Source organism: Marmota flaviventris, chromosome 10 (assembly GCF_047511675.1).
Source record: "Marmota flaviventris isolate mMarFla1 chromosome 10, mMarFla1.hap1, whole genome shotgun sequence".
NCBI lineage: Eukaryota > Metazoa > Chordata > Mammalia > Rodentia > Sciuridae > Marmota > Marmota flaviventris.
The window spans coordinates 16,537,089-16,664,179 of record NC_092507.1 but is presented as its reverse complement, the minus strand read 5'-3'; the positions used below and the strand labels follow the sequence as shown (position 1 = coordinate 16,664,179).

Genomic DNA, 127,091 nt, shown 5'->3' with positions numbered 1-127,091 from the left:
GAGGACAGCCTCGAGATCCCAGCTCCCTCCCAACCCTTCCCAGTAGCCCCAGCCCCGCTCCACCTCCAGCGGCCAGAGCGGTACCCGTGCTGGGTAGTTCTCACGGTGGGCTTCCAGGGACGCTGGCCCCCCAGGACGCTCCCCCCCAAGACGGGAAGCCTGTGACAAGAACACTTTGGAGGAGGTTCCCGTTGTGCCCCTGGCACACTGGAGCTCTGCGGCATCCCGAGATACAGAAATCGAACGAGCTTGCCCGGAATTTGCCGGAAGTATTGGAACACGGAATCCTCTCCAAATGTCCTTGTCCTTTGGGTGCAACGTCCACTGATGTCTGACGCATAGAGTGCCTGGCATGAGGCCAACATTGTCATTGTTGTAGACCCAGCAGGGTGGGTGACAGGACAGGCCCTGCCATCGCGGGCTCCCAGCCCAGCTGAGCCCCTCCCGGGTCTCCTCACGATTGCTGTCCCCCACACTCCAGGAGTTAGCTCTTGTGGCCTCCGTTTAACAGACAGGAAAACGAGGCTTCGAACCATGAAGTGACACACAGGTCACACATGGCAGAATTGGGGTGCAGACCCTAGATTCCAGGGGAAGAAGACAAACATAGAACGGCAGTTAGAAGAGCAGTTATCACTCAAGGTCAAGGCCCCACCCCAGCGCCAGTCTCCGTCCCAGACCTGACCCTGGCTCCACCCCTAGTCCCGGCAAAGTCCCGGCAAACTCCCAGTCACCCTTCAGAACCCCACATGGGACTCCTGGGAGCTCCCATTTGTTCCCTGGGGAACAAACCTCAGAGAAAAGAAAACGCTGAGTCCAAGTGATAATTTTTACAATTCACATTTATTTTGGAAAAAAAAAAAAAAAGTTCTGCTAAAAATACTCCTACAAAGGCATTGGAGTAACAGGGTCAGGGTCATCTGGGACACAGCTGGTGAGATTTCCTTGGTCACAGCAGTGGGGGTCTGGAGGAGCCAGGGGTGACTGACAGCCATGGGACCCCCGCTGCGTCATGCCCTGATTCCCCAGGCTGTCAGGACAGCCCCCGTCTGTGACCAGAGGAGTCGGGGTTCTGTGAAATCCGCCTGGCACCCCTGGCACCTGGTTGAGTGCTGGCCTGCAGAGCTGAGGCTGGGACACAGCCCGGGAGGAGTCCAGGTGCTCTCTCCTACTGCCTGGTGACAGGGGTCTGGGCTGGGACGGGCAGAGGTTCCACGGTGGTGAAGTGCTGTGGGTGGGGACCGTGGTCGGTGCAGCGTGCTGATTGCAGGGCAGGCTGTGGGTCAGAGGGCACTTGCTGGCTGTGGGCCTGGGAGAGCCGGGGTGTCACGTCTCTGGTCTCTGGAATGGGAGGGTCCTTGTACCTGTCTGGCTGAGTAGTGCGAGCATCGGCCAGACACTGCATGTAAAAATGTTCGGCACAGGCCAGGCACATGGTTGGCACTCAAGAAATAGCAGCTGTGGTGAAGACCCGTCAGGCAGCCATCTTCTCTGACTCCTGGGAGGCTGGCTGTGAGTGAGAGTCCCTTGCCAGGCCCAGCCAGGGTAGCCTCAGGGGCTCTAGTAGATGGCCCTGCTTATCAGACAGTCCCTGTCCAACAGATGGGAGCCACAAGACGAAACACCGAGCTTTAAGCCATCCACGGGCCCCTCCTGGGCTGGACTCCGGCTCTGGAAGGCAGTGGTCACAATCGAAAGGGGTGAGGGGCCCTTAAGAGGGGGCAGGGCTGAGTGGCCGTGGAAGCTGCATCCTAGGCGTCAGAGGGGAGGAACCGGCCTGGGCTGTTTGCAGCGGCCCTTCCCATGCCCAGCGTTAAGGCTCTGGCTCCAAACAGGAAAGCGGAGGTTTGGGGAATGTGCACCTCCCTCCCCATGACTTCCACCCCAAGCTGAGCCATGGGGTCCCTACATGGCTCCTGAGCTGAGCCACAGAGCCCAACAGCCAGTGGGCACCGCGGCCTGGCAGGGGGGTGCTTCCCTTAGCTGCAGACAGGGGTGGACCCCCTCACCCAGGAGAGGATTCTGCATGACGCTCCAAAGGAGGGTCTTTGGCCCTTGCCGAGGTCCGCCTCTAACTCAGATCCAAGGAGGGAGCCGTTCTTACCACGGGCAGCCGTCCACCTCCCTCCCTCCTCCTCTGCTCCTCTCTCACTCTCTCCTTGTGCTTTATTTATTATTATTATTATTTTTAATTGCTAGGGCCCTTGGACTGGGGACCAGCAATGAAAAATGGGACTTGAAATTTCGAGAATTAGCAGCATAGAGCCATCTGGTGCTGGAATCACAAGAACATGGAATCCTTCCCTGGAATCTTAGAACCAGGGGGTTTTGCAATCCTAGAATCTCGGAATCTTTCACCCACGGATTGTGAGAATTCCTGACCCAAGCAGGCACAGCAGGCCCCCAGGGTGCATGTGGCCCTGGCTCTGACCTCCTCCCTCTCTTGTTCCCTGGCCAATGCCCAGAGCCCTCTCCACCAACAAGGGCCTTTGCTTCCTGTCCCTTCTTGAGGGAAAACTGTCGGCTTGGGAGGCCATGCCAGATCTGAAGCTCCAGGTCCGGCTGGTGGCCCCACCCTGCCTCTGCCGGCCCACCTGGCCAGGTGTTGAGTGAGCGGGTCTGGACTGCAGCGTTGGGGTCAGTGGGGTGGCCCTGGGTGGGCTGCGGGGGGCCCCTCTGAAGTGTTAAATTCCTTTCTTCTTCTACATCAGCTTCCCAGACGCAGCCTTCCTGCTGTGAGGCTAGCGTCTGATGGACTTGGGCCTGGGGGTCTTCTGATTTTCCTGAAATCTCAGCTCTGTCTGAACACATTCCTGAGGGTCAGCCCCACCCGCCGACTTCCAGAGTCCTAATCTATGTCTGAGTTGGGGCATTTTATCTGACAATATCCGACTTTTTCCTAATCCCTGTCTACACCAGACCCTCTCTCTGCAGACACTGGGGCAAAGTTTGTCCTGGGGGAAGAATCTCAGATTCGGGAGAATCTCCTAGTGTCAGAAGCGGAGGCTCCTGGGCCTGACCTTGGGAATTCTGGGGGTGGGGGGAGGCAGGGTGAAGCCTGGGACGCTGCAGGTTAAGCACTAAGCAGCCCAGGAGAGTCTGATCCAGGGGTTGACGGCAAACATTTCGAGGGGACGGACAGCAGGTTGATGGCCTGGTTGGAATCTTCTGGAATCACCTCTGGGATCCTATTTTCCTCATCTGTGAGGTGGGGAGGATAATACCTGGCACGTGGCAAGGTATTGCACGTGGCTATTACAGCAAACCCTGTGGCTGCAGCCTCCTGAGACCAGCCGCCCATGGGGATGCCCTGAGCCTACTTTCTTCCTGCACCGTAAACCAGTTCTGCAACCAGTGCTCCGACCTTGTTTTCCTGAAGGGGGAACTGGCCAGCACCGAGGCCGTTCCACATCCTAAACTTTTATGGCAGGTGCCATTTTATGGGAGCTGGGTCAAGGCCTATGGGTAGGGTGTGCACAGGTGTGAAGCACCACTCAGCACACTGGGGCTCCCCTGCGGCTTCCCCTAGTGACATCCACTATTGAAAAGGACAGGGCCCCAGGCCTGGGTGATCTGTCCGGGGCCAGGGAGAGGGAGCGGTTTTCCTGCCCACCTATTCACCTCCACGCTCCACTCCTCGCTGCCTGGCAGCTCTCAGAGAGGCCGGAGGAAACAGGGTGGACACAGCTCCATGGGAATCAGGTAGTGCAAAGTCCAGCCCTGCTGTTCCAAGCAGCTTAAGTGACTCTTTGGATTATCTGCGTCAGTGAGGATGGAAGTTAATCAATGAGGGCTGCGCCAGGGGCTCTTCCTCCCTGGCAGAGGGGTATCTGGAGAGCCTGCTGCATCTGACGGACGAACTGATTCCTCTTCCTAGAAGCTGACGCTCTCCTGACACCTTTCTGCTTGAGATTCTACAGCTAGGCCGCACAGCACACTCGAGAGCTTCCCTTCCCTGACCTCAACCCACACCTTGCACCTCTCCTCTCCCCATCCACACCCAAGTCCACTGTGCTGGACCATTCTGGTTGCTGCCTCTTGGAGGCAACTTTCTCTCGACCGCTATCATTTTCAAGAGAGCTCCTGGGAAGCCCTCCCTCGTAGCCCCAGACCCCTTTAGCTTCCCCTTCTTTATCAGCCAACATCAGACGCCACGCGCTGCCTGCCATCTAGGTAAGCAAGCTGGATGGGTCCCTGGGAATGGATGAACCAGGGCTCCCGGCCCCACTCTGCCCCCTGCTGGAGGTGTAACCCTGAGCAAGATACTTCACCCTGAGCCTCGGCTTCTCTTTCTCATATGGGGGAAAGGGGGGCCTCCCCACAGGACCAAGGTGGACACCATGTTTGCAGGCCTGGCTCACCCGGTCCCTGCTCTTGTTTCATAGATGGAAAACTAAACTCAGTGAGGGGCCAGTGTCTCCCCAGATCCACATCTCTACCTAGTGACAGGAGCAGGCTGCAGCCTGGGGTCGGGGTGCATCACGGGGCCACTTGTCCCTTGAAAGCATTCATAGGATTTTCCCTGACAAGAGTCTTTCCAGCTTTGGGTACCATCTTGGAACTATAGGGGCCCTGGAGAGAGCCAGGAGTGGTTGAGGGCCTGGCACTGGGCGTGGGGGGTGGCCTTGAGTCCTTCCTGTGCTTCAGCCAGGTATGAGGATGGCCTGGCAGGGGCAGGAGCGCCCAGCTTTGAACCTCATCTGTGAGGGTGCAATACCAGTGAATGCCCACAAGGGGGTGGCAGAGAGCCCCCAGAGGGGATAAGGTGGGGACCAACTAGACCAGCTGATGCTCTGACCCTGCCTGAGTCTCTTAAACGTCCTCCATGGCCCTCGTCACTCTAGTTCCCGCTATGAGGCCTTGGGTCCGACATTATGGCTATCATCTAATCGGATCAGTCTGCACGTGTCTTCCCAGGTGACAGATATTCAGAATGTCATCTCCAGGAAGATGCCTGTTTGATGATCACCCCCAGCAACCCGTTTGGGGACCCCAGAGTAGGAGGGTGGCGGCAGCGTGGCTCTCTCTTACCCATCTCGCACTGCCAGATCTGCCAGGGTCCTGCTCCTAGAGCAGCTGGTCCCATTTCCACGGTGCCCTGGCCCCGGTTTGCAAGACAGCTTTCTTCCCTTAAGAACCAACTGTGTGCCGAGCCGCCGGAAGCTTCTCTCACACTGCTGGGCAGGTGGGGGCTGGCACTTGGGGAGGTTGAGCCAGGAAAGGATTAGTAACCAGGCAGCGGGCAGCTCGGAGCCGAGTGCCCAGGCGAGCGGGTAGCATACGTGGAAGGCGCTTGGCAGCATGACGTGCCACTCCCTGCTGAGCAGCCAGGGAGAGGTGGCAGAGGGAACTGCCTCAGCACTGGGAAGTGAGCTGAGACTCACCCCCGGACAGTCACAGTGATATCTGTCTGAGACCCTGAAGAGGAGACAGAGGGTCTAGATAGCACCTGTAGTCTGGGAAGCAGGTATGTGGGAGCCCAGGGCCACTGGAGACCTCTGGCCCTGGAAGGTAGACAGGCAGGCGTGCTGGCTAGCAGACACCAGCCTAGCAACTCAGGATAGGAAGCCATCTGACGGAAGCACCAATTGCCAGCCCCTGTGGGGCCCTGGGGCAGTGGGAGGTGGGGGTGGGGGTGGGGGTGGGCGGGGGAGGGCTGGGGAGACAGAGTTAATCTAAAGAGCACCAGGGCAGCTCTTGCCAGAAGGTGACCTTGTGTGCTGGGACAGCTGCCACCCGTGCTGGGCATCTTTGGGGCACAAAAGGATGGCCAGTGGGCCATTGCCGGCTAGTTGTGGGCAACCTGCCAATGCTTTCCCTGTGGCTGTCCCTGCTGTCCCCCCAGGGGCTCGGTCTCCTGTCTAATCCCTTCCTTCCCTCTGCATCACAGGCTCTGAGAACAGGTGAGCGACAGATGACAGGCCCGTCTGTGCTGGATGTGCAGACGCGGGGCCTTTAGCTGGTGGCCTGCGGCCTCTATCTTTCCCACTGGGCAGGCCCCTCACAGAAACTCTGTGGACAAAGGGAAAGGTCCTGAGATGGGGCCTCCCTGGCTCTTCCTCTTCAGCCAGACCCGATATTCAGAGCATCTCTTGCCTCCTCCTTCTCCCCATCTCAGTATGAGCAGGAGCCTAGTCACACAGGGAACCAGTGTGGGCCTGGGAAAGGTGGGCACACCTGTGGCTCTAACTGGGGGCCCATGAGCACTCTGGGCTCCCTCACCCCCACTATCACAGTGCACCCTGATCACAGCTCACCGGACACCCAGAACCCCTTGCTCTGGCCCCGGCATACTGACTGCACCCCCTGTCCACTCCCTGCCCACGATGCACCTGCATGGCCCACCCCGATCCCCAGGACATGGAATGCTGAGTTCCCGGCCACTTCCAATGCACTGCTTTTGCTGCCTGTGCCTTTGAGAAGCCAGAGCCAGAAAGGCCACATGGGGAGATATGTATATTGTCCTCCATGTGTCTTCTCAGCCCTGGACCTTGCAGAATCCTAAGGATGGGGGGGATCCCTTGGAAGAGCATTATGAACCACTTGGCACGTCCTTAGGGTGCCAGGGTCTCCTCTTGGAACTTACAGAGGACAGGGGTCGTTTTATAACTAAAGCGTTTATTTCATTCAGTTCACTAACCGATCGTTCTGCCCAGTGCCTGCAGTTGCTCACGGGAGGGTCTGTGGCCGAGGGTCTCCCGGTGGCCAAGACCTTCAGACCTGGGTGAGGCCTGGTGGGAATCAAGTCGCACACTTTCTTTCCGGAAGGAGAGAGGCAGGCCTGCCCGTCTGGAGGGCGCCCTGGAGGTGGGGTATCACAGTGAATGACCCAGGTCCTGGCTTCTGCGGCAGCCCCGTTCAGGCTCCCAGAGGTGAAACTGGGTTTTGGCCACGGAGGGCGCTCGGGAACCTCGACGGAACCTATGTGCCTGGGAAGGACTGGACAGAGCAGGACAGAGGGAGTGAAGTGGGCCGGGCCTTCTGGCCTCCAAGGCCACTTCCGCTCAATCTGTTGCTTTCCAAAGCCATCCTGGGTGGGATGCTCCTCCGCCTCAGTGCCGCCCACCCCCGGCCACTCTCCCTCAAGTCTCTGAACGGCCCAGATGGCCCCGTGGCAGTTGGCTTTGGTGCGGCCTGGCAGCAGGAGGGAGGAGAGAAGCGTGTCAATGAAAACCATATAAAAAATCCAGAAATGTGCATATAAAATCTCGCCCTTGGTGTATTGCCTAAGTCAGTAAGCAGAAAGCACCTTCTTCCTGGAGAAGGATCAAGTCCTCAAAAGGTAGGAAATGTCAAAGTGTCACTTCATTGTCATTAAAAAAAAAAAAAACAACCAAAAAAAAAAAAAAACCAAAAAACCCCAACAACCCACCCCCAAAACCAAAACCACCCCTGATCAAAATACCCCGGAGTCCACGAATCGCTGTAAACAAACCCAGATGCAAGATCAAGATCAACCCTTCTCAGTGGCAGTGTGGCTGACACAGTCACTGCAGCATCCATCCTCGGGGCGGGGGCTGGCAGGAACAGGCACCCCGGCGGGCGGCTGCCCTGGCTGTGCACACGGTCCTGGGTGTGGAGCTGCAGGCCTGGGTGGCTGTATCCAGGCAGCCTGGCCTGTGGGACGTGTCCTTGATCTCCCTGACTGGAAGGACAAATCCCCTTCTCAGCCCCATGAACCGACAGCAGAAAGAGTCTCTCTCATTGGAGTTTCCAAACCATCCTCCAAGGACAGAAAGCTTGTTCTGTTCGCCCAGCGGGGCCTGGAATGGATTTTCCCAGAGTGGTTCAGGGCGGCTGCCTGTCTGTCCGCCGGCCCGACGTCGCCTGGCTGTGGAGTGAGGCTCCCCGAGAGCAGCCGAGGACAGGAGAGGAGCCGCCCCTGATGCTCCCCTTCACATTTGTTTCCTGAAAGTGTCTCTGGGCTCTGGCCCGGTCACCTTCCCAGAGGGAGTTGGAGAGAAACTGCGTTTGGTCTCCGATGGGACAAAATCGCATGGATCTCCCAAGCCCTTTTTTTTCCCCCAAGAACCATCGTCGATTTCCTCGTGAGAATCCTCTTTCAAAAATATTCCTGTACGTCCCGCCCCCCCAGATCTAGATGCCTTCCCCCATTTCCCTTTTTTCCATCGTTTGAGTTGTACGTGTTCTTGGTGACGTCCTGTGGCTGGAGCGCTGCTTGTTCTTCCTTGTCGCCCGCGGCCTCCTGGCAGGCGGCTGACCCTGCAGTAGACGGGGCACCTGGGCGGCCGGCGTGTGGGGCGGAGGGGGCGGCCGGAGGGGGCGGCCGGAGGCAGAGGCGAGCCGAGGCAGGCGAACGTCACACCTCCACAGACTGAATCTGGTTCATCTGTGCCCGCATCACCTGGATACTGTTCAGGATTTTTTTCTGGTGGCCAGCCAGGGTGACCCCAACCCGGAGAATGTCCCTTTGGGAGAGAAGCGCATGTGTTAGAAGCACATACGTCAGGGCTGGAGAGGGTCTGGGACCAGCAGAGCTGGGTGGGCTTCCCCAGGCACTCTGCACTGAGGTGAGCAAGGGAGGGGACTGTCAAAGCTGGGGGGAGTGACCACGTGAGCCGGAAGAACACTCCGGGAGCCAGGGTGCCTGGGTGCCCTTTTCCCTCTGCCACGTGGAAGGGGAGAGGAACTCTCCCTAAGCACCTCCTTCCTTTGTTTCTTCTTCACCCTGTCTACCACCCGACCCCAGTTTACAGGTGGGAAACCTGAGGCCGAGGGAACCACTTTGATTTGCCCACAGCCACACAGCCAGTGGGTGGCAGGCAGGCTGGGACATTGCTCCTTACCCTCCAGGGTCCCCTGGAGGTGGGTGGGCATGGGGGCCACTGGTGGCGAGCAGAGGCGGCTGGGTACTTACTCCATCATCATCTGAGACACAACATCGAAGGAGGTGAAGCCGGCGTTGGCGAAGCTCTCCTTGTACTGCCCCATCTTGATGGCCTCCAGCCACTCGTCCACCGTGTTAAAGCTGGTGTAGTCGGGGATCGTGCGGTCCAGCAGCGGCAGGTTGATGCTGAGGGTGACAGAGATGGTCAGGGCACAGGCTTGCAGGGACGGTGAGGGTAAGAACGTATGTGGACACACCTACTGTGTACACGTGTGCATGCACATGTCTACTGAGCGAACCAAGGTTGGTGTGTGTGCGTATTCTGTGTGTTCATGGGCATGGGTTCAAATCTGTGCAAATATACCCGCATCTCTGTGCGTGTGTGTGAGAGCCAGTGTGTGTGTGCAGGACTCCAAGATGGGGTGCCTGGGAGCTTTGCTGAGGCTGGACCACAGGAGGGAGGCAGGGGAGGCACCTCTCCGGGCTTCCTATTTCCAGGACCAGGGGCTTGGGCTGGGCTGACTGTGACAGTCCCTCACTGCCACTGCCCGCCCGCCTCTGCGGTGGTTTGTGTGCTAGGAAGGAGGCTGTGCTTCGGAACCATCCCCCCTGCAGATAAAGCTGGCGGCACTCATGGGAACAACTTCCTGGCTGGTGATGGGTGTAAGGACTCTCATGAGATTAAATGCTCAGGAAGATCTTGTCCCAAGTCAGGAGTGGCTGACACAAGGTCACGGCAAGGAGATGCAGGGCAGGCCGAGGAGCGACAGAGAGATGCAAGCCTGATCTCTTGGCCACTTGAACTTGGTGGATGAAGGACTTTGGCTCAAGGAGTCTCTGGGCACAGCCAGACCTGGATCAGAGGACAACTAGCTGGATGGCCCTCAGAAACCCTGGGGGATTGTGGGTCCTGAAGACTGAGTGTGCAGGGTCAGCAGCCGTGGGAGCTGGAGGTGGCCCAAGGCAGGCCGCGGTGGGCTGCAGCCTGATGGAGCGGGCTCCGGGGCCTGGGGGAGGAGGGGAGCCCCTGTGTGCTGGGCTCACGCTCCCAGGGCTGAGCCAGTCTTGCTGACATGGGCAAAGAGTGTGGGGTACACGTGTGTGGGGTATGTGCTTCTGAGGGGGTGGGCGTGTAGGCGCCTTGAGTGTGTAGAGGTGGGGGAGCCTGAGACAGTGTCTGTGTGAGCAGCACAAGTGCCTGTGCCTAATTGCATATTTATGTGTGCAGGACTTTCTTTGTGAGTATGTGAGTGTGTGTGTGTGTGTGTGTGTGTGTGTGTGAGACATTATGTTGATGAGGATACACAACGGACATCAGAGGGTCTGGGTCTGAGTGTGAGGCAGCTGGCTTAGTGATGGGAACACCTATTCACAACCAAGATGCTGGATCCGTAGGTGAGTTCTCTTAAATGTCCTCTCTGATGGTCCTTTATAAGGGGCTCCCTCCACTACCCACACAGTTCTGCGTCTTCTCTTCTGGACAGCCTTAATCCTGTGCTCCCTGCACCCCCAAAGTAGGCCAGATGCCCACCAAACACCAGTCTTATCCTTCTTCATCCTAAGGCGCAGCTGAGAGCACCTGCCTGAAGCAGGGGACCCCTGTGATCAGACTCCAGGAGGGGAGCTGGGCCCGGCCTAAGTAGCTCCCATAGGAGAGGGGCGGGGCCGGGGTAAGGGGGCGGGGCCACCAGGGCTGCATCCAGAGAAGAGGGGTGGGGTTAGGGCGGGGCTGGGACCAGGGGGTGGGGCTTGAAGGAGATGGGTGGGGCTATGAGAAGGGGGCGTGTCAGGGCAGGCTGTACCCAGAGGAGAGGGGCGCCATGGCTTTGAGGCTGTTGGGGTTGCGGATCATCTTGTCCAGCGTGTTGACGATCTGGCCGAATTTGGGCCTGTGGTTCCGGTCCTTCTGCCAGCAGTCCAGCATGAGCTGGTGCAGGGCACTCGGGCAGTCCATGGGCGGTGGTAGCCGGTAGTCCTGCTCGATGGCGTTGATGACCTGGAGACAGCACAGGCAGAGTGGGGTTGGCGTCTGACCTCTGCCAGCCCATCTTGCCTCCTGTGCACTGCAGGCCTGACCTCTTTGGTTGCCACGGCCACCACCTGGGGTGGGGCTGACCTGTGTTCCCATCATCTATAGCCTCAGTCAGACCTGGCAGCTGGGTCCCTGCCGTACCTTCTGTCAGTCTCAGCAAGTCCAGTGCCCTGAGGTGGCCTCTCCAGGTCTACCAGGCTGACCCTTCTGGGCCTGGCTTCACCAGCTCCTCCTACCCCCCAGGTTTGATAGTCCCAAGAACTCCTCTCTTTGGTCTCCTGCTTTACCCCAGGGTGGCCACATTCTCCACCTCAGTGTCACCTACAGATCCAGCTAAGAGATAACCTCCCAGTCAGGTCCCACAGCACAGCCTCGAGCCCACCTGGTGTCCCCTCCCCATGGCCCCCACCTGCTCTTCTATCAGGAAAAGGAAGTCGAACACCCCTCTGCAATCTCTCCTGCCACTGGGACAAGATTCATCTCCCACAGCTGGACGGGGTCACCCTCCCTGCTCGGGAGGCTTCTGCAAGTTCTTCTCGTATGCCGAGATCCCTGGGTGGCTTAAACCCCTCATCGTGGGACCTGCCAACCTTTCCGGCCAGCTTTCCTCTCCACCGCCCCCAACCACTCCTCATTATCACGTCTCTGGGCCTTTGCTGGGCTGTGCTTCCCCCCGGAAGCCCACGCCTCTGGTCCTGTGGCTGAGTCCCACTTGTCCTGGGAAGACTCTCTGGCTGATCTTGTCCCTTCTGCCCTTGCCTCGGTGCCTGCAGGGCTTGACACCCAACTCTTCCAGTTCAGCACTGACCATGAAGTTCCTGATAGCTACACCGGGTGCCCTAAATTCTCATCTCGTCTCCCCCGTTAGGTGGGGAACATGGAAGGACCGAGGGTCTCACTCAGGGCTGCCACAAGGTGTGTGCATGCTGACCACGGGCTGCTTTGGGAGCAGGCGGGCTTCCCTGCCACTCTGCACCCCTGAATCAGTCAACGCTAGGCTGGGAGCTGGGCTGGCAGCCCTCCATGTCAGAGGCCTGTCCCCCATCCCCTGGGAGATTGGCACAAGGCCAGGGGTCCCTTTCTTCCCCTCCTCCATCTGGATGGCCAGAAAGGCTCTGTCCGCCCCCTTGGAGACTTACGTCCTGGTTGGTCATGTCCCAGTAGGGCCGCTCCCCGTAGGACATCACCTCCCACATGACGATTCCGTAGCTCCACACATCGCTGGCTGAGGTAAACTTCCGGTACTGGATGGCTTCCGGAGCTGTCCAACGGATGGGGATCTTTCCACCCTGGGGAATGGATAGGAGGTTGGCCTGTCTGGCCCCTTCTCTCTACTGCTCACCCTGAGCCCCATGCTGCTTGAATCCCAAGGAGCTCCTCATCGTTCCCAGACTCGCCATGCTGCGTAGACCACCGGCTATTTGCACAGGCTTCCTTCTGCATGAACTCCCTTTTCCCACTCTGCCATCTGGACCCCCCATTCTCTCCTTAAATCCCACCGAAGGCCCTTCCCTGGCTCCCAAAGAGTTGCTGCCCCCCTTCATCTCTCGAGTGTGCCTCGTCTCTGCATCAAGGAAGCAATTACGCAAGTGCAGCACACACAGGGCCCGCCTGCCCGGCTCGGCTTGCATGGGTCTCCTCTGGGGTCTCTGAGGACAGGGCCTGGGGCTTCTTCCCCTCAGTCCAAAACCCTTCAGCCTTAACAGCTGTCAGGGCAAAGTTCTGACCTTGGGCCTTCACGGGCCTCCAGATTCTGGCCTGCCTCCCTCCCCAGCACGATAGCCCCCACCTCACCTGCCCACGCCCAGCCTGCATTCTGGTCACATGACCTTGCAGGAGAACAGGCCGGCCAGCCAGCTCTACCACCCCCTGGCCTCCCAAAGCTGGGTGACCTGCCCCCCAGCCCCATCACTCCATGGGCTCTGTCCCCCACTGGCCTGGGAGCTCCCAGTGCACGGGAGCCACGGTTTACATCGCCCCCATCTTATGGCCCAGCCAGGGGCCTGGCCTGAGTGCGCGTCCGTGCACTGTGGGGACAGCAGGATTTTTCTGCCTGCTTCCCTGCGCTGTGACTCCAGCGTTCCCTTCCTCCCCTTACCAAGGCGCTGGTGTAGGTGGGGTCTGAGGTGTCATCCTCTAGGAAGCGTGAGAGCCCGAAGTCGGACACCTTGCAGACCAGGTTGCTGTTGACCAGGATGTTGCGGGCGGCCAGGTCTCGGTGGACGTAGTTCATGTCGGCCAGGTACTTCATGCCCGCGGCGATGCCCCGCAGCATGCCCACCAGCTGGATGACAGTGAACTGCCCATCGTTTTGCTTTGGGAGAAGTGAAGAAAATGGAGTCAACGTAGGAGAAGGCCTTGGAGCCCTGGAGCCTCCTCACACAGGGAACTGGAGCAGGGCCCCCACCTTGGCCATGGGCTCCCTGTGGGAAGGACTCAGATGCCCAGGGACCTCAAAGAGGCCCAGGAGAGGCCAAATTCAGGGTGGTGGAGAGAACACAGGGCTTCGGAGCTTCTGGTTTGACTCTGGCTCTGCCCCTTCCTGGCTGTGCAACCGTGGACACAGGACCTAACCTCTCTGAGTCTCGGTTCTGTTCTGAGTTAAACAGGAGGTGCATGGGCAGTGCTTGGCACATGCTCCATAAGTATTTGCCAGACGTCAGCTAGTCCAGTGGCATGTTTTTTCCACCCAGGCCAATGCCCTCTGTATAGCTGGTTGACTGTGATCTCTCGGGAAGTGGGGCATCAAAACTGCCCTCTGTTGGCCTCATGCCTCTCCCTTGCCCACGCAGTTTTGGGGAATTCTCAGATCTGATGAAAACCCTGGATAAAGCAACAAGACCCCCGGTGCCAGTCTGAACTCCCACCCTGACCCTCCGGCTGATGTGGGCAAATACTGCCCTTCTTTTCTCCTGTGCTAATGAGGAGGCTGGCGCAGGCTGATGGGCCTGCTTTCTGGTGAACAGCACTGAGAACCCCTGCAGGGTTGGGGGGAGGGAGTGCTGGGATCCATTAGCAATGCCTGCCACGGGGAAGGGAATGGAGGGGGAGCCCCCACAGGCCATTCCTGATCTAGAGCTCTTCCAGGGCCTGGTGGTAGGAAGCTCTGCCCAGCCTTCCCTCCCCTGGACCCTCTGGGCTCCCCCTACCCTGAGGAAGGAGTCCAGGGAGCCGTTCTCCATGAACTCGGTGATGATCATCACAGGGGTGCTCTTGGTGACGACGCCCTCCAGGTGGATGACGTTGGGGTGGTCGAACTGGCCCATGATGGAGGCCTCACTCAGGAAGTCCCGCCGCTGCTTCTCCGTGTAGCCCGACTTGAGCGTCTTGATGGCCACGAAGATCTCCCTCTTGCCTGGCAGCTTCAGGTGGCCACTGCAGACCTCACCAAACTCCCCTGGGACAGACACATCAAGAGAGGCGGGCTGTCATCTGCCGGGTGGAAGTGCCATCGCCCTCTTCCCTGTGCCCCCTGCTCCCGGGGCCTGCGGGGGCTCTTTCTCTCTGATGGTCAATTCTCCCTCTCAGACACAGAACCCCTCTGAAGTCCCAGCCACCTCTGGGAGAAGAGAGTAGGGTAAGGAAGTCCTTCAGGGTTGTCCCGTGGCACCTGGTGGGGACCCAGGGAACTGGGAAATGGGGAGAGGGATCTGGAATGAATGACAGGAGGAAGGACAAGGCCCTGGGGGAAGAGCCTGGGAATGGGGTTCTGGACCCATTCAATCTCTGACTTGCTGTGCAAGGTCTTGGTCACCCTGTGCCTCAGTTTCCCCTTCTGTCTGCGAGGTGGTTTTACCAGAGGACCTTTGAGGACCCCTCTTCCTTGGGCTTCTGGGTCCCAGGACCTCATGGTCCTTGCCCCCATCCTGCCCTCTGCCCCAGGAGTGCACCCTGGATGGTCCCCCCCCATGGCTGAGGCCACGGTACCTGTAGGGACGCAGCCACCTACCTGCTCCGATCACCTGCTCGATTTTGACGCAGGAGATGTCGATTTCCTTGGCGAACTCCCGCACTGCCTCATTTGGGTCCTCGTAGGTGAAAGGGTCAATGTAGATCTTCATGCCTGGGGTCACTGGGGGACAAGACGAGGCCCGGTCACATGACTGATGGGCACAAATGGAAACATGGGAGCCAGTGCCCCCCAGAACTGAGCCAGCCCCTGCAGGGCACTGGACTGTCATGGAGCAGGTGGGCACTCAGGAGGAAGGTGAGGGGAACAGAGAGACCACAGAGGTGACAGAGAGGTTCTAGCTCTTGTTCCCACTTCATTGATTACTAATGGCTTTTGGGAGCGGGTAAGACGGTCTGGGTTGACTAGTGATGTCTGCTCTGGGTGTGGCCCAGGTGAATAAGGAAGATGACTACGACAGAGAATCGGGGGTGCCGAGTAAGGAAAGAAAAAGCCAAGAGACAGAGAGAGAATTGGAACTGGAATTAAAAGGGGCAGGCCTCAGAGCATGGTGTTCTTGGGGTCCTGCTAAGATCTCCCCCTGTCTCTCCAGGCCTGGTGAAACCTCCTGTCCCTGAGCCATGTCACCTGCACAGCCCTCCCAGGCAGGCCCCACAGCCTGTAGGGACACTCCATTCACCAGGGTCTGAGTACCCGTAGCTCCTTCCCTCAATTCCTGGGTCCCCCACTAGTCAAGGCCAGAACCCTTCAGATCCCTGATGCTCTGTTGATCAGCATGAGGCCAGGCATGGGACCTACTAATCTGATTCCTGAAGTAGATTTATTTCTATTTATTTATGTTTGGTACTGGAGACTGAACCCAGGCACACTCTACCATGGAACTCAATCCCCAGCCTGTTTTTTAAACTTTTTGATTTTGAGTCAGGGTCTCGCTAAGTTGCGAAGACTAGGTTTGAACTCGCGGTCCTCCTGCCTCAGCCTAAGATACTGGAATTACAGGTAGGCACCACAGTGCCCGGCAGATTTTTATTTTTTGATGCAAAAAGACAAGGCAAACTTCAAAGACCCAATTCTGACCCAGCCATGAGTCTGCAAAACACTTTGAAGGAAAGGAAAGAGGGTCCATCCGCATTCCCCTCCCAGACAACTGGTCTACCTACCACCCGGAACTTCCGGCCTCCCCCACCCTGGCCTTCCTGGGTCCTCCCGAGCTTCCTGCCCCCATTCTCCCACTGCTCTGTGAGCTGCTACTTTGGAGGCAGCAGCTCTGGGAGTCAGGACGAGGAGATGGCATCTAATTGTTAGCAGTGAAGGTGCCCAAGTGGGCTTTGAGGTCTTGCTGTTCTCTCCCTTAGCTCCCCTGGGTCCCCCCTTTCTGTCCCTTGTCCCTGGCTGGCCCAACAGGAAGGGTCTCCCCAGTTCTGCTGGGAGGAAGGCTGAAAGCCAGCCACCTTGACCCACGGTGGTGAATGGAGCCATCGATCCTGCTCAGCCGTGACCTTGGACATGCTAGCTGACCTCTCTCAGCCTCTACTGCAGACATTCCAGGAATCCAGGAGTTGGAGCTTGTATCACAGCCTGGAACTGGCCCCCTGCCTGTTTTGTAGATAAAGTTTTATTGGAACACAGCCACGCTCATTCCTTTGCCTGTGGCTACTCTTATCTGGCAGCAGAGTTGGGAAGAGACAAGAGATCCACCATCTGCCCCGTACAGAGAAGTTTGCCAAAGCTGCTCGGACACTTAGCGGTATCCGGGATGCTCTGTGTGGGTGCTGTCAGTCCCTGTAGGTCAAGGGTTGTTCATTGGGGCCTGTGAGCTGCTTGGCAGCCCCAGAATGGACTTTGGGAGGTCTGGTAACCTCCTGGGACGGAATGCATTTTTTACCTCCTTTTTAAATTCAAAAAGAAACTCATGCTCTTTATAAAGTCCGAAATTTATGGAAATAAAGGTAGTTGAAAAAAACTCCCTGAAAACCCAGCCCGAGTACAGATCTCCAGTTCCTTTTATCTTAGACTTTTCTACACCTACACACACAGACACATTGTGTTTTTCTGGCCATGGGATCCAACACGTTCATCAGAGTCTTACAGGAATCTGAGACCTCAAAGGAGGTGGAGAACCACCGTCCAAGACGGAGAGCCTGGGAGGAGGCGTGGGCGCAGATCTGTCCCCATTCCTCCCTCTCCTGGCACACTGTGCAGAGCTCAGCACACAACAGGCCCTACCCGTCTGCAGAGCCTAGAGAATCCAGATGACAGAGACAGAACAATAATACCAGCAGCTGTCACTTGCTGAATCCTTTGTCTGGGCCCAACACCGTGCCAGGCTCTTTATAGGCATTATCTCATCTCTTCCTTCCAACAACTCTTGGAGGAAAGGATAACTACCCCCATTTCACACATAAGGAAACTGCAGCTCAGAGAGGCCAAGTAATTGGGCCAAGCCCACACAGCTGGCACAGGGAGGATTTGAACCCAGGTCTGTCAGCCTTGAGCCAGGGCTAGTACTCTCAATCAATCGCCATGTTCACTGCTTCCTGGATCTGGCCCAGCCTCCTCCACTTGGAGCCTTCAGCCATGACCTCCCCTCTGCCAGCTCCTCAGGGCCAGGGATCAGCTCCCTGGAGATGGTCTTTGACGGTCAGATGCAATGTGTGGCCCATGGGTCAAGGTGGCTGGCTTCCTCCCAAAGAACTGGGGAGACTCTTCCTGTTGGGCTAGCCAGGGACAAGGGACAGAAATGGGGGATCCAGGGAAGCTAAGGGGGAGAACAGCAAGACCTCAAAGCCCACTTAGGCACCTCTACTGCCCACCATTAGATGCACCCTCAAGCCTTGGCTGGGGGTGCTGGTCAGGAGGACTTTGTTCCTCAAAATCCACGTGTTGGAGGCCTGGCCCCTCACTGTGGTGGGGTTGGGCCCTTTCAGGGGTGGGGCTGGGTGCCAGGTCATCTGGTCACTGGGGGTATTGTCCTGGGCAAGAGTTGACAGGTTGACAGGTCTTACGGAACGTTGGCCCGCCCCTGCTGAGAGCTGCCAGGGCCTCACGCAGGCCGTCCCCGGGGAGCGGCCCTTGCTTGACTGAGCCTGGATGAGGACCTCTGTGGGCTCAGGCTGCCCCAGATACCGTGCTGTTGTTTGTGTGATTCACAGCGGTCAGGGCCTCTGACGGTCATCCTGAAGCCAGCCGGGAACCTCAGGCCGTGGGGAGGACGCTGCACACCTGCAGGGTCCTGGGTTTGAATTCCAACTCTGCCGCTAAGGACAGTCACCAGGTTGAATCCAGTCTCAACCACCGTGTTGATCCTGCTGTGTGCCCCTGGGCAAGTTACCTGACCTTGGCTCACTTGTTTTAATCTGCAAAACCAATAATAAGCATCTACCTCGTTAGGGGATTGTGAGGATTAAGTGAGAATATCTTATTAAAGGGCTTAGTACCTCAGTTGCAAATAGAAAGCAGTAACTAACTACCTGTTAGAAAAGAAGCGTTGGCTGTTGCTAAGGACTATTATTATAAAGCACCTTAGCTTCCACGAATTCACTTACAACCCTGTGAAACAAGGGTTCCATTCCTGTTATCTCCCATGTAAGGATGCCAAGACTCAGAGAGGTTTGGTAACTTCCCCAAGGTTGCCCAGCTGGCCAGCGGCAGAGGAGGGATGAGAAACAGGGTCGGTTCCTCAGACTCCTCATCCAGGCATCACAGGCCTTGGTCCCCCCTCAGCACCTATTTAAGGATGGAAAACATGAGTCCCCACAGGGACTTTGCAGTGACATGCATCTCTGGGCCTCACTTCCTCCTGTGTCCGGGCCACACGGGGCTGCTGGGTGGGTCTGGGATCACAGGGCAGGCGGTGCTTTGAAAAGAACAAAGTCCTGCTCAGATGCGACATCACAGCGCAGGACTCAGGAGTGTGAACTTCGGTTTTAAAGTGTATTGATCTAGGAACAGATCCTGGGTCTATTTTTAAAACACCCCTCACCTGTTTCCTTGTTATTGACTCAAATAACTCCAAATAGCTCCAAATAACCGCGCTCCCAGATGGCTCCAGGTGGCAGGGCGTGGTTCCCCTGGCTTGGCAGAGGGTAGGTGGCAGAGGGCAGGTGGCACAGGGTGGCTGAGTGCGCGTGCTCTGGCGCCCTGGGCTGGGGTTCACGCCAGGCTCCTTCTCTGAGCAGCTGAGCGACCCGTGGGCCTCAGTTTACTCATATTCCAAGTGGGACATTAAAAGGATTAAACGGATAATCACACGTTAAACATTAAAACAATTCTGGGCACATAGAAGGCACTCACTATGTCCAGCCACATGGACCCTCTTGATTTCATTACTTGGGGACAAGCGGAAGGGATGTCATTGATGACTATTTTTTTTTGGTGCCAGGGACTGAACCCAGGGGCACTCGACCACTGAGCCCCATCCCCAGCCCTATTTTGTATTTTATTTAGAGACAGGGTCTCACTGAGTTGCTTAGGGTTTCACTAAGTGGCTGAGGCTGGCTTTGAACTTGCGATCCTCCTGCCTCAGCCTCCAGAGCTGCTGGGATTGCAGGCGTGGGCCACCGTGCTTGGCTTGGATGACCTATTTTTAAAGGACAGGTGATTTTTATTTCTGGGCAGTTAAATGTGTCCCTTTTCCCTTGAGTTCCTTTTTCTGCCTTATGCTTAGGAAGTCCTTCTCCGTCTCCCTGTTGGTGGGTACTTCCAGGATCTGCCGGGCGTTTTAATGGTTCACTTATTTTTACATCCAGGCCCAGAACTATTTCTAACCTAGGACCCCGTCCTTCCAGTGGTCTAGCTGAAGGTTTAGTACCTGGAACTCTCTGGCTCACACCCACATCCAGGCCTGCAGGAAATCTACCGGCAAAAGATGCAAGAATCCAACCACTTCCTCCCACCTCCCCCGGCGCCACCAGGTGTTGTCACAACCATGTCCCCCCAGATGATTCCAGCAGCCACCTCACTGATCTCCCTGCTTCAGCCCTTTTAGGGTCCATTCTCCATACAGCAGCCAAGAAGTCCTGCCAGGGCACGACTCAGAGCCCATCAGTCCTCTATTCAGAACCTTCTGTGGCTCCCCATTTCACGGAGAGTAGAAGCCAAGGCCCTGCCATGGCTGACAAGAATCTGCATATCGTGGGTCCCTCTTGGCCACCCTTCATTTTGCTCTGGTCACACCGGCCTCTTTGCTGCTCCTGAAAACTGCCAGGCTCAGCCTCAGGGCCTTTGCACTGGCTGTTCCCACTGCCTGGAATGCCCTTCCCTCGGGAACCTCCAGCTTCTTTGTGTCTTTGTTCAAAAGAGATCCAGCTCCAACTCCCTGCAGCCCCGACCCCCGTGACTCCGTCCTTGGTCCTGCTTTATTTGCCTCTTCCCCAGGGCTGCATCTGCTCACGCACCGCGTTATTCAGTGGTTACATTTTGAATTCCCTGCCCTCCCCTGGAACGCGCTCTACAGAGGCGGGAGGTTTAGCTCATGTTCCTTGGTCCCCGGTGTCTAGGCCAGTGCCTGGACTTCACAGTGAACCCACCACAGATGCGTTACGGTGAAGATGCGATGAGGCCCCTCTTTCCCGGAGGTGACCATCCGAGGCACCCTAGGGTACCCCACCGAGTACGGTTTGAGAACCGTGTGGGACCTGCTGGAATTCCGTCGTGACGGATGAGCCTCTCCCAGCCCCTGTGCTTCCCGCTGCCTGGTTACCATGCTGCCGAGAGCCCGTGGAGGAGGCTCCGGAATCCACTTCTCCCCTCTGGCCTTCTGCTCTGGGAGCGCGGGTGGCACGTGCATCCCCAGCCCGGGGACAGTGGGGGAGTTAGGGGCACTGACGGGTGGGGGAGGTGGCCACCAGGAGTCCCAGTGGAGAAAGGACGGGGGCTGCAGTCCCAGGGTGGACACGGGGAGGAAGGGGCCTGCTGCCTCTCTCTGTCCTCCGTCACCCCATCGTTCATCAGTTTGTTTATTTATCTGCAGATGGGTGTCCAGGGCCTACTATGTGCTGAGCACCCTGCAGGTACCAGGGAGCCCTGGAGAATGTCAGGCACAGCCTAGAGTCTTCAGGGGACCCTGTTGGAAGGAGGAGAGCCCAGGAAGCAGCTGTCACCACTCGGCCTGGCTAGAGGGGGCTGTGCAAGGCCAGACGAGGGCTGGGGAGGTCCCTGGGGCCCAGGGCGAAGGGCCCAGGGCGTCAGCCGCGGGGTGCGTACGTACTGTGGCCGCTGGTGTAGTGCTGCAGCTTGTCCGTGTACTCGGAGTCGGCGCGCTCAAACCCCCGTCTTCTGGAACAAGAGCAAAGGGCTGGAGCCACCTGCAGGTGCCCAGGGAGCTGGGAGCCACAGCAGGTGACAGGGAGAGGGTGGGCACGCCCGGAAGCCACTCCCCTGCCAGGTGGCTCCCTGCCGCCCCCTGCCTAGTGGCTCGCCCTTCTGGTCCCACTTGTCCCTTCCCGCCTAGGTCCAGGCTCAGTCTTGCCCTGTTCCCTGTCCAGCCACCCCCTTTAAAGAGAAATACCATCTGCAGTCACCCGGGGGCCGCTGTGCACCTGAACTTATGGTCTGGTCCGATCGAAGGCGGGGACTCTTGGGCAGTAGGGGGAGAGGCTCTTTGCGCTGTGCCCAGCAGAGCCCGGGGAGCGGTCCCTCCTGCCCTTCCTCTTGCTGGGCTGGCCACTTGGGAGGCCCTGTCCCCCAGTGGGCTCCTAAGTCCTCCCTGACTTTCCAGCACTTTAGCCAGTGCACACTGGGGTGGTCTGCACTGCCCCCCGCGTCCCTGTAGCTCCTGCCATTCTGAAGTCCTGTGTGTCCACTGTGCTGAGACGCCCTCGGTGCTGCAGCATCCGTGTCCCGCTGGGCCACCCCCTGCATCGTGGCCTCCCAAGGGCAGCGCCCAGCTCAAGGGATGGACTGTGGACGGTCACGTGGGCTCTGGGCCTACAGAGTCACCCCCACCCCCCGCCTGGACAGCTGTGGCCTCCTGTTTGCACACTCGGCTCAGGAATGGCTGATTGGAGGGAGGGACCCTTGGGGACAGCGGGGCCTGGAGGGGTAGGGGCCACCCACCTGTTACACACGATGGCGATGACAACCACGGCGATGAGGAAGACCAGGCCGGCGGCCGAGGAGCCGATGACGAGGGGCAGCTTCTCCTGGATGCTCGTCTGGTACTCGGCTGGGAGGAAGCACAGGGCGTCTCAGCCAGGCTCGGGGGTCCTAACGCTGTACCCCTGCCCCTCCCCGCCGAGGTTCCCAGGCCCTGTCCTCCTCCTGACAGCACCTGTCACGTGTCTGAATGGAGAAAGCCACCGCTTACCAGTGACTTTGGGCAAGTCTGTGGATCGGTCCACTCCCCAATCCCTCATCTATAAAATGACCACAACACCTACATCTCCATGTTGCTATGACAACCAACGATTATATCAGCTGACCTGAACCCAGAGGCCGTTCAGAGCACTCACTCTGGAGTCAGAGTCCCCGAGCGTGAGTCACTATGGTGCCACGTCCTCTCTGTGGGACCGTGATGCACTTCCTGCAGTGACCCCATTTTACAGACGAGGAGACTGAGCTCGGGAGGTCGTGATTTGCCCAAGGTCATATCCTCAGGAAGTGGCGGAAGCCAGAGATGTTCAGCAGGAAGTGCCGCCATAGATTAGTCATAAGAGTAAATGCATTACGCTAAGACATGAATTTAGGGCCCGGGAGCCTCTGAAACGTTTGGCCACAGAAAGGCCAAAGCCTGTGCTGAGCAGCTGAGCAGATGCTGACAAGAGACACTGGAGTCTGGGCACAGTAAAGGTGCCCCGTGGAACCTTTGGGACCTGTAGATGGTGTGGCTGTCTGGAAAAAGGCCCCGGAGAACCACAGCCGCGGCGCTGGCTACTAGTCAACGAGGGCCAAGCCACGGGGAGCCTAAAACCAGCCGAGTGCTGCGTCCCTTGTCCTTATACTAGTTTGATGGTGAGGATGATAATGACATAGTTGTTATCACCCCAACTTGTGGCTAAAAAAAAACAACTGAGGGTCAGAGAGGTAACCCCGTCTGTCTGGCATCTGAGGTCACTGAGGTCACGCTCCTTTTAAACTCCTTAGGCCACAGCCCCTGTTCCCTTGCCCTGGCAGACATGACTAATCTATCGCGGCACTTCCTGCTGAACTTAGTTGCGGCTTCTGAATTCTCAATCCCATTGCAAGTCATAGCGGTCATTTATGGATCGAATATGTTTACTCTCTCAGATTAACTATGAAATTATCATTTTATAGATGAGAAAAATCTGGAGGAGGAAATGAAGTGATTTGCTTCGAGTGGCCCTGCAGGTTAGGCCTGAGCTTCCCAGCGTCCTGGGAAGGGAAGTGGCCTGGCCGATGGGATAGTGACCGAGAAGCCTGTATCTCTTCTGGGCCACAGAAGCAGAGGTGCCATGAAGGGTTGTGCGGTCTGTACACTGACCAAAGGTTTGCAACTGGGAGGGAGGGAGGCTGGCGCCTGGAGGGGGGAGCCTTTCCAATCTGCCCAAAGCTTTCACGGTACGGGGGCCCTGGATTTGTTCTCTCTGTGGAACCGGTGCCCCCCTTGCTCCCTGGACTCCTCACCTTCTGTCATGGTCTGGAAGTACATCTTGCCGCTGTAGCGCCCGTAGCCAGCCACGGTGCGTGCCCGCACCTGGAAGACATAGATGGCGCCGGCTTTGAGGCCCTGCACGGTGACTGTGTTGGTGGGGCTTTTTATGGCTGTGGCGTTGTACTCACTGAGCTCCTGCCGGGGAAGAGAAGAGGGTTAGTGGGGCTATTGCCCATGGCCTGCTGCCCGCTGCCCACAGCTGCCACATGGGGTGGGTCTGGCCCCATTTGTCACGTGGCCACGCCCTTTGGCCACGGGACTTTGCAGTGAGCAGAGTGTATTTCTCTGCCTCATGGTTGCTGGATTCAGCCAGGTGACCTGCTTTGGCCATGGGAGTATTCTAGTGGACGCGATGTTGGTGGACGTGGCGAGCAGAGCAAGCAGGGGGCGGGCAAGCTCTGCACGTTTGCTGACGTGGCCTGACTTCTGTGTTGACACCACGTGCCTTGGAGGGGCTTGCCCCAGGCCACAGCTGCTTCCAGAATGAGAACCGGTGGATACTTTGACCCAACCCCTAGGCTGAAATGGGGCCAGGCTAGTTAGTTCCCAGACACAAATCCAGGAGTAAGAACAACGATGGCTTGTTGCTGTGTGCCACTGGGTTTTGGGGACAGTTTGTTTTGCAGCAGCATCTCAGCAACAGCTGACCAATACACGTGACAAGTGGCCCGGTGGGTGCAGATCCTAAGGACTAGCCCACAAGTGCCTGGAGACAGCAGGGGGGGGGGTCTCTTCCTGTGCCAGGTCATCTGCCTCCTCCTCTATCTTACTACTTCTGCCCCTGCCTCCTTGTCCAGTGCCCTGATGGGTCAAGTGAAAGGGCCTCTTCTCAGCTAAGATCATGTGTAACAGGTGGCAGCTGCTTTGGGACTCAAAACCAGCCTGCACCAGGAGCCACATCTAAGTCCATGCTTTGGGAATCTAATGTTCCCTCCTTTGAGAGGTACAGAACACCGATTCTGGCCTCCCAGCCACGGCATGGGAGGTGGTTGGGCTTGGTGCACGGGATAGGGGTCCAGGCATCTGTCAGCCACCAGCAGGTACTTTTTCAAGTGCCCTCTCTGCACTGGGCCTGGCTGGCCACTGGGGTTCCACGGGGAGCTAAGGCACAAGCCCTGGCCTTGGAGATCGGCCCAGCAGAGTAAGAGGCGCGAGGATCTCAACCGTTTGAGGATTATGAAGCTCTTGGAGGAACTGATAAAAACCCGTGGACCGGGCTGGGGATGTGCCTCAAGTGGTAGCGCGCTCGCCTGGCATGCGCTGGGTGCTGGGTTCGATCCTCAGCACCACATAATAATAAAATAAAGATGTTGTGTCCACCAAAAACTAAAAAATATTAAAAAAAAAAACCCATGGACCCTCATCCAGAAAAACACGCGCCTGATGGCACCCGCCAATCACGTATACACCTCGGAGCCCTCGTAAGCCCTCCTGAAGCAACGAAGATGAGCATGAGCAACGTCACCAAGGCATTGTCACGCGGAAGATAAGGTCGCAAACTGGAGCCAGACCTGCTGGATTCAAGTCCTGACTTAGTGCCTCTGTAGCCTGGGGCGACCTCCTGAACTTCTCTGTGTCTCCTTTTTTCTGTGGAGTGGGAGTAATAAGACCCCCCACCTCAAAGCACTGCTCACAGGCTGAAGTGAGCCAATGGGTGCTCCCGGTGCCAGGGGGCGGGTCCCGGTGAGCTGAGGGGGTGAGACCTGGCCTGGGGAAAGCAAGGGGGAGAAGAGCCTGGGGTGGAGGCTAGAGAAGGGGCTGACCTGCAGGTGTCCTGCCAGGGGCTGCAGCAAATAGGAGGTCTCTTCCTGTGCAGGTCATCTGCCTCCTCCTCCAGGAAGCCTCCCTGACTTCCAAGCCAGATGTGCCTCTCTCTCATCAGGGCCCTGAGCACTTGCTGTGGGTGCCACAGGAAGGGGATTTCTGCCACCTCCCCTTGCCCGGGGCTCAGGCCCCTTGGCCACCTTGACTGTAGGTTCATGAGGGAGGGGCTGTCCCTTGTTCTCCTGCACCAAGCCCAGGGTCCTGCACACAGAGTCCTTCCCCAGTGCCCACAGAGTGAGGCTGACTCCTGCCACATCCCATCCCTAAGGTCCTCCACACTTCATCTGTCCCCAACCACTTCCTCCTTCCCTGAGAGGGCTGCCAGGTCTAGCACACACTCAGGTGGCTCAGCTGAGCGTCAACTTCAGATTATATATATATATATATATATATATATATATATATATATATATATTATATAGTGTGTGTGTGTGTGTGTGTGTGTTGGCACCACGATTGAACCCAGGGTGCTTAGCCACGGAACCACATCCCCAGCCCTTTTTATTTTTTATTTTGAGACTTAAGGCCTTGCTAAGTTGCTTAGGCTGGCTTTGAGCTTGTGATCCTCCTGCTTTAGCCTCCTGAGCTGCTGGGATTACAGGTGTGTGCTACCGCGCCTGACAGGTGTGTGTGGATATATGTATGATGTTAGTATGTCCCATGCAGCATTTGGGACATAAACTAAAAATTATTATTTTTTTTAATTCAAATCTAACTGGGTGTGGTGGTACCTGCCCCTAATCCCAGCAACTCAGTAGGCTGAGGCAGAAGGATCACAAGTTCAAGGAATTTGAGCCACTTAGTCTGGCAACTTAGTGAGACCCTCTCAAAATACAAAAAAATAGAAGGACGCAGCTCAATAGTAGAGTGGCCCTGGGTTTAATCCCCAGTACAAAAAAAATCTAATCTAATCTTGTGTCTTTCCTTCCCTCCCTCCCTCCTTCCTTCCTTCCCTCCCTCCCTCCCTCCTCCCTTCCTTCCTTCCTTCCTCCCTTCCATGCTGGGGATCACACCCAGGGCCTTTGCTGGGCATATGCTCTACCACTGAGTTTTGCCCCTAGCCCTGCGCCCTGTGCCCTGTATTTTCTCGGGCAACCCCACCTTACCTGGGCAGTCTGAGCTTTTGCAGGCAGGCTGCCACCGTCCAAAATGCCCTTCCCTCTTCTCTCTGACATTTTACCTCTGCTGGAGAAACTTCCCTGGTGTGCCAGCCCGGGGCTGCCATCTCCTGCCTTCTGTTCTGTCTGTTGTTCTGTTATATGGGTCCATATTATCTAAGATGTGGGTTCCCTGAGGGAGGGGCCACCTCATTCATCTGTACACACTAGGTGCTCAGCACACAGTAGGTGCTCACTAGCTAGTGACCTTAACATTCAGAATTGCCAAGATCTGGGGTGAAGTACCAGGATTTAACACTAGGTGCCGCTATCCCACATCGGATCTGCTCAGGTGTGAAAAGTGGGTTGGGTTCTGCAGGCCCCGTGGGTGTCCACGTAAGGATCGCAGGTTTTCAGGTCCTGCTGATATGAGGGACACGAGAGGTAACTACTGGTGCCACAGGAGAGTGAGGAGCCAACTTGAGCAGATCCCTTCTCTAACGCTGGGTGCAGAATGGAGCCTGGGATTAAAGACTTCAAATATCAGCTCTTCCACTTAAAGGCACCTTGGGGAGGACCTTCTCTGCCCTGAGCCTCTGTTTTCCACTTCAGAAAATGGAGCAAAGCATGCCAGTCCCTCCAGGCCGTTGTGAAGATAAAATCTGATCAGCTGCTGCGGGGCCACCAACTCCTCATCTGAAAAGCGATTCAGTAGCGCCCATGGGTGCTGGGCAGAACATCAGCACGAAATCCACTAGTCCCTCGTTTGAGTCCTTACCCAGAGACCGAGGGCCACAGTCACCAGGTGCATGTCCTGAGCTACCCGAGCCTTGTTTTTCTCTCCTCAAAAGTGGGATAACGCCAGCGGGCACCATGGTGGGTGGTTGTGGGGATTCAGCCTGAGAACACGGACGAACTTTCAGCACGTAAGTCCTTGGCGCACACATAAGGACTGAAATGCGGCTGTCACCAACATCGCTATCATCTACGCCATCACAGGCTAAGTTCTCACGGTGATCAGTAAATGGCTGTGAACGGGTGAAAGGCCTCTCCCGGTAGGTGCTGCTCAGTGCACTGAACACAGGTCACCCACCCAACCTCTGTGCCCTGGAGCGTCCTTCCCCTTCACGGCTGCCCTTCACATTTCTGTTGGATGAAGGCTGACATCCGTGTGGCCCCTGAGGGCCCGTCCCCATCAGTCAGCCTCGCCGATGCCTCTCCTAGGGGTCTCGGGAGCTGAGGGAGCTGAACCAGGGGTTCAGGGGCAGCTGCCAAAGGAGGCCACCTCCCCCTGGGAAGGTGAAAAGGGCCTGGCCGGGTCTGCAGCGAGCCTAGCGCCCTCCAGCAGCCACATCCAGGAACCTTCCGGCGGAGTGGAGGCCGCCCGGGGTCCTGGCGGCTGGGCCATCCCAGTGGAGCTGGGAAAGGCCGAGCAGAGCCCACTCCAAAAGAGCGCCTTTCTGAGGCAGGAAAGGAGGCGAGGGAAAGGGGACAGGGTCCCCGGGGCCCTTTCGAGGAAGACCTGGAGCATTCCCTGAGGGAATCGGCCGCAGGCATCCGGGTGTAGCTGAGAACCGGCTTTGGACAAGGGCCTCCCGACACCTCACCGACCGAGTCCCTCCCCCTGCACCTCGGCATCCCTGCTCCCCTCTGCTTCTGTCCCTCTTTTGTACACTCGTCTGGCTGCCACCCTCCTGTACCCACAGCCCTGCTCCAGCAGGTGTCACACGACACCTGCCAATCACCTACCCCAGGTCCCCGAGCTCCAGGATGTTGTTGGATCTTTCAGCTTCTCACAGCCACTGCTGCCCACCCCCCAGGACATGTAGCCACCATTTCCCATGAGAGCCCTGTGCGGGGTTCCCTTGGGTCCCCAAGTCTCCCCTGCAGTCTGCTCTCCACACAGCAAGCTACAAGGCCCCTGAATGCACCCCAAGTCAGATTCCATCATTCCAGAACCTTCCCATCATACCTTAACTCCCTCCAGACTCCCAGGGCCTGGCAGGCCAAACACACCAGACCCAACTCCTCTCCAGCCTCTTCCCCTGCCGCCCTCCCTCTGGCTCCCATTGCTCCCGCCTGACGCCCCTGAGCCTCGCCTTCTCTATTTCCTGAATGCAGCTACACATTCCTGCCCCAGGGCCTTTGAGCATGTTCTGCCTGCTGCCCCAGTGACCGCTCTCTCCACATGCCTATCTGTCAGCTCTTCGCATCCTTCAAGGCACAGCTTAAATGTCACTAAATGCAGGCCTCTCCCACCCATGCCATGACTGGCGGCCTCTTCTGGGTGCCCCGGGACATTTGCTGACCCTTCTGTAGCTGGCATCACACCTGTCTCATGCTGTTAGTGTCTGAGTTTGTGTTTAGGTCCCTGAGGCCTCTGGGCCATCTGGTTGCTTTCCGTATTTCTGACTCCCATGTGGACCTGGTCCAAAGTTGGTGAAGATGACGGTGAGCGGCCATTGTCCCCCTTCCTGGTAGCAGAGGCCGAGTGGCCCCTCTCTGCACCCCAGGCCCCGGGGATGGGCTGATGAGAGCAGGGCTGTGTCATCACGGGGGCGCGGGGCTGCCATACACGCTCTCAGTCTTGCCCTTCTACACCACTTGTCCCCAAGGTTCTCCGTGGCAGGGCCTGGTCCCGCCTACCGCTCACTGGTCATCCCACAAGCACCCTGGGAAGCAGCGGGAGGCGGGAGTGCCAAGCAGGGAGCGGGGAGCACAGTGCAGATCCTGGCTCTGCCCCGGCCCCTGGGGCTCCTGGACTAGTTACATACTCCCCGTGCCTCGGTTTCCCTTCCTGTCCCCCGCTGGAGAGTGGGTGATGTGCTTGGCACAGAGAGGGCTGTGAGCCGGGAGCAGGCGGTCACCTCGGCTGCTGCCCAGCCTGCTGGCCCTGCCCCTGGCAAGGGCTGGGATCCTGGGCAGCGTTGGAAACTGGGGCAGACTCCTCCCAGCTCACACCTCACAGCCCCCAGGCCTGCCTGCCGAGGAAATGGGTCGCAGGCAGGACCCACACGGGGCTCCCTCATTTCCGCTCCTGTCTTTGGGGACACACACTTTCGGTTTCATTTAATCACAAAGCTTCTTAATTAGGTTTTTTTTTTCTTTTTTCCTTTTTGAATTCGGAGTTGCTAAACCACCCTGCTGGAGCGGGCAGTAGGGCTGTGCCCGGCCTGGGTTGCCTGGGTCTGGAGTCTGGCCCACTGCCAGGATGCCAGCTCCCTGGCGGTACCACGGGGCCCAGCGAGGGTGGAGTCACCCTCCCATGTCACCTCCAGTGCAGGCCCTCGGGACGGCTTCTCTGAGACATCCAACAGACCTCTATGGAGCACCTCCTGTGGGCCAGGCTCTGGGGAACCGCACAGAGAGCGGCAGGGTCTCCAGCCTCTATTGGCTGATCCTTGGGCCCAAAGCAGAGGCAGCAGAGACTTCGGCGACACCGGCACCAAGAGGGGTGAGGAAGGAGAAGAAGGGAGGACGGGGCCTGGCCCAGGAGGTTGTGCTCCAGCTGAGAACAGAAAGGAGGAGCCAGCGGCGGGAGGGGTGGGGCGTGGCCGCGCGAGGGGCGTGGCTGTGGGGCGTGGCCGCGCGGGGGCGTGGCTGTGGGCGTGGCCCTGGGGCGGGGCGGGACGTGGTCCCTGGGGATCCATCGTCAGCCCCAGACCAGGTGCCTCCTGTGTGCCAGGCCCAGGGGGCTGGGAGAAGCTGGTGACCAGGAGAGCCGTGGTCCAGACCTCTTGGAGCGCACCGCCTGGAGGAGGGGACCCAGGGGACTGCAAGGAAGCGCGCAGTAGCTGGGTAAGGCTGGATCAGGGTGGGCCCGGTCCCTGAGGTCACCAGGGTCTGGCTGTCACAGCAGTTCACAGGCTGCAGGGGCAGGGCGGCAGAAAGCAGGGCTCCAGCAGCTCTGCGGACACTGGCTCCCTCCCTTCCTTTGAGCCTTTAGGGGCGCCTTTCTGTGCAGTTCTGGTTCCCAATGGGCCTTCCTCCACTACGGATTTCCGATCAGTCATTTACACCCTAGTCTGAATGCAAGTCCCGCGACACTTTTCCTCTCTGTGGCTCCTGTAGGGAGCAGGGACGGGAAGTCTTCGGTCAGCGGGGAGGGCTTCAGGGCCTCTGGTGTCCGTCCTATGGGTGGCCAGCTGCTGTGTCTACCCTCCCACCCTGAGTCACGCAGGCCCCGAGATTCTCCTGGCCTTCCATGATGCTGCCCTTGACCACCCTGCGGCGGGCAGAGTGGGAGAGCAGGGAAGGGGGTGCACCTGGGCAGCCATGGCCAGGCACCACGGCGGGCGCCAACTGGCCTCCCCTGCCCACAGCACAGACCTCTCCTACCACAGAGCCTGCCTCACCCGCACCTGCCCAAGGTCACACAGCTGGTTACGGACGGAGCTGGGGGTTTGAACCCGGGTTCTCCCTCCTAGTCTCCCTCCTGTGCTGCTCTAAAGGTTCAAGAGAAATCACGCTCTCCACAGCCAGGGCTCTGGGCGAGCAGGACGGAGGGGGGGGCTCCATCCCGGCCCTGCACGGGATGTAGATAGGTGTGGGGGTGCTCATTACCAAGAAGCAAAACTTTTTGGAAGCTACTTTTTTTTTTTCAATCTCAGGCCCACTGAGATCAAGACAGAGGGGTGCAGGGGTGTGTGTGTGAGGGCTGCGTTCATCCAGATGGCTGGTGGACCCCCATTGCCAGGAAAACAAGGCACAGAGAGGCGAGGATGCGTGCCAGAGGCTGCACAGCAGGGGAGGGTGGGGGAGGGGGAGCCAGTGGCCTGACTCAGACGGAGGCCACTGCTCTTCTCCTCTGGGGGACAGGTGGGGACACAGCGCGAGCACGGCTACCTTCTCATAGTACTGCAGCTCGTAGTCCAGGATCACGCCGTTGGGCTGGTCTGGCTGGGACCACGACAGGGTGATGCTGTCCACGGTGCGGCTCACCTGATGCATGATGGACACGGCCGACGGCGCTGAAAGAGAGGCCAGTTCAGGGGTCAGTGGCCCACGCGAGGAGGAGAGGCTTCTGACCCAACCTGAGAGGTGCCAGTATGGGGGGAGGCTGTGGGACCAGAGAGGAGGGGCCAGCTGGACGGCAGGCAGGGCAGAGGGTCAGCAGGGCCGGGGGCTGCTGAGGAGCTCTCCAGGCACCTTCGGGGTGCAGCTGACCTTGGCCATCCCTGGGGCCTCAAGTCACATGGAGATGAGAGATGCCCTGCGCCCCTCCTCTGGGCCCGGCCCCAGGGGGCTGAACAGGACACCCTCAGTCTCTCCGGGAAGAGCCAGTCTACTGCCTCCGGGGACAGAGACCTTGGTCATGGTGACAGGGCTGTAGGAGAGGGAAGCGATGGGGTCCATTTGTTCCTTCAACAGCTCTGCACTGGGTGCCTACTGTATGCCAAGGAATACAGCCATCAATAAAACCAACCCGAATAACCAATTTACATTTATCTTAGCATTTCTACTCTCAAGAATATCCTCCAAAAAACAGAAAATGGAAAACTTGAACACACACTTGCACACGGATGTTTGTGGCAGCACCCTTCACAATAGCCAAAAGGTGGGGACCATCCAAATACCCATCAACAGATGAACAAATTGCTGCGTACCCTCACAATGGAATATTACCTGGCCGTAAAAAAGGAATGAAGTACTGAATCGGTCTACAGCGTGGAGGAGCCTCAAGCATATGCTAAGTGAAAGACAGACGCCAGGGCTCACATACGGTGGGATTCTGTTTATAAGAAATACTCAGAGGGCTGGGGATGTGGCTCAAGTGGTAGCGCACTCGCCTGGCATGCGCGAGGCACTGGGTTTGATCCTCAACACCACATAAAAATAAAATAAAGATATTGTGTCCACCTAAAACTAAAAATAAAATAAAATAAATATTAAAAAAAAAGAAATACTCAGAATAGTATCAAATCCTTTGGGACAGAGATCAGATTGGTGGCTGCCAGGGGCTAGGGAGGGGGGAGGAATGGGGAGCGTTGGGCGCAGGATCTTCTCTGGGGGGAGATGAAAATGTCCTGGGACCAGGCAGAGGCAGGGGCTGCCGAGCGCTGTACAGAGGCTGAATTTCAACTCGACACGTTCAGTCCATCCATCAGTCTCCCCCGACCCGTGCTGTTTGGAGTGTGGCAGTTGAGGGAGATAAAAGTCGGGGCGGGGACTTTAGGGCTGGGACTCTGGGGAGTAAGTCAGCCCAGGAGGCACCTCCCGTACCCCAGCTTTCCACCCCTCCTGGCCGACCCACAGGGCTGGGCCCCTCGGCTCTGTGTATGTGAGAGTGGGGGGGCAGGGTGTGGGTGGGGGGCTCTGAGGAGCCAGGTGCCTGGGGGCAGTGCCTGGCCCCGCCGCCTGCTACCCACACGCACTGAGCCCCGAGGGGGACTTGCAGGGGGATGGCCAGCGGGTTCTTCTAACCTCTCTGAGCCTCGGTTTCCAGGTCTGTGAAATGGGACCCTTTGCTTGGACGGGTGCTGGGTCGGCCAGGAGGGAAACACCGCCAGGCGAACTTCCCTCTGTTCCTGGCGTCACCAGCGTGAGGCCAGCGTGATATTGGGCCCAGAGGGGAGCCCCGGGGGCCCTGCCTTCCGGGCTCAAGCCCTAGAGGGAGAAAGCGCATTTCTCCCGGCTCAGGGTCCACTGCAGGCGGGCACCACGCTGGGCGCTGGAAAGACCGCGAGACTGGGAAGCCGCGTGGAGCCCCTGGGTTGGAGCCGCCTTCAGGACCCGGCCCGGGGTATCCAGGCCTGAGGAAGGACAAGGGCTGCTCTGTCCCCTTGGCTCCTCGTGACATCCCCTTACGGCAAACCAAAGAGGCAGAACGTGTCCCTTAGCTTCTGCACTTCCTTCGGTTTTGGTACTAGGATTGACCCCAGGGGCGCTTTACCGCGGAGCCACCTCCCAACCCTTTTTATTCTGAGACACTTAGGGCCTCGCTAAGTTGCTGAGGCTGGCCTTGAACTTGCGATCCTCCTGCTTCAGCCTCCCAAGTCGCTGGGATCCAGCACTCACTGCACTTTCCACACCCGCCTGGGCGTCGGGGTGACTAGGAGGCTTTGCTAGAATGGACCCGCGGGCTGGAGGCCGGAGCAGCCGAGCCCTGTTGGAGTGCATTCCCACCCCTTCCCACGTGGCTTCTCACGGCCTGGCCCTGCCTGTCCAGGCTGGACTCCTACCTCGGGGCCTCCAACCCTGAGCCCCTGGGCAGCAGTTTGAGGAACTCCCTGAGACGGGCACAGGCCAGGCAGCGAGACAGGCGGGGGCCCAGCCTCGGCTTATCCCGTGGGGGCACCCAGCCAGACGCTGTATGTCACAGAATCCACCCGACACGCCCCCAACCTGCGCGGTGGGCCTTGTCCTCACACCCACTAGGAGGGGAGCAGAGGCCCTTCACTGAGGCAACGGCCCACGTCCACACGGTGAGCAGGCAGTGGAGCTGGGGTCGGATGGCCTCCCCCTCCCCTTGGCTGCAGGTGGCCTGTGACCAGGGAGGTCTGGGGACACCCCTGCGGCTCCCACTCATCTGTGTCCCGTGAACGCCGCCGCCGCCGCCCGTGAAGCACCCACCACCACCCATGCCTGGCCCGGGGTCAGCTGCTGGCCGAGGCTGGGCCCACCGCCGTGGTCTGGTCGGCTTGGGTTTCAGGCCGCTCCCGGGCTCTGATCTCCTAAGCCCGTCACCTGGGCGTGGCGAGGAGGCAGTGTTGGCCGGGACGGTGACCAAGGCGGCCAGGCTGCGGGGCTGGCCTCTCCTGGAATCCGGGATTAAGGAGAACAGCTGGATGTTCTCGGCCCTGCCTGCCCCCCGCCCACCCTGGGGCTCAGGTTTCCTTGTTGAGCCGGTCCTTGGGGGATTCTGGTATTTTCAATTACCAGCCGGGCACGCTGGCGGGGGACACGGTCAGCGGTGCCCTGTGACCCCTGCGAGGAAATGGAGCCCCAGGGAGCAAGCATGAAAGAGGCTGTGGCTGGGAGGGGGGCAGCCTGGGGCCTCCCGGCTGGAGCAGGTGGTCAGGGGCCCTGTGGCACCCCCCAAGCCCTGGGGACAGTTCCCACTGTCCCTGGCTGAGACCAGAGGCCACCCTCCCTGGTGCCTGAGTCCTTCCAGGGCTGAGTGGCTGGGATGCTGGGCCTGGGCCGGGAGCCAGGAGGCCGCTCCCCCGGCTACCGCAGGACGCAGCGTCCGGCTCCTGGCCCCGCCTCTCCAGACTTGAGCCAAGGAAGGAGGGAGACCTGTGCACTTGACCTTCGCCCTTCCACTAGTCAGGACTTCCGTGACAGCCGGAGCTAAAGCGTGGGGAGAGGTGGCAGCCACTGTGGGGTCTGAGGCTCCTCCCAGCCTCGGCCTTGTGGGCCCTGGAGCCTCCATGGCGGGGCTCAGTGGCTTCCTACTGCCCCCAGCATAGCACAGGTACCCTGCGGGCCGGCGAGGCCACCTGCCTGGTCTCCTCTCTCCCGGCACCCTCCACACTGGCCCAGGCACCCAGGTCACTCACGGCAGTTGACCTCAGCCTGGGCCCTGCTTTTCTGCCACAAGCCTGGCCCCGTGGCCAGCTCCCCTCTCTAGAGGTGTGGGCACCAGTGTCCCCCTCGGAGGTGCCCCTGAGGGCCCCTCACCCCTCCACACCCTCTCTATTTTCCTCTAGAGAATCAGCACTCTGCAGGCAGGGACCTTCTCTCCTCGGTCCCCTGTCCCCAGTGCTGGCACAGGGTGTGTGACTCACAGAAGGTCCTTACTGGTGGCCAGAGGGAGGGAGAGAGGCTGGGGCCGGGGTGGGCTTTAACTCAGCCCCCGCCCCAGCGGCGGGCCACAGAAGGCTCGCAGGACTTCCGTGACAGCCGCCGACCATTAGACCCCAGCCCCCTGTCCCCCATAGACAGCGGCCTCCTGCCTCCAGGACAGGGGCTGCCTGCCAACCTGCAGCCGCTCTTGGCCTGCCCGGGCCCTGGCAGGCACCCACCCCCAGCAAGGCCCTGCAGATGCAGCTGTTCCTCTGAGTGTTGGCCTCTTAGACCCCGGTGGCCTGCCCAGGATCGGGGGGCGGTTCTCCGGACCCAGGAGGACGCTCAGGACGGGTCTGCACAGAGGCCTCTCAGACACAGGCCTTGCTTCTTGCCTCGGGGCCTTCACTCAGGCTCTTAGAGACAGGCTGGGACAAGGAGGGACACGCAGGGACCCCGCTGGGCCTTCCAGGCAGGAAAGTCTGTGCACGGGGGCCTCCCAGGGGGACCCAGGCCCACCAGCACCCGGACCCCAGGTGGCAGGAGGCCCGGGCAACCTGGCCCAGCACCCTGTGGATGGGGATGAGGACGAGGATCCTGGCAAGGTTACGCGGGGACCGCCCCTTGGCAAAGGGCCTAGCACAGGACCTGACCCAGAGGAAGGGCCCGGGGACCCCCGGACCAGTGTCAAGATCCCCAACCCAGCAGTCCTGCTCCCAGGCCACCGTGTGACCCAGGTCAGCTACCGCCCTCTCTGCACAGGTCCCTCACCTGCAGAATGGACCGCGGCAGACACTACCCACTGCCAGCAGACTCCGGGTCTCTGTTTCTCAGATTAGCAAAATCCTGGTTCTGCCCAGTGAAAAGACTTACATTTTCCCAAGCTCTCTGGTGGTCAGAGTGGCCATGTGACAACATGCTCACCAATAGGTATAAGCCGGTATACTGTGTAGGATTTCTAGGAAATCTCCTTAAAAGGGAGGAAAGTCTACCTCTCACTCTCCTTCCATCCTGCTGCCTGGGACACGGGTGGGATGGCTGGAGATACTGCAGTCATTAGGGCCCATGAGGACAAGAAGCTGAGTATTTAAGAGTCTGGACCCCGATCATTCCACGGGTTGCTGTAACTCCTGTCTTCCAGCGTTCTTTACGCATAAGAAAAAGAAGACCTCCATTTTGTCTAAGCGCCTGTGTTAGGCTGGCTGTCCTCATCGCCCCTCAGTATCCACACTCCTTGCCCTGTGACTATGCACTCCTCTGGCTCCGACTTTGGGCCTGGCCCTGAGACTCGCTTTGGCCAACTGTGACATAAACAAACAGGATTAGCTAAGGCAGGGGCTTGAAGAGGAGCCTGCTGTCCCGGTCCCTGTGACTGCCCCCAGAACGTGTCCAGGCCACCCTGCTGGAAGCCCAGACACGTGGAGCGAGCCCTTGTCCCAGTGGTCCCAGCCAGGGCCCCCCCAGGCTGGCTGACAACCGTCAACCCCTAAACGGGCAACAGAGCCCTGGCAAAGCCCAGCCAAAGGGCTGCCGAGTGACCGGAGCAGATGGCCCGCAAATCCTCAGACGCTCCTGGCCAAGCCCAGGGTCACGGTCCCCGCAGGGCTGCCTCGCGGGCCACCGAGGTGGTGGCGTTCCCCGGGTTTGAGATGAGCGGCGGCGGCGGCCAGCTCCATTCCTCTCCGTGTGCTGTACAGTGAAGCCGTCTTGATGTCACTTCAGGCCAGCGCTGGCTTCCCGGGGAAGCTCCGGAGGATCAGAGAGCAGGACGCAGGCGGGGGCCCGGGCTGGGGGGCTCCCTCCCCCCCTCTCTCTCTTTCCCTCTCAACCCTCTTCCCGGGGCCTGGGCTCACCGGGGGCTCCCGCGGCCTCTTTCTCTCTGATCCTCTTGGCCTCCCAGGGAGGGAAGTAGGGGAACATGTTCCAGCCAGTTCTAGAGACTGCGCCACAGCGGGGCAGAGGATCAGAGGCGCCGGCTCTCACTCGGGAGGCAGGGAGGCTTTGGAGAGTTGAAAGTCTCTTCACGAGGGAGCCACGTGGCGGGTGTCACAGGGAGCGACCCGGCCACCGGGCGAAGCGTGGGCTACGTGATCCTGGGCAGTCACTCAGGAACCTCTCTGGGCCTCAGTTTCCCTCTCCGTAAAGGAAGGTGTGGGCACTGAGGAACTCCAAGTCCCCTGCAGGTGCTGGTGTGCATCAGTGTGACACGGGTGGCCTTCCGGGAGGCAGAACCCCTGAGATGTCGAAGGCTCCGGGCAAGGGCCTGAGAGAGGACTGCAGGAGCCCAGGGCGGCCCCAGCGGACCCTCTGCAGGAGACAGGCCTCGCTTCTCTGCACGGACCTGAGGTCTAAGGACACAGATCCTCCCCGAGTGCCTTCAGAAGGGACACATCCTGCCGACACTGATTTTCACCTGACGGGGTCCACACTGACCTTCTGATCTTCCAGCAATGGGGGGTCCTAAGTGATGTGACACAGCCCGGGTTTATTTTCTTTTGGTCCAGGGACCGAACCTGGGAGCACTTAACCACTGATCCGCATCCCCAGCCCTTTTCAAAAATATAAATATATTTTTAGGGACAGGGTCTCAATGAGTTGCTTAAGGCCTCGCTAAGTTGCTGAGGCTGGCTTTGAACTCCATCCTCCTGCCTCAGCCTCCCAGGCTGCTGGGATGACAGGCATGGGCCACCGCACCCCTGGCCAAGTTTTCCATAGCCAAGTCTGCAGGGTTTGCGAGGCAGCCATAAGGTCAGGTGCTATGTAGTGTCCACCTGTTGTGTGCTGGGTGCCTCGTCCATGCATTGTTGGTCCCCCTGACCACAGGCATAGCCGGAGTGACAGGTACGTGCCACTGCGTAGCTGAGGCATCTCTGCTTGGCCGGGCTGCTGGGCCCGGAAAGGACCTGATGGGTGAGGGCCGAGGTCCTGGTAGATGAGGCCGAGGTCCTGCCTTTGCTCCCACGTGACTTGCTGAGAAGGAGGAGGGGACAGCGTCCTGCCGGGTGCAGCCGCTCAGAGCTGCAGAGGGCAGCCTGGCTGTGGCACGGCCGTCCCGTCTCTGCACAAGGATGGGTCTGGCCAGCACTGGGTCCTGGTCATCGAGCTCTGTGTCTGACTGCTGGATGGCCGAGGACAGGTCACTTAGTACTCCGTACCCTGCTTTCCCTTTAGAGGACAACGAGACCTGTGCATGGCCCTTGCTAAGGGCCTCGACCAGCCCCGGGCACGGCGAGCTGTGGGTGGGTGGGAGCCGTGGGCGGGTGGGAGCCGCTCGGACGACCACAGTGAAGGCAGAGGCTCCGCCTCTCGAGGGCCCCCTGTGCCGGGCTCCTTGGACACTGGGGCCATTAGCTGACCCCCTCCTGGCAGCCGGGTGTGGTGACAGCCCGTGGGGCGGGGTGCAGCTGGACGGCAGCACAGCGACTTGCCCGAGGCCCACAGCCAGGTTTGCCGGGCGCCCTCCCACGGCTCCGGAACCCGCAGAGCGCGGGCGGCGGGGCCTGCCCCGGCCACATCCCGAGGGCTTAGGCTGTGTCCGGCTCAGCCTGGAGGTGGCCGGGAGCCCTGCGCGGACTCTCTGAGGACGAGCCTGTGTTTCTGAAGCGCCACCCTCCTTCTGCCCCCAGCTCTGCCCGTCATTTGGATGTCAGCTGAAATGCCACCTCCTCGGGGAAGCTCTCCTCGCTGGCCGCCCCTCCCCCTGTCCCTCTGGTGTTCCTGTTTGTGTCAAGGGCCATGATGGCAGCGTGGCCGAGACGGTGGACTCGGGACAGCTGGACGCACTCCCTGGTGGCGGGGCTGGACACGTTGCCGGGTCTCTCCCGGTCACCCCGGTCCTTCCTCAGGCCAGGGGTCGCAAGCAGGGCCAGTCGCCTGCCCAGAGAAACACTTGTCCCTGGTAAGGCAACCAGATGGATGTTCGGGTCTGTCTACCACCGACCACAGGACGTGGAGTCCCCAGCCTCGTCCCCAGCCCCGTCCCCCTTCTCCACACCCCGCCCGACTCCACGCTCACCAAACCCTTCTGCAGATGTCCACTGACCGTGGGCTGCGGGGCGTCCCCTTCTAGTGCCAGGAAAGCTGTGGCAAGGACAAGCAGGCCACTGCAGTGCTGAAGGTGGGGGGCACAGACGGGACCAAACGATGGGGACACAAGATTTCCACTGTGACAACCTGAAGGCCCCTGCGCTAGGGCCAGGAGAGTTCCTAACAGTCCAGAGAGGTCCAGCAGACGAGCTGACACCCAGCTCTGCACAGGAGGGGCCGTCCCAGCAGCACCCCTAGCCACCAATAGGCTTCCTAGAAGACACCTGTCCTCTCAGGGTCCCTGTGGGGCAGGGGGCGCCCACCACTGGGGAATGGCCCCCAAGCTCCCTCTCGGGCTCTTCCCAGTTGGAAAGTGCTGCCTCCCTCCCGCCCTGTTGGGGGCCGGGCTTCCCCAGCTCGGAGCTGCCCCAAGCGGAGGCCGGCGATCTGTCAGGGGTCCCAGCCAACAGCTGCTGGCCCGAGGGGTCTCTAAGGATCTCGATTTGAGCCTGCCCCCCGCGGACCCCAATCAGGGGGACTTCAGTGCACCTGCAAGAACTGCAGGCTCAGGCTCCCGTACAGACCCGCGGCCACACAGCGTCACACGGTCCCAAATAGCCACACCCCTCAGACACCGCCAGGGACAGCAGAGCCACATTCAGCTGTGTGGACCCAAGTGGACACACGCCTCAGCCCCTCTCCCAGGGCCCAGAGCAAGACACACCCCTGTCCGCAAATGTCAGTATAAATAAGAGGCCACACGGCCACAGTCACGTGGGTCACACACACAGGGTGACACACCCACATATTCTCACCCCCCCCATCACAGCCAGACCCTCAGTGGACTCCAGGTCCCTGGACGCAGCCCGGACTTCACCCACGTGCGGAGTCCTGGCCGGTTCTGATTGTGACTCCTCCAAGCGCCTCTGTGAGATGGGGACAATCTCATCTGTGAGATTGGGGTCCCCTGGAGGTGGGGCGTGGAGAGCACCTGTCCACTGGGTGGCGCTGCCGGGCACCCTCTCGGGCCTGGGGACTCCATGTCTTTCTACTGTTGGTCCTTCCAACTGCAGGCCGAGTCCTGCCTCCTCCAGGAGGCCTTCCAGGGCCGGCCCCGGCCTCCCCCTCGGGACCTCTGCGTGCCTGCTACGGGCGCTCTGCCCTGGAAGACAGCAGAGTGGCCGCTGGCCCTCCCCTGGCCGCCCTTGGCTCCTTGGCCCTGCTCACTGCAGGGGGTCAGCACAGTGTGTGAGTGAATAACAGGGTCACAGGCACAGTGTCCATCAGGGGACCTTCCACCTGGGCACCGTGGTGTGGCTGGTGGTCTCATGGGGGCCGGGAGGCTGGGAGGTGGGCATTGCTGGACACTAGAGGTCTCAGGTGAGCCTGAGGGTGGCCGTCATGGTGGAGACCAGCCCCAGAGGAGGGGGTGAGGGGGAGGCTGCACTGGCTGGCCACTGTGTGTGTGCGTGTGCGTGTGTGCGTGTGTGTGAGCGAGTCGCGGCCACAGGACCACTGAAGGTGAGCCTCAGGGGAGGAGAGGCGTCTCTAGACTGTGACCCCTCCTGCTGTGCATCTACCGAGAGACCAGAGTGGGCTGAAGCCCTGTGGGAGCTGCTGGGTGTTGGCCCTTCTCCCTTCCACCATGACAAAGGGCTCAAGTCCAGCCTGAGGTGACACCCCTGCTCCCTGGGAGGCCACGTGACCAAGGCCTTTCCCACAGGATGCCCAGGAGCCATGGGTACGACTCCTGCCAACGTGTCTTGAAACACCTGTCTGCCCGGGTCTCCCCCTCCTCACACTCTCCTATCACACAGAGGAGCCACGGGGGGGGGAGGGGACGACACGAGAGGAACCTGGGTCCCCGAGTCTCCTGGGGACCACCTGCCCTCCTGAACTGCTCACCTCTGGACTCTTCCACGAGAGGGAAATACATTTTCGCGTTCTTTAAGCCACTGAACATTGGGGCTTTTTGTTACATCAGCCAAACCTTAACCTCCAGTAGTATACATTCCACAGAAGGTGGCATTGTTCTAAGTGCCACCAATGGAGAGGGACACCGACTCTCCAGGGTGTGTATCCCAGGCACAGCCTTTGAAAAGAAGAGCTCCCTCTGCAGACGGAGGGAGTCTTCCCCGAGGACTGGCAGGGTCACTTGGCACAGCGCCACCCCCGCCCCCGTGGCTCACCTGCTTGGTTGGTGGTGATGTTCACCGAGGCGAACTGGGGCGAGAAGGGGCTCTGGTCGGTGACGCCATTCACGGCCTGGATCTCGAAGGTGTACTGGGTGTGGGCCAGCAGGTCGCTGATGTAGATGCGCGGCTCCGTCAGGCCCAGCTGGCGGGGCGCGTACTGCACGTTGTCCCCACAGCGGGTGCAAGCGCCCCGGCCGGAGCCGCAGCTCTTGCAGATAATGTTGTAGACGAGATCCTCGCGGCCCCCGGAGTCGCGTGGAGGGGTCCATTCCAGCATGAGGGAGGTCTCGTTGACACTGGAGATCACAGCCTGGGGGGCGGAGGGGATGGCTGGGGGGGGGAGCGCGTGAGTCAGTGGGGGCTGTGGGTGCTGTCCCCTAAGAGACCCTCTGCCCACTGCCGGGCCCCAGCCCAGGCCTCCCAAAGGGCTCTTCCAAATCCTCACCTGATGGAGTTTCTAGAATCTGAGTTATCCTGCTGTGGATCTGCTGAAACCCTTCCTCCTGGGCCCCAGTCTCTGAATATGTGTTACTAGGGACAGGGTTTTGTGTGCCAGATACCCGTATAATATCTATCTCCCCCTCTTTCCTCACATAAGAACCCAACTTTACTCAGGGTAGCAATATGTCCAGCTAAAGACTATGTTTCCCAGGCTTCTGTGATTAAGTGCTGGCCAATCACAAAGGTCAGAAGCTATTAAATAAGGCTGAATCTTAAAAGAGAGACAGACAGGAACAGGAAGTCCCTTTTGGCCTTTTCCCTTTCTACTGCCTAGAATGTGTATGATGGCTGGAGCGACAGCAGCCATGTTGGACTATGAAGTGACTTTAAGGATAGAAACCACATGTTATGGCTGGTAGAAAGAACCACATCCCATTAGTCGTCATAATTTTCTTACTATCCCAGGACAGCCTACCCTGGGCTCCTTGCATGGAAGAGAACAAATCTGCATGGTTTAAGCCACTGGGATCAGCTCTGTTATTTATAGCTGACTGCCTTTCCTGACTGGGGTTATGAAACTGCCCTCTTGGTCACCCTTACCTGGAGAACCCTGGCCTGTGGTTCTGACAGCCGCTGCCAGGTTAGGATACCGGCAGCCTTCTGTGCCGCAGGACCCCCGCCCCACTGTGCTGGCTCTGCTGTGGAGCCTCACCACCCCGGCCCCTCTGTGAATGGAGACCGTGACTTTATCCTCCCGGCGCCTGAGCAGAGGGCGTCAGGAGACAGAGGCCAACTCCATGGCGTCCACCGTGGGCAGCAGTGCCACCCCAGGTGCTCGGCGCTCTCGGCAGCCTCCCGCCCCGTCCCAGCCGTCCGGCAGGTGTGCCCTCGAGCGTACTTGTGCAGGGCATGTCCAGGGGGTCCAGGTCAGCTCTGTAGTAGCCATTGCGGCAGACACAGTTGGTGGCCCCTTCCGAGGTGGTCCGGCTGTTGATGGGGCAGTGCGTGCAGGCCTCGTCCCCTTGGTTGGCCTTGAAGGTTCCCGAGGGACAACCTGGGGGAGAAGACGAGGGGGTCATCAGGGAAGCAGGTGAGACCCCGGGAGTTCACAACACCAGGACCTGGTGCTGGGAACCACCTCCCGAAGTTCTGGGGACTCCAGGTCTAATGGGGCAGCTCTGGCTCCACCCGGAAGGTTCTAGACCACCTGGCTTCTTTCCCTGAGCTGACTGGGTTGGCCGGGCCCGAATCTTCCCTCCCTGCCCAGCTTGGCTGTGCCGCGCAGCCTCGAGGGTCCACCCTGGCCTCGTTGGGAGGCCCCTGAAGGAGTCCGAGGCCGTGTCCAAGGTCCGTTCTTGCTTTCTGACGTCCAGCTGGCCACCGGCCACTAGCTCATAGCTAGATTCCTGGGTTCCAGACCAGGAGGGGGTTACATTACAGAAGAGAACTCCTACGACAGCACAGGGTCAGTAGAGAGGGACGTGGTGAGCAGAGGGTGCTGCCCTTGGGCTCACACACACCTGCCTGAGTCCCTGCTCCGTCTTTTACTTACCGTGTGGCCCTAGACAAGTGGCTTAACCACTCGAAGACTCAGTTTTACTATTCATAAAACTATGACTCGAAGGCCCCTTTCTGCAGGTGACCATTTATTTAGCATAAGCGTGTAAGGGGCACCTAAGTCCTTACAGAATTTAGTGCCCAGGTCGACTCATTTATTAACTGCAGGGGCCTGCAGTACCAAGGACAGCCTGAGGGGGCAGTGTTTGCACTTGGCCTACCCTTGTCATTCTGGGCTGGCCCAAGGACGGTGGCCTTGGCCCCACTCTGGGGTCCAGGCCCTGCAGCTCGGAGCACAGGGTGAGGTTCCACTGGAGGCACACGTATTTGCCTCCTCCCTCCCCTTCCTGTGGCTCCTGGGCGGGGAGTCAGGTGGTAGAGAGCTCAGTGCTATCCGTCTCCCAGCCTCAGCCTTTGGGGGTTCAGCACCCCAGGTCTGCTGTGATGCCTCAGAGGGACTGAGTGAGGGTGGGGGAGTGGGCGGGCAGGAGAGAGCTCTGGAGGACAAGATCGTCCTTGGGATGAAATGCTGCTAACTCATCTATAAGCCCCTGCCCTGGAGCACATTTCCTGCCCAGGTGCTATGCAACCTTGGACGAGTTGTTCGACCTCTCTGAGCTGCAATTTTCTCAGCAGTGGGTAAACAGAGGACCTGCCACCTAGGGGGACTCCAGTGAGCGCAGGACCTGGAGCAGGGTTGAGGAGGGGCTGCCGCTCCAGTCCTGGGGCTCAGTGGAGGAAGGGGGTGCTCACTGAGGAACCCAAACCTGGCCGGACCCTGCCTTTCTGCCTCTTGGGGGAACTTCTGTGAGGTGGCTCCAGAGCGACCTGGCACCCGCCCGGCTGAGGCCTCCCTGACCAGGCCCCGTGGGCTCAGCCAGGACTTCGACACGACCCACCAGGCCCCTGTGACCAGGCCAATGGCCAGGCCGGGAAGGCGAGGGGCCTCCGCCGTGAGCACCGGGAGCCAGGGCGCGGGGTGCACATGGCTGGCAGCCACTGTCTCCGTGTGACGCCTGGCCCTGGCCCAAGGGTTGACCTGTGCGAACTTCCGGACCCCCAGTGCCGGCCTAGGCCCCGGGGAGGGTCCAGAGCCTCCCTCCTGACAGAGGCCCGGGGGTCGCAGCCCCAGGTCAGGAGGCTCCTGGCGCCTCCCAGAGAGCGCCTGCCCAGCTCAGGGGCCTGCTCATCCGCTGGCCAGTTCCTGGGCCCACTGGAGGGGGCGGCTCTCTCCTTGGGCCGTGCCAGCCCCTCCATCTGGCCCGTCTTCCCCTGCCCTCTCGCCTCCGAGCCTCAGCCCCTCTCAGGCTCCCGCGATCCACCCCCCGCAGCAGTCTATCTGGCGGCGGGCACCGAGTTTCCTAAAACCTGCTCTTCTCTGTCCCGGGAAGCGGCCTGATGTCCTCCCCCCTTCACCCCCTGCCGCCTGTCAATTACCAGGTCTTTCCTCCTCAGCGGGTCCTATCCCTGCTCTTTGAGGCTGCTTCCCGCCCCCGCAGGCATCTAGAAAGCTCTTCCCACCCACTCCCCAGCCTGGCAGGGCCATCTGGCCTCCCCGCCCACCCTCCAGAGCAGGCTCTCTGAGGCAAACCTTTCCACGCCACTTGACAACGCACAGTGGCAGACAGTGGAATATTATTCAGCCATAAAAAGGAGCGACAGACTGATACAGGCTCCCGGATGGGCAAACCCGGAGACGCTGCTTACTGGGAAAGAAGCCAGGCACCAAAGTGTGGTTCCATTTATAGGAAATGGGTCCGGGGAGGTGCATCGAAGAGACAGAAAGTCGATGTGTGCCTGCCCAGGGCAGGGGCTGGGGGAGAATGGGAGATGTCTGCTAATGGGTAGCAGGGTTTCTTTGGGGGTGACAAAAGTGTTTTAAAATTGATTGTGGGGATGCTTGCGTGATTCTGTGGATGCTCTAAGTCCATTAAACTGTGCACTCTGGGCAGGTAAGCTGGCCATCTGTGCTAATGTCCCCACGAAGCCTCAATTCCAAACGCTCACGATGAGTCTCGTCGCCAGGGGAGGCAGGAGCTCCTCAGGGCCCCGTGCGCCCCCTGGGCTGGCGCTGCCCCTCTCTAGTGTGAAGTCACCGTCCCAGGCCCACCCATGCCTCTGGCCTCTGCCCACCCTGGCCTCACCGCCTGGAAGGCCCCCGACCCCACCTGTTCCAGGAAGTCTCCGTGAGACCCCGGCAGGGTTTGGTGCCCGGCTGAGCTATAAGCCCCCCCCCCCCACGGTGCCAGCGCTCTCGGGTGGGACCGGCTGATGCCGGAGGAGCTGGGGGAGTGTCCAGATCAACTCTGTTGTTGGCCTGTGGGGAGACCGAGGCCCAGAGTGGAGCGCACGGATGGATGGATGGACGCGGGAGGCAGAGGCGGACCTGGTGCAGGGCCACTGTGCCACCTGGTGTGTGCCGGGGCTCAGCCCCCCAGCCACGGCGCCCTCTCCTAGAGGGGTCTGGTGGCCGCCGAGCCCAGTGCCCAGACAGCGCACTGCTCCAGTTTCTTGGGACCAGGCAGGCGCCCCTCCTGCCGGCATCTGGGTCTCAGGTGCAGACACAGGAAGAAGCCAGAGGACGGGAGCCGCAGGCCCGGGTCAGCCTGGACAGGCCTTCTCGCCCCTTGACTCAGCCTCCCCCTCTGCAAAGGGAGCAGGCAGAGCAGACGTGCTGTGGGTGACGGGCTCCCAGGGACGGGCCACTCTGCCTCCCGCCCATCCCCGTGAGGTTGATGGGGAATCACAGCTGCACTCGCCCAGCCCTGCCACCAGGCCCTGGGTCGCCCCGAGGGTCTCCCTGCCACTGCCAGCCATCCCCACCCCGTGGGCTGCAGCCTGCGGGTCACCAGGCGGTTCCCACCTCCTGATCTTTGGCCACCCTGTGCCCTGGGCTTGGACGCTCCCCCTGCTCCCCCCAGGACGGGCTCCTTTTCCTCCTCCAGGACCTCCTAGGGCCACACGGACACCCCGGGCTCAAGCGACTCCTGCCCGCCTCCGGCCCTGTTTCTCTGAGGACCCCGTCACAATTAGCAATTGCACTAGACACAGTGTGTCAACCTGTGAGCTGCCCAGACATCCCGGCTCTGCCCCGCGCCCCACGCCCTACCCGGCCTCCCCCCAGCCTGAGGATTGGCGGATCTGCCAGTGGAGGGCGCGCAGGAAACAATGGAGTGTCTGCCGTTTCCTGGGGTGTGTGCTCCCCACCAGGCCGAATTCCAAGCTCCCAACCTGAGATGGCGGAACACGGAAGAAACGTGCGCCCACGGGGCTCTCGCAACCTGGGCCGACACAGACCAGGCCACCACCTGGGCTTGCCCGACCTGGGCTTATCTTTGTCCTGCCCACTGGTTAGTCAGCTTTGGCTGGAGGAGGGGTTGAGCCTCCACTCTCCCCGGCACAGGATCGGGCACGTAGTAGGTGCTCAGCCAACTCCATCTGCTGAACGGCAGGTCTGTCCTTGGACAGAGAGCAAGTGGAGGGCCGGGCTGTGGGCGTGGGGCGTTGGTCTGCACGAAGCCCTCAGCACAGGCTACGGAGACGCTGCCTATCGACGCTCATCTGCCCCGTGAGGACATAACAACTCTCGCTTTTTAGACACTTCCCAGGTGCTGGGCCCCCGTGCTGCCCCACGCTAGGGACTTACCTAATTCTCCCTTAATCCATCTCTGCCCACTGAAGTAGGTACCATTATCGTTCCCATTTTACAGATAAGGAGACTGAGGCTCAGAGGGGTGAAGCCATCACCCGGAGGCCACACAGCTAGCGAATGGCAGGGCTGGGGTCGGACTTCTGGTCTCTGACTTCAAAGACCTTGTGTTCAGATGCAGAAATCATCAAGAGGCCGAATCCCAGGCTGGAGACCATCTTGTCAGGCTGACCGGGATCACTGGGCAAGACAGAGGCAAAGCCTGGTGCTCAAACCCAGGGCTCCGCCACGGAGCAGCCAGCCGGCCTGGCCTTCTGTGGACGCCTGTACCCTGGGCCAGGCAGCCCTGGGCGGGGACGGCAGGCCGCCAGCTGGGGACGGAGAGGAGGATTACAGGGAAACAGATTTTCTCCCCGCTGCCCCCTGGGCTCCGGGGATAGGTGATAATTGACCAAGTGAGCCCCGAGTCAGGCCGAGCGGGCTCCATCTGGGCCTGGCACGGCGGGGCTGCTAATTGGCACTGAGTGGCTGGCCTGCTGCCTCTGCTCACCCCTCTCCTCCCAGAGACGGCTGATGCCACCTTGGAGTCAACCGCTCAGTCAGGCCCTGTGTGCCAGTCACAGCGGGGTTGGCAGGAGCACATCTCCCTGGGGGTCCTGTGGTCGAGGGCTGTCTGTGGCTCCAGGTGGAGGTGGCACCTGAAAAGTCGGCTGCCCGCACCTGCATTCCACCTCCTGCTCCCCACTCTGAGTAAAGTCAATGCTTCTCCTTTACTGCGTGACCATGGGGAGCTCCCCTAACCTCTCTGTGCCTCGGTTTCCTGTCCACATAACGAGGATGATAACAATACTGACTCTATATCTGTTGAGAGGATTACAGGAGACAGTCAAAGACAAGCGCCCACACAGCGGTTTCCTGGCTCACGGTGAGCTACCATTGCACAGGTTAAGGATCCCTCATCTGAAAGGTGTGGCTCGGGAGAGTTTGGGAGTTCAGACTTGAGAACACTAGCACATACCTGGACAGATGTCTCGGGCAGGGGACCCACAAAATCCATTTGAGTTTCGCATGCACCTCAAACTCCTAGCCTGAAAGGAATCTCCCACTATTTCAAACAATGGGTGTCCCCAGGACAGCTTCCCGCGTGGGGTTTCCTCCCGTGGTGTCAGGTTAGCGCTGCAAGGTTCTGGATTTGGGAGCATTTTGGATTTCAGATCAGGGATGGCCAGCCTGCACCGTCTGTTCCAGGCCTGAGCTTGCCACGCGCCTGGAGCTGCAGAGGGGGACCAGACAGGTCCCTGTCCCCGGGAGGTCAGGCCCGGCTGGGGATGTAGTGAGGCATTTCTCGAGCCTGTCGCAGACGCCAGGCGCCAGGACATCAGGACCCTGGGGGCAGAGCAGGGGCCGCACCTTCCCCACTGGACCTCGTGGCTGCTGCCCACCTCCTCGGGGCTCCGGGGCTCCACACCCCCGCAGAGGCCAGCACTGGCTGGGCACCTCTGCCTCCTCCCGAGCAGCCGGGCTCTGGCGGGGCACGGGCGCGGGCGCAGGCGCTGGCCCCGCGTTTGAGACTCGTTTGTTTTCCGAGGCTCCCCTGAGCCCGTGCCAGGGCGGGTCTGCGTGCTCTGCGGCTGGGGGTGCTGAGGGCTTCACACTCGGCAGCTTGACCTGCCTCCGTCCCCCTGGGCTGGGCCGGGCCGGGTGCTGGACCCTCTGGGCCATGAACAGAGCCGGTGGTGGCCCCGGGGACAGAGAGGAGCGTCTCTGTTCCAGTCGGTGGGCCTAAGAGGCACCCAGGGCTGTGACCTCCGCGGGCCCGACGACCTCCCTGGGCAGGAGAGGGTGCTGACCCCATTTTAGAGATGACACCGAGGACAGGGGAACCCTGTCCAAATTCACATGGGATCTAGGGCCAGGTGACAGGATCCCACTGTCTATTTTCTTTCTGAAACATCTGCCCCCAGGTCCTCAGTGTCCCTGGATGAAGCATGTCCCTCCCGCCCTCTCACTCCTTCCCTAGGCAGAGGGGCCCCGGTGCCGTGTCCCCATGGTGGCAGCGCCCAGGGAGTGCTCAGGGGATGTCAGTCACCGGCCCCCCCCACATGCCGTGGCTGGGATGGGGCTGGGGACCGTGTCAGCCGCTGGCAGGACACAGAGGTCAGAGGCAGAAGGAGTCCACACGCCTCCTTTGCCTGAGGGAGGCACTGGGTGCCTGGACCTGCCCTCTGTCCGGTCACTGCCCGGCTCCAGGCCCTCCGGTGGCTCCCCTGTGCCTGGGGGACTCCATTCGGCCAGGCCTCCCCTCTAGGCCTCGGGTTCCCACCCCCGCCCCGGGCTCTGGCCCTGGAGGCAGCAGTGTCCCTGCTCTGAGTCTCTGGGGCCCTCGCTCAGGCAGGTCCCTCTGCCCTGCAGGCTGTCCCAGTGCCCGCCGGCTGACTCCGGTCCTCCATCTCAGCCTCTGCCTGAGCAGCCTTCAGTCCCGAAGGGAGGCTTCCCCTCCCAGGGCTCTGCCACCGCCCCGCCGCCCGGGATGTCATCGTCGTCTGCCTCCCCTACCAGGCCAGCAGCAGAGAGGATGGGTGTCCCAGCTCGTGGCCGAGGGGTGACAATGGCCCACATGGTGGAATCTGGTGCTCAAGGTCAGCCAGCTTGTGTGTGGCCCCGGGGGCTTCATCCCAGGCTGCTGGACACCCCAGCGCGGCTCCCTGTGCCCTGCCGATGGCTTTCAGGACGCCCACCCACCTCCCCCCTCGGCCTCCCTTAACATCTGCCTGCCCCCTCCCTCCCCCACCCAGCTGTGAGCTTCCTGTGGGCAGCTGCTGACCACCCTGCTGGCCACCGGGCAGGGCACGCACCGAGCAGGAACTGGGAACGGCTCCCTGGATGGTGGTCTGGAAGGTCCTAGGTCCCCTGGCCAGGGCCACTGCACAGAGTGACCACGGCGTCGGTTCCCCAGGCGAGGGGAGGGGGCTCCGGGGACACAGCTTGGTCTGTGAGGACGCGAGATGTGGCGCCCACGGCCTGCAGAGGCACATGGGGGTGTTTCACGGCCGTCCCCCAGCCCTGGACCCCAAGTCGGCCCGGCCCAGCCCTGCGCCTCCCTTTGGCGCGCCCCACTCCCGTGGGGGCCCGCCCGCCCGCCCGCCCAGCAGGCCGCCCCATTCCTCCAATTTCCTCCCAATTAATCAAGCTCTGAACTTTTTAATTATCTGCCTGCGGGGTGACTCCCGCTCTGGTGAAGCAATTAGGGACATTTCCAAGGGCTGCCTGGCCGCTGCGCGGTGTTGGTTGACCAGGTCCTGGTGGCGGCGGGGAGCGAGGGAGGGGCTGGGGACAGAGGGTGACAGGATCCCGGTGGCACCTGGGCTGCTGGGAGCTTGTCCTGGGATCTGGCTGGAGCTGTTCCAGGGACCTGGGGCCACCCAGTGTAGTGTCACCTGCCTGGGTCCTTCTGCCACTAGCCTCTGACCCCAAGATCCCCGGCCGTTCCCAGGTGCCAGGGGCTGGCCGAGTGCCTTACGATGGCGCTGCATCGTCCCCAGACCCGGGAGTAGGGACTCCGTCCATCTCACAGGAAACGGCGGCTCCAACCCTTCAGCCGCTCCAAGAGGCAGCTGGAACCCGAAGCCACTTCCTGGAGGAGACAACACCCGAGCAGGTGGCCTGGTGAAAGGCAGGTCCTTCCCAGTGCAGGGCTGCAGCGGGGGGTGCTCGGGGCAGAGGGGGACTGGAAATGTGCAGGGTCGCTGGAGCATGAAGGTCACGGCTGGGGGAGGCTGGAGGGGAGACGGGAGAGGCAGGAGGGGTCACAGAGCTTCCACCATATTCTAGGCTAAACCCCTCATGTTGTGACTACAGAATACACGGCCCAGACAGAGACAGTCACTTGCCTGAGGTCACACAGCGAGTCAGCATCGACAAAGCTGGGGCAGCAGCCCAGGGAGCTGACACCCAGATTTGGAGGGAAGAAAGAGGCTGAGGGGAGTAATGGCGTCATATTGGGTGGCCTCCTGACTGGCTTCCTGCTTTCACCCTTGTCCATCACCCCTCCCCACCCATCACTGGGTTGGTGCCACACACCGCACCTTCCTGAGGAAAAGAGGAAAGATCGATCGGGAACCCCCTTCGCCCCAGCCAGCGACCAGCGACCAGCGACCCTCGCTGCACCAAGGCCTGGGGCGTCCCAGCCGGGAATCCTGGGACTGGGATGTTGGGAGAGCGAGTGTTAAGGAGCCGTCACCGCGTGCCCAGGGGGAAGCCGGATGTGCTCACAGGCCTGCCACATCTGGCCGGCCGGCCCCCAGGCACATCTGGCTCTGTACCGACAGGTGGTGAGCGGGTCCGGAGGTGGGGCGCCTGGCGCAGGAGGTGGCGAGGCCCTTGATGGAGCTGTGGCCCCGTGTCTCCTGCAGGGGTCCCCGTTAGGGCCATGGCTGGTGGCAGGGTCAGGGCCCAGGACGGGGCTGCCAGACCCCCAAGTCCCGTGTCATCACATCGGCCTGGCCACCCTGCTGGGGTTGGGAGCCTGGGAAAGGCCCCTCCCCTCTCTAGCTCGGGTGGGGGCCTAGCAGGGTCACCTCACGTAGCACTTCCCCTTCTGTGGGACAGAAATGCGGCTGTCAGCCCCACCTGCGGGAGCCCCGGGGCCAAGCCTGCCTCCTCCCCCTCCCCGTGTCCCATGAAAGCCAGGGTCATTAATAAAGGACACAATTAGCTGTCAGCGGAGGACGCGTCTGGAATTCCTTACCTGCTCGGTGAGTGGGTTAAAGCAACAGCCCGGGCCCCCTGTGGCGGCCGCCACACACCTTCCAGGGGCCCTGTCCCTGCGCCCCCGGGCAGGAGGGGGCTGAGCTTTGCCGGCTGCTGCAGGTCCCAGCCTGGGGGGCAGTTTTGTTCCAGGCCAGTGGACAAAGTGACAAAGCCAGACGGAGCCCTGGCAGAAGCTGTTTTGCTCAAGCAACTTGTGCGAGGCGGGGCGGAGGCTGGGGCTGGAGGACCGGGGAGCCGCCGGCCTCCTCCTCACCCCCCTGAGGAGCGAGGGACGAGGGGCCCCGGGTGGAAAGGTACCTGGCTCCCGCCAGAGGGGAACGACTCGGCTTCTCTCCCGGTTCTGGGTGGACCCTGCGCTGCCCACCGGGTGAGGCCTGCTGCCGAGGTCCCCAGGACGGTCCCAAGCTCTAACGTGGCTTCTACACACGGCTGGGTTCTGGGGCCACGGGAACGGCGGCAGTGGGGACTGCGGTTGCTGCCCCTGTGGAGTGGACGGTCCAGTGGGCGGGGGACAGAGGCAGGAAGCAATGGAGAGGCACACAGTTTGTGGGGACCTGGGGGAGACCATTACAGGCTCCGGAACTTTCTCAGAGACGTTGGCAACAAATTCTAACGGTGCTGGGGGGGGCGGCGAGGGCTCCCTAAAGATAGGACCTCAGGAGTCACGTCAGGGACTGAGAGCCGGGTGGTACTGGGTGCCGGGTACCCCCTCGCCTTGTGCCCCAGCTACACATGACCCCAGACAGAAGGAACGACCATGGCTTAGAAGGGACGTCTTGTCTTTGTCCCAACAACACCATGACATCGAGATCCATCACCCCCATTCCACAGATCAGAAACTGAGGCTCAGAGAAACGATGCACCAGCCTCCAGCCTCAACACCTCCAGCTCAGGGGCCTCGGCCTCCTGCGCTGGCCTCTCTCTCTCTCCCTATCTTCTTTGGGAGCTTTCTAGAACCACTGCTTCCCCCAGTGACCCAGAAGTTGGTCTCCTTGAGCCCCGGCACCTATGGTTTGAATGCTAATGACAACTGTACTCGAGGGGTCCCAGCACTTGGCACCTCAGGGAGGAGGAATCAGGAAATACAAACAGGGGGGAGGGGGCCTCTCCCACATTCGTACTGAGGTCCCCGATGGGGGCGGGGGGACTAGAATCGTTCTCCCTCCTCCGGGTACAAAAACCATCCTCCTCCTCCTGTTGGCTTCTGGGGAGCAGGAGGAGGCCTCAGCTAACCCAAGCCATAAATCAAACGCACAAGATGTGGCTTGGCAGCCATCCCAGTGAAAAAGATCTGGGGGTTTGAGTTGACCACAAGCCAAAAGCTGCTGAAAAAGCCAACGTGGTCGTAGGCTGTTAGAATAGGAGAGAGACGGCCCAGCTCCTCCCTGCTGCTCAGGCTGGGCTGCGGGAGCGGCAGGACACTTCAGGGGGGTCCCAGCTACGAAGTCTCCAGGTAGCATTGGATACAGCGTTCTGTCACAGACCCTGCGTGGCGTGAGCTGGCCTTCAGCGCACTCGGCCTGAGCGCTCCTGGACACTGGCGATGGCGGTCACCTGAGTGGTTCCACCAGGGCCTGCCACTGACTGCAGGAGGGACAGTTAAAACCCTACGGACTTTTTCTAATGAGGACGTTGGGCCAGGTCTGCAGAGGCACTGGGCTCAGACCCTGGCCTTGAGGCTCACCGCCGAGCGGGGAGAGCGGCTGCCACCAGCTAGGGGTGTCCAGGAAGGCTCCCCAGAGAGGGGGCCATTGGGACAGGGTTTTGAGGGATGAACAGGAGTCTGCCAAGGCTAGAAGTCAGGAAGGACATATCGGACAGACAGAACAAGGGCCGGGAGGGGTCAGGGCAGGGCAGGTGGCTGGAGCACGGGGTGCTGGGGGAGGAGGTGGGACGTGAGGCAGGACAGGTGATCTGGGATTCTGTCACAAAGGGCTTTGTGCCCCTGAGGGAGGCCGGGGTTCATCTTCTAAGAGTCGGGACGCCAGTGATCCAGGGAGTCCTCATCCTGGTAACCTCAGCCCACTCCTCCTTGGCCTGCCGGCCCTCCCCTCCTTGACTCCAGCCTTCCTGGTCTGGCCTTGACGGCCTCCCCTGCCCAGTCTCCACCTCTCCCTGCCCCCTGTACTTTCTCCAGCCCTCCCCCACCGTCACCATCCCCCTTCCTCATTAGAAACGGGCCGGGAACCTACTAACAGGGCAGCCGCCATTAACTGAGCATCTACTGTGTGCCAGGCTGAGGGGCGCGCTGTGGAGAGGGACAGGCTCCGGAGCCCGGGAACACCTGGCTCTGGACCCTGGGTCCCCCGGCCTGGGCGAGCTGCTCAGCTTCTCCTGCCTCAGACTCCCCACTGGAAAGGGGTCTGTTACCAGGACTTCCTGGAGGGAGCCTTTGGCCCTCCTCAGCCGGGATGGGGCCTGACCTGCCCATCAGGGGCCCGGCCCCCTGGAGCCTGCTCCTTGGCCTGGGCGTGGGGACTCAGGGCTCACTGGGCGCCCAAGCTGGGTGGGCAAATCCCGCTGGGGGGGCAGTTTCCCCCGAAGCTCGGAGCCTGGGCTACAGGGGGGAGGGGGCGCTGGGCCTGGGACCCCTGAGGAGGGTCCTTGACAGCGGTGTTTCCGGGAGGTGGTGACGCTCGCCCGAGCTGTCTAGAAGGACAGGAAGCCGGACAGGACACTGAAGTGGGCCAGGCCAGGCCAGGGAGCAGGCAGCTTCACGGGCTGCAGCTGGAGCCCCAGTGCACGGGCGGGACGGGCAGATGGACAGGCAGCGCCGCGCAGGATGCCTCCGCGTCCAAGTCTGCAGGAGGCAGCGTGCGAAGCCACAGAGGGCTGGGCAGAAGCTTGCCTGGTCCCTGCCCTGGAATGTTCTAGAACCATAAAGCCTACACGGCAGAGCAGGGCCCAGGGCATCAGAGGTGCCGCTGCCGGGCTCCCTGGGGTCAAACTGATCCCAAATGCTACTGGGGACAAGTGATTTCTTTAAAAGTTACTTTAAAAATTTCCCACCCAATAGCTTACGAAGATCCCGTACCTTCTTAGTTTTAAAGGGTCAAGAGTTGAAAATTACGAGGCGGCGGCAAGATTTTCAACACCAAGTGACCTTTGGCCATCAGCCAGGAGACTTGACCACACGGTACCCGGGCCCGGCCATGTCAGGGCGTCCCCCGTAAACGGAGCCTCGGCTCGGAGCCCCTAAACGTCTCCTTTATTTGAACAGCCTGTTTACGGGGCCCAGGGCTGCTGTTCCCAGCCCAGGTGATGGTTTAGTAAGAGAAGGAAATAGAGAGAGAGAGAGAGACATTAAAGCCGGGGACGATGACAGACTTCGAATCCCGTAAACCCTTCTCTTATCTTAGCCCTTATAAAAACGGGAGGCTGGAGGGCCCTAAAACAGCCCCGAAAGCTCATAAACTTGCCAAGCCCTGAGCTGCGGCGCCCGCGGAGGGGCCTCTGGCCCCGAGACACCGCGATGGGGACGGGCAGGCGACTTCTGGAGAACAGCAGCCACAGAGAGCGCCCAGGCTGTCACCATGCGAGGGCTTCAGGCCACGGTTCCCGCTGGCTTCCTCGGACCGTGTGGCCGCCCTGTCCGGGGCCTCTCCTTGGGTGACATGTTAGCACTTGGACTCTCTGATAAACAGCGGGTTCGCCGGGGCTTCCTCTGGCCGACGGTGTCCTCAGCACCTTCCTGGATTAACTCGGCAATCTCAAAGCAGATCAGGGACCTCAGGTCGGTCCCCTGCCCAGCGTCACAGATGCCATCAAGGGCAGAGCAGGGGTCTCACTGGAGTGGACGCCACGCGCCTTCCTGCCCCGGCTGCTCCCTCTCCCCACACGGAGCGGGACCCACGGCTGGGCTGGGTGGCGTGACTCGGACCGCAGGACTGTTGACTCTGCTGGGCTGGGAGTCCCCTCCTGAACCAGGGGCCTGGCGCCCTGACCAGCTTGGTCTCCTTGGGCAGGCAGGGCAGGGTCAGTGGTGCACACGCAGCCACCAGGGTGCCTACCCGGCTCATCCCAGCTCCCCTGCTCCCAGCTGAGGGGCCATGGGCAGGTCTGGTGGCCTCCTGTGCCTCAGTCTTGCCATCTGCAAGATGGAGACGCCGGCTCTCCGTCCCGAGGTGTGGAGAGCATGGCGAGCACCCCAGGGCAGAGATGGCTGCCCAGAGCCGAGCAAGTACCGACACGCGTCAGAGGCTGTCCTTAGTCGGATCTCCTCTCCGGGGCGCGCGTCCTGTGTCCAAAGCCCTTTGGGGGCAGCCAGCGTCCCGGGCCACCTGCCAGCCCTGTCCCTGCAGAGGAAGCGGCCTCTGGGTTCAAACCACAGCCCAGCTTTTGCGGCTGAGGCCCCCCCACATGAGCACAGGGCTCTGTGCCGCTGTCCTCTGGTCTGTGACACGAGGCTGCAGACACCTGTTAGAACAGAGACCGGGGCAGGGGCTGGACACGAGGCCGCCCGGTGCCTGCTTCCTGCTCTGCCCGGCCTGGAGGAGGCACTCGAGCCCCGGAGCCCCAGCGTCTCCACTGTGAAACGGGGACGCTCCCTCGGAGGGCTCCAGATGGAGGACAGAATGAGATTCCAGGTGGACGGCACTGGGCACCGCAGGGACCCATCACGTGGCCACTCATGTTACCTGTTTCTTTTTTAGGGGCCATTCATGTGACAGACTCTGTGCCCAGGAGATGCCAGGCGCTCTTCTAGCTGCTGGGACGGAGCAGCAACGGCGCGCTGGGTCCCTCCTGGGGGCGGAGAACCAAGTGAGGGGACAGGTGACGAACGGAAAGCGGGTAAATAGAGCAGGGTGCGCCGAGTGGCCCGGGAGGTAGCTTAGCAGGGGCAGTCAGGGAGGGCTTCTCGGAGGAGGTGAGACTCGAAGGTGTTGGTTGTGGGGAGATGGCGGGGAAGGGGACTCCGGGCCGGGGAAGAGACGGGCAAGGTCCCTTCCTTTGGCAGTAATAAGCTGCAGCGAGGTCTTCATGGCTGGGGGGGGGGGTGCCCGGGGGGAGAAGGACAGGGGACAAGGCGTGGGGTCATGACCACAGAAAGGAGAACCGGCTGTAAGTGTGACGGGAAACCACGGGTCCCAGACGGGGCTGGGAAGAGACCTGTGATCCGATCGGGTCCCCAGGGTGCTACGGGGGAACAGGGAGGCCAGCAAGGGGGCAGTGCTGGATGGCAGTGGATGGACAGTGCAGGGACTGAGGGCGTGGCGAGGTGCTGGTTTAGCGAGGACGTTGGAGCAAGTTCGCTGTGAGGGGAGACGTGGCCGCTGTCACCCTGCGAGGGCGCCAGAGCTGCCCTGGGGGTTCCACTGAGCCACACGGCCCTCCCCAGGGGCCCTCAGTCAGCGCTGGCCGCCCACTGAGGGGCCGTGATTAGGCTTCGGGGACAGGTGCCCGGGGGCTGGCAGAAGCCCTCTCGGGGCCGCTCCTTGGCAGAGTGGAAACAGGCAAGGAAGTTGCTCCCGGCAGCTCCTTGCTCCATTTCTGGGGTCCTCCTGTTGCCCCTCCCCTGGCCACAGGCATGTGGTCCCCACAGCTGCCCCGAGGCCCTGAGGAGGCAGCTGGAACCCTCAGATGTCGCCCGGCTCCTGGCACCGGCCCCACCTCCTCCCTGGCGCATTCCTCTGAACCCAGCTCAAGCTAAGGAAGGCCAGGGACGGGTCCAGCCTTGTGACGTAGGACACGAGCAACTCCGAGCCACACAGGGCCTGGGTCACGCCTCACCAGGGCCTCCCGCACTCAAGACTGACCCCTGCTCCTGGACCCGCCTGCCAACAGCAGTTTCCCGGGACAACCTGCTTCTGTGTCCGAGCATGGCCTTGTGTGTGTCCGCCACCTCAGGACCCGAGGGCCAGGCCACTGGTATTCTCCTTGTGCTGATGAGGACGAGAGGGCTCAGAGGGACAAGTGACTGTCCCAGACACACAGGTGGCAGCGGCACAGCGGGCAGGGTGCCCACCTCTGTTAACTAGAACACATCTCCCTGGTTCCGGGCCCTCTGCACCACCAGGCTCCCTCGGGCTCCCTGAGGACTAAAAGGGTGGCAGGTGGCTCTGGCGAAGACACAGGAACTACGAGGAGGTGACAGACAGGAAAGGACAGCAAAGCATGTGGCCTGAGCAGGCTTCAGAAACTGACCAGGACAACTACGGAGGAAGCTCCGAGGTTCTGGAGGCCCTAACCCTCGAGACCCATCCGTCTGTCCATCCATCCCTCCCTCCCTCCCCCCTCCACTCCTCGGGCACTGACAGAGGGCCCTGCAGCAGGCACCTCCTGGGGACAGCTGCACAACCTGCCCTTGGTAGCTGCTCCCCAGTTCCCTCCAGCAGCCAGGAGCTCCCAGATGGTAAGAGTGGCCTTGGGAGTCAGACAGCTCCTGGCCGTGACCTTGACACACCCACGCGTGAGCTTCACACTGATGAAAGGGGACAACAGCAGCACTAGATGTGAGGTTGCTGTGGGGATCAGGAAAGTGCCAGGGGTGTGTCTGCTCAGAGGGTGGGGGACCTCCCTCCTCCGTGGCCTTGAGGACTCGGGGGATTTCCCAGCCACAGCGTGACTCCCCACCCTGATGGCGCCAGGGGTTTTGTCTCTAGCCGTCGTGTCGCAGGCTCTCTCCTCCGGTGGGCCTCCTGGCGTGGTGTGTAAGCCTCGCTCACCAGGAGCTCAGGTGAGAGTCTTTGTACTTGTGTTTAAGTTTTTATCGTTATTCCTTCAATAAAAAAAACATTTGTTTTGAATGCCAGACACCGCGCTGGGTGCTTCAGCCACGTCATCTGATTTAATCCTGACCATTCCCTATGAGATCAGCCCCATTTCCCTCATTTTTTCAAAAGAGAAAACACAGAGAAGCGCCATTCCATCCATTCATCCCCCCATCCTCCCATCCATCATCCATCCACCCGAGATTTACCAGGAATGAGCCCAGAGGCCCTTAACCACGGAGCCACGTCCCCAGCCCTTTTTATATTTTCTTTATAGACAGGGTCTTGCTGTTTCTTGGGACCATGCGAAGTTGCTGAGGCTGGCTTTGAACTCGCCATCCTCCTCCCTCAGCCTCCCGAACTGCTGGGATCACGCGTGCGCCACCGCACCTGGATTACCGGGTACCTCGACGCGCTCGTCAGGCACCAGGGCAGCTTCAAGTCCCAGCTAACCTCCAGAGAGACCAGGCCCTGTCCTGTCAGGGCTCCCAGGCTGACAAGGAAAGACACCTCCTGCGGAGTGCCGGGGACAGAGGTGAGTTTACGGCAGCCCAGCCAGGAAAGCCCCCGGGACTCCCCCTCACCCCCGAAGTCACCCCTCCCTGGTCCCATCCTGCCCCTTCTCAGTACTGCAGATCCACCCTCCTCAGGGCCGGTGGCTGCTGTAGCGCCTTTCCTTATCTCGCAGGCCACAGAGGCCACGTCCCCCTGAGAAGCCAGGTGCATCTGAACCCCGTATTGTCACTTGTTTGCTGATGAGCGATGAGTCCAATGTCCCCTTCTTGGGAGGCCTTCTGTAACCACAGCCCTGACCCTGGGGAGCCAGGGGCTTTCTTCTCCACGTTCCCACGGGGAACTGAGTGTCACTGACCGTCTCCCAAACCTTAAGTCTTTCTCCCTGGACTTTCCTTCCCACTGGACTTTGCTCCTCCTCTGGAGAGTAATAGGCCTCGCTCATCTTTGAATCTCAGACAATGCTGGGCACGTCGCGGGTCTCGCTAAGAGCTTGGTCCAGGAACACGGAGGGCGGAGCGGGAGAGTGGCCTGAGTGACAGTCTCGATGGCGCTGGTCCCAGGGCCCTGGGTTGGCATGCACATAGTTTCTTTTGACCTCCCAACTCCAAACAGTTGATTGGTGGCTGGGTGGAGCGTTGTGTTGAGAGGGATCCTGAGGGGCACCTGGCTCGGGAGGAAGAGTGTTAGGATGGACTTCCAGGGTCTGTCCCGGATTCAGGAGACGGTGGCAACAGGAGCACCTCACTTCTGATATCCTGGGAAGACCTTTTGCTCTTTAAGATTTCGTTTTTCCTGTTTGCAAAGTGAAAATGTCCAGTGTTGCAGGATTCTGAGCCCCACACCCTCTCCTGGTGTGAGGGACCGAAGCTGCATGCCAGCAAAGCCCAGGCCCTGGGCATAGTAGGTGCTCAGTAAATGCTGGTTGGATGAATAACCTGTCATTGTAAGCCGCTGTATCATCTCATCTCAACAGGAGGGAAGCGAGGTGGAGACGTGCCCAGGGCCACGTGGTAAAGCCCACACCGTCCCCGGCTTCTCTGACTCCTGGCTGCGCTCCTTCTCCCGTGAGCTGATGGCGCTTCTTGAAACAGACATTTCCCCTCACATCAATCAAAGGCCCTCGATCACCAGCTACATTGCATTTTGAATCCACAAAGCTCTTCTAGGTAGCTTGCTGCACTTGAGTTTCTCAAGGACTCTGCCAAGAGAGGGGTGGCTGTTGCCCTGGTCAGCAGAGGATGCTCAGAGAGGGTGTGGGATTCGCTGGAGCTTGGACTCAGAAGACGCTGCTGTTTGGGTCCCAGGTCCTGTGCTGCCCACTGCCCCTCCCGGCCAGCTCGGGGGTTGGTCCCCTTCCCTCACCGACACCTCTGTGTGTTTAAAGATGAAAGAGGCCAAGCCCCACCTTGGCCACCTCTTTGGAGGGGAGGGGTCTTCAGGGGTCACAAGACCTGCGCAGTGGGGCATCGGCTGGATGACAGGCCTCCCTTCCTCCCAGGGACCCCCGCCGGGGCCTCCACAGCTGGGTAAACAGGAGCCAGCGGCTGGGCAGGGGGAGTCCTGCCCCTCTCGGCTGCCCTTCTGTTGCTAAGGATTCTGGGTGGGAGGCCGGGAGGGCAGAGGTGACCTAGACGGAGCAGCCACCCCAGTCTGGTCTGTGACTGTCCTCGGGAAGACAGGGTGGCCCCAAGACAGCCCGGGATGCTGGGCAGGCCTGGCACCCGCCTTCTCCCTTCGTCCTGCTCCTAAGGGTCTGGTTTGCTCTTCATCTAGACAATGTGTGACTCTCCTCATGTCACGGGTCTCCTGGGACTCAACTTCCCCACCTGGAAGACGGCCTGGGATAAGCCCTTGGGACCAGGGAAAGGCTTCTTTGTCCCCACCTGCATTTCCTCTTGTGACTCTGTGAATGTCACTTTGTCCCCACGGGACACAGCAGCCAGGAGGACCAGGGCAGCAGGTGTCTGTGTGTGCAGGGGGCTCACCGCAGAGCACCTTTCCCCCCGACTTTGGAGAAGGCCTGAGGCAGGGACTTGGGGTCCAGGAGGCCCCGTGACAGTGGGAAAGCCACCTCCTTTCTTTGAGCCTTTGTGGCTTGCTTTGTGGCACTTGGGAGCGGGGGACAATGGGGACCCTTCTGGGGGGACAGCATTCCAGGGCCTGTTTTCCCAGCTCTGGCTTTGCTGGCCCGGTGTCCTCGGCTCTCGGCAGACCCCCCCATGGCCACCTGAGCAAATCCAGCTCTGGGTCCCCGCCTCGGGACACACCTCCCTGCTCTTGCTCCAGCCACCGGAACCACGGGGCTCTGTCCCCACCGCCTGTACCCCCGGGCTTTGTCAGCAGCCCGGCACGGCATGCTTCGCCTTTCTCATCAGTGCCCCGGGCTGTCCACTGTCCACCTGCAGGGCCTGTGGCTCCTAGCAGAGGACTGTGCCACGATTCCCACTGCCCAGCAAGGCGGGACACCGCCACGGGTTTGTGCCCAGGACAGAAGAAATGGGCAAGAGGCCCGGCCGCGCCCCTCCCTGGCCCTGGCCCACGACACGAAGGCCAGGGACTCTGGAGCCCTGAGATCCATTCTTGACACACAGAAGACGAGACAGAGGGGGAGAGGGCTCAGGTTGCAAGCCACCCCGAGGAACCCGGGGCTGCAGGTCCATCAGGGCCCCAGAAGATCAAGTGCAGTGAAGAGCAGCCGTGAGACCTCAGGGGGTGCTCCCGGCCCAGCGGCAACCATCGCCCTCTCCCTCCTGCTCCAGGGATAAAGATGTCCAGGGCACAATATCCTGCAGTCAATAGCCCCGAGTCGCGGCTGGCTGTGGCCTGTCCCTAAAATCGCGGTGACTGTCTCCCTCCAGTGTTTTCAGAGAGTGAAAAATGGGGACAAGAAGCAGGACCTGGCTTCTGGTCTGTTGACCTTTGTGCCCCCACCGTCTGGAGCCGAGTCTGACTCTAGAACCCCGGAGGGGCGGCTGACCCCCACGCGGTGCGCACCGACCTCTCAGCACGTCCCGACACCCGCACCCTCGGGGCTGGGGGCTGGAGACCATCAGGGGCGGCGGGAAATCAAAAGCAGCTACGCAGAAAAGGCCAGGCCCGGGGGAGGCCGCTCGGCGGGGCCCCCGGCCCCCCCACCGGCCGGTGATTCATGTCCCCGTGGCGCGGGTGGGAGCGCAGCGCCATGAGCTGAATTCAGAAGCCCCCTCCGTTTCATCTCACAGATGTTCCTGGGATGGATGTGTCAAGGGAAAGAAAAGAGGGTGAAGTCGAGAAATTCCAACTCAGCACATGGCCTCAAGCCTGGGAGACGTGACGGGGGAGTAAAGCGCCTTCTCTCCTCTCTTGCCCAACATCTCAGGGCAAGGCTGAGCTGCATCCTGGTCAGGGCTGCCCTGGCCCCTCTGGCGACCCAGAGAGCCTCCTTGTGGGCACGGCTTGCCCTGGGCAACCGGCGGGCAAAAGAGCATCGTGGGTGCGAATGTGTCCATGGGCCTCTCCCGGGGTCCAGGACCTGAGCTAACTCCGGGGGCTCACCGCGTGCCAGGCAATGCACCGATGCCACCTGGTTGTACCCCCGAAACCCTACAAGGGCCAGGTTCTTTTTTTTTTTTTTTTTTGTACCAGGGATTGAAGCCAGGGGCACTTAACCACTGAGCAACACCCCCCCCCCCAGCCTTTTTTTTTTTTTTTGTATTTTATTTAGAGACAGGGTCTCACTAAGTGGCTTAGGGCCTCGCTAAGTTGCTGAGGCTGGCTTTGAACTCCCAATCCTCCTGCCTCAGCCTCCTGAGCTGCTGGGAGAGAACAAGGTTCCTATTACCTCACTCTCCAGGTACATATGAGAACACGCCCACTTGTGTGCATATGTCCTTCTGTGCACAAAGTTTGCTCACATGTACACCTCCGTCTTCATGCATCCGACAGCAGACATGTCCTCACGTCTGTCTGTGTATCTTGTTCACGTCCTCCCGGGTGTCCTCTTTCATAATAGGTAGTATTTATTGAGCTACTTATTAGTGAGATTCTTTGCCCTAGGTCGTTACAATCCTGATAAGGGAAATAGTATCATCTACAGCAGAGGTTGGCGTGAGGGCAGAATTTGGCCCGCCACCCGTTTCTGAAAATAAAGTTTTATGGGTACACAGCCACGCCCACTTGGTTCAATAGTGTCTACATCTGCTTTTAAGCCCCAAGGGCAGGTGGAGTACTGGCGAGGGGGACCTAGACCGTAGGAGGCCCACGGGCTACTGTTAACTCTCCGGCACTTTAGGGTTTGCTGATCCCAAATCTACATTTCTCACATCAGGAAACTGAGAGTCGACAGTGGGTTTGATTGTTCAAGGTCATGCTCCAGGAAGTGTTTAGTTCACTGAACACCTGGCTGTCACACGGGACCCTCTTCGCACATCTGCGCGTCTCTGTGGGAGCTAACTGTACTTGTTTCTATAGACGGTCCCTCTGTCTCAACGGGCTTATGCACCGGGGAAGGTCTCTGGGCCTGTTTGAGCCTTTCTGTGTGGTAAGTCTGAAGAAAAAAGAAATGTGGATTTTAAAACTTATCAGGAGCAGTGTTCTTATTAATTAGGTCATTTGAGTCTAATAATTCAAGTCTACTTAGCCAATTTCTGAGAAATCTGTGCTAAAATGGCCTGCCTAGAATGTGGATTTGACTTGAGGATTTCTTCATGCAAGAGTCTTAGTTTTATTTTATGTTTTTACAGCACAGGATCAAACCTAGGGACTCCTCACCTGGGACTCCTCCTGACGTTTTTGGAGACCGTGTTGGGAAGCAGGTTCAGGATTGTTACATCTCGTCATTAAGTAGACGACCCTGGCTGTCCCTGACAATACTTCTGTCTTGAAGTCTTTGCACCCCCTGATACATACCCTGGTATCCAGTCTGTCCTAGAGACTGTACCTGCTACTGTCACCCTCTGTCCTTTCCTTCCTTCTGGGCCTTCCTCTCCTAGCCTTGGCTCTGGTGAACACTCAATGTTTTTCTTCCCCACACTAAGAATCTCTCTCTCTCTCTTTCTCTCTCTCTCTCTCTCTCTCTACCAGGGATTGAACTCAGGGGCACTTGAGCCTGAGCCACGTCCCCAGCCCTATTTTGTATTTTATTTAGAGACAGGGTCTCACTGGCTGCTTAGTGCCTCGCTTTTGCTGAGGCTGGCTTTGAACTCACGATCCTCCTGCCTCAGCCTCCTGAGCCACCGGGAAATTTCGGTTTCTTAACAGTGGCATTTAATCATTTATTGTGAATACTACTGTGCATTTGAGTCAATTTATGTACTCTTATGCGTTCTATTTATCATTCACTTAAATCTCCATCATCCTTTCTTGCCTTCTGTGGAATGGACTGAACTTTCTTTATGTCTTTTTATTCCTTCTATTGAAGTTATATATTCTGGTCTTTTTGTGTGTGGGGGGGGGGGGGGCCTGGGGTGGGACCCAGGGCCTCCTCCGGGCCAAGCCTGGGCTCGGCCGCCACGCTGCCCCGAGCCTGACCCTTACACTTTAACAGGCACATTCTCTGGACCAAGTAAAAGGTTGAGTGCTATCCCTGTCTGTTCCCCCCAAAATCAGTGTGTTTTAATTCCATTCTCAGTCCTTCCATCTTCAACCAAATGGCTATATTTTTAAAATATATTTTTAGTTGTAGATGGACCTAATATCTTTATTTTATTTACTTATTCATTTTTATGCTGTGCTGAGGGTCAAACCCAGCGCCTCACAGGTGCAAGACAAGTGCTCTACCACTGAGCCCCACCCAGCCCCAGCCCCTGAATGTCCGTATTTTGTTCTACCTAATAGAATTCTTTTTTCCTAAATTAAAAAATAAAAAGTCACCCAAGGGTTTTCCTGTTTCCTTACAAGCTGTGTCAGCGTCACCTCTGGTGATTTTATGTGCACATCTGGGGCTGGGGGCGGGGCTTCCACGCCAGCTCCACCCACCCTGTTCTAGGGAGTCCCCCTCTGTAGTCACGCGCCCCCTCCACCCCACACCTGCGTGACGGTGTGTTTGCACAAGTGCACTTACACACGCACACTGGGGACACCTGTGTGGCCCTCTGTGCCTGTGCAGCTGCAGCCATCGACCAAGGGTTTCCTGTGCCCCTGCCCTCTGGGGAGCTTGGCCGGGCCCTCGGACTGGGAGCACCTGACCATCGTGAGGATGGCTGATGAATGCCCGACAGAAGCCTGGAAGGCTGTGGGAGATGGGGGTGCGCCTAACCAGGCTCCTGTGTGATCAAGGAAGGCTTCCAGGAGGAAGAGGCACTCACGGGAATCCTGTCAGAGGAGCAGGAGCCAGCCAGAATGAAGAGGGGTGGCCTGGTTGGGGTGGCCCACTCTGTGACAATCACTGGGGTTGTAGCTCAGCCTGAGGGTTAGAGCTGTGTGATTCTGAGGAAGTCCCCCAACTTCTCTGATAAAGAGACCTTGCGAAAGTGTGGTAGGGCTCCAAAGAGACAGTGGATGTGAACGTGGCCAGCGAGCTGAGAAGGGCTGTCAGGAGTCAAGATTTTAAAAATACAGCCGGAGTGACAGCCACCCTTTCTTGAATACCTAGTGTGTGCCAGGCCCAGGGTTGCTGATCTGCCCAGCAACATTGAGGAAGTGGCACTGGTCTGCCCTTGTTACCAAGGAGGACCCTAAAGACCAGAGAGGTAGGGTGACCTGCCCGAGGCCACACAGGGACTCGGCCCCGCACCCTAGCCTGAGTTCTCGCCTCTACTTTCTGCTCCCAACTCTCTCCCCGCTCCCTTCTCAGAGCCAGGGGCCTCGAGGTCCTCCTGACTGCAGGAGGCTGAGCGAGCACCCCCAGCCGCTCCATCTGGGGCCTGGGGAAGCCCGACTCTTCCCCTCCCCGGCCCCCCTCCCTCCCGGGGCCCCTCTGCAGGTTTATGTGGGGCAGAGAATCAGGTTAATGGGATCCTGCCTGCCTCTGGCTAGGGGGTGGCAGCCCCGCTCTGGAACCCACTGTGGTCAGCCCTCTGCTTCTGGATCTCTGCAGCACGGCCCCTCCCCGGTCCCTGAGGAGCTGGGGGCAGGGGTCCACACTTCACAGCCTGCTCAGGGCGCTGAGGCCAGCACCTGCCACCCGGAGCCACTCTGGACCTTCCCTTGAGCCATCTCAGCCAGCGAGTCTTGGGCGCTGCACCAGTGCATTACGGCACTTTGTTTGGAAGGCCCTGGACACCTGCCCTGCTCCGTCTGACCTCGGGTCAACCACGCAGGCTCCCTGAGCCTCCCCCCGTGTCTTCATCTGTGACGTGGAAATAGGAGAGGACCCACTTGTCAGGATTGCTGAGTTCAAGGTGATTCACACACAGGGCCTAGCAGGTTGCCTGGCACATAGTAGGGACTCAATTAACACTCGTGGAATAGAAAGTCGACCGTACTAGGCCAACAGCTGAGCTTTTATGCAAGATGTGGCCACTCTTTGGGGGTGGGCTGTGGGGGGAGGACAGCAGGGGGCAGCTGTCCCCATTCTGATTTTGGGTTTGAATTTCATGCTCATCACCGCCTAGAACCTGCACACCTACTATGTAGAAGACACTCTGCGAGGCACCTTACAGGAACCTCCTCGCTAAGTCAATGCCCGGCACCGCCACCGGCACCACGTCGCACTTGTGCTTTTGTGCTCTGCCCCATGTGGAGTGGTGACCCACCCGTGCAGACCTTGGGGCCGCAGTCCCCGCCTGCTGGGCTCACCTGGGAGCCCTGGGGTCACGGCCGGCCTCGTCCCCCACACACTTTACAAGCAACTCTGAGCTTTACCCTCTTCCTTCCCATCGTGGCTCTGCCCTTCCTTCCCATCGCCCTTCTACCTCTGAACACCCGCTGTCGCTCCTGGGGGCCTCTCTTTTGCTGCCTGGGAAAGGGGGTGGCTGGGTGGGTGGGATAAAGGGTGCCAGTGACAGGAGTGGGGCATCCCTTCCCCCTGGAGGCCCTGCAGGCCAGGCTCTGTCCCCAGCCCCACGTTACAAACGGAGAAACTGAGGCCCAGGGAGCTGATGTCGCCGGCCGACTCGTTGGGCAATACGGGGCTGGGGGCCCCCTGTGCAGGCCCGTCTGGCTCTCGACCCTCGTGCGTGGCCCCGGCTCTGGACAGACTTCCACAGAGACAGACTTGCACAGGGCTGCAACGCACCACGCGGTCCCCGTGTGGGTCCCATTCAGTGCCTGGGACCCGCCCCTCCCCTCCGCAGAGTCTGCTGCCAGTCTTTGTGGACAAAGGCCGTGCAGCCGGCACCCCTCGATGCAGCCCAGGGGACCCCGCCCAAGGCCTTTCTCTGTGATCTTGGAGTGGGGCCCGGGGTTGGCTGCCAGTCCTGGGAAGGAATCCGCAGTTCCTCGTTTCTAAAAGAAGGAGAAGCAAACTGTAAGCCCAGTCCCCCCCCCCCCAGCAGGCACAAGTGTTGTCGGCGCAGCCACCCCCTCCACCCTCCCCGCCGGCCCCCAGCGCCTCTGCTCAGCACCCCATCCGCGCCTCCTGCCCCGTCACTGCCCCAGGGCACCTTTCTCCTGCCCACACCAGGGCTCTCACCCACTCCAGACGCATCCCTCACGTGGCTGTCCTGGGGCCTCTGCCCCCACTGCCTCCTCTGCTGCCCCGTGGATCCGAATTCTGCCGCCTTCCGTGCTCCTTCCTCCAGGAGGGCCTCCAGGATGCCCCGACCACTTCTCCCCACCACCCCACAGCGCGGTCTCTGTCCCTAAATGGCCCTGCCAGTCTGATGCTTAGGGCAGGGGGCTGTCTTGATCCACGGCCATTTCCCCAGTGCCCAGAACGCGGTCTGACTCTCAGAAATCGATCGGAAAGTGACAACAGACTGAACGATGGGTGGCCGGTGGGGGAGGCACATGCAGCGCACAGTGGGCATGGCCACCTGTGCAGGTGAGGGTGAGGCGGTTGGTCAGCGGGAGGCCTCTGGGGGTCCCGTGCCCATGGCCCCTCATGCCCAGGTGCGGGATCCTTGCAGGGATCTGGCCGCACACCTGGAAGTGGACCAGCGACCCCTAAAGGCATGGCCACAAGAGGAGCCCACTTTGTGGACAAAGGCCGCGCAGCCGGCACCCCCCGACCCACCCCTGTGCGAGACCCCGGGCTTGATCTCCAGCACCACAGAACAGACAAACGACGAGAGCCTCCAACTCCTGGTCCTGGCGTGGGGCAGACAGCTCTGTAGCCCTGCCTCGCGTCCTGGGGGAAGGCGCCACGTGTTCTCACTCCAGTAGCTCCCCGTCCTGGATGGCCCCGTTGTCAAACTCCTGCTTATGAAGGCTACAGTGTCAACGATCGAGGGTTGCACAAGTCTCTGATTCTGTGACTGCCACCTGTGAGCGCCTGCGATGTTCAGACTCCTGCTTTGCCGACGTCCCTGCTTCTCCTCCTTCCTGTCCCATGATCACCCCTTGGTGACATTCTAGGGTTCTATGATTACGACCTTTCTAGGCCTGGACAGTCTAAGTTGCTTGGCTGTGATTTTAACACCGCACAGCTCTGTGGCCATAACAGGGAATGACTGTCACGTCATGGGGCGGGATCCTGGACTGTCTGACCTTGTCCCATCCCCCATGCCAGCCTCTGGCTGTGGGGACAGTCCTTCTGGGACACCCGATTCCCTGAGGAAGGTCTCCCACTCTCTCACAGAGGCTGGGCCCTCTGGTCTCTTCCTGCAGAGCCAGGATGCGGTCCACTGAGTGTCCCCCAGAGCAGGCGTAGGGGAGACCCCAGAGGCTCCTGGGGTGGGGCTGGGGGCTCCTGGGGTGGGGCTGGGTGCTGGCTGCTTCCCCACCCCATGCTGGGTGAGCTGGGGAGCGGCCCAGGCCCTGGGGGGCTTCTTTCACCCAGGTTCATGGAGAAGCATGTGCACCTGCTTCTGAGCCCCCCGTGAGAGTACTGAAGCCCTCTGCCGCAGTCCGGCTGCAGCAAAATAACCGGGGGGTGACGAGCAACTTGTGTAGATTGATACAGCAGGAGTGGGAGCCGTTTATTGTAGGACAGGAGGGGTATATATACATTCCACACAGCTTATCTTAATTAACACAAACTCGATACAGCAGTCAACCAATAAGGAATCTCCACACTTAATGGCTCGCTGGCGTTACTTCACAAACCACTCCCTCTGCAAAATGCCAGGCGCCATCCTGACTTGTTTACAGACTCTAACAGCCCCCACAAGCCCTGAGCCCCCGGGAGCCTGCTCCAGGCACTGACCTAAGACCTGGCACAGCCTTGACCCCGTGGTGGCTCTACCTGGATGGAGCTGGTGGGTGAGGCTTCAGTACCCCATCCCCCTCCAGGGATGGGGTTCCAGGGACCAAGGGGCTGCAGTGCCCGGCCCCCCTGCTTTACTCTTTACAGGGGACCATCAAAAGCAGCCTCTTTCCTGCTCTGACTGTGGGCACCATGTCTGCAGCTCTGGTCTGTGGGCATCTGCACGTCCCTGGTGAGCGGCTCTCTATGTGAGCAGATGGCGAAGCCCCACAGAACAAGGCCCAGGGGCTGGTCACCCTCTGGCCCACATGATCTGAAGTCGCCTGGACCCTGGACAAGCTGTTTCCTGGCGTGAATGAGAGGGGGGACATGAAGTGAGCCGGCCTCATCCAAGCCCAGCGCCACACTCAGAATTAGGTTTGATTCCATGGTAGGTCTGTGTGAACCACGGTGTCCCCAGGTATGAGGTGCCAGGGCTCTGGCGTGCGGACCCTGGCACTTTGTCACCAACAGCAGCTTGTTTTATTGAGCACTTACTATGTCTTGGGCACCTAGCACTAGTTCCCACCACCGAGTCCTCACAGTGACAAGATTGAGACTTCCAGAGATGCAGACCAAAGTTGCCGGCTGGTTAGGGGTGGGACTGCAGCCAGGCCTGATGGACAGCAAAGCCACCACTGTCTATAAGTCCATTGTACTAAGGGTCAGCCTGCTGACCACTGGCCCCTGGGCCAGCTCCGTGTAGCATCCATCCCCAGCCTGGGTGTGGGGGGGAGTCTTCCACCTGCTCCCGTGGGCCTCTCTGGCCACTGGGTTGGAAGCAGGGGACACAGGTGAGAGTATCCAGAGATGTGTCTGGGGAATCGGGGAGGGATCCCTGGAGGTGGGGGGTCTGGACTGGACCTGGGGAACTCTCCAGGGTTTCGGAGGGTCGGGGAGGGCAGCAGACAGAGAGGGACATCTTCTTTCTTATCTTGTGCTCGGTGGGGAGGAGGCGCAGGGGCTCGGATTCCACACTCATTTACTAAGAATTTCAGGAAGAACTGGTTTGGCGCAGGCTGGACGCAGGCAAAGATCAACTGGAGGTCAAAGGCAGGGGGAGGGGAGGGGGCTGGGACAGCCAGAAGGAATCGGAGAGTCTGCCTCCATCTGCAAACCGGTGGGATCCAGACCTGGGTCAGGCTGTGGGACCCCAGAGGAGCAGGTTGGAAGAGCGGGCTGGGAAAGACACAGGCCCTGGACAGGCCCAGGACAGGCCCAGGCCTCGGAAGGGAAACTCCGGAGGATCTGGAGGCGGCTCTCCAGACAAGGAAGCCGGGCCGGGAGGCCAGGGTGACCTCCCATCTCGGACTCACTGGGAGAGAAGCCTCCTTCAGGTCTGGTCAAGAGCAAATTGCTTATTTGTTTGTTTGGATTGGATCAGAATCCCAACACAGGAAATTAAATTTCCCCAGATCCCCTCCCGTCCTGGGGTTTGCAGACCTCGTTTGAGAAAGTGTGAGAGACAGCTTGGGAGCCCTGGCCACAAAGACGCTCCAAAGATCTCCTGAATCCCAAGGCCACGGGGAGCAGAGTGTGCACAGCACGCACACCGGGCCCTTGCTCGGGAGGCCTCGCGGAGCCTGCTGACAGGCTGCTGGGCTGGGTAAGACAGCAGTCTCCTCACTCCCCCTCACTCACGCCCTGCCAATCACCCACCAGGCCACTCTCCTGCTCCAAACCCTGCCGTGGCTCCCCAGCACCCAGGGTCGAGCTCAAGCCCTTGGCTGGCCCTCAGAGGGGCCTCCTCACTCCTCGGACCCAGGCCCCACCCTGCTGGGCACTCTCCTCTCCTGTCCCTTCCCCCGCCCCTGCCAGCTTCCCTCAAGGACCCTCATTTGTCTAACACTCGGCAGGTGCGGCTCTGGGTCTTGCCACAGGGCACCCTGATTTGCTTCCCGCCCGCAGCGGGGCCTTCCCGCCCAGGCGGCCACAGCCTTCCCCGCCGTCCTGCTTTGCCTTGCAAAAGGCAGAGGCCCCAGGTGGCCCTAGCACCCCGCTCCCTCTTGGTTCTCCAGCTGCAGATGTGAGCTGCACATCTGTCCTCCAGCCGGGGTCACCGCACAAGAGGTCTCAGCGCCATCCCTCCCTCCCCGCCCTCCCAACTATGGGTGAGAGTGAGGTGCCGGCTCAGGAGGGCTGAGACTTGGTAGTGGCAGAGCTGTGACTGGACCTGGGCACCCCAAGGCCTGGCCTGGGGCTCCTCTCACTCCCAGTACAGGTTCCCCACCAGCCTCTCTGCTCCGAACCCAGGGGCGTCCGCCACAGTGTTCTACAGGGACCTCGAAAGGAGTTAGGTGTACGTGCCGACCGCCCCTGAAAATTGGCTTCTTTGGTGGGAATAGGTGTTAATACCTAGCTCTGATGTTCCATTTCCCAGTAGCTCAGAGAGGCCAAGCACTTCACCTAAGGCCACACAGCTAGGAGGTTCCAGAACTATGACATGAATCCAGGTCTTTCTGAACCACAGCCTTTGTCCAAAAAGTCTGTTCAGTCTATGGGAACTTCCGGAGACCGAGGTGTGGTCCCAGATGGTGCACCTGACTAGGGAATGTTCCCGGAGCTCCTGCTGACCTGAGAACCCTCCTAGAGGAGGGGAGGGAATTGTTCCGTTGTGGTTTTGTGTCCCCAGGGCTGTGGAGGGGCTTGGCTCTTGGTCATTGGCTCTGTCCAACCCTGGGCCGCCTGGCAATGCCCCTGGGAACCTGGCTGGGGCCAGCCCACCCTGCCCCGGTCACAGGCGCCCTGGGATGGAAGGCTCGGAGGGCCGCCATCCCAGGCTGGAGCTGAAAATTAAATTAAAACCACGACAGGGACAGTTAATTAAAGCAGATTAGTGCGAGACTAATTAGGGACACTGACACTGGAACCATCGCACTCCAAGATGTTAATTAGCTGTTCATTAATGTCAGCTCCCTGTTCAAGAGAGAAATATGAACGGCCCTTTTCTGGAACTTCACTCCAGAGCCGAGGGAACAGGGTGGCTGCCCAGTGGCGCCCGCCCTCCCTCGGGCCCTCTGATCTGCCCGCTCGCCGTCTCCCCCCTCGCCAGCTTCTGAGCATCGCCACCGCAGAGCCCCTGACTCACTGACCCACAGGGATGCGGCCTGGGCTGGGGCCCAACCCCCGGCAGCGCTGCGAGACGGGGGCTAGCCTGCTCTGCAAGGGGCCGTGCACAGGGACCCTTGGCCCTGCCTCCCATCTCTGCCCAGGTCAGATGGAGGCCTTCCTTCCACCATCTGTCCATCCACACCCATCTTTCCGTCTCTCTATCCAACTGTTTTATATTCCCATAGGCACAGATATACATGTTTTGTATAAAATTTCCACCCTTCCATTCATTAGTTCATCCAATCTCAAGTCTATCCATCTAGCTGTCTATTGATCCATCCATCCACCCACCCATCTACCCACCCATCCATGCATCCATCCACCCATCTATCCAACCATCCATCCATCCATCCACCCATCTATCCAACCATCCATCCATCCATCCATCCACCCACCCATCCACCTACCCATCCATCCATGCATCCATCCATCCATCTACCCATCCATCCATGCATCCATCCATCCATCTACCCATCCATCCATCTACCCATCCATCCATGCATCCATCCATCCATCCAATTATACATCTACCCATCCATTCATCTACACATCCACCTACCCATCCATCCATGCATGCATCCATCCATCTACCCATCCATCCACCTACACATCCATCTACCCATCCATCCATGCATCCATCCATCCATCCAATTATACATCCACCCATCCATCCACCCACCCATCCACCTACCCATCCATCCATGCATCCATCCATCCATCCAATTATACATCCACCCATCCATTCACAAACCCATCTAGGATCCCTGTGTTCATCATCTCACCCATCTACTGAATCTTTATCAAAATCCACCTACCTCCTACCCACTCATCCATCTGTTCATCATTCACCAGCTGATCTCCGTGTCCACGGAGTTATCCACCTACTGTGACCCCGGGAAGCCACCTGCTGAGTCTTCTACCCACAGGCTTCGACTCCTCACTACGCCTCTCTCACTGTCTGTCATTCATCTAAACTCTGATTCTCGCATCGGCCTGCCAGTCGCCCTCTGCCCAGTCCTCTTGTGCACACTACCCACTGCCTATCGTGTGTGAGGCACCACGTTAGACACCGAGGCAGAGGAGGGGTAGAGACGAGGAAGAGCTTATGATGGAATCTCTACTTGTCTCCACTTCACAGACGAGAAAACCAAGATCAAAAGAGGTGAAGTTTGTTGCCTAAAGCCACCTATTAAATCATTCATCCCAGCATCCCTTAATGACTATTTATTGTACTGCCTATTAACTGTCACCTGAGGATACAGTGGCACACAGTTCCTAACTGTACAAGCATCGCCGTCTAGAGTGGGGATTCTCAAGAGAATCTTATGCAAGTTATCACTGCTGTCCCTGGAAAGCCCATGGGCACCCATAGAAGACCTTTAGTGAACAAAGTCCTCCTTAAAGGCTACCCGCGTGCCAGACTGTGGTGCTGGTGGATGGACGCACAGTGAACAGAACTCTGCACAGCAAACCCAGGTTCTTCACACAGTAATGCAGGCGGGGAGGGAGTCGGGAGACTTCCTGAAGGAGGTGAGAGGTGGAGCTGTGAGGAGGGGCGGGGTTAGCTAAAGAGGTCAGCCAGCTCCGTCTGCACATTTTGTTGCACATACAAGCTCAGAGGAGTGGGGCAGTCAAGGGTGCTTCCTGGGAACCGCACTGGGTCTGTCTGGGATGAGCGGAGCTCGCTGTGTGTAGGGGGCTGGTACCTGCCCGTTCCCCAAGTGAAGGCTTGGCTCTGCCGACTCTTCCCAAGAAACACAAGGATCAACCCCTTTGGGGTCCATTAGGTCTCAGTGGCTCTCAGCATGGTGCTGGGCCCCAAATGCTACCTCACTGTCTCCTGGAGGCCAGACTGTCCTCTGGGCCTGCTATCCTCTGCAGGCAGAGGGAGCCTGGTTCCAAGCATGAACCTCGGCCATGTGGCTCTGTGGGACAGGTCCTCCTTCTCCCAGAGTCCCTCTGAGGGTGGGGATTGGGAAACAGGGACAGAGGCCTCCGCGGGTGCTGGGCCAGGAGCAGTGCTCGGACCCAGGCAGTGGGCGGCAGAGGTGAGGGGCAGGCACCCCGGGAGTTGGTCCAGCTTTGCTCCAGGACTACGGAGCTCCCCGCGGCCAATGCGGTCCTGCCTTCACTCCCAACCACTGCAGCCGGCTCTGTGGGGCGGGCCGCTGGCTCCAGATCAGTTTCCCGTCAGGCCAAGGTGGTGACACTGGTCTGGTTACTGAAGGCAGCTAGGCATTCCCCGAGGACAGGCATCCAGGAGACAGGCAGATGGGGTGTGACTCACACCTCTGCCATCCAGAGGTGCTGGGGCCTCAACTGTGAAATACAGAGGACTGTTACCCGCTTTCCCTCCAGGTCTTTATTTTTTGTTTCACGTTGCTGGGTGAGGCCCTTTCCGTTCTTTACTTTTTATCCTGTATCATTTTGCTCTGGATGTGTCTTTTTAAAAAGAGCATGTAGCTGGATTTTTTTTTTTTTCTATTTTTAAGCCCTGAGAGTCATTGTCTGTCGATAAAGGAATATAGCCCATTCACATTTATTGTAGTAATATAATTGGTGCGGAAGATGCCTAGCAAAGAGGCTTCTTTCCTCCTGTATCATCTGAGGACCTTCAATTCTGTTCTTCCTTATCCGTTGCCCCTTCCACAAGTGCTGCCTCTGGAGACCCGTTTGCTGAGGAACACGTAGCTGGTTCTGTCTGTCGGCACTATAGCTGCATTCACTAACAAAGGCTGCCCTTGGCTTCTGAGCGTCTCAAAAATGGAATTTCAGAGCAGGAAAGGCCTTTAAGAGACCAGAACACTAAGGGCCAAGGTCAGACGTCTTCAGTATCAAAACTGGTGGGAAAGAACATCTCTCACTCAATGTGGGGGGGTGTTAAAGGAAAGTCACCTATCCTAAGGCTCAGGAAGGAGGTGGGAATGTGAAGTGATCCAGGAGCCACAGGGCAGGAGCCCAGGGGTAGGGTGTGGCCAAGAATTTGGGTTTTGTGATTCCTCCCACAGGCTTCTGAACTTGACCCTGTCCCCCTTTCCTGTTTGAACCTGAGCAAGTCACTTGCCCTCTCTGGGTCTCAGGTTCTGTTCTGGAATACTTGGAAGCTGGATCTGAAGACAGTGCTGGACGATTCTGTCTCCGCACCTGGAGAGCCAGTCAGATGGTGCTGATGGGAGGCACTGAGGAGGGTCCCTATTTCTGACCCCCTTTGGTCCTTAATGGTCGCCCCTGATTTTTAGCTGGGATTTCCTGCCATCAACCCTCTCCTGGGACAGGGCCATGGTCATGTGATTTTGTTTCAGCCCATGAGATGTTAGTGGAAATGATAGCTCACAGTTTCTTGGAAGTGTCCTTAAAAGAACCACGCGCGCATATCTGCGTTTACCCTTCCTTTGTCTTACCGGCTGGAATGTGGATATGATGGCTGGAGCTCTAGCAGCCAAACTGAGGTCCTGGGTCCAAAGCAGGACTCGGGGTCCTTTGTGATCATGGAGCCACCACACCAGCTTTGGCCTGCCTGTCTCTGGGCTTCATTTACTTGTGAGAGGAAAAGGCTCCTACCTTGTCCGAGTCACTGTTGTTTTGATTTTGTGTTACTTGCAATCCAAACTGACCCAACTGGTTAAAAATGCCGGCTGTGGACTAATACACCTACTCTGAATCCTAGTTCTGTTCCCAAAAACCTGAGGGATCGTCTCCAAGCCCCTTGACCTCTGGTCTCAGTTTCCCTATCTGTGAAGTGGGTATGAGCACAAGAGCCCGTTAGGGCGACCTCATCTCTCCCCCAGGAGTTCCACAGAAGGTATCACCCCTGCAGCCCTCTGGCTCTCGGGGTGACTCGGCTTCACTCTGCACACGACACTCGGGGTGACACACGTAAGCACGGGAGGACACGGGCTTCGCATCAGCAAGACCCGGCATCTAACGGTGACCCTGCCACTCCCAGCTGCGTGGCCCTGGCCAAGCCTCCAGTCTCTTGTCCTGAGGATGGCGATACAGACCCTGGACGGTTGTTCCCAGGTCCCCACGGGACCACCTTGGGGAAGGCCTGGGGTGGACTTAGTACCGGAGAAGGGGGACGTGGCCATGACCTGGGGAAGCATCCGGAAGGCACAGGAGCAGAGAGGAGTGACAGGCCTGGTCCTCGCTCTCTGAGAGGGGGCTGCCCTTGCTCGTCTGGTGGCCTAACGGGCCCTGGGAGGGTGCTTTGGACGCAGGGAGGAAAACCAAGCTCCATTCTTAACAACTACTCAATTTGCAGCGATCCAAACAAGAGCCATTAGCTGTGGCTCCCCCCAGAGCCACCCGGGGCCTCTTCCTCACCAGGCCCTGGGAATTGATTGGCAATTACTGACACTAATGGGGGCCAGCGAGGCTGGCGATCTCCCCGTCACTCTCTGGGGACGGTGAGGACGTGTCAAGATCTGTCAGGCTGAGTCCATCCTGGGGCTGTGGAGACCCCAGATCTGGCCAGAGACGGGGCGCCAGCTGGGTCGAGGCCCCCGGGGACCCGCACCCCTTTACTTATTTATGGCTTGGTGCGCCTCGCGGTGAGCTAATGGCCCTCGAGGGCCTGGGCAGATGGCGGGACCCGTGGCGGAGGACGGGCGAGGGGGTCAGGGGGGCTCCCAGACCCGCCCGGAGCCAGATCCAGACCTGCAGAGAGGGGGCCTCGGTGCTCACAGGAATCTGGGGACAGAAAGGAAAGGAAGGGCCACCGGGGAGGCCGAAGGAGACCGTAAGGCGGTGGCTGGTGCTCGAGTGTGGGGACAGAACAGAAAGGCACCAAGACCAGCCGAGGGGAGGCCGTCCGCTGGGAGACCAGGACTCGGACTGCAGGGCTGGCTGGGCTCCGGGCAGTTCTTTTGATAAGCTCAGCAGCCAGGCACAGAGAGGGCAGGGGACCAGCCTGAGGTCTCACAGCACAGGCCTGGGGAGCTGGGACCAGAACGTGACCAGCGACCTGTGAGCTGGGAAGGGAGATTCCTTGGGACGGTCACTCTAACTACAGGGGCATCTCTGAGCTTGGGATGGTCCCCGTCTACCTGGGGGCAAGATGGGCGACCAGGTGAGGTGGGCGTGGGCACGTGGCTGTGTCCCTGGAGAAGGGGTGGTTGAGGAGGGTCCCTGGGGGAGGACCTCAGGGGGCTGGCGGGTTTCTACGCTAGGAGAGCAGCTCGCTGGACAGTGGCTGGGCCGATATGGAGGCCGGCCTCCCCTCCCGGGTCCAGTCCAGCCGGCGGAGCGCGGTGCTGGCTGCTGAGTGGAATCAGGACATTTCAGGCAGAGGCTGACCGCGACCAGATTTCTACTTTAGAAAGCCGCCCTGGGCCGCCAGAGGGGAGGGACTGGCCAGGACCCAGACAAGAAGCACAGGATCTGGAGTCGGGTTGGGTGGCAGCGCAGGCCGGCTGGCCGATGACCCGGGGACTGAGCGCAGGGGCGGTGTGGGCCGGCAGGGCTCCTGAGCTGGAGGAATGGATGGGACAAGCACAATGACCCTGAACGCAGATGGACCATGCAGTCTGGGAGGGGCGAAAGGACCAGCTGCAGCAAGGGAGGCGAGAGACTGAGGCTCAGAGAGGTTAAGGTTCCACCCAAGGTCACACAGCCAGGAGGCCTCCCTCTGGGTGAACCCCAAAGTCACACATTTCCTCCCACCTGAGCCGGGAGAGGACGGTCAGCTGGGCTCTTCCTCTAAGCAGTCCCTCCCTCCTCCCAGCCGAACCCCAGGAGGCGTGGGGCCGGGTCCCCCGTCCCACCTGAGCTCTGTGTATTTGGTCCTCGGGAGGATGAGGCCACTCCGGCCAGGGGTGCAGGTCCTGGAGAATCCACGCTGGCTGGGCTCTCCCACAGTGACGTGGCCGTCGCCTGCTGCTCTGTAGTGGTTCTGGAGCCAAAGCCCCCGTGTCCACGGCACACAGGGGGCTCAAGGACTCCCGAAGGAGAGCGTGTGTGGCCCGGGCGGTCTCCACGGCTGACTGAAAGGCAGCAGAAGTGTCCGGCATGGGCTGAGCCAGGCAGTGAGAGTTCTAATCCTGGCTGGGAGACGTTTAGCTGTGTGACCCTAGGTGAGTCACTGAAGCTCTCTGTGCCACAGTTCATCTGTGAAATGAGGAATTATCCCTCTGTGCTGCGCAGGGCGCTGGAGGGGATTCAGTGATCAATGTTGAGAACAACTGAAATGGTTCCAGGTGTGACGGCGTTGCCAAGCACGGCGGGAGGTGGCTGCCCCGGGTGGTCTAAAGCCGCGTCCGCGTCCTCCTGGTGTGGCCTGGACGGACCCTGGGGGCTGAGCAGGCCTGGCCAGGTCTATTCTCCACCCACCTCCCCCTTGGCGGCTGGCGGGGTGTGGGGCGGCTGCCCACAGGCCGCGGTATCGATCTTCTTCTACAGGGAGGCACGATGTACTCAGTGCATCCGTCGGGGTGGCGGGTCCCCGCTGGGCCACCCTCAGCTCTGCAAGTGCGTCGGGGAGTCGGGGAGCACGGCCCGCAAAGGGGCCTCGGCACCGCCTCGGGGCTCCCCCTCTTCAACGCCCTGGTCAGGAGCCTGGGACAGGGGTCGGTCCTGGCTCCCGGCTCCCTGGTGACCTTGGGGGGTTCCCTGCCACCACTGGCCACTACAGAGTTGAGTTGATTAACGTTTGCTCCCGGGGATCGGCCCCAGGGGTCCTTTACCACGGAGCCGCATCCCCAGCCCTTCCCGTTTTTTACTTCGAGACAGAATCTTGCTAAGCTGCTGAGGCCGGCCTTGAGCTCGGGGTCCTCCTGCCTCAGCCTCTGAGCTGCTGGGGTCACCACGGTGCCTGGCTCCTGTCCGTCATTTCACCTGCCCTCACCACAGCCCTGGGGCTGCCTGAGTCTCCCTCCCACGGCAGGGAGGGAACCTGAGGCTCAGGAGGGCCCGGCGGCCAGCCTGCCCACGGTCACACTGCAGTAGGGGCCAGCCAGGCTGTGGGTCTGTCTGACCCTAGGCTCTGCCCCAGGCTGTTGCTTTCTAACCTGGGTGACAAACCTGGGCCAACGGAAAGCAATGGGTGTCCGCACAGAAACTCCAAATCCACACTCAGGAAAGCGTTAGGCATGGCTGGACTGGGGGGGCTCTTTGACTAATCCCACATATGCCTGAGATTAGATGGGGGGGGCAGTCAGGCCTGCAGAAGAGGTAGTATAATTCCCATTTTACAGATGGGGGAAAAGGAGGCCCAGAGAGGTTCAGTAATTAGCCTTGGGTCACACAGCATGTGAGTGGTACATCTGGATTCTAAATCCTGTTCTCCAGCCGCCCATACCCACAAACTTTCTGTTCCCTCAAAACAGCAGGTAACTTCACACACCGGGACCTTGGGGAGACAGACGGCTGCTCATGCGGCTGGTTTACCTCTGGTGCCATGCAGGGCCCGAGCCACGAAGTCTAGGGATTTTCACTCGGCACCAGAAGACCTCACACAACAGCCCTTGCAAATGTAGCAGATTCTGCACTCTTTAAATAGTCCTTGGAGTCCCCCGACAGCTTCCAGGAACGACAAATTGCTTCCAAACTGTTCCAATGCCGTTGGCATCTTTGAACAACCCCTGAGACTTGGACCCAAATGGAAAGCCCAGGAGGCCGGGGGCGAGGCCGGGTGAGGCCAGTCCTCCCAGGAGGCCAGGGCTCCCCTCGAGGGGCCGACTGTGCGCCTGAAGCAGCCTGAGCCCCTCAGCTGCCTGTGAGCTTCTTCTGGGGCCTGGAAGGGGCAGGAGCCCAGTCGGGGCCCCACCACAGTGTCCTCCAGCCTCTGGCCTCCACCTCACTGGTATCCTGGGACCCTGGTTGCCCTGTTTACCAGCAGGGGCTTCTGTGTGGGGTTCAGGGGGTGCGGGATGCAGTCAAACTCCTGGATGCACCCAGCCCCGGGGCTGGGCCGGCCTGTCAGGATTCCAAGGCCGAGGACCAGGATGGGCGCTGCTTCCACGGGAGAGCAATGCCCGGGCCAGAGGGGAGACCCTAGCTTGGGGGCCACCCGGGACGCAGGCTCCCTTTTCATGGCCCCCACCCTTGGCCTCAACAGGGGCCCTCAGGAAGGGCCTCTGTGCCAGCCCAGCACCTGGCGGCCTCCACGCGTGGCCACAGAGGGCGGCAGGTCTCAGCCACCCAGAGCTGTCTCCATGGTGACGGGCAGGAAGCCGAGCCGGGCTTTTGAAGAACATTCGTAAAGGATCAAACTGGTCCCCGATGATCTCTGAGCACTGTGAGGCAAGACGCCCGGGCCAGGCCTGGGCCTGGCGAGGACACGGCTTCTGGGCCACCAGGTCTGGCTCCTGCCTCCTCCCGCACCCCAGGCCCCTCCTCAGACCCACCCACCTGCCCTCTGAAGGGAGCTGCCCTGGCTTCTTAGCTGTGTGACCTTGAGTGAGTGCACTCACCTCTCTGAGCCTCAGTGTCCTCACCCGTAACGTGGACCCACGGAAGTTACGTGACACGTTGTGGGGGACAAGGAGAAGCAGGTGGAGGGGCCTGGCAAGGTGCCAAGTCGCGCCTGGGGCTTAGGTGTCCTCCGTTTGTCCTCACTGCCCAGTGTTACCCTCGGGGACATGGCCACCCGCTGCAGGCAGGGTCACGTGGACGCCCACCTGCTATGGGGCACGCGTCACGTGCTGCTGACCCACGTTTCCCAGATAGGCCCGAGCCACCGACCCCAGCACCCCAGTGTCCTCAGGGAGCCACACTCACGGGGGAGTCACCGGGTCCCCAGTGAACACGCACAGTGGTCCCTCGCTGTCCCTGGGGGACGGCGTCCAGGACGTGGACACCAGAATCGGAAAGCAATGGGTGTCCGCACAGACCTGCGCCCGGCCCGAGGGCTGACCATCCCTGCGGACGGCGCTGTGGGGAGCGTCGCTCCGCTGTGTCGTTTAGGGAACAGGGGCAAGAAGAGGCCTGCCCCAGGGACCCCACTCCCCCAGGGTCCTCCTCCTGGGCCTGGAGGGACCCACAGACCCGGGACCCAGACACCAGCAGGGGCCAGCAGAGGCAGGCGGGCCGCGGTTCCCATCCCAGGGCCAGGGGCCCGCGGCAACCCAGGGCCACCCCGGGCTGAGGGTGGGGAGCGGGCGCTGGACCACAGGACCCGTCCCTGCCGGAGTGGAGCACGCGGCCACCACCCGGCCCGGCCCGGCTCGGCCAGGCGGCACTGGGCAGAGCGCCGTGTGGTTTCGCCCCGTGCTGCCCAGCACCCGGAGAGATGGCACCTCACGTGGGTCAGCATTCCAACCTGAAGGCTGGTTCCTGCCACCCGCGGGCTGTTTTCACTCCCTTGCAGAGTGGCCGGGTTGCAAGTGGACCCGCTGCAGGTCAGGGAACTCCTGCACCCAGCCACAGGAAGGCCAGGCCCAGGCCGGCCCGGTGCCCAGGGCCCGAGGCTTCCGTCTCCGCCCTCCCTGCGAATCCCCTCACAAAATGTGCTCCATTAAAAAAAAGCCGTCCACTAGGAGCCAGGGCCTTGAGGGGACTCTCTGGGTGGACCTAGAGGTCCTGGCCCCGCAGACAGGGCTGCACTATCCCCGCGAGCCCTCCTCCTCCCCGGGCCAAGCAAGACATGGGGCGGTGGGGCTGGCTGGCCGTGTCTAAATCCACATGACACCCGCCCCCATATCCAGAGGTGGGGAGACACCTGTGTTGCAAGTACTCAGGGGCTCAGAGAGGGTGCTAACCTGCCTGGAGCCACACAGCTGGCTGGGCTGGGCTCCAACAGCTGCTCCCTGCACCCCCGGAGCCCAGGCAGGGCAATCTTTAGCTCCTATGGCACCACCCCGAGGGCAGACGGGCCTGGGGACAGCCACACTGAGTGCAAATGAGCACAAACATGGCTTCCTGCGCACGTCGGCCTGGACGTCCCACGGCCGTGTGGCTGGCAGAGGCCGAGGCGACGCAGTCCCTGGGCCTGGTGGTCAGGGCGCCAGAGCTCACGCCGGCCAGGCCGAGGAGCGCGGAGGATGTGGGCCGAGCGTCGAGTTGGAGCTGAACTGGCCCTCGGCTTCCCCAGGCCAGGCCCAGAGCTGGGGAGCACCGACCGTCCTCAGCCGGCGGCCACTGCAGGGCTGGGGACCGCCCCACGGGGCTGAGGCGCCCCATCTGCCCGCACCCCCACTGCAGGAGGCCCAGGGAGGCCGGGTTCCTCCCAGGCCACTCCGTGCCCAGCCAGGCTGCCCAGGCTCTGATACTGTCCTTGTCACCTCATCCCCAGGCCGTTGGGGGCTGAGTGGGTTTGGGAGGGGCTTGGGCCACCAGGGCCTCCCACAACGGAGCCGCTCTCCTCCCCCTGCCAGGGGTGGGTGACAAGGACCAAGCCACTCCTCGGGGGAGCTTAAGTGGCCAGGGATGGGGGGACAGGAGCCTGGCTGGAGAGAGACCTGCTGGCCTGTCACCATGAGGAGCTGGGCTGTCCCCACAGGCACCTCTGTCCCAGGACATGGCGGCACCCTGCCTGCCCTGTCCCCTGGGGAATCCCCAAGACAGGGCGCTTCCTCATGCATCTCCTCAGAGGACTCGGGGACGCAGAGGGCCCTCGGTGGCCTCTGGCTTTTCCCTTCTCTGACTCTTGGGGGCCCAGAGACAAGTGACCGGCCTGAGGCACGCGGTGAGTGAGTATTGCCTCAACCTGGGGCGGGGACAGGTGGCGGAAGGCTGGGGAGGTGGCTCTGTTAACCAAACACTCAGCTGGCCCCACCCCGTGAGGCCCAGAACAAGAAAAGGCCAGAGACGGCCCTGGGCCCCACGGAGCAGCGCCTGCACCCAGGGCCACGGTGGCAGCTGCCGCCCTTCCCACGCCTCTTCTCCTGGCCATCCCAGTCCCCCCAGCCCCCAGCCCATCAAGCCTGGTCCTTCCCCAGCACACAGAGCACTGCAGTCCAGGCGGACTCCTCAGCTGGAATGTCCTTTGATTCACCGTCACCTGGCGGACTCCTATTCAGACCTCAAAGCCCCACCCCACCTTCAGAACTGGCTCGAGCTGGCTGGATGCCCCAGGGCCACCTCCAGGCAGCAGATCCCTAACACAGCACTTCTCAGGCTCGGGGGAGGCTCTGCCTGGTACACAGCGCACAGTGTGCCTAACACACTCAAAGCCCAGGGAGGCGGCCTCTCCTCTGGCTAGAAGCAGATGCTCCGAGTCAGACAGTTCTGGGTTCAAAGCCCAGTGTCCCTGCCTGACCTGGGGGATGTCTTGCTGACAGTCAGTATCCTCATCTGCAAAATGGGAATCATTGCGGAGAGATGTTGAACCCTTTGCAGGAGATTCAACAAGGTAAGGAGGCTGGCACATAGTAAATGCTCAGTAAATGAATGGACACACCCATGATGCACTATGTCTATCAGCATTTCCTCTCCTTTAGGAATGAATGAAGGCTGCAGTTCCCTAAAACCTTGACGTGGGCACCAGCCCTTAGAAAGGCATCTTAGGAGGGTCTCATTTGATCTCCGACGTCCCTGCATCCCAGCCTGCCTCGCTCTGAGGGTGCCGGGTAAATACCGCAGGCCAACTGGAGCCTGCAACCTGCCAACCGCCGGGGAGCAGCTCGTTAATTTTCCCGTCTCCGCACACAAACCTGCAGCTTCTGCAACTCATCTCGGGAAATTGAGTGGAGCGGGTCAGGCTGGGGCCACGGGTCACGGGAAGTGGGGCTGGGGGGGTGCCAGGGGACTTGAAAGGGTCCCGCAGAGGCACCGCGGGAAGACGTCCAGGCTGGAGGAAACGGCCCAGAGCTGCCGAAAGGCAGACGGATCCCAGGCCTGGCCCAGCCCGCCAGGTCCCAGCGGCTCTGCTCTCCGCCGGAGCAGGAGGAAACCGGGGCCTCATCGCCAGGCCGGACACGCAGTCCCTTGGAGAGGCCGGCTCTGGGGGCCACGAGGCCCACGCCAGGAGAGGCAGCTGACACGAGGCACGGAATGGACACAGGCCTCGGCCACGGGGCTCCTGGGGTCGATCCTGGCCTGCGGCTTGGTGCGGCCAGTTCCCGGGGAGTCACCCCCCACGTGTGCGCCTCAGCTTCCCCTCTGAGAACCAAGGTGACCGGCACCCTCGGGCAGGGACGCTGGGGAAATTTAGTGTGCATTAAGAGCTTAGGACCTGCCTGGTGTGCAGAAGCCACCCGTCATTACCGTCATTACCGTCCCCTGTGGACAGTCTCCTCTGCAGAATGCGACCTGCCCCAGGGGGCGCGGGAGCCGCAGCTCCGGGATCGGCCTGCAGCTCTCTGGACGGAGTGGAAGGATGCTGGGATCGATTGGTGATGTCTGCACCGGCCTCAGGAATGGACAGAGGTGGCCCGTGAGTGGGCCTCACGCTTGCCATCACAGGGACAGTCCATCAGCTCAGCAGGCCTTATGGAGCCCCTGCTCCGTCCAGGCCTGGGCGACGTCTGTGATGTTCCCAATGGGGCCGAGACGGGGGTGGGTGGGTACTGCACTCAGGGGGGCCAGGCCCCTGCTGCGTGGCCTCAGCCCACCCAAGCCCCTGTCCCGTGATCCACGATAGGCACAGTGACATGTTTCCTGCCTGCGCTGCTGGCCCCTTGGGGGATCCTGTCATGCCCACACCTCTGGCTGGAAGACTCAGGCCCCCGGAGCTCTCTCTTTTTTAGAACGATTACTCATCCCTCGGGAAGGAGCCCTCCCTCCAGCACCCCGCCCCGCTCTGTGCTTCTGGAGAATTCCGCAGGGCCCCCCACTCCTGCAGGGCACTGCCGCCGTGTCCAGGGCTGTGGTGGCATCTTCCCTTCAGCCAGGAGCTCCCGGAGGGCCTGGCTGGGGCTTCCCCACACCCAGAGGTGGCCTGGCCCACAGCGGGGCCTGTCCACAGGGCTGCGGCTGGCCAGGAGCTGGACCAGATGGCCTCTGACTTCCAGAGGGTGGCCCTCGTGGCTGGTCCCCCTCTCGCTCAGGCCAGCAGGCGGACCCTAAGGCTGGCTCTGCCACTTCCTGGCCATGCTTGCTATGGTGCCTTCTGAGCCTCTGTCCACAGGATGGGGACACTTGAGAACCACAGTGCGCAGAGTCCAAGTGTTGCCAGGGCCCTAGATACAGCAGGTGCTCAATAAACGCCATTTCTCCCTTTTATTCCAATATCTGTGCCCTGAAGTGCCTGGATGGGACCTCAGGTCCCCGGAGAAACCCAGGGACAGCCCAAGCCCCAGAGAGCAGGGCCCAGAGGAGACAGAGGGGGAGGAAGGGCTGAGGTCCCTCACAGGCGCCCCGGCTGGACTTGGCACCACAGGCTGTTCTTGGGCGAGCAGGATCCCGGGCCACACGGCCGCCCCCCAGGGCCCTGGGCTCCCCGCTGCCGGGGAAGCGTCCCCGTCCTCCCTCCGCAGAGGCTCTGCTGCAGCGGGAGCTGGTGATAAAGGCACCTCTGTGTGTCTCTGGGGAAGCGGGCTGGGGGCGGCAGGGGGGCCACAAAGCTCCTGCAGCTGTGTGTTTGCAAACAGGGGCGCCGCGCGGGGCGGAGGGGCTGAAAGCACTAATTGTCTTTAATTAAAGGAGGCTGGAGGCGGCGCGGGCGGCGACAAAAGAGATTTCCAGCCTGTGAGCAGCTTCAGCCTGCGCAGGGCTGGGCGGCCGGGCGCCCTCCGCTTTGTCCCCGTGGGGCCTGGCCCTGTGGCGGGCACAGCCAACACCTGCCTGGTGGGAGGGGGGGCGGGGCAGGGGCCACGCACGCGCAGTAGGACTGTGAGACAGAGATGGGCTCCGGGGACCTGGGGACACCCCTTCTCATTCACTTGCTCAGTAAGCATCCGTGAGCCCTTGTGGGGTCAGCCAGTGCCCAGAGCTGGGGCACCGAGATGGGACAGCCCCACGTTTTGAGGACTTTACATGCTAAGAGGCACCCCAAGCATTGACGCTGCTACGTGGAAATCACTCTGTGAAAATGAACCCCGTAGCATCACGCTCCCTTCCTCCCCGATGGAAAGCCGCCTCCTGGGACGTCCTCATCTGCAGAGGGTGAGCTGGCATGGCTCTGAATCCTGGCGCTGTGTGACTGTGAGCCAGTGATCTCACTTCTCTGTGCCTCAGTTTCTCCACCCATAAAAGGCCGTGATAAAGCGGCATGTATGTCTGCAGGTTGCGTGAGGATGACAGGTTCTCGTAAAAGGCTCGCACGGGGCCCTTGGCAAACACCCATGGCCATTAGTCATCTCTTCATTTACCCAACTTTGAACTCAGTCAAGGTCCCCGAAGGCACTTGAGGAGGGAAGAGGCTTTATCTGTGAGGCTGGGCTCCTCTCCCAGCTCTGCCAGTCACCTGCAGGGCGCGTCCCCAGCCTCTGCTCCCACCTACCCAGGGGGGCTCTGCAGGCGGGGACGCCTCCAGGACTCGGCAAAGGCGGACTCCTCTCAAGAGCCGGCCTCGGGGACTGCTGCTCCCTGACGCACACAAATGGGCCCTGCGTCCCCAGCAGCTCAGACCCTCTGTCCTCTCGCTGGTCCACCTCCCACGTCTGCAGCCCACGGCAGGCTAGAGAGGCCCCCGCACATGCGCACTCACCTGCCTGACTCTGTCCCACCGACTCCACCACCTACCCCCCAGACACAGTTGAGGGCTTGCTGACCCACCCTGGGTCCAAGATGGGCAGGGGACAGTGTCTGATTCCCTCCTGCCCAGCTGGCTGGACCGGGCGTTGTGAAAGGCAGAGGAAGAGGACAGAAGGCAAGAGAGAGAGAGGGTCCTGAGGCAGCTCCTCAGGCGGTGGGAGGGGAGGTCAGCTCTGCAGGGAGGACTCAAGGCAGGCCGGGAGGAGGAGCAGCCCGGCATGTCCCCCTGGGGGCGCACACTGCCCACAGCCGCTCTGGGCCGACTGCTCCTTGTTCAATCTATTCAAGGGTCTTGAGGAGGAAACCGAGGTTCAGAGAGGCTGGGTGTGGCTCGAGGCACCCTGAGAGGGCCAAACCCGAGCACCACTCCGTCCTTCAGAACCAACAAGCCAGGCCTGTGCCCAGCGTGGAGCCCAGGATGGCAGGTGGGGGAGGAGGGGGACCTAGAGACTGGCGGCTCCTCCCACACCTGCGGGACCCGCCCCCAGGGGTCGGCAGGACAGGAGCAGGGAGAGCTTGAGACCCCTAGATTGACACCAGACTCCTGCTGGGCCACACCCGGGGCTGGACCCCACCTCTGGGGGCCTGGGGCCAGCACGGCTCAGGACAGAGGCCCTCCAAAGTGACCCTTGGCCCCTCAGTCTGCCCTCACTGACCTCAGGGCCAAAGGACTCGATGGTGGCTCTGGTCCGAGGGAGCGGGCTTCCTGCTCCCCTGCCTCCGCCGGGCTCTAGTGTGCTGGGGGGTCCTCTCACCTCCCGGCCACCCGAGCACCGGCGTGTGGCGGGCAGGACACTGGCCTGTGGTAGCGCATCTGCGCCGAGCCCTTCCAGGCCCAGCGTCCTGCCTCCATCTTACAGACGAAAGAAAACAAGGCTGAGCCAGGTGCCCCACTCCAGGCTCGGAGGGGACTAGCCAGACGGGTGTCTGCAGCTGCGTGAAGTGGCCACTAAGGCCACGGATTCCGCAGGTCTGCAGCTGAGGAGCCCGAGGTGCTGCCCTGGTGAGGGTGGCCGGCTCCGCCGTGGGGAAGGCGGGGGCTCCTTCCTGACCCCACCTCGACCCCTGAAGCTTGTCTCCAGCCTCAGCTCACCCAGGTCCCCTGGCCTGTCCAGGCAGGTAAGAGGTCCCCTGAGGGCTGGAGGGAAGGAGATGGGGAAGGCGCTGGAGGGACGAGGGAGGGAGAAGCAGGGGAGGCAAGAGGAGGGCGGGGAGGGCAGGCGCAGACACCAAGGGGGGGGCAAAGGAGGGGGAGGCAGGTGGGGGGTGTCAGTCAGAGACCTGGGAGCCTGTGTGGCCAGGACAGCTGGCCATGAGGTCCAGGAAGAGCCACCCAGCCCTGCTCGTCTGGTTCCGAGGGTGACATGCGCTCTGAACCAGCCCTGTCCCGGGGACCGTCCTCTTGTCTGTAAAGTGGGGTGGCCACTCCTGCACTGGGTGGGTCAGGGCAAGTCAGCGTGTGGCAGGCACCAGCTCCACCAGAGATGCCTGCTCCTTTGTCACACCTGCCTCCTAGCCACTGTCCCACCCCATGGTGACTCTGACAGCAGATCCTGAGCACCCGAGGGCTGCCAACTGCCACAGGTGGCCATCGCTGCACGGCCCAGGCCTCTGGGGCTCTGGATGCGGTGCCTGCCCAGCGATGGCAGCCGTGGCATGAGCCTGGGGAGGGGTGAGCAGGTGTCCGCCCGTCATACCCACCCCTGCCCTACCTCTCAGGCCCGAATGTCAGGGCCCCACAGGCTATTTCCACTGGTCTGCCAGGTCTCGCTCAGGTGGCCCTTCCTCCAGGAAGCCCTCGGGGACTCCCACCCAGGCTGGTATGATCTTGTCCCCACCTCCCAGTTCCTTCCCTGGTCCTCAGTCCTCAGCCCCCGTCACATACTCCACCATCTGTGCCTCAGGGTCCCTTGTCTCCCCACCCTGCCATGAGCCCCAAGAGGCGGAGGCCAAGCAGATCTGCCCAGGGCCTGGCACACAGTCAGCCACGTCCAGAGGGGCCAGGGCATTTGCTGGTCCAGTGTCTGACCAGTTCTGTCTGGTACCACTTTCCCCGAAGACCCTGAATCCATGGTCTGGGACACCACATACCCCCCTGGAGGTGGCCTGGGGGACTCTCCTCATCCAGGAGGTCCAGGCAGGTGGGTAAGGTCAGGTGGCAGGAATGGGGTACTTAAGAAATCCCAGCTCTGCCCGGGGCTGTCCTCATGCCCTCCGGGCGGGCCTTTCTCCCTGGGAGGGGCCTCAGTTTCTCCAGCTGTTAAACCAGGAGGGTGACAGTCATGTTGGTGGCCACGGAAGGGCATAACCTGTACCCTGAGGCTGGAGGCTGTGCCAAGGGGTGGCTGGTGGTAGGAGGAGGTCGGGAAGCTCTCTCTGTGGCAGACCCCTCCCCATTTCATTTCTTAGGTCCCCCCCACTCATATAGAAAGTGCTTTGCAGATGAACTTGGAGGCCACCGCTGCCTGCCCTCCATGGAGCCCCCAAGTCCCCTCCTGGGTGGAAAGTCTGGCTCCCCTGCCCTGCCATGAGCAGCCCTGAGCTTGGCTGCCAGCTCTACCCTCCAGACCTTTAATGGGAACCCGAGAACCCGAGGGGCATCACCGTCCCCGAGCGCCCCTGCGGGCTGGGGCGGCCCACCCCTCACCAGGCGCGCCTCCCAGTCCCTCCCGTCCCCAGCTGGATCCCGCGCTCCGGCCCCTCCTCCACTCTCCGCAGGGACATGACATTCACCAGCATCGCTCGGTCCCATCTGCAGCGCCCCACCCCCGGCAGCTAATCCCCACAAAGCCCGCGCAGGGCGCAGCATGACAAGCAGCGCGGCGCGGCGGAGCGTGCTCGCCGGGGCCGAGGCGGGATTCGGCGCGGCTGTCACTCTCGCCGTCCGCGCCTCTAATTGGATTCCCAACACGCAGAGGTCAGCAGAAACGCCGGGGAGAGGAGAATCAAAGGGAAGGGGCGTCTGCGAGATAAAGAGAGGCATTCTTCCCGGGCCACAAAGACGGCAGCGCGAGGGGCGGGGGACCCCGCAAGGGGCTGCCCATCTGGAGGGGGAAGGGAAGGAGAGGGACGCGGTGGCGGAGGCTGGGGCCCCTCTCCTCTAGGCGGGTGCCACCTATCTCGGCGCCAAGTCTTGGGCCTGGACGCCACCTGCCTGTGGGCCCTGGGCATCCTCAAGGCCTGGCCCCTCACTCCTGCCTGCTCTGGGGTTCTTGGATAAGGCTCAGGGGTCCGTGGAGCTGAGCCCCGACCCTGCCTGCCACCTGCTCCCTGGAGGCTCAGCAAGCTTTGCAGTTCTCTGAGTCTCAGTTTGCTCCTCTGTGGAATGGGGACAACACCAGCCACCACCTGGGGCGGTGGCCAGTGTGAAATGAAGGGACCCGAGCAGAGAGCTTGGAACAGAGGGTCCCGAGTGCAGGCAGCATGTGTGTGCCCCCTCCCAAAGCTCCTCCTCTGGCCTGTCCAGCAGACACCAGCCTCTGACCTCCGAAGGCAAAAGCACTTCATAAACATCACGGCCAGGACAGAGGGTGGACAAGAGGTAAATGACAGCCCCCAGCCGTGGTGGGGGCTTCACCCCTTTGTGCTCACGTCTCCTGGACACCCTACGTGGCAGATGAGGAAACTGAGATTGGGCCGCGACACCAGAAACTAGCAGAACCTGGACGGGGAGCCTGACCCCTAGTCTGCGCCCCACGGCACCCCTCTGGAGCCCCCTGTTCTCCTGTGCACGATGAGCGGCTTCTGTGTGTAGGTACCGGCACACAACCAGCGGGGGTCGGTGGGCCAGGGATGGAGCCCGCTGCAAAATAGGCCCTGTTTGCTTTAAGAACATCGGATCCGCTGACTTTGGTTCATGAAAGAGACAAGAAGAGGACCTCAAAGGGAATTTCTAAGAGACAGAAAATCAATGGCCCTGACATCCTGGCCCCCAGAAAGTATCACACACACACAGACACATGTGCGCATGCACACACACACACACACACACATTCACAAATACCCAATTTCAAGTGCACGTGCATCTGGTCTGATACAATACACACAAGAGCACGGAAACACACCCAGCTGGCCCATCTCCTTGAGGGTGCGTGTGCACCTGTGCAGACCCGTACCATGTGGCCCAGAGAGTGTGCTCGCACGGTGGCACAAGGACACAGGTGGGCACCCTCATGCACGGATGGACGCACACATTTGTTTGACGCAGTGCACGCGCTGCCACCCAGGCTGGCTGATTGGCTTGTGCTCCCCCTGCACACCGATGTGTGAAGAAGGCACACAGCAAAGGGTAGTCATGACCGACGGCGGCTTCAGGGTGACCCGCGTGGGCAAGCACGTGTGCAAAGCCCACTCCTGAGAAGGAGGAACATGCTCACTGGCCCAGAGATGTTCCCCTGGGCAGATGCTGGAGTGGTCGGCGTGTGTGAGCACACGCAAGCCCATGGACACACCCCAGCAGCCCTGCACACGCACTTGCTTAAGAGGGACACTGGCGCTGACCCAGCACATGCGGTGCATCCCCCGGGGTCTCCAGGGAGCTCCCACAGATCGACAGCTCTGACAGCTGGGTATGGGGGAGGGCGGCCAGGGCGGGGGTTGCCAGGGATACAGACGTGGGGCTCCCAAAGCTACACAGTCCGCCCAGGAGCACAGAAAGGCCAGCGACCACTCTGGGGTCTCTACGTGTCGCTAATCAGATGGCGATGGCTGTAGAGAGGGAGGCTGGGAACTCAGTCGGGCTTCCCAGGAGCCAGTGTGACCCTGCCGGGTGCCAGGTGAGTTCTGCAGAGTCCCCAGGAAGAATCTCTTCTTCTAATAATAATGTGAGGCCTTAAGCCCAGAATTTGCTGAGGACACAGGGACAGAAATAGCTCTGTCTGGTGCCCAAGCCTGTGCCCAGGCCAAACCTCCTGTTCCATCCAACATAGTGAGTTCAGCAATAGCCCTTTATTTGCTGTGTGGCCTAGAGCAAGTCACTTGCTCTCTCTGAACCCCAGTATCTTCATATACAAAAGGGGATGGTGACCACTCTGAACATTTTGAGAGCAAGTTCCAGGCTATGGTCAGCGGGGTGCAGTTGGCTGACCATGAGCCTCATGCCGGGTGCTGTGCTAGACACATTCCTGCCATTATTTCCTGAGTCCTCATGCCTTGCCTGTAACAGACATTTGTTTATTATGCCCATTTTATAGATGAGGCGATCAAGGATTTGGGAGGTGGATCGCCAGCCCAGGGCCACCCAGGTGGATCCGATATTTGAACTAAGAGGCTGGTTCTTTGCTAAGCCGTCCTGCCCCCAGGAGCCTGGAGGTGGGGCAGGCAACATGGACACTTATCCTTAGATGGTCACAGCTGCCCTGGTGGCCTCTTGAGGGGCCACAAGGACCAGGTAGGATGGAATCAGATGGAGCCACTGAGGTCCAGGGGAGGGAGGCCAGGGGGCAACGCTCTGCCAGGCCTCAGGCAAGGTGGGTGGAGAGACCAAATTCGGACCAAGTTACCTGACTCTGTGGGCTGTGCCTGGGCTGCTCCATGTGAGCACCTTGGCCGGCTAAAGCCATGTCATTGCCCAAGCACAAATCAGGCACCTACTGCGTGCCCAGGCTTGCCTGTAACTGAGGGGTCGTCCATCCCCACGTGCCTCCCTCCCTGTGACATGCGCACACGGCCCTGCTCTCTAACAACACTGCCGGGTCTCCCTGGGCTGCCCCGGAGCAGAAACCTGCCCCCACCCTTCTCCTGTCTTCTGAGCTCCCTCCATACCTCAGAGCCTCCCCCAAACCCTGGGAAGCTGGGGCCACTGCCCCCCTTTATCAGCAGGGAAACCGAGGCTCAGGAAAACCTGGCCAGGTAGGTCTCAAGGGTGATCGGGGGGGGGGGGGGGAGAAGGAAGCCCCTGTCCCCAGCTCTGTCTGCGCAGCTCCTGATGGGAGAAAGGGACGGATTCTGGTCTCGGGCCACCTGCAGGCCACCGTCAGGCCAGGGGAGGAGGACGGCAAGGGCTGAAACCACATTTACTAATGACAAAGTCCGCACTAAAGACACTTCCTGACGCCTCTGGTCCAAGAGGATCTGAGATCTTAGGGGACCCCTGAGAATGGAGGATAGGGAGCTTCCTCGCAGACCTAGGAACACGGTCCTAGCACAGACAGGTGGGCAGTCCATGCCAGGGCCTGGGGAGACCTGGCCTCTGCCAGGGCCCTCGCTAGCAGGGCCACTCCTCAGGGTTGGCGGTTTCAGTCTGAGGTTTCCTCATCGAGAACCTTCCGCGAGTCAGCAGCTACAGCAGGGACCAGGGAGGCGGCAACGTCGGACCCGTGGAGCCCCGTGCCCGCCGGGGAGACGGGCGGCGGAGGAACGGGCAGCAGACACACTGGTGTGTGGGCTGGCGATGGGTGATACAGAGAAACGGGGGACGGACGCCCACCTGCATAAGATAAGGCGACCACAGGGGAACCTCAGACAGAGACAGAGAGAGAGAGATTCTGGGCAGAAGGGCCAGGGGTCGGTGTGCGGAGAGGGCGGGAGGGGTGGGAGATGGAAGGAGAGAGGCCCCCGGAGGGACCGGCATGGACGGCTGACCTTGGCTTTGGTGGTGTGGGTTGGGGACTCTCTGTTCTGGGGAGCCCTGGGTCTGCGGGGGAAGCCCAGAGGCAGGGGTGGGGTGGGGGCAGGAGAGGGCACCCGGCAACCTGGGGAAGGGGGTCTGCCCTTCAGATTGGCCCAGAGAAGGCCTCGGGGCCTGCGGGACTGATGGGGCCACCCAGGGAGAGGGAGAGGGACGGGGACGTGGTGCAGAGGTGGGAGATGGGCAGGAACAAGCCTTGAGGCCCCCCGAGAGGCGGGAAGGGCCCAGAGTGAGGTCCCAGAGTGTGGCTGCTTTCGGGGACGCGCCCCTGGACTGGCCACGTGGAAGGTCACCGGTGGCATTGACCGAGCCGTTTCGTGGAGTGGGATGAAATGCCGGATGAAGGTGGGTTGGCTCAGCAGAGGCCGGGGGCGGGCTCAGCAGCCAGGGGGCCCCCAGGGCAGAGCCCCCCAGTGGCCTCATCCGGGTCCCAGCTCTGACCCCTCCCAGCCCAGGAGGCCCGGTGCCCAGGGAGGCTCCATGTAGCCTACTGGCTCCTCCCAGACCCTCTGCTATCAGGATGGAGCCAGAGGAGGGCAGGGGGCGGAGAGGAGGGCCCTGGGCCCTCTGCAGTCACCTCCCTGGGCTCACTGCCATCGGCTGGGGCCGTCCCTCAGCCCCTTCCTTAGGGGGGCGGTGGGAAGACAGGACAAGGGGTGCAAGTGAGAGGGGGCGGTGGCGTCGCCCTGTTGGCTGGATGGACAGGCATGTGACCGCGGCCAGAAGACAATTCCCTGCGACACCACCTCCCTCGCTGGCTCCGTGGAGAGCCCAGGAAGCCCGAGAGGAGCAAAGGGCCTGTGGCAGCAGCCAGAGCGGGGGTCCCAAGGCCAGGCCACCCCTCAGGGGCCTGTTCACAAGCTGCCCAGCCTTACTGCTGTCCTCCCCCAGGACCTCCTGGGGCCCCAGGGGAGCCGCCAGCCTGACGTCTTAGAGACAGCAAGTGGCTCCAGAGAGCCCAGGCCCAGGAGGCTGCAGCACGGGGCTCCGGTCCCAGCTCTGTCCCCTGAATGTTCAGTGACCCCGGAACGTCCTGTCTCTCTGGACTTAGTTTTCCTGTGTCAAAAATGTCCCCTCCCTCTCAGGTGGGTGACATTCAGGTCACTGTATCTCCTGAGGGGAGACCAAGGGCCACACGGGGCGTGAGGAATGAGTGCTGCACATGCGCAGGACGTCACAGTCACCAATGGCACTTCTGCCCCAAGCTGCAGGGGGTGGGGGAAGCGGACCCCTTGGTGTTGGGTGAAGGTCTCCTCAGGACGCCCCAGTTCTCACCCAGCCCCAGACCACGGGTGAACAACCTGGCGAGGCCCCCTCCCTGCCGCCAAGCCTTGCTGGGGTCGAGTTGGCTTCAGGGGGGGGTGTGAGCTCTGCCACCGAGGAATTAGCACTGTACTCTCCCCTCCTTTCCAGGGCAGAGGTCTCCGTGCAAGCCTTCTGCGGGCTGTGTGACCTTGGCCAACTCTCTTTCCCTCTCTGAGCCTTGGTTCCTCTTGGGAGGCCAGAGTTCACACCTGGGGGTGGGAGGACCGGCAGGGGCAGCAGGGAGGGGGCTGAAGACAAAGGGCCCGGGGAGGGGGTGCCCCACAGGGTGGGGCAGAGGCCAGAGCAGGCCAGTGGGACCTCGGCCAGCTGCTGCAGCGCCATGAAAATCTCTTAACCACACAGAATTGTTAACGGCTCCCAAATCCTGTTGTACCACAGGCTTAGGAGGCTTAAACTGTTAAATGCATAAACTTCCTCAATAAACCGGCCTCTCCTGTGAGATCCAGAGGCCCAGCCAGATGAAAAGGCAGCGGGGGAGGGAGGGGCGCTTCCCCAGCTGTTTATGGCCCCACGGGCGCCTCTGCAGGCCGTGTGCATCAAACCTGTCTCCCTGGTGTCATCGGGGTCAGGAGAGACAGTCTGGGGCCAAGAGAGGACGGCACAGGGGCTCCAAGGTTAGGTGGCCCAGGTTCACGTCCTACCCCTTCCTAGCCATTCACCTCGGGCAGCTTATGGAACCTCTCTGAACCTCAGTTTCCTTTTCTGTTTAATGGGCATGACCTCTACCAGCCCCACTGGATGGCCAAGGGTCAGTTGGACACCACTTGTGAAGCAGAAATCAGAAGTGGGAGGCACAGGAGCACAGACCTGCCTCTGCCACCTGAGAGGGACGTGACACAGCTTCAGGAGGTGGTGGGCAGGAAGCACTGGGTGGGACAGATGGGGAGATTTGCTTTCTGGGTCGAGGTTAGTCAGGTGGGGGACCCTCAGGGCTTCCCCACCCTGGGCCTGTCCTGGGGTCACGCTGCGCCCTGCCCCCCATCTCTGAACAGGAAAGCAGCTCACCCCTCAAGGCCCAGCCGGAGAAGCCCCCTGGGTGGCCCCTGTTGGGCGAGCCCCTCCCACAGTCCTAAACACAGGTCCCCTAGCTGTCACATTCTTTGCAGCCCACCACGTGGGGCTCCTCCATAACCTAGAGGTGGGCAGGAAAGGGTGTACTGTCCCCATTTCTCAAATAAGGCCACCGAGGCTTTTCCCAGCACACCCTGCTGCTCACTCTTAGGTTCTTCAAGATGGCAGCTCCGTGCCAGGTGATGGGATGCCGACCTCAGCACATTCTGGCATCGGTCTGCTTGGTTAGTAAGTCACCCCAGCCTTGAGTCGGAGAAAGCCAGGTTCAAATCCTGGCTCTGCAACTTAGCGCTGAGTGGCCTTGGGCAACTTGCTGACCCTCTCTGGACTTGAGTCTCATCATACAAGGGAAATAGTAAGATCAATGGCAGGTTCCATAAGACCAGGGCAGCAGGGCACTTAGTGGGGTGCTGGACCCCAGGTGGTCCTGTCGTGGGCCTTGCCAGGCCTCTTGGCCCCTCGGCCTTTGAGAGCAGAGGCCCTGAAGTCCTGGGGGCCCCTTCCTTCCTCTCTTTGCCAAGAGCCCCCTGCTCTGCTCCCCGGGGGGGTGGGGGTGGGCAGCAACCTGTCTGGAGAACAAAAAGAAAAAAGTGGCCATTTCCGATGGCCTTTTGCTGGCCTACTTTCCACCTGTTCTTCTCCTCCCATCCCCCAAATCGCTGGGAAATGGCTCCTCCTCCAGGAAGCCTGCCCAGCTCTCTCCCCTCTCCCTGCTAAGCACGCACCCCAAGGCCGCAGCCATGACGGGAGGCCTCTGGGCCTCTGCACCTCCCCCTCCTCACCTGGCCAGCTCCTGGTGCCCCATTAAGGCAGCCTCCCCTGCCTGTCCTGCCCTCCTCAGCCTGACACCTGTCCCTGCACCTTTGCTGTCCACAGGCCACTGTCAACCCTCCAGACTGGATGTCCTCGAGGGCAGGGGCCAGACGGACCTCTCCCAGGACCCCGACCCCTGGCACGTTCCTGGCTCACACAAGGCCTCGGCAGGGCCTGGCTTCTGGTTCTCCACGAGGACACCTCGACCCCTTCAAGGAGCAAAACTCCGGAAGCTGGCATTTGGTGGCCGTCGGCTAGGTGGACGGATGGACAGATGGACCGGAGGATGGACCGGAGGATGGATGAGGAGGGGAGGGGAGGGTGTGGAACTGTCCCAGGTCTTAAGAGCAGAGATGTGAGCAGCTCGAGGCACTGGCCGGTCTCCCTCCAGCCCTTCCCCAGGGGCTGGCCTGTGTGGTCTCGCCCCTGCCCCTGCCCCTGCCCCGGGGGTCCAGAGGGCCGTCCACCCCGCCCCCTCCTCCAGCTGCTGTCCCCACCCTGCACTCAAGGGAAACAGTAGAACTTTCTGGCGGGGGTTCGGCCTCCCCTCCCACCCGCGTTCCAACCTCACGCCCTTCCCCAGCAGCGGCCCTGCCAGGAGGCCTCCCTCCTCCTCACCCCGCCGCCTGCACCCCACCCCGCGGCCCCCCGATACATCTGGGCGCCTGGGCCGGGCTCTGGGGGAAGGGCTGGGCCTGGAAGCAGCGTGGGAGGGAGGCCACCCTCGGGTGGCCCAGGATCCCACTCCAGGGCCCAGAGAGGAGCCGGGCCCTCCCCCCCAGGATCCTGGGAGTGAAACAGAAGACAAGGCGGGGGCCTAAGAGGCGGCGCTGGGGGGCGCGTGGGACGGCTGTCGGGGTGGCCACCGCGGGACGGCCCTCCTGCCTGTGGGTAACTTGGCAGTGGGTGTCCAGAGCACCGCAGCAAGTCTGTGCCGCTGACCTCGCGATCCCACGCCTGGAAACGTATCCTGAGCGACTGGGCCAGGAGCCGGAGCCGATGGTGGACTGGCCATCCCTGGGCCAGGCTTCACTCCACTGTGCAATTCTGGGAGCCAGCAAGGCCCTGCTGTGGCCCTGAGGAGGCCCGACAGACACCCGCAGGGCGTGAGGTGAAGAGCGCTCGTGGCGGGGCCGTGGCGTGGTGGCCGAGCCTCCGTGGCATGGGCACGGCCAGGGCCTCCCTCCGAGCACCCGCTCCCCCTGACTTGCAGCAGGAGCGCATTGTTTTTCTTTAAAAGAAAAAATCCGCACGTGTGACTCCTGTCACCTGGGGCGGGCTCCAAGCCGCTCGTGACCGTGGTCCTCCCTGGGTGACGCGATGTGGGAAGTTTGGATTTTCTCTCTCTTTTTTTTTTTGTTTATCAGCAATTTCTGAAGTTTCTACAAATAGCTCCCATGGCTTTCACAACAAAGAAAAGTTATTTTTTCCTCAAAATAAAAAGCTCATCAGGGAAAAAAAAAAAAGAACAACACACAGGAGCCGCCCGGGCGCTGGGCCTCCTCTGGCTCCCCCCAATGTCCCAGTTCGGCCCCTGCTCCCAGGCCCTCCCCAGTCCCGCCCCGAAGAGGGGAAGCCGAGGTCGGAGGAGGTCGGCTGTGTCCCAGGTCACTGGGCCAGCGAGAGGCGGGGCTGGGGTTTGAAACCAGGTCTCTAGAGCCAAGGTCAGGCTGGGCTGGGCTGGGAGCAGGGCCAGCAGCGGGCAGGGCTGGGGGGGCTGCTGACCGCCTGCAGCTGTGGCCTGGGAAGTCCTGGCCGCAGCCTCGAGCAGCAGTGCCCCCGCCCTGGCCCAGGCCCCCCCCAGCTAAATGTCAAACCCCACTGAGCCTGAGCCCGTCTGCCAGGGGTGCCGCAGCCCCTGTGCTCACCTGGGCCTGTCCTCAGAGCCACTGCAGTTGTGGCGGGGGCACGGGGGTGAAGGAGGGCAGGGCCCCCAGAGGTGGCTGGGGGGGCTCCCGCTGGGCAGGGGAAGCAGGGCTGCCAGGAAACAGGGACGGAGCGACAGACAGCCCGGGGACAGGCAGCGGCCCTTCCTGATCCAGCCAGTAGTGACCCCAGAAAGTCAGGAACAGGCGGTGGGTGGGGGCTGCAGCGGGGGAACTCCAGGGACCCCCCCCCAAACACCTGCTGGCGGGAGGCCCCGGGGTGTGATCCCAAGGAGGCTGGGGACTGTCACAGGGGAAGCGGAGGGGACTGAGGTCTTTCGAAGGGAGTCCTGGTGTCCTCACCTGGCAGGTGTAACGGCCAGCGCAGGCCCAGATGCCCCGGTCGATACAATGGGACCAGACGCAGGAAGAGGGGACAGTCATACAGGGAAGGGACAAAGCACGGGCCTCCGTCAGAGTGCCCGGCACCGTCACAGGGCAGGGCCTCATTCCCCAACAACCTGCCCCTCCGCCCCCCAACTCCACTCAGTGTTCCCAGCTTTCGTGCCAGCCCCCCACCCCCACGCCTGAGACCCCCAGGCAAGGACACCTTCTTCCTCATCCTCTCAAAGTGCTCTGGCAGGACCATGCCCAGCCCTGTCCCCCCTGTCTGAGTGCCCAGCTCACCCAGGAGCCCCTGACCCTGAGTCTCGGGTTTCTCAGGGACCCTCTGCTGGGGACGGTCCTCCTGGGTCCCACAGAGCAGCCCCACCAGCTCGAAGCCCACCTTTCTTTCCTACAGCAGGTCCTCCTGTCACACAGGGTCTCCATGCACTCACGACCGGCTGGGACTGGTTTATTGATTGTTCATTAACATTTCCCCTTGGAGTCCCCCATCCAGACTAAGAACTCCAGGGGTCAGCGAGCGTGTCTATTTTGGTCATTTCTGTTGTCCCAGCATGTGTCTGCTACACAGTAGGTCCTCAACACACATTGGTCAGAGGGCTAAATGGCAAACAGTAGGTACTTAATACATGCTTGTTGAATGGCTGGCTTCTCTCACTGTGCTCTGCACACAGTGGGCACCACAGACAGTGGGTGGGAGTGAACCAGCTTAGCTTTGTAAACTCACTGTGCTGGGAAGTAGGACCCTTTGTTAGCCACTGCTGCCTGCCCCCGGGGTGGTGGCCACTTGCTATGGGGCCTCCCTGACTCATCTCCCCAGGACTCCGTCCAGTCTTATGTTCTGTACTAATAAATGAGCAAGCAATGGAACTTTTCTGATCAGATGATGTCGGGATATTAAATGGATCTTTCTGGAGTACACCCTCCAGATTCTGACCCCCTACCCTCAGGGTGGATGCTCCCTGGGGCGGGGTGGGGCTGGGCCTGGGGTCGTCCCCTGGGCCTTGAGCCCCGGCTTGGTCTGGCCAAGATCTGTCATCTCCGAGCCCATCTGAGCTCAAGGTCCTGGTTCAGAATCATGGGGGCTGCTCGGTTGCAAAAGCCCAAGCCCGGGTGCCTGGGAGCCCTGTGACCAGTCCTGGGGAAGAGGTCCGAGCCAGACCCGGGAACCCGCGACTCTGCCAACTTTCCAAATGATGCCAGTCCACAGTAAGAGCAGAGGATCCCGGAGCAGGGGCGTGAGAATGTACTGGGCGGCCCTCCGACGAGGGCTGTTGCTGCCCCTCCTCCCGATCCTGACCGCCAGGCCAGCGTCTGCGGATGTGGGCTGGAGCAGCCCTACATCTGGGTGGCTGCCCACAGGCCACATCAGCAGCTGGATCACACCCTGACTGGCCCCCACGCATGCCCAGCAGCTGGGCCTTAGGTGAGCTGGTGAGTCCAGGGGAATAAGGAGCAGAAGGGAGCCAGGGCTGGGCCCAGCCTGCCCGGCCTCCTCCAGAACCCTCCCCACTGGCCAGGAGGGCACCTCTAAGGTGGCCCTGTGACCGACCTTTGGGAGCAGGGGAGCAGACCCTTCCCATGAAGCCTGCAAATGACACCACAGTCCCCAGTCAACAGAGAGGTACAGTCCAAGCCCCCCCGGATGGCTGATCCGGGAAACGGTGAGACGGATGCTGGGTTGGTTTGCTCAGCCGAGTCCTGGGGTGATTACTTCAACAGCAGTCGAGGACGCGCCCGCCGCCCCGTCTGAGCCCTGCTCCGGACACAGCTCTTTCTATATCTCCAGCTTTTGGCTCTGGCTGTACCCAAGCAGGCCCCCTCTCGGGCCAAGCTGCTTCACATCTTCAGACGCATTCATGCCGCTCCGCCCTCCAGAAGTCCTGGGCCACCTACCAACAGAGCTCCCCCCAGACGGCGCCAATGGCACCTCTGCTGTGCAGCCTTCTGTCACTTTCTGTGCCCATTGCAGCCTAAACGGTTCCTATTAAAACAAGTCTAATGCCTCAAACCGTGTCCATTTACAGGTCCGTGTCCCCCGGGGACTGAGCGCTCCAGGGGACGGCCGCAGCTGGGTTCTTCTCTGCATTACCTGATGCGCAGGACAAGGTCCAACACAGAGCAGGCCCGTGAAGGTTTCATGACTGAATAAACCAACACTGACTGGTTTCTGGTGTGCACCTCCCACCCTGTTATCTCCCAAGGTTTGTTCTTTCCAAGGATATAAAGCCAAATCCATGGATCTGCTCAGTGGAAAAGCGTGGCCTAGCCCGCCAACGGGAGGCCACGCCCCTCCACCTCCGCGACCTATGACCGCCATGTCGAGCTGATGACAGACGTCACCAACCCTTGGCACCAACTGATCACCACCTGTGCTGCTGCTACTCACCGTGTTTCCTTAACTAGGAGCCTGGTTAAGAGGGCTCGCTTTGGAGCACTCCCTGGTGAGAATCCCAGATCCCCCACTGACCCTCTGCGTGACCCCTCTGAGGTTTCTTCAGAGAACAGAGAACCTTCCAGCGCGTCATACAAAGTGGTCACAAGGCCCAGTTCACAGTGAGAGTGGAAATTGGGAGTGATCACAGGGCCCGCTTTGGCCACTGGGATGAGCAGAGAAGTGAGGCTCGGCCACTCCAGGTGGCAGCCTCCGAGTCAGATGTAATGTGTTACACGGGCCCTCCTTTGGTACTAATGATGGTGACATTCCTCACAGTGGCTTCAGAGGGAGGAGTCTCAAGCTGACCCATGATGCATGTGCAGCATCATGAGTGCAACTGAGTGAGAAACACACTTTCTGTTTTGTCGCGTCACCTTCGCCCGGCCTATACTGACTGATAGAGCAAAAGCTCAATAGCCGACCCCTCCTTAACCTCTACATGGCATCTAGCATGACATTCATTTTCTTAAACGAGAAACTGTGTCACTTTTGCAGTGAAGAAAAAGAAACACCATTGACCACCATAAATCATCACATAGTAATAAAGACGAAAGGCCCCCATCTTCCCACCAGCCCACGTCGCAGGGCATCCTCCTGTGATCTGCGCCTGGACCGTGGTTCTGGAAGTGCTGTCTGGGCAAAGCCGGGGGTTTGGAAACCCACCATAGAGAGCCCGAGGCTCAGCTCCAGGCCTTTGCCCTGGCCAGCCTGGGCCCCGACTGACCAACTCCAACTCCCTGCCTCGCAGGGCCCCCCTGCCGCGGCTCTTACCTCGGCAGACGGTGCCGTTCTCCACGGCCTCGAAGCCCGCTTTGCACATGCAGCGGCCGATGGGCACCAGCCACTCGCCGTCCCCGTTGCAGTAGAGCTTGATGGGCACGTCCACCTCCTCCGCGTTGGCAATGCAGCTGCCCCGGGCAGCCACCAGCGACGTGCTCTCGGCCCCTGACAGGGTCTCCTGGAAGATGGCGCCGTTCTGGATGACGCGGGGGCACTTGCGGTAGAAGACGCGCACAGCAATGAGGGACATGCAGCCGCCGTAGTCCTGGAAGGCCAGGTAGAAGCCATTGCGGGACACAGGCCCGAAGCTGCGCACCTCGGTGTTGATCTTCATGACCCGGCCACCCAGGTCCACCTGGGAGAAGCTCTCATCGGCGGCAATGGTATCCACCTTCACCCAGGGATTCTCCATCCAGTTGGGGAAGGTCTTGGTGGCTGAGTCAAAGTCAGCCTCGTAGTAGTAGAGGTTGAAGGTCTCCTTGCAGGAGCCGGGCACGCTGGGGATGCTGCTGCAGTCGCGCACGGAGAACTTCATCTCCACGTGGATGCGGTGGGCGCCGCGGCGCCGGATGAACTTGGTCCGCAGCCAGTTGTTCTGGCTCGACTCAAAGACGTTGCACACCTGGTACGTCCGGATGGTGTTCATGTTCTCGTCGTAGCCGCTCACCTCTTCCCACTGCCGGGGAGATGCCAGTCAGGAGGGGGAAGGAGGCTCAGCCCCTGCGAACACCCATGTGGGGACCCAGACTCTGCCTTTGGGCTCCTCCGGTCTGAGATGGAGGAAATTCCCAATCAGAGCCCGGGCTCTAAGGAACCCCCGGCTGGTCAGAGCCACACACAGTTCAGCGGGAAGGGCGTGCGGCGTGGCACTCCCCCAGGTGACATGGGTGGTGTGGCTCACTATCTGATAAGGAAGACCTGAACCCTGATCTCAGGAAGTGGCCACTTGGAAGGGAAAATTGGGAGGTCCCTGTCCTTCGGGGTCCCTGCGAGAGCAAGCTTCCTGCTGGGAGCTTCCAGTGTGATGGGGAGGCGGACCTTCTGCCCTCTGGGAGCTCCCTGCCTGACCAGGGAGATAAGTCCTTGCCTCTGGGGACTCCTAGTCTGATGGGAAAGACGGCCCCCCTGGCTGCCTCGGGGACCCGGAAGTCAGAGTCCTTCCTAGGAGAGCAGCCCCCCTCTGGGCTCTCGGCTGCTAGGTCTCCGGGGAGCTCAGGCGGCTCTCAGGTGCCTTTCGGGGCTCTCCCGCCCTCCCTGCCTGGGACCCCGCCTGAGCGACACAGGGCTGGTCTCTGGGACCCAGGGTGGGTCATCTCCATGCACTCTCAGGCTGAGCTGGACCGCGGCTGAGCCTCCTTGGTTTTGTTTGGACTTGGGTACGGGAGGCAGTCGGCCCAGGGCCTCAGGCTTAGCTGTCACTGGGCCACACCCCGGCCTGAGCACCTTTCCTTGACCTCTCTGCCGCAGACTGTCCCCTGGTGCCTGGGTGTGAGTTCATCTACTCTCCCTTGGGCTTTTGGGGACATGGGGGCAGGGCCTCTGCAGCGGGTGGGAGCTCACTAGGGGCAGCCGCCTCTGCTCTCTTCTCCTGTGCCCTTGGCTTCACCTGGGACCCTACGGCAGAGTCCTCCCAGCTTCCTGGCCAGGCCCAGCACCTGTGTCCTCACGGTCTTATTTCTTGGCCATGATTTGCACATGTACGGGGCCAGCAACCTCACTTGACCCAGGTCACATAGACCAGATATGCTAGCTTAGGCTGCCCGGGACACAGCCTGCTGGCCTGATGCAGGCCCTGGGCAATCCCTTCCTCTCCCTGGGCCTCGATTTCCCCAACTGCCAAATGTGACTGTGGGAATGGCAGGTGACAGGGACGTCACCCTCCAGTGGGTATTCTTTGTCTTTTTGCTGCACAGATTCTCTGGCCAAGTCCTTGCAGGGTAGAGTGAAGGCTGTGGCCTGGGGAGAGCAAGACATGCGGGCCTAGGGAGGCTTGCTGGCCTGGCCTCTACTCCGATGGCGACCCTGGCGCTCCCTACATTGCATTTAATTTTTTTTTTTTTTTTGGTGGCACCATGTGACAAAGTCAGCCCCTTGTTACAACTGCTGCTCTTCTTCAGAACTTAATTAGAGCACTTAATTAGAGCACTCTGCCTTTCTCCCCTCTCTCTAATTAACATGCGGAGGCCCTGCAGCCCAAACACCCCAAATAATTGCGTCCGGGGGCCCTGCAGCCCAGCCTGGCCTCATTACTGGCAGGGTGGGGCCGCTGGGCCCAGCGGCCTTCGCAGATGGAAAATTGGTGACAAGAAAGAGCCACAGAAAGAGGCCTGACCCTGGGGCCCTGCCTATTGAGAGCGCAGGCCTGGGGGTAGAGGGGGGACAGTTCCCTGGGGCCGCAGCTGAGTCCCTGGAGGGTGGGGGGAGGGCAGGGCTGGGCTGTGGCGTCCAGGGTCCTCCCCCAGAAACCAGGGGAGGGGAAATGAATATTAAAATGGATGAGATGACAATGACGACAGTGATAATTAGTACAGCCACTCTCTCTCTTGGGGACCAACCTAGGCCAAGCTCTGTGTTAGACACTTTGCAGGAAAATCTCACAACAGCATCATTAGGACCACTTCATAGATGAGGAAACCAAAGCTCAGACCTGGCAGGTGGCATTGGGACAGCGTCTTGGGAGTGTCTGACCCCATAGCTTCTCCCTCTGCGCAGGTGTTGCCCTCGGGAACCTCACGGCATAGGCACAGTCTCCACCCAAGGAAATACGATGCCCAGACCCAGAGAGTCCTGGTGTGATGGGGACCCAGGAAGGGGCCAGAGAGAGACAAGTCACAGCCCTGGATACAAACCTGAGCCCTGGGGTGCAGCTCAGCGTGGAGTGTGTGCTCAGCAAGCGCAGGCCCTGGGTTCCATCCCCAGCACCAAATAAAACAAACCTGAGCCCCTGCACTTGTTAGCCGCAGGGTCCTGGGCAGGTGGCTCTGAGCTTCAGCTAAAAGGGACTGGAGGTGACGTGTGCACAGGTGCCCCACACCTCGCGACACAGAGCGTCCTTGGGCAGTGAGAGCTCACTTTTCTCATCTGAAATGGGGGTTGTGTGAGTATCTACTTCTCAGCCTCGCCTGGAGGATTCCGTGGGATAAAGGCTGAACGCATCCAGCCGGTTGTCATGGTAACGGGCGCTCCATCAATGGTAGGGGATTGGGAGGGTGGGACATGAGCAGCCTGGCTCTGGGCCCTGAAGAGGGGAGAGGGGCTGAAATGTGAAGGGGCACTCAGGTCCTGCAACCGAGCCCGAGACAGCATGGGGGAACCCAGTAGGGTTGGGGGACCACGGACTCACCCCTGATGGGGGATGCACCATCCAGCCCAGCTCTGCCGTCGCCGTAGTGGAGTCCATCAGCGTTTCTGTGGGGAGAGCAAGGAGTCATGGCCCCGCCCCGCCCACCAGCAAAGTCACTCACTCTATGGGGGGGTCTGAGACTCCTCCCCTCGGGGTCCTTCCTACAGAGCCCCGCCCACTTCCACTGCCCCAGTCAGCGGACAGCCCTCCCTTGGGACCCACCTCCTCCCCCGTGGCCCCACCTCCTCCCACACCTGGCCAATCATCCCCTCTAGGGTTCCGCGCCTCTAGGCGCAACTTAATGGTCAGCCTCCTCCCCATCCCCGCGGCCCATCTTCTCTAACGAGGTCTGTCCTTCCCTCATTTCGGTTGACCCGGGCAGGCAAGAGTCAGGACGGGGTCTCCTGGATGGGTTCCAGGGAATCCATCACCGAAGCCTTTCACTTTGACGCCAGATTTGGGTATCTGTGCACTTTTCGGCTTGCATCTTCAAATTCTCAAAAATGCACTGGCCCCTCCTGCTGCCCCTCCTCACACTCTGGCCCACACACCCTCATAGGGACGCCCGCTGCTGCTCCAGGACCTGGGATGCTACCTCCTCAGGCCTCGGGAACCCAGGGCCTCGTGTGCTAGGCAGCGCTCTGCCCCTGAGCTCACCCGCAGCCCTCAGAACACTTTGTGAATCGAATCGAACGGATTTAAATCGACCCCTTTCAAGCATTGACTCAACAACTAGATCCCAAAAGCCCTTGTGCCAGGCACCGTGCCGGGCACCCCCCAGAGGGAAACCAGCTAAAGGCCAACCCTACGAAGGAGGGGTTCACAGCCTGGTAGTGGCGATGAGGCCTGAATGAAAAGGCTCCCAGACAGTAAGCAGAGAGACTGAGAAGGTCACAGTGGGACCTTCCATGTCACCCAGCTCACTGACCATAGCTAGGAGGCACACACTCTGCCGCGCTCCAGTGCCAGGCACGATCCTGCCCTCTGTGGCCACACAGCGCTGCTCACCACGGTGCCCCAGGAGATGAACCCTGACCATCTGAGAGGCTAGCCCTGTCCAGCCCTGGGCAGCTGAGGCACAGGGTGGGAGGGACTTCCCAAAGATCACACAGGAGTTGGTGGCAGGGTGGGAAGTGACGTCCTGCCTGCACCCTGTACATTTCTAGGCACCTAAGACAATGAGTCCGATGGTCTGGAGGCACTGGGGGCTGGAGTTTCGGGCACGGTGTCCAGGTTCAGGTCACTGAGAAGGTCTCAGTGGGAGGTCACGAGGGTGTGAACTTTGTCACCGATGGGAACCGAGGATGGGGAGGGAGGAGGCATCAGGCTAGAGGTGACCCCAGTCAGACCCCTAAGCTGACAAGACAGGATGTAGAGGCGTCCCCAGGACCACCTGTGGTTCTGTTTGTGGCCACTGTATCCCTTTGCACGGGGGGCCACCGTGGGGAGGGGTTGGCGGGGCGGGAGGTGCCAGGGACGGTGGAGCCGGTGCCAAGGGCATCTTTTTGATGGCAAATTGGAGGGAAGTTCTATTATGCAGCTTTGGAGCCGAAAAAAAGGGTTTCTTTTCACACTCCAAATGCTACAGATTTTTCTTCCTGGAGAGAACAAGGGCTGAACTTTTAACCTGTTTTCTCTCATCGGCCTCAGCCAGAGCCTCAGCCAGAGACGCGCCAAGCCGGGCTCTTGGCCTGGGCCCGAGGAACAGCTGCTGGGAGCCGCGCGGAGCAAGGAGAGGAGACTCCGCCTGGGACAGAAAGGGGCCATGGGGGGGTGGAGGCGAGCCCCCGAGCAGGTGGCCCACACCCCTTGGCGGGATTCCTGGGCTGACCCAGAGCAGGAGTGCTGGAAGTTTCCGTGGCCCAGAGAAGGAGGGCTGGGAACTGACGGCCTCATTCTGGGTGGCAACTCAGGCCCAGGGGGAGCAAATGACCGGCCAGAGACACCCACTAAAAGTCACGCCCAAACCTGGGCTCCCCAGAATCCCTGGGGAGGGACACGGGAGACGCTCAGAGGGACAGACCCCTGGGTCACCAGCAGGAAGGGCCTGGGAGGGCCTGTGAAGTTTGTGGAACTAGAACCTGGCTCTGTGTCCCCACCCCTGGGCTGGGGCAGTGTCCCCTTGGCCCCGCACACTTCAGTCTTGATGGCTCCCTCTGTCTGCGCCAAAGGCAGGGAGGCCGGGCTCATGGACCGGGCCTGGAGGTCAGGGGCAGCTGACGTCTGCGCCGTCTCCCGCTTCCTTGCCTTGGCACCTTGGGGCCTCCTCAGCCTCAGCGTCCCTGCCTGCAAAATGGCGGACACGCGTGCCCAGCGCCGGTGTGCAGGCTGATCACAGGCAGAGAGCGGCAGCTCGGAGCCCACACAGCTCCGTCCTCACTCCGTGGGTTGTTATTTTTAGGTGGGGCGCAGTGCTTTCTGGTCCACCCAGTGTCTGCCCACATGCCACTTCCTTTGGGCTCATTAAGTGGGCCCTGAAATCGAAGGCAGGTCCCAGAGCCCCTGGCTCAGCCTGCCTGGCCTCCCGTCCCCAGGCCATGGCCAACATCTGACAAACATCAGCCTCCGCACGGCGGCCACAGGCTGTGAGGAGGGGCCGTCCCGGCCTCTGAGCTGCTCGCCGGAGACGCCCCAAGTTTCTTCTTTGTTCTCCTCAAACCAGGCTCAAGCCAAACTCCATCCCATGGGGAATCTGGAGTTGATCTCGCCCAGGAACCTAGGTGGGTTCAGGAAGCCGAGCCGCCCCGGTCCCCAGCATTTCCTCCTCCCATAACACCCAGACATCTCCCTCCAGTTCCAAAAATCTGCAGAGGGAGGGACCTCACAGCCACTGACACCCCATTAAGAGCCAGAAACTCGCCAACATCTGCACAGCAAAGCTGAGAGCTGCTTGCTACGGTCCCATTTCACAGATGGACAAACAGTCCTGCCAAAGCTGAGGAACTGCCCAAGGGCACCACCCATTCCGTCTGCAAGCCGCCCTCCAGGTGCATGCGCTGTGTGGGGCCTCTGGCCCCAACCCCGCGGGTGCTGTTCCTCTGACCCCCTCCCCTCCACGCCTTCTTTGCCTGCCCTGACGCTCCTCATCTGTGAAGTGCCAACTCAGGTCACTTCCACCTGGAAGTCCTCTGGGATCCACCCCAGCCCAAAGCCCTGCAGCCACTGGTGCTTCAGGGGGTCCTCAAAACTGCAGGTGTCCTGGGTGGCAACTGTCCACAGCTACTATTCTCTTCCAATGGTGTCTGTGACCCTGAAGGGCAGGTGCTGGGGTCCCCGAGCAGCTCAGGGCTTGGCACATAGTAGGTCCCTGCTCCTATCCATGGGGCTTGGACTCCCAGCCTCTAGCCTCCCGTGGACGACAGGACCAGGGTCCACTTACTATTTTTCTTCCAATTATTTTTTCCTCTTTCTTTTTAAGTACATTTTAAAAAGGAAAAAAGTAATCGTCCATGGTAAATGGAAAGCCAGTGTCACTAGCCAAAGAAAGAAGGGAAGTAAAACCAGGACTGTTACAACGAAACTCGCCCAGAGACGACACGGCATCTCCTCGCGGCCCGGGCTCGGGGGTGGCCGGGTTCATCGAGCTGCCTCTGAAGTGGTGGAGATGTCCCCATCCCCATCCCCACCGTGACAGTGACAATCCCTCATGCAGGGAAGCCACTGTTAACTGTACTCAGATAAATAATCACCCCTGGGACGTGACAAAGACCACCGTGGGGACGCGCAGGGTGTACCTGGGGTTGTGGAAACCGAGCAGAGGGAAGGAGGAGCGCCCGGGGCCCAGAGGGCTTTCTGGAGGAGGGGACGCCCCTGGCTCCTCCCTGCCGGCCACTAGCCCTAACCCGGCCCACCCTGCCAGCAGCTCTTTCCCTTGCCCCTGCGCCCGCCCCCCCGCCAGTCCTACTGACATCCAGCTCCCAGGTCCTAGCTGCTCTAAGTCCCTCTTACGAACACCACCCAATGCCCAGCAGGGGACGGTGAGGCACCCAGACGTCAGCATCCGGCAGAAGCCGGGCCGGGCCTCCGTTCCTCAGGGAGAACCCAGGCTGTGGGCCACGCGCACGGTCTTGGCCCTGGCCCCGCTGTGCGGCACCCCCTCTCCTTCCTGGAGACCGCACAGAAGAAAGTAATCAGGAGGCCCTGACTGCCCGGCTGGGGAGGCCCCGGCCCTCCGGCTACGTGTGAATGAGCAGTGTGCATTTCAGAAATATTTGAGCTAAAAGGGGAGACACACTGAAGTCGTTAGCGCTAGGCCGACGAGGTGGCTGCGTGGGGGCCCCCTGCTCTCCGTCTGGGGCAGATGGCTGCCCCCGGCTCCTTAGCCTGCCCCAGTCGGCTCTGTCTGACGCCCTCTCGAGCCATCATGTGCCAGGGCCACAGACACTATTTGTCTGGGCTAATAAATATGTGATCGTGGGGAGGGGGTGAGAAGGGGACTTTCACGAGGCACCTAGGTGTGGCAAGCCTTGGCCACGACACTCTCAATGCTACTCCGGGCCCAGGTGAGCCTGCGGTCTGTGCTGTTAAGAACCCCATTTTACAGATGAGGAAACTGAGGTCAGAGAGTGAAGGCGACCCTCACAAGGGCAGAGGGCAGAGCCAGGCGGTGAACCTCCCTCTGCCTCCTCCCACCTGAGTGAGTTTTTAGTCGCTGCAGCCACGGACTGAAACATAGACCAGACAAAACCAGGACGTGGGGCCTCTGGGTGCATGTGTGTTCTCTCCTCCGGGAGGCTGTGAGGGCGGGAGGTCCCGGGCAGACGGCCTGGGCCCTGTCCCTGGCTCTGGCACTTTCTGGTGGGTAAGCAAGCCGGTGTCATCTGCTAAACGGGTCCTTGTGAGAACTAAGTGACATCCTGTGGGTGAGCACTGCAGACCTGCTGTCTCCGGGGCCTCATTCTGGGTGACGTTGTGCTGCCTGCTCACCACCGTGTCCTCAGCCCTGGGCCTGGCGCACAGTAGGCGCCTCGGCCCTGCACATGGAGCTGGGTGATGTTCCCGAGGCCCGCGTCTGGTCATATCGCCACTGATCCTAACACCCAAGTCTGCAGGACAGAGTCCTGGCTCCCAGTGTCCAAGGCCCCTGCCAACTGGACCAGCACTAACCTCCTGGCCCCTCTCTTCCACGCCCCGAGGGTCCACCCATCCTGATTTGCCTTCTGCTTGCAGAAGGCACTGTACTTCCTGAGCCTTAGGGACGTGACACTTCCAGAATGTTCTCCCTGGAATGCGCGGCCCTTCCTGCTTCTCTTCCAAAATGGAGCTCAGAGCCTCCTCCCTTCTCCCTGGTGGCTGTCCTTGACTTCTCCCCATCTGGCAAAGTCACGGTCATCCAGTGGACACCTACTCCACCCAGGGTGCGCCAGGCACAAGATGCAGACGGATACCAGGGTCCCTGCCTCCAGGAGCTCCCAGACGGTGCCCGGCGCATGAACTCACGACAGGGAGAGGGGGCGAGATGGCTGGTCCAGGTGGGGTGCCAGGGCACAGAGCTCTGACCAGGGAAGTCGGAGAGGCATCCCAGAGAGGGGAAGGGCAGGCCACACAGAGGGCACCACAGGGTCAAAGGCATAGGGGGGAGGGCACCTGGGTCACAGCAAAACCAATGACCAGCCCTCAGTGGGGGGCTCTGGGCAAAGTGTCCCAGGCTGTGGGACCAAAGCCCTTGGTGGGAAGCTGTGGTGGCCCAGGATCAGCAAGAACGTGGACAGCCTCAAACATGGGGCTGAGGGGCTGGCATCTTGCTCGATAGGCAGTGGGGAGCTATGGAGGATTCCAGGGGAGGGTAGTGACATGGTGTGTCCTAAGAACCTTTGAGACACAGAGAAAATGACGTTCAAGGTGGGGGCCAGCTGGGGCAGGAGGGTTGGACACTGAAAATACATGGACACTCAGCAGCTCACTCAGGGGTCTTTTCCTGCAGACAGGACAGCAGCCCACGACCCAGATAGCAAACAGCCAGGCATGTGGCCCAAGTGGCAGAGGCTGTGCAGGGCCTGCTGGGGAGGCCTGCCCTGTCTGGGGGCTGAGCTGCCTGGAACCCAGGCCTGGCGGTCAGATGCCAGCCACAGCCTGGAGCCTAACCCAGACTCTCTGCGACGGGCCCAGAGCATGATTTTCATGGTCCAAATCAGAAATTCCAAGAAAAGGCAACAGTCGGCCTCCAGGAGGTGAAGTTCAAGGTCACGGAGCAGCTTGGGGAAAAGTCCCTTCCTCTCTGAGCCTCAACTTCCGTATCTGTAAGATGGGGGTGCAAACCCTGCTCTGGTAGCTCACGGCATGGCTTTGAGGACTCAGGGAGGCACTGGGGGAACTTGACGTGCAAAGGCCCCAGGGAGTGGCTAGCCCTGGCAGAAGCCACCCATGGGGAGGTCCTCCATCAGTGTCATCCCCTCGACGCCCCACAGCAAACTTAGGGGGAAACTGAGGCAGGTTCCCACAAGGCCCTGGGGCCAGTAAGGAGCAAGGCCACATTTGACCCTTTTTTTTTTGGCTGATCCCAGAACCCACCAGCTGCACTGGCTCAAGAAAGGGATGGGAACCCCTGCTCTCACCCCTGACCGCCCTGGGTGTCAGGTTCTGAGCTAGAAGCTCTGCCCACCCTGCAAGACTGAACCGGTGAGGAGACTCGCCCAGAGAGGCTTGCAGATCTGCCCAATGCCACACAGCCCTAAAAAGCAGAGCTGGGATTTGAACCCAGGCCAGCTGGACCGGGTTTCCCGAGGCCTGTCCTCTGAACACGTGATGGGAGTCTGAGAGGGCCTGGGGCTCCCTGGCCCACCACAAGGCGGGTCTGGGGCTGGCAAAGCCCGAGGAGCCAGGGAGGGCCAGGTCCTGGAAGGCCGCGGACGTTCTAGTGAAATCCACCCTCAGGCAGCAGCTGTCGGGCCCTGGGGCTGGAGGAGCGGAGACCCTGCTAATGTAAAATCCTGCTGCCCAGGACTCTCAGAGCAACGTCCCTCCTGTCCTCCTGCAGGCCCTACGCGCTTTCTCACGCCTGGGCGGGGGCGACCCTGTGACGCCGGCTCCTCCGCTCTGTCCCCTGCCTGCTGCCGGCCGCTGCTCTGGGCATCCGCCAGTGCCGGCCGCTGGCGGAAACCCAATCCTTGGGCCGGCCGGGCGCTGGCTAACAGCGGGCAGCATTGTGCAGCAGGGGCCTCGAGAGCTTGGATTCGCTGCTTGGGGACCCACTTAACCTCTGCGAAGGACAGGATGATGGATGGGGGTCTGAGACGGGGTTGCTGGGGGGGTGGGTGGGCGGTAAATGAACACCAGGGCCTGCTGGGGAGGGGAAGGAAGGCAGGCGGGGGCGGAAGGGCCCTGGACACATGAAGAGCTCCTTCAGCTCTCACAGCCACCCCGGGGACGCCTTCGCCCTTCTCACTGTATTCTTATGGAAGCTGAAGCTCAGAGGGGTTGGGCAACTTGACCAGGGTCACACAGCAAGTCAGAAATCGAACCCAAGCCTACGGCCCTCCAGTCTCCCCCGCACACCAGGTGGCCTCTGGCGGCCAGCACTCGCCCGCTGGTTTCAATTTTTAAGTCTCCTTTACTTAAATGAACGCACACGCCCTTCCTATCTAACAGGAGGTGACTGATCACGGCAGCTGGCATTACTGAGACCTACTGTGTGTGGGTATGACACTGAGTCCTGTTGCTTTATCCTGCCTGCTGAGGGAGGACTGGCTGTTGTGGTCTTTTTATGGAGAAAAGAAAGTTCAGACTTTACGTAGCAAGACACGGCAGAGCCGGGCCCCGGTGTTTATGGGGTGCGTTGCTACATACTCCACGCTCCCCTCGGCCACCAGGCTGCGGGCACCCAAGGTGCTGTTCCCGCTCCCTGAGATGTTCCTCACCCTTCTGACCTGCCTGGGACACTCACACCCGACCTTCAAGACCCATCTCAAATGTCACCTCCTCGGAGAAGCCCTCCCCGGTGACCTGGGAAGCGGGGTTCCTGTGGCCACGGTGGGGCTCAGTCATCGCCTTGGTTACCTGCCTGCAGTGTCTTCGACTCGGAGGCCCCTCCAGGGGACTGGGCGACGGGTCAGGCTGCTGTTGAAACCACCTCATTGATGACCACCCAGCAGACCTGAAGGCCAAGGCCACTCCTCCCACCTCCACGAGTCTAGGCATCTGGACTTTTGCTCCAGGCAACGTGGTCACTGTATCAAGATGACGTGGGCATGATAGCTGTCCCTGGGTGTCCAAGGGGGCTGGGTTCCAGGACCCCACAGATCCAAGTCCCTTACAGAATGCGACACAGGATTTGCATAAAACCTTTGAAATTCTCCTGTGTACTTTAGACCCCGCCTGGATTCCATGTAACAGCCAACCCCACGTAAACGCTATATAAATATTATCATGCTGCATTGTTCAGGGAACACTGACGAGAAAAAACAGGCCCGGGCATGTTCAGCTCGGATGTAATTTTTAAAAATTATTTTTGATCCCTGGTTGGCCGAATCCACGGAGGTGAGACCTGTGGAGACGGAGGGCTGGCTATAATTCAAAGCGCTTACTTTATGCCAACCGCTGTGCCGAGCTGTCACATACATTACTTCTTTTGATGCTCACATCTCCTATGAGATAAGTTATTATGGTCCCGGTTTGCCCATCCACCCACCCCACTTACACACTCACCATCTGTCTATCATTCCTCTCAGCCAATCACCTCCACCCCTTCTCCTTCCCGCCCACCCATTTGCTCAGCATCCCACTTCAGTATCTATCTATATATCATCTGCACACCTTCTGGCCCAACCTCTCTGCCTTCCTTCCTCCCTGTGGATGAGGGGAAATAAAGCTTCAGAGAGGTTAAGCACCCTGCCCCAGATCACACAGCCAGGAAGCGCAACACTAGGAGGTGAACCAGGTACTTTTAACCACTCTGCTCTGTGGCCTCTTCACGGTCTCACTTAATTTCTAAATGTCCTATTTCATGTGGGTTTAATCATATAAGTCATCTCAAATCCTTTTGGATGTGAGTGGAGTGTAAATTACAAATCAATAAGACACAGGCCACGGTAAGTCCAAGCCGGGGCTGTCAGGTCGGAGTCAATTAGCGAGCCTGCCGCAGGACCTGCTGGGACTGGGTCTATTTGCCTAATTGGCACTGGTTTCCCCAGCGAAGGACAATTAACTCAAATCCCAGAACCCAGACCACCCTCTGCTTCTGGGCAAGGTGACAGGCATTTAGCCACGCGGAGGTTTTCTGTTCACTCACTCACCCGTTGACCCCCACACCCACCCACCCATCCATCTTCCCAACCATCTTGTCCTCGTGATCATCCGTAAATTATCATGACATTCTCTCGCCCGCCCACCCGATTGCCCACCCATACACACATCTATTCACATATCGGTCGTCTACACATCTTCCCACTCATCCACTCATGCACAACAAGGCACCACCTATTCTCATATCCATCCATTCATCGAACCAAGCAACCAACCAATCCAAGCAACCATTTACAAAATCATTCTGCCATCTTGCCATCCTCCCATCATCCACCTACTCCTCTCAAACCTTTTACCCACCTATCATGCCTAGCACCCCACTTAGGTATCCACCTATCCACCCATCTTTTATCCATCCATCCATCTATCACCATCCATCCATCTACCTACCTGACCCCTACCCATCCATCCATCCACCTACCTACCCATCCATCCATCTATCCACCCACCCATCCACCCACCCATCCATCCACCTATCCATCCATCCACCCATCCATCCTCCATCCACTCACCCATCCGCCCATCCATCCATCCATCACCACCTATCATCAACCCATCCATCCTCCATCTACTCACCCATTCATCCGTCTACCTATTCCCTATCCATCGATCCATCCACCTACCTGCCCACCCATCCATCTATCCATCCATCCACCCATCAGCCCATCCATCCATCCATCATCACCCATCCAACTATCACCATCCATCCATCACCATCCATCCACCCATCCATCCATCCACCCATCCATCCTCCATCTACCACCCATCCATCTACCCATCTGCCCATCCATCCATCCATCACCACCCATCCATCAGCCCATCCATCAACCCATCCATCCTCCATCTACCCACTCATTCATCCATCTACCTATTCCCTACTCATCGATCCATCCACCTACCTGCCCATCCATCCACCCACCCATCCATCCTCCCATCAGCCCATCCATCCATCCATCATCACCCATCCATCCATCACCATCCACCCATCCATCCACCATCAGCCCATCCATCCACCCACATCCACCCACCCACCCATCCATTCAGCCACTGAGCCAACCTCCCTCTCCCTCCTTCCACTCACTCCCCTGCCCATTCGCTGACAACCTCCATTCGTGTCTCTTACAGCTCTATCTCTCTGCTTTCCACGTCTCTCATCCAGCCAGATTACATTTGTTGCACACCTACTATGTGCCAAGCCATGCCAATTCCTAGAGAATCACCATAGACACTGTCACTCAGGATGCTGGCGGCTGCTCTGGAGCAGAGTCAAACCCTTTGTGGCTCCCCCCCTGCAAGTCCAAGGGCTTTCCAGGCGCCGCAGCCCACACTTGGAGTCGGCCTCTTGCTCAGCCTGGTGCCCTGGGTCCTGTCCTGCGGCCTCTGAAGCTGGCTTCCCTGCCTCCAGGTGGCCAGGTTCACGGGGCCCCACTGGGCCAGCAGACCTATTTCCCAGATCACATTAGGTCCGGACATGGCCGAGGCCCACCCCTGCCCACAGAGGGGTCAGCAAGTAAGAACTGGAACCCAGGTTCAGCCCCCTCCCTGATCACTCCATAGAGGACCCAGACACATCCAGATAGAGCCCACCGCAGAGGAGGGACCTAGCCTGCCCGGCACCAGAGGAGTGACACCTGGCCTGAACCCCACATACCGTGCAGGAGACAGCCAGGCCAAAGGAAGGAGAGAGGGGAGAACCGGGACAGAGGACGGGTGCCCGGGGCCGAGGGGTCGGCTGTACAAGGGCTGGAGGGACGGTGAGCCAGGCCCCTTCCGGAAGTGAGGAGGAAGAGCTCCAGACTCCAGAATCCTGACGCCTGTTGAAGAGCTGAGGGTCCATCCCGAGGGCCGAGGGGATCTTTCGAGGTGGGTGGCCTGACCTGGCTGTCCACACGTTCTCTTGTGTAACATATTCATTTTACAGAAGAGGAAATTGCAACCAAGGGATCAGAGAGGTACAGAAAGCTACCCTAAGCCACACAGCTGCTCAAAGCAGAGCAGAGGCTCCACGCCACGTCTGAGGGCTCTAAATCTCCCTTTTTCTGGGAGCGGCTGCTACCTCAGAGGAGTCCTTTCTAGATGCCTGAATAGCTCCCTCCAAGCCTGGTTGGCCTCAGAGATGCAGTGACAGACACCCTGGGGCGCCATCCCTGCTCGGGGTGACTTCCAAGCTCTCTGGCCAACCACACTGGCCTCTCAGGCAGTGAAGCAGGACGGCCCGCCCCGCCGGGGTCTTCTCTCGCAGGCTGTTTCTTAGCACAGGAAACTCCCCGTCCCCCTCACAAGAGGCTCCGGGTCCCCATCAGTTACTGTTCCTTGTCTATCAGCCGGGCACCCGAGAGGCCCTGCTGGCACAGAAGGTCTAATGGCAGCAGGAAGGGCCTGAAATGAAGGAGGCCCTGGGCGGAGAGGGCACAGGGACGGGCACCCCTTGCCAGCCAGGAAGTGAGGGCAAACCTCTGCCCCAGGATCTCCTTGGCCATGGCCGCCCGTGACCAGCACCTGCTCCCCGCCCGGCACTGTGCCAGGCAGGTGACATCCAGGATTGCACTGAGTTCACCTGAGTCTCCCTAAACCCTTCAAAGGACAGGACTGTCCCCATTTTACAGATAAACAAACTGAGGTTCGGTGAGGAGGAGTTAGTTGTAAATGCCTGCAAGCGGTAGCAGGTTGGCGAGGAAGGCTGTCTTCATTCTGGGCTGGGTGGCGGAACCTCTTTCACCATCCCAAGGGAACTTTGGGGTACCTGGTGGCTCAGGTAAGGGATAAAGCAGATGGTGAAGGTGGGAAGTGGAAGCTGCCAGGCCTGAACGTGGCAGCAGAAGCAGGCAGCAGGTACGGTCTGATCTAGTGGCAGGAGGCTGTTGCCAGGCCTCCAGGGTGGGCAGGGATGAGGTCTCCAGGTAGCCAGCCTGTGCTCTTCCCACCCCCCGGTAGCAGCTTTGCCGTCTGCAGACCGTCAGGAGGAGGCCTGGGAGGTGCCTGGACAGCGGCCACCTGCCCTGGCCTTTCTAGCCGCTGGGGGAGGAGCTCCGCAGCGCAGGCTTCTCACCTGACTAGAGCCTCATTCTGTGAGGCCAGGCAAGTCCTCCAGGGGAGGCCAGGCCATCGGGAGAGGCCCCTCTGCCATCACTGCCTGTGATGGTCCAGGCTCCAGGCCAGTGCTGCCCTGGGACTGACCGGTCTCAAAGGGGCAGGGGCTGGTGGCCTCGCAGCTCTGAGGGGGCCACCAGGACCAGTGTGCTAGGCAAGGCCCTCCGCGCCCCGAGGCCAGTCTGCTCACCCGGAGCCACCCCTGCCTGGAAGGACAGGCCGTCGGGAGGCCAGCGTGAGGGGCCGCCGGAGGAAGGGGAAGCTCCTTGCACCTGCCCCACCCAGAGTGTCCACCGTGTCCAGCTGGGAACTCCTGCCCACCTTTAAGGACAGTGAAGGCACCTCCCCAGGAAGCCGTCCCCACGCCCCTCCCTTGCGCCCAGCTGTCCCTGCAGCACGCGGCCTGGTGTCCTCCAACGCCGGCTGCCAAGTGGGATGTGAAGGCCACTGGTGCCCAGAGTGACCAGCAGCCAGTCTCTCCCAGGCACACGGAAGGGCCACCTCCGATGGCAAGCAGGTGGCCTCGTGGCACGCCTTCCCACGCCACTATGTATGTCCCCTGGGAACGGAGGCCACAGCATCTGAGACCCCAGCCCCCGCCTGCACAGCCCACTCGGGCTCCTCCTGGCCAGGACCTCTGCACTGGTGGCTGGTGGCGGTGGCAGCCTGGGGTGGCTCCTTCGATGCTGAGCATCTCAGGATTTCCTGCCGTAACTGGGGGGTTGGATCCGGAGCCCCAAGCGCCTCGTGCGCTGGTGGCCGTTCGTCAGGACGGTGCTTCTCGGAAGGGGTTGCGGTGTGTGGTGGGTGGCCCCTCAGGCTGATGGCACGCCTGACCCCTCCCCTCCCCACACAGCTCTGGAGCCTCGGTGACCTCATCTGGGAAATGGGGACCGTGAACGACACCTATTCCTGGTCTGATGCAAAGCTCTCGGCCGAGGCCTGCGGGTTTGGCTGCTGCCACGGTCGCGGTCACCGTCATCACCGCAGGCCAGCAGGGCCCAGGACAGCAAGCGGAGGGAGCTGGGGCGGGCGGGGCGGGCGGCAGCTGCCTTCACAGGGAAAGTGATCATCCGGCCCAGCCACCGGGGCCACCAGGTGCCACTGGGTGCACATGACAGGAACCTTCCTAGGTCCCCATTCAATAGATGAGGAAACTGAGGCTCAGAGAGGACAGGCGACTTGCCTGGGTCCCCAGGAAGAGCCCGGCAACGCTGGGATGCTGAGCGCCACCTGGGGCCCCCTTCCTACCACCCCCCCCCCGAAGCCCAGAGTCCCCCGTGACGGGCCTGGCAGGGAGCGCTCACGAGGCCTTATTTAAAGTTGCAATTATCTGTCCCATTTCCTGCCGGCTGCGGCTGAGCTCTCCGGGGAGGCAGGAGACCCTGGCGGAGGATGCTCCTCGCCGAGCCCCCGACGGATGAGCCTGCAGGAGGCCTGCTCCGGGACCTGGCCTCCCCCGCATCTGCCCCTGCTCCAGGCCACTGGGGGGCTCCTCATCTGCCCTGCGGGGGGCAAAGGGGTCACCCCACAGGCAGAGGCCATAGGGATCACTAGGGTGTGGCGGAAGGTGACATCCAACGTAGAGACGGGAAGACAGAGCAGCCTGGGAACCGGACTAAGGTCACATCTCAATTCAGAGTAGCGCAGACCCACAGGTGGGTCCCCGAAACCTCCAAGAGAGGTGGAAAGAGGGAGGTGGGAAGGGCCTGGGGCTGGAGCAGAGATGGCGGCGCTCACAGGGGGCTTCTGAGGGTCGAATGCACCCGAGTCTCCTGACCGAGCCCCGGAGGAGGGTCTGCGCCAAGTCCCTGAGCCCAGCACCCAGCGCCAAGGCCAGAATGTCGGGCCCCGCACCCCTCCCCCACCCACCTGGACCGTCAGCCTCGACCCACCTGCCCACGCCACCACGGTCAACAGCTTGGTCCAGTTGCTACCCATGCCAGGCACCTGGGCCCGCTCTCAGCACCCCTGCCTGTCCCCCAAACTCCCTCCCACCTCCACCCACACCCTCGCTGGGCACCTGTGCCCACGGCCAAGGAACCTACAGCTGCTAAGGACGGCACCCCAGCAAGCAGCGCTAGCACCCCCCGTCAGGGTGATGGGCAGGGGCCTGGCGGTGCAGCCCAGGCGTGGTTCCAAGCTCCAGGGAGGTCGCCATCCTGGGGCAGCTCCTGACGGGTGGAGGGTGCAGCTGGCAGCCATCTAGACTGGAACCTGCTTCCTAGACCACAGGCCCAGACCTGTCAACACTTTCCGTTTCTGGGCTGTGGAACGGGAATGGCATTAGTACCTGCCTGCCCTGCAGGTGACTGTGACAATTAACGAGACCATGCACAAGAAAAGCACTGAGCCAGTGCCCAGACATAGTAAGTGCTCAGTAAAATGCAGACTGTCATTATTATGACTCAAATCTCCACATGACGGGGCACAAAGCAGTCACTCAATAAAAAGACGTTATGATATTGTCCTTATCATCAACATCAGCCAGGGCCCCCGAGAAAGGCTGAGGCCCACTCCAGCTTTCTTGTCTGTGGAATACAGAACACTGGCTCCCCAGGCTGTCTGCGTCCTGATCCCCAGGACCTGTGAGCATCACCTTATGTGGCAGGTATGTAAGGACTTTGCAGATTGGACCAAGTGAAGGATCGAGCCCCAGGAATCATACCAGATTACCCAAGTGAGCCCAATGTCATCAGGAGGGTCCTCACGAGAGGGCGGCAGGGCGGCAGTCGGGGGGCTGCTGTGAACACAGAAGCAGAGGTGGGAGGGAGGCACTCTGAAGAGGGAGGAAGGAGCCACAAGCCCAGGAAGTTGGAAAATGCCAGAAAACGGGTTCTCCCCTTCAACCTCGGAGGGCGTGTGGCTGCCAACACCACGTCAGCCCCTCAAGCCCATTCCAGATCCCTACCCCCCAGAGCTGCGGGATAATAAATCCGTGTTGCTTTAAGCCGTCACATTTGAGGTGATCTGTTACAGCAGCAGCAGGACACTCATACAGCCTCCTTCATGGAGAGGAGGCCACCTCTCACACTCCGGCCCGGGCTCCATCCCTTCACTCCCCACAACTGAGAGGCCTCTCCAGGAGGCTGCTGCCCCAGATGCTGGCCCTGTGTCACAGTCTCTGTTCTGGATGACGGGGATGGCAGGGTGGGGGTGGACTCCTCTCATGGACTTAGTGCCTTCTCAGGACCTCATCTTCCCCAAGAGGCAGGAACTACAAGTCATTCCCATTTTACAGATGAAGAAACCGAGGCTCAGAGAAGTGAAGAGACTTGCCCAAGGCTGTCCAGCAGGATGAGGTCTGGCTTCTGCTTGTACAGACTGAGGTCCAGGTAGGTCCATGGACCCTGTCCACTCCCAGGCCACTCATATCCTGGCAGAGGACCTCTGCTGCAGGCTGGCTGTGTGGATCTGGGGCCCTCCCTGCCCAGCATTCTCGGGGCCTCGAGGCAGGTACGGTGCCCTCGTGCCTGCCTCACGGAGGGTCTGTGTGGGAGCTGACCAGAGGTGCAGGACACTGCTACAGAGAGCCGGCCTGAGGGGAGGAAGACACCTGGGCAGGGAGGGTACCCAGGCTGCTGGACGCACACCCCCATCCTCATGGTGAGCAGCTGCAATAGGTACAAAGCCCTCACCACCAGGTCGACCTGGGCTCCCTGCAGCTCAGCCACCAGTTCCCCATTCCATAGAAAACCATGAACACGAGGCAGATCACAGTCATGGCCAAGGTTAAGTCCCCGTCCATGCCAGGCCCTGAGCTAAGTGATGTCCCATGCTGTCCTCTGACAAGCCCCAGGGGAAACTCCTATGCAATCCTGAAGTAAGGACCCTGGGGTTCAGAGAGGGAGGGGGACTTCCCTAGGTCACACAGTGGGGAAGGGTCCTCCCTGGGGATGGGGGAGGGGGACAGTCACACCCCTCCCTCAGGCTTTGTTTGTAACCTGGGGTGCAGAGGAAGAGAGGGGCCCAGGCCCTTCCACTCTGCCATGGCGGGTCCTGTGACCTCAGAAGGGGGCTCCAGCTGGGGCGCTGGGCACCTGGGGGTCCTCGTGGGGAGCTGCCTACAGACCCAGGACTCTGAGCCCAGCTTCTCCTGTCTCCCAGGGACCCCAGGAGCCCGACTCCGTCAGCGGGAGGCTGGCCCGGGGGTCGTGGCAGCCGGGTGCTCTCAGGGACAGCACTGCAGCTCGTCCCCTGCGGCTCGCCTCAGATGACTCCCAGCGGCGCGGGCGGGAGGCGGGCTGGGTGTCTGCCACGGGAGCCTCGCACCCGCCCGGAATCCCAATTGAGCTATTTTTAATGTGCTTCAATTTTCATTTTCTTTTATTGGAAAACACAGATGGTGACACGGTGCCCCTCAGACGCTAAGCGGGGCGCCGCCACGCGGGGGTGGGGGCGCACGACGCGCGCAGGCGCCTCCCCGCTGCTGGGGACCTGGAGCGGCCGCCAGGCTCCGAGGTGGCCGTGGGACTCAGTTTCCCCATCCGCCAAAGGGGCCTCCCTAAGGCAGCCGCGAAAGCCCCCGGGGGCCCGGTGCCCTGGGGGGTCTGGGTGGCCTCGCAGAGGGAGCTGCCCCTGGGACTGGGCAGAAACGGGGTCCAGGGCCCGGGACAGCGGCGGGGGCCGGGAGGCCCAGGAGGGGGAGGGAGGGAGGGGAGTGGGCTGTGGGGAGTTATCCCCGGGCCACACCCCATTCCCTGTCCCCAATCCACAGATCGGCGCAGGGGACCGGGTGCCCTGCCCAAGAGCCATGGCGGTGCAGGTCTGCGGGAGCCCAGGCCCGGCTCTCACTCGCCCCCTCTGCATGGTCCCTGTCCAGGGCCCCCGCGATTCGCTTTCCCATGATAAAAGCTACAAACTCTTTAAGGACAATTTGGAAACTACAGAAGTCAGGTGGCAGCCAAAGCTCAGAGTGACAGTCCGCGCCCGCGCCCTATGCCCCTCCGCCACCGCTGCCAACGCTGCACGGAGTCCTTTCTATTCTTTGTGGCTCCCTTCCCACAGCTGGTCACCGTCTCAGCACTGCGGATGGCTCTGGGTAGCGGCCGGCGGAGCTCACAATAGACGGGACCCTTTTCAGAAGCACCAGCCCCACGTCTCTGAGTCCCCCAAGAGCAGACAGCAGCAGAATCCTGGCGCAGGCCGGGATGGGTGGCTGGGCCCGGTATTTCCCTCAAGGCTCCACCAGCCTGGGGCAGCCCACAGACCTGCCTTGGCCACACCGCTGGCTCTGGGGACAGCTGGCATCTTCTGGCTTGACCCGGCTGAGCTGTGTGGCCTTGGTTGGGTGCATTCACCTCTCTGAGCTATAGTTTCTTTATCTGAAAAAATGAGACTCCCCACGTGGTCTTGAGGAGAGATGAGGCGCCCCACAGGATCCTATGCCCATCTGAGACAGAGCCTCCTCCCGAGGCTATCAGCATGACCTCAGGGCCACCTCATAACTGCTCCAGGAAAGTGGCTGGGGTAAGGCGGACGAGAGGAGAGGCCCCCAGAGCGAGAGAAATGGGCTGCGGCAGGCGGGTGGGCGCTGTGCTGTGCTCGGCCTTGGCACTGCCTCCGGCTCGCAGCTCCCCAGTCGGGGACACGGGACTCGCAGCTCCTGGACACGGGAGCGGGGCGCGTGTCCTCCCCCTCTGGCTGGGGTGAGGTGAGGCAGATTCTTAGGGGCGCAGGCTCTGGGGAGGCACAGCTGCTCCCCGAGGGCAGGGGAGGTGGGGGGGATGCTTTTGGAAGCAAATCCACAGAGGATGCCACGGAGCCCACCCCTGCCTCCCGCCCTCCCCAGCCTGGCCCCTCTGGCCCGCCCTGCTGGCCCGGCCAAAGGCTTCTGTCGCACACGCTCAGGCCCCTCCCTGGAAACCAGAGCTGCCCCAACAGCAGGGCCCAGGAGGGCAGGGCTGGGTCGACCATGCTCTGCCCCCAGCGCAGGTGCGGCCTCAGCCTTCCTGGCTGCAAAGGGGCCATCGTGGTCTGCACACTGGTCTCAGACGCCTGGCACCTGCAGCACTGGAGGGCACGGCTGCTCCCCGAGCTGCACGGTGCCCAAGCCTGGGTGGCTGGGCAGAGGGGCTGCAGGGCGCATGGGGGGCGTCGGGGCAGACCTGGGCGCGCCCCACCCCATCACTTGGGCCCACAGTAGCGTGGCTGTGGGGAGGGGGCCCTCTGGAGGGTGCTGCTGTCACCAAGGAAGGCAAGTGGCTAATTGTCCCTTGTGAGCCTGACACCTCCTTCTCACAACAAGTGTGTCACAGATCACCCCTGGGTGGGTGGACGGCAGCCCCGGGCACAGGCTGCAGAGCTCATCCATCAGACCTTCACCGGGTCAGCCTCGACCCCAGGGCGAGGGGTCCAGCCCTCCAGGGAGGTGGACGCTGCAGCAGGCAGGAAGGTGACACCTGGGCAGGTGACACCACCAAGTGCAGCGAGGACTGCGCAGGTACCACACCCAAGAGGGGCGCAGGGGGCACCCGAGGGCGGAGGCAGCAGGCGGCCCTCAGCGTCCCCCTTCACAGGTGCGGTCCCTGTGGGTCTGTGACGGGGCTCACGGTCATTAGAGCTGCGCTGACCTGAGCCCAGGGTTTTCTCAGGATGCTTTGGGGCGGGGTGGGGGGGAGAAGCCCCCAGCAGAGCTAACAGCAAGAGCAAAGACCCCAGAGGTCGTGTCCTGGTGAGCTCATTAGTTAACCAGCCAACTCACCCCCCACCCAAACCGGCCGCCCGCGTGCACCAGGCTCTGGGTGGGGGTGAGGGCACCAGCCGGTGCAGGAACCAGCGCCACTCCACAGACTGGGAGAATGGCTCAGCTTCCCCCGTCCCACCACGTCACAGAGGGGAAACCGAGGCCAGGGAGCATGAATGAGAGGTGGCTCTGGGCTGCGAGTCCCATCCCTCTCGGCCCCAGGTGGCAGACGCAGAGCCCAGGCCTGGCACTAGGGCAGCAGGGGTGGAGTCCTGGGAGCCCCTAAGGGGACAGTGCCCATATGAAGACAGCTGGCTCTGGCTGGGGGCCCAGGCAGGGTGGTCTTGACACTGGGCTGCCTGCTGCCCTCGCCAGGGGCCACCAGCCTCCCGAGCTCATCTGTCTGCCAGGGAAGTCCCCTCCTGGTGTCTTCGTGCTGGGCCCCCCTCCTGATGCCTCAAGCCCCAGCTTTGGGGGCGACCACACCTAAAAACAGAGCTTGCCCAGAGTGAGACCACCTGGCGCTGAATGCCACACACAGACGAGGACACTGAGGCTCAGAGACCAGGATCTGCTCGGGGTCCCACCTGCCTGAGCCCAGGCCCTCTGCTCCATATCTAGCTGCTCGGACCTCATGCCACTGCCTTCGGAGACCCCCAGAGCCCCCAAGCCACCTCCCTGCTCCCAGGATGTACCTGCGTCATCCCGGGGGTTCCTCTGTGTGGGCCGTTGGGGGCTCCCCACACGAAGAACATGGCCCGAGAATGAGCAGAGCCTGAGCCCCTCGGGCCCCCGCAGCTGCCCGCCCGTCACCCCCCGCAGGCCCCGCCTCCTCTTGCTGACATCACCCAACCTCACCCTGAATTTTCTAAAGGTCTTAAGTGGAAAAGAGATGTTTATTAAAAGGCATCGAGACAATAGAGGAGGCCTGGAGTAGGAAGTCACACTGTCCCCAGAGGTGCCCAATTAGGTGTCACTGAGACATCTCCCTGCGCGTGAAGTGCATCTGTGGAGGCATAAGTGCAATTTACTCCTCTGAACGTCACAAATGGAACCGCCCGCCACCCTGAGAATCTGCCTTCAGATCATGTACGCCTCCCGACCCTGGGGCAGAGTTTCCAGAACACTCCACGGCCCCCGCACGTCTCAGGCGCCCGCGGCCCTTCTCCGCCCACTCCAGGGGAATCCGAGAGAAACCGAGGCAGCGGGGGTGGCCTCTTCAGGGGCTGAGGGAACTGGCCCAAAGCTGGCTGCAAAGGGGTGGGGTGGACACAGGGTCAGCGCGTCCGCCCGTCCGTGGGCTGGAGGACATCCTCGCTCTCCCTCCCCGACAGGCCTGTCTCCCACCCCACACGGCCACTTCCCCACACCTCATCAATCTGCAGCCATCCACTTTGCTCGGCTCCTGGACACCCTCCAGAGACTCCCCGGCGAGGCTGCCCATGGAAAGGGGAGGCTGGGTCTCGGGCCGTGCAGCCCTCGGCCGGGCCCTGACCGGGGTCGGGGTCGTTCTGACCCAAGGCGCCCGGGGTGTCTCCTGGGGGCCATCCCAGTCCGCAGCCCAGCAGGCTTCCTCCTCCCCTCCAGCCCGTCCCGAAACCACAGCCGCACAGAGCGTCCCCAACACCCCTTTTATCATGTCACTCCCTGCTCATGGCCTGCCGGTGGCTCCCCAGCGCCTGCGGGGGAAAGCACAAACTCCTTCCCCCTGGAATTCCTCAGCCGCCCCCAACCCCCTCCCCCAGAGCCCCTCCCTCATTTCCTCCTCCTCCCCCCTGTGGCTGCACCAGGGCCACAGGAAGCAGAGACAGATGTCACTCCCCCTGTTTCCCTGGGCCTCGTCATAGGAAGCCCGGCGCGGAGTGGCCATGCCAGGCTGAGCTGGAAGCCTGTGTTCGCTTATCTCATCTTCTGGACGTTCATGGAGAGGAGCCCTGCGCCGTCCCCATCACCGACGGGGAAACTGAGGCACAGAACTGTGAAGTCATTGTCCCAGGTCATGTGGTCATCTGGGGACAGAGGGAGGATTCGAACCCGCGCACCCAGCTCCCCCAGGAAGCCCCCCCTCCAAGAGGCCATCTCCAGGCTTCCTGAGGCCGCCCCTCTCAGCCACCTCCTGGGTTACTCTCTGCTGCTGAGAACTCGGAGGTCGAGCTGGGGCCAGGCCCGAGGCGCACGGACGGGCCTTGCTGAGACGGGGGCTGCTCTCTCCAGACCGCGGCCTGAAGGAGGGTGGCGCCCTGCCATTTGACTCTGGGATCCCCTCCCTGTGGCCATCTAAAGATGTTTTCTGGTCTTTTTTTTTGCAGGGGGGGGGGTGGATACTGGGGATTGAACCCAGGGGCAGTTGACCCTGAGCCACCCCCCAGCCCTAGTTTGTGTTTTATTAGAGACGGGTCCCACTGAGCTGCTTAGGGCCTCACTGTTGCTGAGGCTGGCTTTGAACTGGCGATCCTCCTGCCTCAGCCTCCTGATCTGCTGGGATTACAGGCTGCGCCACGGGGCCCGGCTGGTCTGAAGGTGAAGGTGGCCATAAGTGATGGGGGAGG

At 60.6% G+C, this 127,091-nt stretch overlaps 1 protein-coding gene across 1 annotated transcript; it reads right to left on the bottom strand.

The window, feature by feature from the left end:
* Positions 1 to 8,320: 8,320 nt before the first annotated feature.
* Positions 8,321 to 105,587, bottom strand: Ephb2 (EPH receptor B2). Its single transcript, XM_071618698.1, has 15 exons — positions 105,528 to 105,587; positions 102,176 to 102,860; positions 42,610 to 42,765; positions 41,265 to 41,600; positions 31,168 to 31,292; positions 23,374 to 23,536; positions 21,847 to 21,955; positions 20,999 to 21,063; positions 14,830 to 14,952; positions 14,030 to 14,277; positions 12,979 to 13,194; positions 12,020 to 12,169; positions 10,651 to 10,844; positions 8,879 to 9,034; positions 8,321 to 8,429 (listed from the first exon to the last, which is right to left on the bottom strand). Exons 1-15 carry the CDS (start codon positions 105,582 to 105,584, stop codon positions 8,321 to 8,323), a joined length of 2,892 nt encoding a protein of 963 aa, XP_071474799.1. The 5' UTR covers positions 105,585 to 105,587.
* Between the last annotated feature and the right edge of the window lie 21,504 nt (positions 105,588 to 127,091).

Coding starts and splice junctions, on each gene's coding strand:
- Ephb2 (XM_071618698.1), bottom strand. CDS start 105,584: ATGGACTCCACTACGGCGACGGCAGAGCTGGGCTGGATGGTGCATCCC. Junction 14,278..14,829: donor CGAGCAGGTGATCGGAGCAG/GTAGGTGGCTGC, acceptor TGTCTGTCCCAG/GGGAGTTTGGTGAGGTCTGC. Junction 12,170..12,978: donor CCACCTACACCAGCGCCTTG/GTAAGGGGAGGA, acceptor TCCATTCCCCAG/GGTGGAAAGATCCCCATCCG.